Below are 144,179 nucleotides of genomic sequence, written 5' to 3'. Positions count from 1 at the left end.
TTTTTTTATCTCGCATAGGGCTTATGAGATTACTGCACATTAATGTTGTTTATAAAGTAAAGCTAGGAAATGATTGTTAGGACATGGGCGTTTTGTCCCCCCCCCCAAAAAAAAAAAAAAAAAAAATCACGACCAAGAAAAAAAAGAGAGAAAAGGAAAGGGATTATGGTGAAATATAAAATATTTTCCAAATATTATGTCAAATATATCGCACTTCGCGTTATCATTATTTATTTAGGCCTTGTGAGATACCTCAATGTGTTTTTAAGAATAAAATTTCGGAATTTCTTTAACTTCTACCCCCCATTTTTTTTAATTTTTTTATCTTGGTGCCCTCTACAAAAGTTCAACAAGCCCCCCCCCCCCCGTGCAACCCTGCTGAATAAATCACAGCTTCGCCACTGATGAGGAGATTGAGTCGATTGCTTCGAGATTGCATTATTCCCAAGAGGTTATCATTGATATTAATGAGGGGCAGTATTGCGCAATACTCCATTTTGTCAGGTAGGGTATTGCGCAACACTTGATTTCATCAAATAGGGTACATTGGTTATTGCGCAATACTCCATTTCATCAGGCAGGGTATTGTGCAATACTCCATTTTATCAGGCAGGGTATTGCGCAGTATTGCGCAATATTGCGCAACACTTGATTTCATCTAATATGGTACATTGGTTATTGCGCAATACTCCATTTTATCAGGCAGGGTATTGCGCAGTATTGCGCAATATTGCGCAATACTTGATTTCATCAAATTGGGTACTGCGCATTATTGCGTAATATTGCGCAATACTCCATTTCATCAGGTAGGGTATTGCGCAGTATTGCGCAATATTGCGTAATACTCCATTTTGTCAGGTAGGGTATTGCGCAGTATTGCGCAATATTGTGCAACACTTGATTTCATCTAATATGGTACTGCGCATTATTGCGTAATATTGCGCAATACTCCATTTCATCAGGTAGGGTATTGCGCGCAAGATTGCGCAACACTCAATTTTATAAAATGGGGTGCATTGGTTATTGCGCAATATTGCGCAATACGTACTCCATTTCATCAGGCAGGGTATTGCGCAGTATTGCGCAATAGTCAATTTTGTCAGGTAGGGTATTGTGCAGTATTGCACAATACAATATTGTACAATATTGTACAATATTGTACAATATTGTACAATATTGTACAATATTGTACAATATTATACAATATTGTACAACACAATATTGTACAACGCCTACTTAGCGTGTTGTACGCGAGCAAATGGGAGGCTGAATGTCAAACATTCGTACCGTTGCACAAAAGACGTACCATCCAAAATGTACCGTCCAAAATGTACCGTTGCACGCGGCTTTAGGAGGTGACGTCACAATACGATTCAATTCATTGCGCTCAGTAAAAATGCAGGTGCAATACGCGTATAGCCTGCTGGCTAAATGCGCAATGCTGCCCGAGGTGTTCGCTTGTGGGATTTTGCTTTTCGCTTTCCATATTTTTGCTCCCTTTTCATAGATTACTGCAGGAAAAACTCTTTGTTTTTTCATAAATTCGCTTAACTCCGAGGCGTTGTACAATACAAATAGCGAATATTCTTATTCGTGCAATGGTGCGAGATTTCGCATTCGGTGAAAGAAAGAAACACTCTATTCAACTCGGCTAACGCCTCGTTGAATAGAGCATCTTTCTTTCACCTCATGCGAAATCTCGCACCATCGCACTCATGCCTATTCGCTATTTGTATATTGTACAACGCCTACTTAGCTTGTTGTACGCGAGCAAATGGGAGGCTGAATGTCAAACATTCGTACCGTTGCACAAAAGACGTACCATCCAAAATGTACCGTCCAAAATGTACCGTTGCACGGCTTAGGAGGTGACGTCACAATACGATTCAATTCATTGCGCTCAGTAAAAATGCAGGTGCAATACGCGTATAGCCTGCTGGCTAAATGCGCAATGCTGCCCGAGGTGTTCGCTTGTGGGATTTTGCTTTTCGCTTTCCATATTTTTGCTCCCTTTTCATAGATTACTGCAGGAAAAACTCTTTGCATGTTTTTACATATTTTCGCTAACTTCCGAGGCGTTGTACAACACAAATAGCGAATATTCTTATTCGTGCAATGGTGCGAGATTTCGCATTCGGTGAAAGAAAGAAACACTCTATTCAACTCGGCTAACGCCTCGTTGAATAGAGCATCTTTCTTTCACCTCATGCGAAATCTCGCACCATCGCACTCATGCCTATTCGCTATTTGTATAATACTAGTACTTGATTTCATGAAATAGGGTACATTGGTTATTGCGCAATATTGCGCAATACTCCATTTCTACCGTGTTTACACTTAATCGGCATTTGAATCGGCTCGCGGTTCTGAACCGCGAGCCGATTCAGCATCGGCTTTTTCATAGCGTGTAAACGCGAGTAACTTGAATCGGCTCGCGGTTCAGAATCGGCTCGCGGTTCAGAACCGGCAATTTGCACCACCAAAGTAGTAGGTTCTGAACCGCGAGCCGATGCAGAATCGGCTTTTTTACTACGTGTAAACAGAAAGCCGATTCTGCACCGGCAATTTGTGCGTATTTCAATTACTTTACTATTGTGACGTAATTGTAAGCGCACTGATCCAGTGTTGTCTTTATTATGACGTATATTGTAGGTATGCGTATCATTTCAGGTTTTTGCATCGGCTCGCGGTTCTGAACCGCGAGCTGTAACAACGTGTAAACGCAATCCAAATGCCGATTCTGCATCGGCATTTGGTTCAGAACCAATTGCCGATTAATACCGTGTTTACACTTAATCGGCAATTGGTTCTGAACCAATTGCCGATGCAGAATCGGCATTTGGATTGCGTTTACACGTTGTTACAGCTCACGGTTCAGAACCGCGAGCCGATGCAAAAACTTGAAATGATACGCATACCTACAATATACGTCATAATAAAGACAACGCTGGATCAGTGCGCTAACAAATACGTCACAATGGTAAAGTAATTGAAATGCGCATAAATTGCCGGTGCAGAATCGGCTTTCTGTTTACACGTAGTAAAAAAGCCGATTCTGCATCGGCTCGCGGTTCAGAACCTACTACTTTGGTGGTGCAAATTGCCGGTTCTGAACCGCGAGCCGATTCAAGTTACTCGCGTTTACACGCTATGAAAAAGCCGATGCTGCATCGGCTCGCGGTTCAGAACCGCGAGCCGATTCAAATGCCGATTAAGTGTAAACACGGTATAAGTGTCAGGTAGGGTATCATCAGTAGGGTATTGCGCAAGATTGCGCAATACTCAATTTTATAAAATGGGGTGCATTGGTATCAGATAGAGTATTGGGCAATATTGCGCAACACTTAATTTTATAGAAATTGGTACAATAGTTATTTTAGTTGTGCAAAATAAAAAATACTCCATTTTTTTAGGCAGGGTCCATTCGTTGATGTGCAATATTGCATGCACAATAGACCGACCTCCATTTTATCAGGTAGGGTCCAAAGATTTTATAGGGTTCTGGTTATTTTATCAATTAAGGTCCATTGATGACCAATGATGTATATTGGTTATTGCACAATATTGTTCAATATAAGATGATAACGAGTTATCTCCAACATAATTGCATCAACAGAAAAAATAATAGTATGTGAATTAACTTGAAGTAACCCATAATATTAGAGAAGATAGAACAACCCAACTATTTAAAAATGTTACAACCCAATTCTTTGTTGCTTATTGTGCAATATTGCACAAATGGCCTACTCCATTTTATCAGGTAGGGTCCATTTTAGCAGGTAGGATACTGAATATTTTATCAATTTAGTTCCATTGGTTAACTAATGTTTGTACTTTGCACAATATTGTTCAATATAAGATGATAACGAGTTATCTCCAACATAATTGCATCAACAGAAAAAATAATAGTATGTGAATTAACTTGAAGTAACCCATAATATTAGAGAAGATAGAACAACGCAACTATTTAAAAATGCAACAACCCAATTCTTTGTCGGTTATTGTGCAATATTGCACAAATGGCCTACTCCATTTTATTAGGGAGGGTCCATTTTAGCAGGTGGGGTACTGGTTATTTTTATCAATTTAGGGCATTTGGTTGACCAATAATGTTTGCACAATATTGTGCAATACAAGATAAAGAGTTATCCCCAACATAATTGCATCAAGAGAATAATGATAGTATGTGAATTGACTTAAAGTAACCCATAATTTTAGCCCGGAATCTTAGAGAAGATAGAACAACCCAACTAAAGTGGAACAACCCAATTCTTTGTTGCTTATTGTGCAATATTGCACAAATGGCCTACTCCATTTATTAGATAGGGTCCATGTTAGCAGGTAACCCATAATCTTAGAGAAGATAGAACAACTAAAATGTAACAACCCAATTCTTAAATATAAACTTAAAAAAAAAAAAAAAAACCTATTCTTTGTTGCTTACTGTGCAATATCACACACTAGGCCTACTCCATTTTATCAGGCAGGGTACTGGTTATTTTATGAATGAAAGTCCATTGGATGACCAATAATGTTATGTTGGATATTGTACAATATTATGCAATACAATATGATAAGGAGTTTGCCCCAACATGCATAACTGCATCAATTAAGAGAAAAATAATAATATGTAAATTAATTAGGTATAAACCATAATCTTAGAGAAGGTAGAACAACCCAAACTAAAATGTAACAACCCAATTCTTTAAATTCATCAAAGAGAAAGAACAGGTAAATGGCCCGGATGGTTATGTAATGAAGAATGTTCAACAAATACTGATGTGATGATGGACGAATGAGCACATCTGAATACGAAAGGAAAGAAGATGATATCGATATCATCTAAATTACAGGGATTTAAAATAAGTCCAGATGGACTGTAGCTAGGGACCAATCGATTTCTGAATTTAGTTTTAATCCTAACGACTTAAATTTAAATCTCAAATGATTTAAATTTAAATCTTTCGAGATTTAAAAATGAATCTTAAGGATTCAAACTAAATCCGGAATTCGATTGGTCCCTAACTACAGTCCATGTGGACTTGTTTTAAATCCCTGTAATTTAGAGTATAGAGAAGGAGGAAAATTACTGATGTGACGAATAAAATTACTAATGTGACCAAGGTATAAGAGCCTCCAAATACTGTATCTATTGAAACTGAGCTAATGATGAGAACATACCAAACTGAACTGAAAAGAATACCCAACTGATCCGTATAGACGTTAAACAAAGGGGGGGGGGGGGAGGGAGCCAAGGCACAACTAACCCACATTCGATGTTTATATTTGTAAATATCATGCAATGCAAAATCAGGATACTTTGTTACAAATTAGCCTTATAGGCAGTTGGGCTAGTAAATAATTATTCATATTATTGCAAAATATTCAATGAATCATGCAAAGTCTTTTGGTCTCATCACAAAGCAGTTTTTCAAAACTGAACAGGCCTACGTACCCTGCAGAATAAAATCAATAAAATATGAATAAATATATAAATAAAATTATGAATAAATAAATTAATTAAAATATATAGATAAATAAATGAATAAATTATCATTATCATCACCAAGTACCACCACAATCATCGTCACCATTATCACCATCACCACCACCACCACCACCATGATCATCATCGTCGTCGTTACCACCACCATCATCATCATTATTCAATTAAATTCTGTTCAATTCAATTACATTTTACTGTCCGCATGGAAACTCGTCTTGCTCACATTATGAACATTTATGATAAAACATTACATATTACATAAATCACATGCATAGATACAATGAAACAAATACATTAGAAAGCGACAAATGCAAGGGAAATTCTCCAGGATAATGTTAATGTTTTTTCCAACAAAGATGTAAAAGTAAAGACGATAAGTAAAGAAGATCTCCCGGTAAAAAAGATCAGAAAAGAACATTGTCATCATTACCACCCTTAACTATATATCTACTTATCATGACACTATCTCCATATGCGGCCATGGTCATCGACAGTCGTCTTTTGGGGCCGCGTCCCATATACTTATACACGCTATTGAACATCTTGCCTGAATATACTCATGTACGAATGAATTACATTATGAAAATGAAACTTCTTTATTTTATTGTATTTGTTGATAGTTAATACAAATAATACAAAGGAGATAGAAACTTCTCGATAATACATCACACATGGATAGTTTACAATTGTTCTATGATTTGCATTGAATCTTAAGTTTATGAGAAAAATTCTTCAGAATTGGTTACTTTTGATTTGTATATTGCACATCAAATTACTTTATAAAATAATCCTCAGATTATAATAACGTATTTATACATTCACCAACGTGAACAATACATATTTGGACTCATGATCACACAAATTCAAGATAAATCATTAATAATCGTCTTGATAATATTGAAAAAAAAATTATAGTGAAGTTTAAAAAAGAAAGACACGATATCAGCTTAAAGACAAAATTCATGAAAAGAACATAACATTTAGTAAACGGAATATGTTTCACGGTTCACACCTCAGACTAAAATGATAAACAGTCTTTGGTATTTATACATTTTGGATATCAGGAAAATTTGAAGAATGTAGTTACAAGAATACAAAGGTATGTGGAACATAGTGAATTTAATTTAAAAGACTGAGTGAAAGTAAAAACTATGTCGGTGATAGGTCAATAGGGTTGGGGTTATTTAAATATAAAATACTTGGTAATTGTACGTCTGTTGTTCCTGTTGTTTTAGTGGTTCCGTTTATTAAAATGTTATGTTCTTCTCACAATGAAGCTTACAGAAATTTCTGCAACAATGTTTATTTTCTATGGACGTACCTACGAAATAGATGCCCAATTTAAGAAATACTCCGGGGGGGGGGGGGGCGGTCTCCAGGCCCCAGACCCCAAATCTTATCAGTGAATGTAGCGAAAATGCTACCATACTAGTATTATTATGCAACGGATATCCCTAGGAGAAAGGACTTGTCAGACTTTTTCCGACAATTCTAGATCCAACAGTTATAGGATCTGTGTTTCTCAACCATTCAAAGTCAAGGAAGGTTATCAGACCTGACAATTTGTCGGACAAAGATATTGATGAAACGCAATCCTGATCACACCTCATGACAGTGATAAGAATTCCATAATCCATGAGTCCATAATCTCTCATGGCGCTCCACGACCACCGCGGGGCATCGCTGACCAAGGTGCTGACATCATCTGGAGTTATGTTGGTTGTCGAAGTCGTACGTCATCATAACACTTGCTCCCATCAGTGTCTCATGGACTCGAGAGCGATACTACTAGCTTCGAATGCCTGGTCGACATGGATGAGCTAGATCGACAGGCCTGCACCATGTTACAGCCTTCACTGAGAAAAAATTGATAATTAAGAAATGTAAATAGGCCTACATTGAAAAAATTGGATAAGGGTGAGGCTATAATATCTTCTAATTTCTCCTATTACGTCGCCCTACATCTTCGCATTCATGATTTCATTCCAGACTCTTCTTATTTCTTATTTTAAGGGGCGTTAACATTTTAAGAATCATTATTGCTGGGCTCAATTTCATGTGAGCCATAATTTTACTCCTGCTAGTTGTTGTTCCACATGGTTGTTTAAATGGTTGAATAAATTATGAAAATCTAATCTCTAATTAGAACTTGGTGTAGAACGCAAACGAGAACAACGAAATGGGGAAAAAAATCATAATTCTTTCCAAGAATGAAGTGCGCCTTCCCCAATTGCTTGTATATATTTCACCATAAACACAAATGACACCAAAAATTAATGAGAGATAAGGATTAAATCAGTGCATATAGGTAATTTGACTAATTTCTCTGATATTTCATATCTGACCATCAAAACATAATGTCGACCGATCGACTCATTTCGGGAATAAATCACCATGTATTAAAACATCTCATGACAAGATCTCATTCATCTCCTGAAAGGGTACAGTCAAATAGTTCAAAAATTTAATTGATGTTGTATTTCTTCCCCATTTGGGCGAAAGAAGTTCAGTGATTGCCCTTCCTCAGTTCCTAGAATCAATGTTAGATGGCAAATCATACTTTTGTCAGTCAGCTATACCAAATTTAAAATCTTCGGAATAGGTTGTGGCGAATCTTTTACCTTCTTGAGGCTCGTGACACCGGGTATCATGGATATTTATTTTGTCACATTTTTAAGATGATTTTTTTTCACATTCTTCATAAATGTTTCATTTCAGGATTTCGCAGGCCTTTTAAAAGACTTTTCTTAAAGGGTTCAGAATAAAAAAGAAATGACGCTATTGTAGTTGATTTGCTACATTTTATCAATTTCTTCTTTGCCTATATACTTCTTGCTCAAACTGTGTCTCCAGACACCAGCATATACCCAGTACTTAAACAAAAAAAATCTGAACTTAGTTTGAGAGGCAATGTTGTGCTGAAAAGATTGGAAATTGCCTGCAAGGAATTTCAATGATAATGAAACATAAATGATATGAAAAAAAGAACAACATCAGACATTTCCACATTTACTGGTATATTCTCAAAAAAACACTTAAGAATTGAGAAAACATTAACAAGATCGTTGATATTCAATAAAAAGGTAACAGACCTTTGTCAAAGTCCGTAGGCCTACAGTACATGACTCAAAATTTATTTTACACAGTTGACCACTGTGCACAGTGTTTGTTAAGTATTTATCAGACCAATCAAGAGCAAGTCGTCCTATTTCATAATTGTTTCATTTTTTAAGAAATATGAAATAATCAGCGGTTTTAAATCTTAAAAAAAATCTAAAAATAGAGCACATGAATAGTAAAATCACTATTCATTTCTTAAATTATACGATCAGACATTTTGAAATATTGTATTTTTAAGAAAACCGACTCGTTCATTAATCAATACGTAAATATAGTTAAGAGACTATTTTTTCTTCTGATAATCTCGAAAAGGGGTTAAACAGAAATTTGTCTAAAACGAACAATATCTTCACGGTCAGACTTTGTAATAATTGGGATAATTTTGGCTATTTTAAATGCTTTGGGAACGTCACCATATTCAAGATATTATGACACATTAGATAATAATAATAATAATATAGAGTATTTCTAAAGCGCCAAATCCACATTGATTATGTGCTCAAGGCGCTGAAATATACTTGGTATATTATTATTACCCCGGCTGTAGCTGAGCGGCCATATAGGCGCTAAAGCATTCAAGGAATAAATCCTACCGGGTACCCATTCATTTCACCTGGGTCGAGTGCAGCACAATTTGGATAAATTTCTTGCTGAAGGAAATTGCGCAATGGCTGGGATTCGAACCCACGACCCTCTGTTTCAAAGTCCGAAGACTAATCCACTAATCCAGATGGACAATTTAAGAAATATATTTTTTCCACTATAATCACCAGAGCCAAGGGAAAACGTTGATTTCAAGGAGAAGCAGATATTTAATACTTCATTTACACTCTAAAAAATATTGGGTAAAAATGCTCCATGGGGGTAATTATGTATTCAACCAACATTGGGCATTTTTATTTATCCAGTGTGATGAAAATTTTGCCCATTCTAAAGTAATTGCTGCTTATTTTTTAACCTTACTGGACAATACGCTTCCCGCATTGGGCAAAATACTGCCCAAACTTAGACACATAATTACCCTCGTGCTGGTTAAAATTTTACCCAATATTTTTTTTACATTGTATTGGTAGGTTTCATAAACATAGGCGAGTATTGTTGCTCCCTTAAAGGGATGGTCCAGGCTGGAGATATTTATATCTCAATAAATAGAGTAAAATTCACAGAGCAAAATGCTGAAAATTTGATCTTGGGTTTATTCAAAAAATTTCTACCACGAACTTAACAATTGGATTGACAACTAAGTGCATTAGTTATTTATTGCCGCAACTTGTTTCATCATAATGGAGACACATTATTTACACATGTATAAAAAAATAAAACAATTATGATTTCATGTAATAACATAAGAAAAAGGAAAGTGGGGATATGACATCATCAGCCCACCTAATGAATATTCATGACTATGTGCATATAACAGTTTTCACAAAATATTGATAAACTTTAAAATTGGCAAAAAGAAGCTGCTGAAAACTGCTTATCTAAAAAAAGAGAGCCAATGGAGAAAATTAAAAAGTCAAAAGGGGCCTAAGCTTTTGATCCTAGCAGAATCTTCGTCGGAGGCAAAATGACAAACATATAAAGTTATATGTTTAAACATATAAAGTTATATGTTTATCACTTTATATGTTTGTCATTTTGCCTCCGACGAAGATTCTGCTAGGATCGAAAGCTTAGGCCCCTTTTGACTTTTTAATTAAACTTTAAAATTCAATAACTTCGTCATTTGTTATCCGATTTTGATGAAATTTTCAGCATTTTGCTCTGTGAATTTTACTCTATTTATTTAGATATAAATATTTTCAGCCCGGACCATCCCTTTAAAAGCTCGTGAATTCAGTGCTACAGTCAGCTATTATCATTAGCAAAATTTTACTTATTTTTGAAAAGAATATCTATTGAAACATTTCAATTGATTGCTTTAAATAGAGGCGTTAAAGTATACATGTTTTGATTGTATAGAGACATGAGTATTCCCTAAAACATGACAATTTCTTGCCATGTTTTCTGCATTTTACCTTTTTAAGATTAAAATTTTAAATTGTAATACTCCTTTTTTTTAGAACAGCGAATTATTTCACCAGACAGTTCTTACGAATTTTGCATTTGTTTCTTCTCTTGCAGTATTTATGAAAAATATGTAAGATATACGTTATTTAAAGACTTCATGCCAGACGAAATCCAATCTTTATGGAATCTTATTTTGTTTAATTTATTGCAATTAGAAAGACACTCTTTATAAGCAGATAAAAATTGAGTAAAACACAATTGTCATCTTTCGATGCGTTAAATTGATTTCCAATCTAACAGCTCAATTTCTTTTTAAGCAGTCAATCCCAGAATCATTTATCATTCTCATAACATGAGATTCATTAGAAAGAAAATTATTTCTGAACTTTTTTAGAAAATATATAATATTGGGAAATGATCCAAAATGTCAGATAATAGTAGTCCGTTTTCATATTCGAATGGAATTGTATTTGTAAAAAATATTGTCTATTACAGTATGATTTGGAAGATATGCATGTAGGCTTTAAATTAGGAATGAGGAATTGTATGAAATCTAAGTATCAAAAAATACGTTTCTTTAAGCGTGACTTTCAGTGTTTAACAAATGAATATGGCAGGGATGGCAGTGTCAATGTGACACTGAACCACACCGAGGTACAGTGTGGATAACTTGAGAAATTAGACACAGAGTGAATATAAATAGAGATTTACATCACGACCAAGCTGTAACACACTGAAATACATTGTGGAACTGGGGATATACACACATGTAGATTCATATTATGGCTAGGCCCATACTGAACCACATTGTGGCTACCGTCATTGAACCACATTGATACAGTGGATAACATGCATATATTCATACCATCACCACTTTAAATCAAGCTTGATGTACAGTGTGGATATAACCAGAAAATCACAACCAAGCTTGATGTATAGTGTGGATATAACCAGAAACTCACAACCAAGCTTGATGTATAGTGTGGATATAACCAGAAACTCACAACCAAGCTTGATGTATAGTGTGGATATAACCAGAAACTCACAACCAAGCTTGATGTATAGTGTGGATATAACCAGAAACTCACAACCAAGCTTGATGTATAGTGTGGATATAACCAGAAACTCACAACCAAGCTTGATGTATAGTGTGGATATAACCAGAAACTCACAACCAAGCTTGATGTATAATGTGGATATAACCAGAAACTCACAACCAAGCTTGATGTATAGTGTGGATATAACCAGAAACTCACAACCAAGCTTGATGTATAGTGTGGATATAACCAGAAACTCACAACCAAGCTTGATGTATAGTGTGGATATAACCAGAAATTCACAACCAAGCTTGATGTATAGTGTGGATAAAAAGATATTCACACCATGACCACGTACGTTAAAACAAGCTTGATGTACCGTGAGGGTAACAAGAGAATCACACCACACTCTAAAAATCAAGGATTTAAAATAAATCCAGATTGGCTGTTGATAGTGACCAGCCGAATGTTAGATATATTTTAAATCTTTAGGATTAACTTCCATATCTCAAAAGATTTGAATTCAAATCTGTTGGATTTATATTTAAATCTACAAGGTTTAAAACTAAATCTGATATTCGGCTGGTCACTATTCACAGCCGATTTTGATTTATTTTAATCCTTGATTTTTAGAGTGCATGACCTTAAACCAAGGTGATGTACAGTGAGGATCAGCAGAGATCCGAATCATGGTTACACACGAAACCTTATTAAAGGGATGGTCCTGGCTGAAAATATTTATATCTAAATAAATAAAGTAAAATTCACAGAGCAAAATGCTGAAAATTTTATCAAAATCGGATAACAAATAACGAAATTATTGAATTTTAAAGTTTATCAATATTTTGTGAAAACATTTATATGCACACCGTCATGAATATTCATTAGGTGGGCTAATGATGTCACATCCCCACTTTCCCTTTTCTTATGTTATTACATGTACATGAAATCATAAATGTTTCATTTTTTCATACATGTGTAAATGATATTTCTCCATTATGATGAAATAAGTTGCAGCAATAGATAACTAATGCACTTAAGGACGTTCCACAGTTAAAGTGAAATCCATGTCATTTTCACCAAACTTTGCTCATAGATACTTTAGAACCTTAATATTCGAAATATGCAAAAATTAACATAGGTCCATGTGCTTGATTTTTTGCTATAGAGCTTCAAAGTTCACCCAAATTGATATTCTTAAGAATTGCGCATTCAAACGAATTTGGCATTTGTAGACCGCCCAAGATTACTACAATGAGTTTAAACCTCTATTACTCAGTCAAAATACATGAAAAAGTCATAAAATTTCGCAAGAGAGTTAATAATTGTATCATTAGAATGGAGAATCTATTTATAGTGCTATTTGTTTGCAATTTTAAGTTTAACAGCACTGCCAGTTCTTAAAAATGGCGTAAAAGATAACAAAATCCCAATCTAAAAAATGTGAAATTTCAGTAACAAACTACAAACGTACAATATATGCTGCACTTTATTAAAAATCCATGTCATTTTCACCAAAATTTGCAGAGTTGTAGAGGAAGGTATACCTAAGAGGTACAAACATTAAAAAATAGGGGTTCATGTGCTTGTTTTTAAACTATCAGCATTTTTATTAGAGCAAATGTGCTTTTTAAAACACCAAAAATGCGCCGAATGCTTTGTATCTATGTGAAGAAAAATCAAAACCACTCTACCATTTATTCAATCTCGGGCTAATATTCGTGATTCTTGGCAGCACTGCAGGGTAAAGTATTTTGAAATTGTATAAATTTTTTTTTGAATGGTCCATGGAATAATTCAATTTTTTAGTTTCATGAAATAACACATAGGATCTGCAGTTAAAGTGCAGAAGATGAGAAAAATCAGCTCAAACCTGCAGCTAATTAATCACCTGTTCATTAATTGTGACGTCAGCGCGCAGAGTGTAAACTATGCGCAGATCATAATGCGCACAAACATAACTGTGGAACGTCCTTAATCAGTTGTCACTCAAATTGTTTTAGTTCTTGGTAGAAAAATATTGAATAAACCTTATTTCATATAATAAAATACAAAAGAACAGGTGGGGATATGACATCATCAGCCCATCTAATGAATATTCATAAAGACATGCATGTATAGAACTGTTTCACCGGAATAATGCAAATCTTTGAAATTCAATGACTTTGTTATTTGTTATCCGATTTGATCAAATTTTCAGCAGTTTGCTCTGTGAATTTTACTCTATTTATTGAGATATAAATATTTCCAGCCTGGACCATCCCTTTAATTTGCAGCATGAATAGCAAAATATTACATCATTATTGTCACACTGAACAACACTGAGGTACAGTGTGTGTATATAACCGGAAGTTCACATTAAGGCCACATTAAACCAGCTTGTGTAGCCAGAGAATCACATCATGACCACACTTAACCACACTAAGGTGCAATGTGGATAACAAAATATTACATCATTGTCACAATGAACAACACGGAGGTACAATGTGGATACCCATCATGGCCACACTGAACCACACTACGGTGCAGTGTGGATATATAACCAGAGGTTCACATGGATACACTGTGAACCAGGAGAAAAATCTCTGTAGGGTAGTTTCATGTTTTTGTACAACCTATATGCAGTGGCGTTGCTAGGATTTTTTTCCTGGGGGGCACTGCGGGGTCCTTGCTTTTTCAGGGGGGGGGCACCATTTTTTCCGTTGTGTGTGTATGTGACACAAGGGCGGATCCGACTTTCGCCAATAAGGGACAGGGCCCGAAATTATCTTCACCTATATTTCCCCCGATCAGTCACTTCTTAGTTTTATTCTTATAAAACAACATAAACATGAAATAATCTCATAAGCATTATAAAAAGTGCGAGCGCGAAAAGCGAGCGATTTATTTTGTTACTTTCATGTATTTTGTCCTGAAAATTTAATATTCTGGGCAATGTTATGTGTGATCCTGAACAAGATTCGTATGTAATAGATGGATACTGCGAACGCCAAGCGCGAGCAGAAATTTGTATTAACTGTTCTAGCATTAGTCGAAAAGGGACCTGTTAAGGACTGCTTACAGTTACCCACGAAGACGGTATATATTTCAATAATGCGAGCGCGAAGCTCGCCTAAAAAATGGTCATTCTAAGCACTTTTTGTATTAATAAATGGGATAGGTATGTAAATAAACAATTGATGCGAGCGCGAAGCGCGAGAGGAAGAAAATTGAGATTTTAGACCTAAAAGCGGGACACTCTATTCATATTTTGTAAATCATAAATAGAATATAGTTAATTGGGTATCATTAATAATGTGATCGTGAAGCGTGAGCAGACAATAATTGATATTCTGATGTGAGACTGGATAATTTAAGTACATTTAATATAAAGAACAAGCAGGCTATCGCGCATGTTTTAGATTTAGTCCTAGAATCTGGGCAGTCTGAATACATTTGTTTAATGGAACATTATGGAATACACGTAGACAATAGGAACTTGGCAAATCAAACAATTTGACCACGCAGCGTGGGCTTAAAAATGCTGATATGTAAACTATAAAAGGGACATTTTACAGCTAGAGCACTTAAATTTGTTAATGAAAAAAAAATGATGAAAGCTCGATGTCCGAACTAAAATGTATTTTGTATATTGACTTCAAAACTTGCTCCATATCAGCTTATTGAGCAAGATATGAATCTCATCGAACAGGCAATTCTGGCGCGAAGCGCAAGCAAAAGTTTTATATAGTAACATTAAAGATTTGCATTATTTCATTCACTCTTCTTCCTCCTCTTATTTTCCTCTTCTTTTTTTTCTTCTGTCTTTTTTCTACTTTTCCTTTTTTCTTTTCTTCTTTCTCCCTTTTTTTTGCTCTGCCAATTTTTTTCAGGGGGGCACCTGGGGGGGGGGGCACACCAAATCTCAGGGGGGTACGTGCCCCCCAGGCCCCCCCCCCCCCGTAGCTACGCCACTGCCTGTATGTAATAAAGGTCAAGTCCACCCCAAGAAACAGTTGATTTGAGTGAAAAGAAAAAGCTCAAACGAGCATAACGCTGTCATCAAAATCGGGTGTAAAAAAGAAAGTTGTGACATTTTGCAATTTTACCCCAAAACAGATATATGCACACACAAACATAATTATATGAAAATGAGAGATTCGATGATGTTGCTGACTCACCCTTTTTGTTATAATTTATTGTTGGAATTATACAAGTTTTTATTTTTTCAGATTTGATATTTTTTCTCGTTTTTTCAGATTAACTTTTGATTGGGATGGACTTGTCCTGTAAGTAGTGGAGGATGGCTTCCAAAGAAGAATAAAAACTTTTATTAATGCGTTTTTATAGGCATAGGTTAGTCTGAAGCCAAAGTTTATTACAAAAAAAAATGCACTCAAACCAAATCGGTCTAAACCTTTGGCATTTTAACCCCATGGTGAATCTAACATGACTTTTTAGAGGGGTGGGGCAAAAAAAATAAGCACAATTATTTTACTTTTGAAAACGTACACCGGGTCAGTCAACTGCTACACTCATTTCAGTCGGTTTTGATCTACAGGCCGGGTCTAATATCAATTGTACATATACAAATTTAAATGACTTACCTATAGGCTATACATAGTCCACTTGTTTATGCATCTTGCATGCTGAGAATGTGCACTGCAGGCGTCAAACGTTTGATGAATAATACAAATGAAAGTTGAAGAGTTTTGACAACACCAACGAAATACATGTAGGTTTTCTTCCCTTTTCAAAGCTATGTTTACAATCAAGTATTGCGAAACAGTCGTTCTCGACATCAAAGATCAAACTTGTTTTCCACAGTTATTGCATGTATGTTAAACGAAAAACATCCAATTGTATGTGTGTGAAAATACCGCCCATTCATGCGCTGACTCTATTATTTTATTGACCTATTCTGAATAAGTTGTTTAGATTTCCCGCCATTGTGCGTTCGTTTCGCCTCGTTGCGCATTACATAATCGCCTAGTTCAGTAAAAGGCATGCTTTCGCCGATTTTATGGTTCTTTGTAAATTTATGACAAATGATAAAGATATAAATAAAAAATAACTTCAGCAGTTGCGGATCTCGGCGGAAGCGCGAGCGATGCGCCTCCTCAATATTTTACCCTCAGGTTATTCTTGACAGACAATGACGGACATAATTTTCCAAAAACAATATTTGCAGAATATGATTTTCGTTCAATAATACGAAATACTAATGATTTTCGTTATTTCATTTTGGTGTAATTAATACCATGGTCACATTTGTTCTACGGCGGCCGTATACGGCGAGTCGAAAACAGCCGTTTGAACATTTTTTGTCAAACTACATATAGGTGGTTTGAATCAAAATTAATAAAACGGCTGTATTCGACTCGCCGTACGGCCGCCGTAGAACAAATGTGACCATGGTATTACTGTAATCGGTCGGTGAATATCTCAAGACGAGATCTATTAGATATATGAGATATGAGAGAAAAAAGTGAAAAAAGAGAGCAAAAAAAAAGAGGGGGAAGAGGGTAGTTTGGGGTGCCCCCTTCATGAGATTTGCATATTGGGGAAAGGACAACAAATGAATGCTATATTTTGAAATTCATCATAATGTTATTTTAACAAGGGATCCCATATCTCTTTTCTCTATTTTTTGAGGGAAATGCAAACCTCAAGCTTTGATTCTCAGTATTCCTCTCCATTTTCAACGATTATTCTTGTTGCTTTGTATATGAAACTTATGTATATTTTGATAACAATGAAGTCAATGATGTTATGATTATTTTGTATGTGTTATATTATTCTGAAAATGGAATGAATGAAATGAAATGTCTATTGATTATAAGAGGTATAAATTAAAGAAGAATAAAAATATGCAGTGGTATCAATAGTAGAACAGTGCGATCGTTTATGGGTTTTTTTTAAATAAAAACAATGAGGTGAGGAATAGATAAAGAAATATTAAAATTAAGAGTGATTATTGAACTTATTTAACGATCTCCACCCGAAATTGTGGGAGAAAAATCATACCAAGGGAATTTGAAGAAAAGTTAAGTGTAAATAAAAGAGGTCCCACCGAGATTTGAACTCGGATCACTGGATTCAAAGTCCAGAGTGCTAACCATTACACCATGGGACCGCGAATGAATCACTTTATAAACATTGTGGAGCTTACAGTTTCCTGTTCGTGTCTGGTCACGGACTATGACACACGCGTTACACTATACGATCTTCTATTTGGATTTTTTAGGGGTGTTACAAACTTATTTGCAATTAATTATTCATTTCCAATCACTTGTAGTGTATATACATTCTTGTTTCAGTGGTTATACCTATATGAATTTATAGATTTTGCTGAGTATTTTACTCTACTTATATCATATTACCCTTGTATAAAATTTTGATAGGGGGTCTACATCTTACAAGCTTGTTGGAAGTGAATGAAATGAAACGGAATGACATGAAACGTCTATTGGTTATAAGTGGTATAAATTGAAGAAAACGAAAAATATGCAGTGAATCAATGATAGGAGAGTGCGATCGTTTATGGGTTTTTTTTACTTAATGATTCAAGAAAAAAAACAATGATGTGAGGAATAGGAATGATTATTGAACTTATTTTACGATGTTATGCAGTTGGTGCATCTTTTCATTGTAAAATTGATTTATTATGACATAAACGTTGAGGATTTGTGAAATATGAATATATCAATAAATAAATTTAAAAAAAAAACTTTCAACTATAGGGTTATAGCACATAAAAATACGTACTCCTGTTAAAAAAAGGAACCTTTCAAAATAAAAATATAATTTTGCGATAGAATTTGACATAATATTCAGAAAATAAAATATTACAACCCTTTTCCTTTCCCTTTCTTTCTCTTTTGCCTTGTTTCCGTGGACGTGGATATTTTGGGGGGCGCGCGGGGCACGGCTCATAAGCCCCCCCCCCCCCCCCTCTGTATGCCAGTGCGTAACTCAAAATCCGAAGACGCGCGATCTTGTACGCAATCATGGTGCGCGCTCTGGCTATACCAGATAATTAACGCTTGTAAATTTATGTTTATGAAAATACGTGAAAATGATTAAGATTTTATTGTGAAGAAATGAATATTGTTTTTCAAGATGGATATTAGGAGACTAAGGACCCATTTCTTTCTCACAGCAATAAGCATATGTCTTTTCACTTCTTTTATCGTCTTGGGAAAAAGTTTTCCACTGGCAGAAACTGCAAGGCCCAAGGAGCACAATAAGGTGAGGTTTTTTTATGGTTGGCAGGGCGGCACATCCGGGCCCGTCTTAAAAATGTTATGACTGATTCGATCAACCTCAACTAACGTTAGGCCTATTAATTTGCACAATGTTCTTTGCAAACAAAGAGAAACACACTGAATTTTCCCCCCAAAAAATGATCAATGTATAAATAGACCTATAGGCCTACAGCATATCTAGGCCCTAGAAAATATTCAGAACAAACATGGATTTAGATGTTGATATCGTTGGCTTTCGAAAGTTGTGGTTGATCGGATCAATCACAACTCTTTTTTAAGATGGGGCCCCAGATCCGTCATGGATGAGGGAACACGGCGCTCCCTATTTTGAGAGCATTTAAAATATTGAAGTGTTTGAAGTGGAAAATGAACAATGTTTTGCTTGGACCCTAGGTTTGTCCACTAGCTGAACCTACATCGACCTCATATTTTGCTCACTCGATTTTGATGAAACGTTTTGCACAATTGCTCTTGAGAATTATAAGGAACGACGTCAACAACAAAAAAGTTGAAGAATTTAAAAGAAATTCATGTTTAAATCGTAAATTCAATTTAAGGTGCCTTAAATTGGACCTACCCTGCATAACAACTGACCACCTTTGAAACTTTCCCAGCATAGCAAAGAATTTATTCCTTCGTTCTGCCATACATGAAAAATGACACCCTCTTGTAAATTTTCATTTGCCATGTTTGCAGAGAGGACTATCCGCTCCGTGTTTCTCTCATTCAGACTGTCTTCGAACTGAGATCTGTAAGTGGAACCCTTCTGCTGTTGAATTGGCGGGAACTTGTGTTGCTACACTCCTCCAGAAAGAAAACACAAATCGAAGACATATGGTAGGATAAGGTCTTGGTCCACGAAGTCTATTTTAATCATCCCTTTCCTTACTATACTCGAGTATTTTAAGAAGAAGAAGGAGGAGAAGGAGAAGAAGAAGAAGAAGAAAAAGAAGAACAAGAAGAAGAAGGAGGAGGAGAAGAAGAAGAAGAAGAAGAAGAAAAAGAAGAAGAAGAAGAAAAGAAGAAGAAGAAGGAGAAGAAGGAGGAGGAGGAGGAGAAGAAGAAGAAAAAGAAAGGGGAGGAGATCGACCAATATATTTGTTAATGGAAAGAGAAATGATTTGAATATGATTTTCTAAATATTATGTTTATTTATTTGCTCATTACGCCACTGACAAGACTGACCTCTAAAACATCTTACGATTTGATTATGATTGTAATGAGAATAAACCATAATTGATCATTGATATTAAAGATTCCTGGTCGAACACGACGGAAATTGTTATCAGACGAAGTCTTCGACAGCAAAAAGACATCTCGTGAAACACGTGATTTGAAGTCTGATGAGTATGATGAACATCAGCACGGAGACGATCGAAGTAAGTTGAATAATTACCATGATTATCAAAATGGCCAAGTCGATACCGAGAAGAAGGGTAGGTACTAAATGGACACTTTTAAAAGAAAAAAACCTACACAAAACTTTTATTATAGCACATTTTATTCAGTGGTCATAAACCTTTAAAGTGGTCATAAACACTGCTGCAACTAAATTTCTAGAAAATGTCCCTTTTTAGATATTTTTTTCTTCCAAATACCTGTAATTAAATGCGTATAACAGGCCCGCTATCCAATCTACATTGCGATCAATTAATTTTTCTCTTTCTAATACTTGTGTTTTGTGAGAAATAGCCAAGTAGGCCTTTCATTCTAAATGGTCTATAAGGTACATGTAATATAATTTTACGCTTCTTTTTTTTTAGAAGACCAACTGCAGGTGTCACATCGTATTTCCCAGGCCTCATACCCACTTCCACATAAGACCCCTATTCAAAATGACCACCACCACGACGAGGGTGTCGATCGCACGGATGACATCGTGATCGATCATTTTGACGAGAAAGGACTTCCCGTCGTGGTCATAACAGAAGACAACCGTGATAAGCACGCCGAAATCGACACCAGTAAAGACTATTACGTTTTCGGTGAAGAAGATGTCAAGAACAACCCTGAAAGTGAGACAAAAACTGAAAGCATCGTCTACGATTACGTAGATGGTTCGGAGGTTGACGACGGTGGTGGCAGCGATGAGGAGAGAAAAGAAGTGGTGGTAGACTTGAAAGGTAGACAGATTAACCCAGGAATAAAATCAATTTTCAGGAACCCTTGGGGGTTTCAACCACTCAAAGCAAAACCCGCAGAGGACATGGTGGATGGTGGTGACGATGAGTACCTTAATGACGATGCAAAAGTGTATGGAGTCGGAGATCATAAGCACGTGGAAACAGGATTTGAACATACTGGTGAATATTAATAATGTATGATTACAGTCACAAAAAAACTACATTCGTAATAATCTTAGTGATTGTCGCCTTATTTTGTTGCTTGTTCAGTTCAGTAAATAGGGCTTTAAATGCGGATCTACTCGGGTAATATGGGAGCCACCCGACCCCCCTCCTGTGCCGTCGCATACAGAACGATATGAGCTAACTTCTTTTATGATTTTATATACCATCATTAATCTCTCTTAATTTGCACCATTATTAATCTCTCGCGTCCTCACATTCTCTTTGCTTTCTCTCTTCATCTCTCTCCATTCCTCTTTTTGATCTCATTTCACCCACCCTCTTCATTCTACATCACTTTCTAAGATCTGACCGGTACGAAAATCGAGACGGATGTCGGAGTCGACCAATTTCGAGAACGTCAACAACCACATCGTTTGGCATCTGCTGACCACTCCAACATTGCATTGCCTGGACTTCTTACCAAAGATTTAGAAGCACATAACTATTAAAGATATAAAGGATGCAGTGGAGAATGTGAGCTACATAATGTAGTATTACAGTTCCTGTTATATTAGAGAGAAATGAGAAGAGTCGCCATCCATGTTCATTTAATATCTAATGCAATACTCTCTTTTCATGAGGGGCATCTATATAGAAGAACCCCTTCAGCAGAATTGAAACATGACAAAGATGGATGGAAAAGTTTAATCGACTTGAAAAGGAGGACGTTGAACAGAAAACCATGAATTTTGTTTACTGAATCCAAGTGAATTTTAGTGAGAGCAATCCTCGAAGTTTTCCGACACACCCTCTGCAAGTAATAATTTGCAGGTCAAGCCATATTATTGTCATACTCCTTACCCCTTCCCCTCCCCTCTCCTTTTCGTCTCTCCCCCTCTTCCCTCCCTCTCCTTTTCCTCCCTCTCTCTCTTCATCTTCCTCTCCCACTCTCCCTCTGTCAAGCTATTAGTGATGTACAATTAGACAATCGTTACAAATCAAATCACATTAATTTCCTTTTTCTTAGAAGAGACATACTTTATGAATTGATATCTTGACTGTAAATATCCACAATTTATATTTCAACGAAGCTACAAAATCTTGAAATAAACAGCAGGTAAATTCAATTACAGTTATACAATAAAATCTTTAGGTGAAAGACATATGATGTAAACAATTTATGATATCTGTAAATTGAATGCTTCTTCAGTTGTGTAATTTCTACTGATTTGAACAAATATATCAAATGAACCTAATTTGGTCTGTGCATGAAACTAAATTTGAGTAAAATACATAATACCATGGCAATTGGCTGCTATACATAAAAAAAATAAAGAGAACCTGTTTAAAAGATGTGTGCAGTTTGTGAAGAAAATACCAGCATTCATTTCAATTATATTTCATTTTCAATCAGTGATATTGCTAATTTACATATAATCTAAGCACCAACTACTCTATCAAAATAACTTATTAGTTCAAAAGAAATTTGAAAGCAATCAATAATTTTCAGTGTATCAAATAATTTTAATATAATTTCAAGCTGCAATTTTTTTTCTTATTTTGAAATCAGATCATTTTCAACTCGGTCTTGGTGTAAGATCCAGCACTGATCCGGGATTTAGTGAGCCCATCACATTCATATAACACACCAAAAATACATATAAACAATTTCATTATTTATAGTATACTTGTTTGGAGAATGTTTATCTTTTACCAGATTTCACATTCCCAACAATTCCTACAAATTTGCCCGATTGAGGGCATAATAAATTTAATAATTACTTGCATGCAGAATTATGTTACTCTCATCACATCATCACAACATAAAATATGTCATATTATGAGTTATCTTGTGAACTTTAGGAAAATCATATGCTATTAATCATTAACCAAAATTATCTTGGGAGTAATACATATTCCACAGATTGCTGAAATGAACATATCTTAATAGATGTTTTCACCCATACTTCATGTGTATGATATCAATGGATTGAGTTTACATAAATTATCTGAATTTATGTGTGCATAAATGCACACTGCAAAGATATAGCGCTTCACACAACATGGATTTTAAAAAAATCCTTTATTTTCTAAAGAAATAAATGAAAAGACGAAAATGCATTTGCACTTATATCAAGGTTATTCAAACTTTATATGGACAAAGACGTTTTGGAATGCCTTATAAAACTAATACACCAGACACATAAGCATGTCATGATCCTTACATATCTACATGTCTACATGCATTCGGTGTAAATAACGACAAAATACAGTATCACAGCAATAACATCAACAAACAGACCAAATTTTTGAAATGGTGTCATTAATTATCATACTGTAGTACAGCACATGTACAATTCAATTACTGGCATTAAAAATACAAAAGAAAATCAAGGGCCACGGGAGAGTTTCATCAACATGTTTGTCTGACAAGTTGTCAGATCTGACATCTTTCCTTGATTTTGATTGGCTGAGAAGCACAGTTACTATGGTAACTGAGGGATAAAATGGGACATGTCGGATAAAGTTTTTTTATGAAACGCTTTTCCGGATTGAGCTATGTTTATAAATTATGCTGATTACCATTTAAACACATTTGCTCACAAAATATGCTGATTTTAGTTATTTTCTTTTCAAGACTGGGCAAAGAGTATGATTTAATGTAAATTCATATTGTTAAATGACACATTCGCTGATCCATCCATTTCCTCTTTAAATAACCAATGGAATGTAATTGTGCAAGGGCCTTTTGAATGAAAGTTAAACTCTGACTTAGCCAAGAATAGTGGCTACCACAATAATATTGATTTTAATTGGCAAGCTTAACATGGTAGTTGTCCATTAGAGTTAGAATAAGGGGACCAAGGGGTATTTCATCTAGATTTAAGTCTCAATGAAAATCACACTTATATCCTCAGTCACATGTGGTATGTAACATATCACTGTCTATACTGCAAGTTTATCCACAGAACTGGGTAGCGTTTCATCAACACTTTTGTCCTACACGATACAAGATTTTGGATCAGACAAATTTCCTTGATTCTGATTGGCTGAGAAGTACTGTTACTATGGTAACAGACAGATTAAACAGGACTTGATGCACTAAACATCTGACAAGTCCATCCATAAAACGCCCCTCTGGTGTTCTTTCATGGAAGGACACGTGACACTTAGAGATTTAAAAAAAATCATGGACAAAGTGTTTATACTTTCATTAGAATGGGCAAAATAAGATATTTTGGGGTATACATTTTCAGTGTACAAATGGGGAGAGTTCTTCATATGTGAAATCACAAATCTTAGTTGTACTGTCAATGGGAGGATCTCCATTGCATTAAAGATATCAGCATTCAAATGCTCATAACTTTCTGGTTTGTCCAATTGTTCTCAAACTAAAATTGATCTTATCCATTGATTTCACCTGTTTTCACACAAGCTAACTTGTTCAAAGGATTTCCCTATAAGCATGACTTATCACCCTTAGCTCTTTGTGAAACACTCAATGTTTAATATCACAAAACAACTTTGTATACATAATATGTAGGCTATTGTACATTATCAAGTTTGGTCAAACAATAAAAGTTTGGTCAAACAGTGAACATCTGAAATAGAGTTTATACACACACACACACACACACACACACATATACATCACTAGAATATTAGCCAATGTCTAGAAATGTCTATACATGAAACTACTTTGAATAAATAAATCTGATCTGCTCATTAACTACTACCTTTAAGTCAACAAAATTTTCAAGATTGCATTTTGTGTGATTTTCCTATTACCTAAGGGGGGGAGGCTAGAAGGAAAAGATCTACACACATATTACACAGCATGCATGGGTTGAATCATACAAATAATGCACAAATATGAATGTATATGTTAGCAAAGACAGTACAAGGGGAAGACTGGACACTTTCGAAATGCTCGATTCCGCCCATGGGGTAGGGCGACTACTAGCACTGAGTAAGTAAACCTTCGCACAGCGCAAGCGGCTGTGTATAAAACATATGGGGAAAATAAAAGAGGGGGTTTTGGAGAGGGCACAAGGGCGGCGCATGAAGATAATTCCACCTTTTCTTTCCCAGAAACCTCTAAGACATACATTTCTAATTTTAGAAAGAAAAAAATTTGAAGAAAAATACACTTAAAATTCCAAAATCGTCTATTACTTCACCCCTCCACCATTTCCCTCATATGTTTTGTACACAGCCCAAAATGGCAATACGCTACTGCCTACTCACTCAACGCTGTCGTTTCATTACACGCTCTATTAACTGTCCAGTCTTCCCCTTGTAGTGTCTTTGATGTTAATGACAATGCAGCTCTTTCCAGGGTATTAACAATGTGCAACAAGTGCTTATGAATAATATCATAAATACTTGAGATGATTCAATGCACTTACATTCACCTGTGCATTAGTTATAAAATTATTTGGCAGTAAAAATGTCCATTGATCCCACAGAAAGAGGCTAACATGCACATATGATTTATTATAACATCACAATTGCAGCAATGAATTATGCTGCAACAATGAGTTAGTGCACCAAAGTTCTTGCCATAGCATTGTCATTGATATAATGCATATTTCATATTAACTTACTTTTTAGCCACTATGGGTAAAGTGATGCATCCAAAAATGCACAGAATTGCAGTTAAAGTGCAGTGCTAAACCCTGAATGGACAATGCTGCATCCAAAGTGCACAGAGCTAAATCCTGAATGCACTATGCTGCACCCGAAAAGCACAGGTGGAGGGATGAATGAAATTTAAACATCAAAACAATAAACTTGCACATGCACTCACAATTGGCTACCGACTTGAACCAATTCTATAATCTACAATATATAACATAGTTAATTACATTTCAAGAATTAATTAACATACTAAACTAAATTTCAATTAAATCAAAACTTATTGCTGTAATAAAAATATAAAGAAACAGATAGATATACAGGGGGATACAATGGCTGTAAACTAACTTCCCTACAACACACACAGTATAGAAAGTACTGAACACAAGTTTCATTTACTGCACCAATAGTTCAATACATAGAAGTTAGAACCAAAAATATATATTTTTGGAACAAAAAAAGAGTAAAGAGAATGCACAAGAAATTTTGCAATAGTGTGTATGACATTCAAACATACGATTGAATTTCACAGACTGTGCTCACTGCCCATCCTATTATCAATAAACCTACCTGCAATATCATTAGATACAATGACTGACACATTGATTTTAAGAAATCGCATCTATGGGAGGTTATTTCCATGTAACTTATCACAGATACTGGTAGAATTCATGAAGAGGATTAGAAGTATAAGACAATTTTGGGACAGTTCTTGACACCATGGTAACCTGAGTGGAAGCATGAAAATGAATCTATCTACGATATTGTATGAATCTTGACCGGTGTAATTCCAAAGTGCTCTTCAGAAAAGTATATAATTCAACAAGCCAGGGTATGTCTGGTTCACATATACACAATACATATTTTTCTGGTACACAAATACACAATACATATTTTATTACCAATATAATAGATTTTGCCATGTAAAAATATTGTGTAACATATCATCATGAATTCATGATCATTATTTCATGTTTCTATAAAAATATTCTTGTTGACATAAAAACATGAAAGAGCAAATTAACAAATTGCTTTAATAATCAATTTCCACACTTCCTGATACTAAATAATAGGACCTTGCATAAGGTTAATTGTAAAATGAAAATATTTCAAGCAACATACATGTACATGTACAATAAATACCAGTGTTAGGCATTATCATAATGACGATGCCATAATGAAACGTAAAAAAATTCAAAATACATATAAATTGAATTCTGAAGCAAACTTGAATATTTCAGAATCATGAAATCCATACCACTACCAGATAAATGACACTTTTTCTTTGGTGTGTTCGCAAGGTACAGCGAGTATGCACGAACATGTGGAATCAAAAACATTCTTAAAAATTAACAAGAGAGTTCAAAAAATCAAAATTATTTTCCATAAGCCTTAAAAAAATGGAATCCTCCTCCCCCCAGGCCCAAGGGCTGTCACATCTGGGTCCCATTTAAGTCTTCCTATGATAATAAATGCACAATCTTTATTCTAAATTGACAATCAGCCAATTAAATTGAATGATTTCAGTAGCTTGATGCTGTGACTGCAAATTTGTTACCATAACAAGTTTTGTGAAACAGGCCTCTGGACATTTTAGCCAGCGTATGCCAACAATACAGCATGACAATATGTCTTCTCATTCATTCCAATTTAATGATATCAAGTATACCAATTTTGATGTAAATAAAAATAAGAAATTAATTTTTTTATCAAGAGAAAATTTTGTTTTGTTAATAAAAAGGCAGCTCTTGGTATCTAGAAAAAGTATTAAATGGGAAAACGGTTTGCCATAAATGCTGGCAAGAATGTTCAGGTGTGACAGCATCTTTATCCAAGCTAGAAGCAATCTGACACCGTTCTCATTACGCTTTTTCAAACTAGTTTACTGGAAACCGGTTCAGGAAACCAGTTTGGAAGATCGCTTTACTAGCATTCCCAGATTTGATCATACGAAAGTGGTTTTCAAAATCACTTCACGTAAAGCGAACTTGTTGCTATGGAAACACTCTCAGTGGGGTGACACGTTTCGCTCGAAATTTGAAACCGCAGTGTAGGCATTCTACACCTGTCGTGCGGAGTAGCGCGCTCAAAATGTACGAAATTCGCTTCCCTAAGAACGGTTGTGTCCTCACTTATGCTAAAACCAGTTTCACGAGGCAAAGCGATCTCAGAACTACATCGCAACGTGGTTTTCCGAACTGGTTTGGAAGATCGCTTCCAAGACTGCTTCAACCATTCTCACTACGCGTTATGCTAGTTTCCAGTAAACTAGTTTAAGGAACGTTGTGAGAATGGTGTCTCTGATTCATCATAGCTTAGTCAGGGGGGGCATTTTGGGTGTCGGGTGATTCTTGTCTGTGGTTTTCCCCTGCAATACTTGTCTCTCAGCTAATCAGAGGCAGGGATTTCAGTAGGCTATGACAGATGTCAGTGAAAGTCACTTTTTCATTTCATGAAACACTCCCCATAACTTGGTATTTAAAAAACGGACTTTGAAATGGACCCTGTTTCATAAATTTGCCATCAAAGAATTAATCAAATGCTACAGACAGATATATATAAACACTCAAATGGCATACCATTCCAGTAGCTTATAATTTGCCATCGCTAGCGGAACAGGACCCACAAAGCCTTATTTCTGTCTTCAAACAGAAGAACGAGTATCAACATGGAGTATATAAATACATGAACTGAAATCAATTCCCACTTCCCCGCTTCAACAATGATATCATTACATACATGTGACATCCTAAACTGTTGAGAAACTGGATCTAAATAAAAACTTAAACTCGCAAATTGGCCTTATTAGTGGGGGGATCAACTGCCACTCATTAATATTTTGTTTTTTTCAGGCAACTTTCCCTGAGTGACTGAGACCCATTCTGTTATGCCTTTTTTTCTAATACCTGCAGAGTAACCCTCTTGTAGTATGCAAGTTCAGTATGTTCCAGATTCAAGTGAATATGAATGAACATGCAAGAAATATAAGCTAAAGTCTGCTCTACACTCCCTCCCCCCAGAAATACATCAATTAATTAAAACAAGTGGAACGCCTCTGGCAGTCTCGCCTGCATTACGCAATTTAATATAGCAGCAGTGCTAACTTTGAAAACTACTATAAAATAATCATTCACAAAAACACCATTCATATAATGACATAATACCACGTTCATTGACCATAAATGACATTTGAACGGTGACTTAAGACTTGTCAACTACACCCATGTCCACATTTCATTAACTCTATCAATAAACTTTCAAAGTTATGATGGCAATTCAACAATTACCCCAACATGGCCTAAGTTTATTGACCTTAACTGACCTTTGACCTTGGTTTTGTGACCTGAAACTCACAGGGGATGTTCAGTGACACTTGATTACTCTTATATCCCAAGTTTTATGAACTAGATCAAAAAACTTTCAGAGTTAGGTTGGTAATTCAACAAATACCCCCAACACGGCCAAAGTTCATTGACCTTTAATGACCTTTGACCATGGTCATGTGACCTGAAACTCGTACAGGATGTTCAGTGATACTTGATTACTCTTATGTCCAAGTTTTATGAACCTGATCCATAAACTTTCAGAGTTAGGATGGAAATTTAACAAATACCCCCAACACGGCCAAAGTTCATTGACCTTAAATGACCATTGACCATGGCCATGTGACCTGAAACTCGCACAGGATATTCAGTGGTACTTGATTAAACTAATGTCCAAGTTTCATGAACTAGATCCATAAATTTTCAAAGTTATGATGGTAATTCAAAAAATACCCCCAACTTGGCCAAAGTTCATTGACCCTAAATGACCTTTGACCTTGGTCATGTGACCTGAAACTCAGGCAGGATGTTCACTCATACTTGATTAACCTTATGTCCAAGTTTCATGAACTAGATCCATAAATTTTCAAAGTTATGATAGTAATTCAACAAATACCCCCAACTTGACCAAAGTTCATTGACCCTAAATGACCTTTGACCTTGGTCACGTGACCTGAAACTCGAGCAGGATGTTTACTAATACTTGATTAACCTTATGCCCAAGTTTCATGAACTAGGTCCATATACTTTCTAAGTTATGATGTCATTTCAAAAACTTAACCTTCGGTTAAGATTTTGAAAATAATTCTCCCAACATGGTCTAAGTTCATTGACCCTAAATTACCTTTGACCTTGGTCATGTGACCTGAAACTCAGGCAGGATGTTCAGTAATATTTGATTAACCTTATGTCCAAGTTTCATGAACTAGGTCCATATACTTTCTAAGTTATGATGTCATTTCAAAAACTTAACCTTAGGTTAAGATTTGATGTTGACGCCGCCGCCGCCGGAAAAGCAGCGCCTATAGTCTCGCTCTGCTTTGCAGGCGAGACAAAAACTCCACATAGGAAAATATTAAAGATGGATATGAAAGCACAATTGCATCTTATAAAGTATACAAAAGGACTGCATCTGCTAGTCAAAATGCAAATATGCAGCAATAAATAATATTCAAACATGATACTGATATTGCATGCTGTCTATTTCAAACATTAGTGCTACAACTGTACCAGTAAAAGAAAAAATAGTAATAACCTAAGAAGTGCAGATGGTAGTTTACTAACAGTCAAAATCAGTCTTAAAAAAGAAAATAAGATGTGGAAGTGGTTTATGGTACACCATGTGGGGAGTTGTAGAAGGACTAAGGAAATTGGATAAAGGTAGAAGTGAAGTAGAGATGTGAGAAAGAGGAAGGTTGGAATGTGAAAACAGTATTATTTCCTGAAAATGAGTGTAGTTGTCCTTGAAAGAACTGTAAAGCAGAAAAGTTGAGAGGCTTGAGTAGATGAAGAGATGAGAAAAAGCTGGCTTAAGTCAGCGAGTGGACTTAAAGAGCAGGAGAAGGAGATCTGAACAAAAGATTGGTCTACAGCTTTTAGGAATCTTTTTCAATTGTGAGTGAATAACCCCAATTGGTGTATTCTTAAGAACTTCTTTCTAATTTTTACATGACTGACAGGTCACAGGTGCAACATAAAATAACTTCAATTTTTTATAGCAAAAAATTAGAAAAACATAAACCATTAAGAATAATAAAAAAAATCAATAACCTTCACCCCAAATTTAGTAGTACACTTCCTTTGAAACAGTGAGGAAGGAGAAGTAATTGCCAGGGCAAATTTTGTTTTCTTGCTCATCTGTGCAAGCAATCAAATAATCCAGAAATTAAGACCACCCTGAGCAATTATTTCCACACTTTAGAAGCTCACAAGAAAGATCCAAACAAACATGATATCAAATCAAATACCATACAAAATGGGAAAGTAAAAAAATATATATATACATGTAAATATATAACACTCATATGGCTGCAAGTTTACAACCAAGAGACTAAATTATCCTAAATTTATGAAAATAATAAAGTGTACCTTTATATATTATCCCAATCATACCAAACATATCTGTGAATAATGTTTACTCACAAAAGGGAACTAGGCAACTAGCCTTTGTTTCATAAAACATGTTTATTACACTAAATCATAGAATTGTGTGACATATTTGTTCTTTGTCCATACAACTGCAGAATTTCAGTAGCTTTGAACAGTAGTTTGTAACTTGCCATGAAAAACATGTTTTAAGACACATGGCCCAATGCCTGTTTTAGATGGCTGACTGATTATAATTACATTGCGAGAGGTAGTGGTGATATCACTTCAAAATATACAGTGAATATACAGCAAGGTAAGGAGAAGGGAAATGATGATTAAAAAAGAATAATGATGTTTCATTCCAATCAACATCAACATCAATATAACAAAAATCACACCATTAAACATTCAATGATAAGACATATTTATACAGTCATTTTCTCTTGGCAGCAAAGAGCATTCTATGAAGGGTAAAAAATTGTTTATACTGAAATACATAACCACTTCATCATTGGATGAAACAGAAATATGTACATCAAGTATTCACAAAATTCACTTTGATATCACATACATGTAAATATCCAAGGGGGGGGGGGTGGTAATCTTGCAGTATACAGTAGCATGAATGCCTATAGCCACACCAGTCATGATATAAATGTTCATAGATATGATAAGACTCCTGAAATAGTGACTAGTAAATACGCCGTGTGGTAATATTATATCTAAAATGGGAAGGAAAATAAATATATACTGTATATTATCAATAATCAACCTACAATATCACTCACAACATCGCATTATGGATACTTTATTTAGAAAGTAAAATACATTTTACGAGCACAGAGTTGTTTTGCTTCTTCCTCTTTTTCAAGATATATCTGCCACATCAGAAAGAAATCTGGGGTGGAATGCTGAAAACATTTTTATCTCTGTTCTTATCTCACTGAGATAGGAAGACACTCAAATCATTGCAAATCGGTTTTCTGAAAATCTTCTTGAATCGTTCTTACCTCTGTAAGACTAAGGACTGCCTCTTTCTCATCTCCAACACGCCTGTTTCTTTTAGACATTACCAATCAAAATGCACTTTTCATTGGCATTTTAACCAAAAGGATCGTTCCTTATGTCGAGTAAATATTTTGGGCATTGCCCATTTACTAATTACTGGTGTAACTAAATAATTGTGCGAAATTCAGAATACCACATGCATTATGTTCTATCTATTTAGCGCACGATGGAATTATATGAGAAGCTATAAATTTATGCACTCGGCATAGGTTGTAGGAGAGAAAAGATTTAAAAAAAATGTTTTCAGAATATCAGTTTGAGATTATGATGTAGATAAGGACGTATTTGATATAAGAAAGTTTTCAGAATACCGGCTTGGAATATTTCATAGACGTATTTTCAAAATATACATATCACTTTTTTTTCTCTGGCAGTATTGCACTTTCTAAAAGAGGTTCCAGTTAAGATCCAACTCAAGGGACTATTAGCACAAAGCTTTGCAATCGATCATAGGATTAACAAGAATGTTTACCAGTGATTGCATTGATCACTATGAAAAATTACCGGTAATCCCTATTAAAGCCTTGTGTTTAAGGGGCTTGAAGCAAGAGATACAACAAATTGTACAATCAAGGATATCTGGGGCCCATCTTACAAAGAGTTGTGATTGATCTGATCAATCGCAACTATGGAAAGCCAGCAACGTCAACATACAAAAAAGCATGTTTGTTCAAAAAAAATTCTAGATATGATGTATATTCTTTCATATATTCATCGATTTCTTGACAATTTGGTGTGTTCTTTGTTTTCAAAGGACATTTTGCAAATTTTCATTTGAAAAAATTATGACACTGATGGATTTCCATAGAGATACGATTGATTGGATCAATCTTAACTCTTTGGAAAAGACGGGCCCCTGTAGTGCATGGCAGATCATGTACAAATGTTACAATCAATAGTATATATCAGTCAAGCCCCTACTCGCAACAAAGTTTTGAGCATGTTCAAAACTTTTCTGCGTGCAAATGCAGACGTGCAGTCCTGCATGTTCCTCTGAGGGCAAAGTGCACATGAGATACGTGTGTCAATGCGGGCGACCTGCAGGTAGCAAAGATAGTCACCCGCAAGTCACATGCAAGGCTTGCATGGAACGGTATGATAGTGCGTTTAAATCTCTTGGAGAGTGCATCATAAACAAATATGTTTCAATATTCACAATTAATTGTTGGGAGTTGTTTTTTTCCCATTTGGACACAGTGTGCCATGGACTCACAGATGCTTGAATGGAAGAAAGGTTGTATATTTTATATCATCAGGAACAGTTAGTACTATGACTAATTTAGTTTGGGCTTGTAGCAAAGGGAAAAATAACTGGAAGAAAACAAAATCTTTTCTTTCATTTCATAAGTTCATGAAAAGAATTAAATAGAAAAAAATTCTTTAGCTTGTCCATGTCTTTGATAACTATGTTGCGCGATACTAACTGCTGCTGGTTAATGAATGGATAGATTCATTCAAAGTCTGTTTTATCACATATGCCTTCTCCACGTGTGCTGCTCCATGTAGACCTGGGGCCGTTTCACAAAGCTGTTCATAACTTAACAAATTACTGGAGGCCCCTTCTTAAAATATCCCAATGTAGCTGAATTCACACTTTTCTAGTCATGCGTAAAGTTGTATGTAACTATTCGAACAGCTTTATGAAACACTACTCAAGTGATTCAAACATCTCTCCTTCAGCTGTTTCCTCATGATATCAATCAAACTATACAATGGAACTATTCCTTCTCTTCCTGCCTCCAATCCTGTAAGTACATACCTCAAATAGGAAAAAATGTGGTTGAATCATAAACTCAAATGTACCTACATATAACCTATAATTATATATATACAAATACAGCATTTATAGGCAACTAATAATGCATTATCTGTTTCCAATATTTTGTTATCTTATACAAATCAAACTATATATTTCTTGTAGTGACTACATGCCTACACCTTGTATATTCTTGTAAAAATTACATGATCAATATTAGTGGAATCCCTTGAGCAATGAAAGCATACAGGTCAAGTATTACCACATAGTATTTTCAGAGAGCTTCCTTTTGAAAGAGAATATCAAATGCATTTCAATACAAATGAACAATTATTAATCAAATATACAGAACAGAGTGTAGTGAGGTATTCTGACTACTTTTCCTTATTTTCCTTAAACCATTCACCAAATAGCATTACTGGGATGACAGAAAATTAAATATCGGTATACAAAAACGACAAATTCATAAAGCTCTGTCAAATATGTTTTTTACTTTACACGCATATTGTGGAGTAAAGTTTCCATCCAGAAATAAATGAACTTGGTCTTCTAATGCAACCCTGATTAATATGGATGTTAGGATATCAACATTCATGGTTGGTCAGTCAATCTACATCAATACTCATATGATGCATTACTTCAGTCATCAAGCTATGAATTATGTAAACTTTGGCTTGTGAATTATTCAAGAGTTTGTGGTAGTCAGGAGATACTACAGGGCACATTGCCTTACCAAACATATTTTTTGAAATTTGGCTATGAAAACCAATCAGTTCATATAAGTTGACATTTGTTCTTAAGATCAAGTGTAAGTATCTTACATTTTCTGCAATATTCATTGTCTTGAACTAGAAGCTCTCTTGAAGTGTCAGCTTCAGTATACATGTCAATATTGACCCATAATCCCACAGACCCCATGAATAAAATTATCATATACAAAGTAACCACAAAAGAAAAAAGAAAAAAGTAAAAAGAGGAGGCTTCTTGGATATAATATTACTTTTCATATCATTTGCTTTGTGCACAACAAACACACTTTCATATAATTAGTACAATCACACTTCAGAAGAAGGAAACGTTAACTTGTTACTTCCCCATTGCAGTGGACCTCTCCGTTGCTATGTAAGGTCTTGTTGAGTTCCAGGGTCCCATCAACGTACTGTATCAGCATGCGGTCCAGCCACGACACAGTGTTGGCCTTCAAGAAGCCCCCTTCAAAGAATCCAAGATGGCCGCCATGCTTGGTCACAGCATAGATGGCACAGTTAGACTTCTGGCTGATCTCCATGGGGGTCCAATTCTGAGTTACTGGGATGAGGGCATCGTCATCAGCATTCAGCAGCAGCAGGGGGATTTTAATCTGGGAGAAAAAACATGAGGAGCTTATAACCAAATTGTCTTTGAATTGATCAACTAATGAAATCAGAGACTTTGCAACCTAACAAGGAAGAGGTTTAAAGAAGTTTAAAGTTTCACATAACTTACTAGGCAATTGTGAGTTCAAACACTTATATAATATTATATATTGGTAAAGTTTACTTATGTCTTTAATAGGAACCATTTTTTAATTGTGGTAATGATTGCTATTTCAATTTTTTCTGGAAATATCTTGTGTTAAAATAATAATGTCATATTTACCCAGGGTATCTACTGTTCTCCCAGCAGGCCCTGCGTAAATCAATGTTATTATTACCCCTGCTTTAGCATGGCTACTTTGATCAGGCACTCAAGCAGGTGAAGCACAATGTGGTAAATTTCTTGCTGAAGGAAAACATGCCATGGCTTGGAATTTAACCCATGTACCCGAGATTGAAAGACAAAAGTCAGAACAACTAGACCACAGCGCCCCCCAAAATGTTCATCAATGACATCAAATGCCATGTCTTAAAAACACTCAGCACAACTTTAACATATGAAATGCCCAGATGACCAATTCTGTGCTTAGGGTCAGTAAAGGATTCACATTTTCATGATCCTAAACAATGTCTATGTATTCAACATTTATATATTTCTTACCTTAAACATATGTGGGGAAGAACTACACGACTCATAGAAATCTGAAAGACTGTTATAGCGACACATTTTCCTGGAGAGAACATAATGAAAGGGAAACAATTAATGAAAATGGAACCAGTAGCTTGCATAACAATTCTATCATCTTTCTTTGGAAAAAAAATAGAATGAAAAACTTGTTGTTTAAAATCAACTGGCCAAATTAATGTTATTGACACACAAAAATTTAAATGAAATACTAGTGTAAACCAAATATGTTAAAAAGAGAAGATGCCATTCACAGTTCATCAATAACAATTTTGAGAAATAAGACGTTTGAGTTGTAGATAGCAAAGGGGATACTTTTTTATTCTGCCTGTCAGATTTACACCTACGGTAAATTCTATTCTCAACAAAATGAGCAGAGCCATGAGTCAGCAAAAAAGTCCTGGTTTGTGAACCATGAGATTTGGTTTTCAGCACTTGGTTCGCAGCAATGGTTGTAAGTGATCTCTATACAGTTGATTTTGATATGACTTGCACTTCCGAGAATACGTGGCACCCTTTCAAGTGAAACATAGCACATGATTTGGCAGCCTCTTTTTTTTCATTTCATTTGATTTTATTCAATTTCCAGTAATACAAGAACAATATTGTAAACATAAATTTTACATTAATACAATATTAAAAATACAATATCAGCAGACAAAGAAAACACACTCCTAAAGAAAACAGAACACCAGCTAATGCCTGGGGATCATCAAAATAAAACAAGTTTCTGACTTTCCTCATAAGCTGGTGATAAAAAAAAATTCAACATTAAAATGCAGTCCAACAATATGAATGACAAAAACATCTAAAATATATTTGCAGAAGACATTGAAAAGCAGAGCAAAAGAACATGGCCTGCAGTCTTCACACTAATGCCTACTTGAATTGAGCATGTCTGCGGCAGTTGACAAAAAAAGTATCATCACACCAATGATAAATTAATAAAATTGTTTGTACCCACCCAAAAATTAGGGTATAAAACGGAATCTCTTAAAGAATCAACAGCCTTTGTTTGAGATTATCTACATTCAGTATCTGACATATGCCCAAGAAGAGATTGATTTATTAATTTTAGTTACCTCGTCATCTCTTCATCCAAGTGGACCAAACTGGTAGAACGGAACACCTTCTTGACATCGTAGCATGGGGGAGGTTCACTGCGATTCTTCCAGTACGTCTGGGCACCTTCACCAAAGAGCATATCAAAGTTTTGGCGCAGCTGACGTCGCATGTTAAGGGTCATCATGAAATTGTAAAAGCGGCGCATGCTATCCCACTCATGTAAAACTTTTGCAGCTCTATGGAAAAGGATGAAAATAAATCAAGGAAACATCAAAATTACAAAAAAATCATCATGAAAACTAGAAATTTGACGTGTCCAAGGACACAGATGCCCCCACTTAACGCGATCAGAAATTCATTCAATATGATTGAACTAAATATCGTGCAGAAATCAATATGCATATATGTAATGAACAAATGTAGACCTTTGACCTTAACACTCACCCTTTCCATAATAATCTCTGACAGAAGATAAGACAGTCAGGTCATTTGATGTGACCTGACTGTATTTTGGTGTCATCTTCCCAGACACCAAACATTTATATATCTGGTGAATATTTCAAATGTTGTCATGCGGAAACCAACTCGCATATATAATGAGTTGTGACCTTTGACCTGCAGACTTTGAATTTGAACATAGCCTGTATTTTGGTGTCATCTACTTACACATCCAAATTTGTTTAAATCCGTTGAACATTTCATAAGTTATCATGCAGAAACCAACTTGCATATTCAATCAGCTGTGACCTTTGACCTGTATTTTGGTGTCATCTACCTACACACCAAATTTTTTTTTAATCCATTGAATATTTCATAATTTATTATGCGGAAACCAACTCGCATATTTAATGAGCTGTGACCTGCGGACTCTGAATTCGATCTTAGCCTGTATTTTTGTGTCATCTACCTACACACCAAACAAATTTTAAATCCATTTCATATTTTTTGAGTTATTGCGCGGAAACCAAGTGGGGGACGGACGGAAGGACAGACAGTGGCAACGCTTAATGCCCCCTCCGGACTTTGTCTGCAGGGGCATAACAAATAATTTCAAAATAGCAGGAAGGGTGTGGATAGCAGATACATACATCAAGCAAACTATTTATGTCAGGAAAGTCCTACCAATAACCAATAATGAGAGAGACTGTACAAGTTCTATTTACAATGATAAAAAAAAGATGTTAGAAAGGACCTTAAAGGCAGAATTTCCATCAGGAAGTTACAAAGACCACAAAATTATATCATTACAAGCTCTATCTCACAAATAATGACACTGGCAAGAGGATCAAAAAGTACCACGAATGCAGAATATGGTTGCTATAAAAAAGTTGCTATTAAGTCCTTTAGAAACGGAATATGGAATGTTATAAAGATCACACTATTCCTGACAGATTTCTTATTCTTAACAGTTTGAAAGCTCTATGTGTCAAGAAAAGAAAGATACCAGAATTTACCTCAATGGGATACGTGCATCAAGTAATTACTTTGTATCAGGAAGTAAATTGAACAAAGAATTTTATTGATATGTTACAACGAAATTTAAATATCAATTCTAGCTTTCCAAAACCGAGTTTTGTTTGAATATATCATGACCCGGTACAAGGTAGGGTCAAGATACTTTCATGTGATGGATTGACATTTTGAAATGCTAAAGGTCAAAGTTCACTTACAAAGTGACATCATATCCCTGACAGATTGAGATACAACACATGAAGTCATGTTGCCTTGAAGGTTCTTCTCCCATGTACTTGATGACAATATTAGCTCCCATGCTGAATCCTATTGATACAAATTTACTTGATGTAAAGTGTTCCTTGATGTAGTCCACCATGGCAGCATATTCTCCAGTCTCTCCTGAAAAAATAAAAATTAACCATGGTTATAGCATGGTTATTACAGACATTTCATGGACTTTGTTCTTGATTTAGAACAAGGTGGAAATACATGCGATATTTGTAGTCAAGGACAATAGGGAACAGTTTGCCAGCACTTCCATGATTTTGTGAAGTATATATACAGACTCATTTCAAAGGAATCTAATCTAAAGAAATATTGTTGTTGTTGTTGTTTTTTTACATGTAATCATCTTGGAGCACTGTATTACAGAACATAGGCCGGTTTTAACAACTTACTGTTGTTGACATTGATTTTGTAAGTGATTTTAACTTTTAACATTTTGATTTTCAAAATTCACTGGAACTTTTGTTTCCCATTAGAGAACCTTTGAATAAAATGACCATATTGTAGGATTTATATTCACTTGGTCTACAAGTGGTTGGTCTTCTTCTCAGATAGTCTAATACCACTTGGGCTAAAACCACTTGGTCTATTTGCCATTTGGTACCCACTTAGCCTAATGTCCATAATGGTGTAAATTCCACTTAGTCTCATTATTTTGCAGTTTTTCAAATGAAAATTTTGTTAATGAACAGTTCATCTAACCATACAGACTAGGTCATGTAGACCAAGATGGATATTAGATGATATGGGGAAAGCCTAACAGGAAATTAAAAAAAAAGAGCTAACTGCAAATTAAACTGAATGGTTAGTAGACCAACTAAGATTAACCCATGTGGGATGAAACCAAAAGGAAAGTAGACAAAGCCTTTGAAGACCAAGTGACGACAATTGTAGATATACATGTACTTGATACCTACATTTATATTCCTAAAAAATCTTTAGGATTCCGAAACTTAATTTTGTTTTATTCTCTGACACATAAGAGCAGATATTATTTCCATTACTCATATCAATTGCCTGGCAAGTCCAAGAGTGAACTTCTGAGCATGGATATTATCTTGAACAAACGACAAGGTCCCTTACTTTCCCTAACTTTATTTTCCGGAAAGGGATTTTCAAAATCCCCAATTATTACCACTGAGGACAGAGCTGTACCAACCATAGGTCCTGCAAAAGCCTGTCTAATAAATGAACACACTTGCAGAATCGGCAGACATAATTTCTTACCATAGGTGAAAATTCTTGGTGAGGTGAGTGGAACTGAAGGAAGGGCACCTAGGTGGTTGAGGACGGCCACACGGAAGCCCTGTGACATGGCGTAATGGATGAAGGTACGCACGTAGGCCTTCTCAGAATGGTTGGCTATACCAGGACATACACACAGCGTGACATCAGCTACATGTAAAAGGATATAAAGTTGCTATTTTCAAGGAGATTACACATAAACAAATTATACGCCATTGAAGTTGATATATTTGTACCATAAACTGTTATGGCAACATTCTCGACAATCTCTGATAAACTTTCATTTAAGCATAAATATCTTATAATACCCGGGATGTCTTTAAAAAGAGTTTCTTGGATCATTTAATTTTATCTATAGGAAGTTAGCAATGCCTTGTCCATCAACAGCATTCTCTCTATGTATGAACAAATGGTGCAATGTGCAAGTGCCATTGATTTTACAAGTCATCATGCTTTTTGTGTATCAATGGACAGAGCATACACCTCCCAAGTAATTACATCAATGGCTTTCCATACTTAAGAAATTTCTAAAGTGACATATTCCTGTGTCACTTTAGGACAAGTGCCATTCCTAAAACTTTCACATAAAACAAATTATAAAAATAGTTCATCAGAGTTCTCTTTTTTATTCCTTTAGTTTAAGGATATAAACACCTATTATCACAATTTAAAGTAGGGATCCCGCAAAAAAAGGCCTGAGAGTAATATCTGTCATCTATATGTTCAGCCACTATGACTGATTAACCTAGACGTAAAACATTTCCTAGGTAATTGGTTGTACATGTATACCAGCTTGGTGTTTACCAGCAAAATGCAGTCCTGCCGAGTTCCTACATGTATATGGGAGTTACCATAAACAGAAACTGAAACAGAAATATACCACCAAGAGGCTCTCTCATATATTTGTTCACAAAGTTACACATGAATTTTCAAGACTTGACGGGCAGCAACTGGAATAAGCATCAAAATATGAGCATCAAATGAGTTCTTGAGTTCAGACTAACATTCTTTGCACTTGCAATAAAAGTACTAACATTGGCTTATTTCAACTTTGGCTATAAATGTGATTTAAATGAACGAGACCAACATTTGCCACATTCCAGACAGTGTACAGTGATGGTCAACAATATGATGTACAATATATGTCATGAATCTCTGATATAATGTATGGTAACTTACCACCTTGAGGATGGGGACTGGATGGCTCAAAAATATCAAAAGTAAAGGTAGCCCCATCTGGCCGAGGTATATTGATACGCTTCCCCTTCGGATACGGTGCATTGAATCGACCGATTTTAGCATAGATGAAGCTCTGAATGTGTGCATTATGACCCCACAACCGGTTAGGCACATATCTAGGAGAGAGAAACATAAACAAAGTCTGTTTGTAGTGGAAAGACAGTATAACACATCTTTTTCTTATAAAACATGAGCATACAGTGATGAATATTTCATGCTCTTCCCATTTTCCTGCTCCAAATCTATATTTAATTACTTGGGCATAGAATGGAGAAGCAAAAGGAAATCCTTTAATTACAAACATCTTCTGAAGTGCTATTTGTAGATTTTCAATAATGCATCTCTGGCACACAATGAAACATATTTCTATTCATTATTTTAGAGTGCAGGGATAGCCACAAGTATTATGAAACCTTGTATCAACATTCAGCACAGAGAATCAGAGACGCAATCACACTATGAAGAAAATATCATTTGGCAGATGAAATAAAGTGAAATTGCAACCATCCATATAGTTCTATGATTTCTATCAAACATCTCAGGCACAATGCTTGCTTGTAAATACCTGTAATCAAAACAATTTTATCTGATACAAAAAACCTGGAAATTCAATAAAACCTGTATGTTTAAACCAAGTTGAAATTGAATTTGGGAATAACTGATCTTAAGAGACGCACCATAAGATACCGGGGGGGGGGGGGGGCTGGAAGTTTGGGTTGATGCAAGTTTTTTTTTTCCTTTCTTCTTTGAGTACCAGGTAAAGTTTTTTTTTCCTTGAGACATGTTTTTTTTACTCTGATGGTGAGTCAAGTTTTTTTTTGCTCATAAGAATATAGCAAGTCAATTTTTTTTTGGGGGGGAAAACTCTCAGCCCCCCCTGGATATCTAATGCTGCGTCCTTAACTGCAGTAGAAGCCTTTAATTTACTCCCATACATTGGTTTCAAACTTAGTGCACAATTTGATTGAAACTTACGGTTTTGTGAGGATGGAACACAATGAGATGATGCTGCGGTTGTACTTGCTATCCCTGTAATGCAGGGTAGCAGCAGCGGGCTGATCAAGCAGCTTCAATACTTTGAAGAGGAAGAAGTACAAGAAGACAAGGACCAATGCTGTAGATATTAAAATCTCCATGATGGACTACATATAGTGAACCCTCACCCAGTTCTTGCTGTTGAATGATATTAGAGATGAGAGAAAAAGACAAATAAATATTGTAACTGGGGGATGTTTCACAAAGATTTAAGTATGACTTGGAGACGCACTTAAATACTGACACGTACATGATATGTAACGCGCAATCTTATTGATCAATATGCAGTGGTGCGCCATCCTTTTGACATGATCTGACCAATGCCATCATGCCTTTTATAATGCATGCAACTAGACATTTAAGTGTGATTCTAAGTCAAACTCAAGTCTTTGTGAAACACCCTTCAGGTGTGTGAGAGATAATATGTGGAGTGGTACGTCAAAAAAGATAAGCTGATATATCATACAGATGAGGAAAGAATAACAAGTGGAACGCCTCTGGCAGTCTCGCCTGCATTACGCAATTTAACATAACAGCAGTGCTAACTTTGAAAACTACTATAAAATAATCATTCACAAAAACACCATTCATATAATGATATAATACCACGTTCATTGACCATAGATGACATTTGAACGGTGACTTAAGACTTGTCAACTACACCCATGTCCACATTTCATTCATTCTCTATCAATAAACTTTCAAAGTTATGATGGCACTTCAACAATTACCCCAACATGGCCTAAGTTTATTGACCTTAACTGACCTTTGACTTGTTTTTGTGACCTGAAACTCACAGGGGATGTTCAGTGAAGCTTGATTACTCTTATATCCCAAGTTTTATGAACTAGATCCATAAACTTTCAGAGTTAGGATGGTAATTCAACAAATACCCCCAACACGGCCAAAGTTCATTGACCTTTAATGACCTTTGACCATGGTCATGTGACCTGAAACTCACACAGGATGTTCACTAATACTTGATTAACCTTATGTCCAAGTTTCATGGACTAGATCCATAAATTTTCAAAGTTATGATAGTAATTCAACAAATGCCCCCAACTTGACCAAAGTTCATTGACCCTAAATGACCTTTGACCTTGGTCACGTGACCTGAAACTCGAGCAGGATGTTCACTAATACTTGATTAACCTTATGCCCAAGTTTCATGAACTAGGTCCATATACTTTTTAAGTTATGATGTCATTTCAAAAACTTAACCTTTGGTTAAGATTTTGAAAATAATTTTCCCAACATGGTCTAAGTTCATTGACCCTAAATGACCTTTGACCTTGGTCATGTGACCTAAAACTCAGGCAGGATGTTCAGTAATACTTGATTAACCTTATGTCTAAGTTCCATGAACTAGGTCCATATACTTTTTAAGTTATGATGTTATTTCAAAAACTTAACCTTAGGTTAAGATTTGATGTTGACGCCGCCGCCGTCGCCGCCGCCGTCGGAAAAGCGGCGCCTATAGTCTCGCTCTGCTATGCAGGCGAGACAAAAAATGCGTGCATTATAACCTTGTATCAATAACTGCTCTATTAGATGGTGGATATTTCCGAAAACTGGATCAGTCCTTGTTTTTTATCCTATGAAATGGCTGCAAATTGAAGGGAGATGGCGCTATTTACTTTAGAAATGACCCAAAATTTGTATGCACCCCTAACATTCCCAGTTACTGGTGAATAGTCATGAACATACACAAATGCCCCCATAGGCATGTTGCATATGTGTCCCCACTTACATGCACTGTGAGTAAGAGAGGGAGAGATACATATTTATGTTAATATTTGGAGACCGAAAAAAGAAAAACAGTGATGAAAGTATTTGTTAACATTTATTCAATTATATTAAAAGAAGCTCAATTTGGATGTATACATAAAACATATTGTACCAGGGACATGTTAGTAAGGATAGGGATGTACCTGCTTTAATATTACTACCCTGCTTTTACCAACGAGCCAACGACAAGATAATTCAGGTGTCTCAACAATTACAGACATTTTCATTTGGCAGCAGTATCTCGGACCAACAAGATAAAGTCAGATTCTAACTTGGCCTGTCCAGTTCTTAATGATGCATTAGTACGTTTTGTGGGCATAACAGGTATCAGCGAACAGAAATATCAATAATTCAAGTAATGAATAATTAAAGTAACAATTACTTGAATTATTGTTATTTCAGTTCGCTGATAAAGTTAATTATCTCAGATTCAAGCTAGAACATGCAAAAACTAAAACTAATTATACATCTTTCATAATGAGTGAGCTCTAAAATAGTGCCAATTGTTGGAAAATGATGAAATTACTCAATTTGGAAGTAATAACAAAATATGCCTTTTTTTCAAGATTAATATCACAAGGGCTTCCCTTTTGTTGAACAAAACTAACTTTAAATTTGCAAAATTGATCCAAAACAATGCTTCGAGAGACAAAAATGAGTAAATACTGATATTTTTCTCCTGCAAAAGCCAGTCGGCTCCCAAGGGTCAACATCGACATGCTACATGGAATATCAGACCCCTCGTGGAATGCTTTGTCATTTATTCGTTGGATTCACAATATGGTGCGCCATCTATCAGTTGCAGCGGACAGGCCGAAATCGCGCTAGTACTAAAGTGCATGCATGCATGCGATATTAAGCGCTGGCCGACGCGGATCAACCAGATGCTGTTTACTAGGGTCCAAGGGGTAAAAGAGAAATTTGCCCACATATTTCTTAGCGAAATTTAGATCATTTTTGGTAAAATCTTGCCATATGGTTTCCTTTTAGAAGCATCAAACTCACGTTATGTACAATAGCACTGTGCGCTGCCTGCGCGCGATATCGACCCCAAAGTTAGAAATTTTGCCTGTTCGCTCTAACCGATAATAGCGCACCATATTGTGAATCCACCGAATTGGGATGCTTTTGGATTCCTCCAGATTTTTTTAAAGTATTGTGCTTGATTTTCCTATCCTTCCTAACACGTACCTAACTATACCAAAGTACCAATCTGAAAGATTTATAATGTTTTATCCTTGGGAAGTATTTTTAAAAGGTGTAACTGAGTATTTTGTTACATTATTATGCATTTGTACACTGGCATAATTTTTTTTTCAATTTAATTCAATTCGGTTTATTATATGACATTGTAAAAACAGGCCGAAAACTGACACATACAAAGTTAAAAGTAAAAAGGAAAAGTACATGAAATGATATACCTACGAATTAACAAAAGATAATCAAATAAGAACATCAGAGTAAGATTGAATATTGCACTTGGGGTTCATACACATTACAGAAATATCATTAAGGGGGGATTATGCTATACAAATAAAGAGAAAATGGAATGACCGAAAAAAAATAACACGCAAAAACATTGGGATATATTAATCGATTTCATTGTAAATTGAAAAAACTATTGTAAAACAGCACAAATAGATTTGTGGATGATAAGAAAACTGTCAAGATTAAACGAAGGATAGAGAGTCAGGATCTATGACAGCAACCACACACAACCAAACACTTGGGGCCAGAACAATGAAGTCACTGGACCATTTTATTGTTCCGGCCCCGAGTGCACAGTCGAGCGCAATCTACTATCAAAGAACACAAACTTGAATGGGAGAGCATAATCAGTGAACAGAGAAGACTATCTAATATCTCAAATTGTATTATCCAAAGGAAATATTTTCAAAGGTGAAAATCTGAGCCAATCATTGTCCAAACAAATAATACCATATGATTGATACATGATGAATCACTAGGTAGTAAAAGCTTTGTTTCTTATTTCTAGTGACTCTTTGTGTGTATAGGGGGTCAATTCTTATAAGTTGCTGCACTATTACATTTCATACTTTGCTGCATGAGGTAATATATTCACCTTTGAAATGAATCACCGGGCCATCTCATCTCAAAATATATACTATTCTATGACCAAATATCAAATATTTATTCACTTACCAAAGGTCAAAAGGTAAACAAAGGGATCAAACCATGGATATTAAGAGAGCTCTACATAGTCAGACTTTGAGTAAACACAATCCTCAGTACTTAATTATTGACTAATGACTATAATCCCCCACATTTTCCTTTTCACCAAAATATGAAGAGTTAATCACTATTAATTCATTGACCACAAATCCTGCTCTGTATTGCTTTTAAAGACCCAAACTGGAGCTAAAAGTAACATTGACAAATTGTAAATATAAGCTTCAAAGTACGGCAATGTAAATTTTATATATATTCACCGCTTGACAGCTGAGTATTTTGCTTCAGAAAAACTCAAATTAGCGGGTTTCAACATTTGGCTTTCTTGTACTCTTCACCTGCCTCAAGACCGTGATGTCATGTTGTGTTCGAAGCATTGCGATTCCATAAGTTCATACACAGAAAATCTGGTATTCTGCTTTTCAAATAATGAATAATTTTTTTTTTTAATTTGCAGAAGAAAATGGCACTGACAATTATTCAGCTCTTCACTGTTTTTTTTTATCAAATCTTTGTCTTGTCCTAATTGGGCCTAAATTGCTATGTCAGGATCATGAGGATTGGAAAATCTGTTAAACACATGATCTGAATGCAGATAGAATTGGAAAGCTGAGTTAAATAAGCGGGAAATAAAATATGGTAAATAGTAGTCCCAAGCTGTAGGTTACTTATTTATAGTGAGTGATTGTATTACCGAATGTGCACATCATAAGTATCAGAAATAATTTCATACTCTCAAAACTTTGCAACATCCTTCCAAAGGGAACTTGAATGAAAAGATGATGAAAAATTGTTTAAAAAACATTTTCAAAGTCTTTAGACTATATTCTAAAAATAACAAAATATGGTCAAATAGCTCATTGATTTTGTTGTTTTCCCACAGGTAACACACATTTGGTGATAAAATACCATTTTCAAGTGTCCAAGATATTTCACATGTGAAGCTGATTTTGTAAAAAATGAAAATAATTTTGGCAAAATGTTTAATCTTTATTTTCTGTAGGTATTTGTGTATAAATGGTTTAAGTTTATGAGAATAAAACTTGAAAGAATGAAACGTGTTTGGTAATACAGCCCACTACCATACAGATGTCTGCCGCCCTCTATATGTGTCTCGTAGCTTAGCTACTAGCAAAGAGGACAAGAAGGCCACGTAAACATCGGTAAGTTAAATCTCATTTTTTTCTCATAATAAATTTGTGTTTTTTTTTATTCATATTGTTTTAAAAATGTAAAGTGCTAATGTTAGCCAATTTACATGATTCAGGGCTAACTTGTTAGATCCAGATCTTCTTACACAGGAAAAGTACTTACAAGTCTAGATCTAGATTGGCAAAAATTTCAATTGTGACCATCGTATACGCACATGTAGGTATGTTGCAAAAGCGCCCTCTTGGTGCATTCTGAATGAGGCATTGAGTGTGCTGCCTATAATCTCAGGGTGACTGTAGGGGCATTGCTTTGTATTGTGTTTGCATGTGCAAGGAAAGGTTATTCCCAATGACATCATTGTTTTTACGTAGTTGTAGTTTATGGCAGCTATCTAGACTTGAAAAAAAAATCTCACTCGGTGATCTTGCAACTCTGTGTGCTACTGGAACTTTGGCCTTGTTTTCAACCTCTTGCTATTCATATTTACAGTTATCATCCCATTCTAAAAGTTATTCATTCCGATAGAACAACGTTTCAACTACATTGTGGTGAAATTTGAAAGAAATCTACTGACGCTAAGTGTGTTTTTTATGTCCGTTTCGGTGATGTCTGTAATTTTTGGGAGTGTTGTTGGGCACTTCCATATGCCAATGTATGCACATTGTTGTTTTCTATTAGTGCACCTTGGTCCCAATTAAGGTCACAATTTTTGTTTTTAAAAACAAAGGAATACATAATTGAAGAGGCGATTTGTGCGAACTTACAACTACCATAACTTTCTTGTTACTATGGGGCTATTGAAATGAATGAGGTATTAAATGAAAGGTCTTGATGAGCTCTAAATGATACTATTACTATGATGAAGCAAACACCTCAATTCTCAAATTTTTTTTTTTTGGCAACATACCACATCTAAGTTGATAGGGCTTATATTTAAGTTATACTTATACTAGGGGCACAATCCCTGGCTCCGTGGAGAGTAAGCACACGTTAATGCAGACAATTGCAGTGAATGATTTCTACTCTGAGCTAGGAGCCTCCTGGCTAACTGTGCATTGTGTAAATTACAGCCACTGGCATGACTGGACTGGCACAATTCAGGGGCCGCGGAACCGGGGGGCTTCAGCCCCCCCACTTTTTTCAAAACCGTGTACAAAAACGTAAAAATGACCATATGATTGTGATTTTTAGCATGGTCAGCCCCCCCCCCCACTTTTGGCTCAGCCCCCCCCCCACTTTGAAAACCGTTCCGCGGCCCCTGCAATTGTAACACTGAACTCACACTCACACTCACAGTCACATTCACACATATACATGCACTCACTGCCGCAGCCACAGCCTTGCCCTTGGTAGTCGAGTCCCAGTCACCATGACACAGTACCGGTATATCACACTTCACAGAGCTGACAATTCTCAAAAAGTCCTTATACGGTAGCTCACTTAGTTCTTTATAAAACCTACTTAATTATATAATATTAAGGCCTAAAGTACAAAAAATACTTTACCAGAGAGAAACCTTTCACCAGTACCAGGTAACTTCGGAAATCATAACTCTCAATCTCGGCATCGGCAGTCGGATCCACTATACTCGAGCTCGATTCAGCTAGCTAGTCTAGTCTACATGTACTACCGGTACGTATACGGTACGTACCGTGCTGTCGCGTCGGCCTATCGGGCGGCGGCCGGTATGCTACGGTACCGCTATACTCGGCGATCTGTGCACGAAGCATATGCGTGATCGATTTGCCCATCGGCTGCTTGGATAAATTATGGCAAGCCAAATTCGGTCTTGTGGCTAGCTCTCCTTGATTTTTTTTTTCAATTTCATTTGTATCAAATCATTTTAATTTTGTTTAATTCAACGTAATTTCAGCAGAACTTTGCTCAGAGTTAAGACCAAATTACCATTTACATTTGTTCTACGATCAGCGTATAGGATGAGAATCCGTGCACGTGTGGCGGCAAATGGGCACCCGGCCCCATGAATGCCCATGCAGTTACCCCCCCCCCCAAAAAAAAAAAATATAACCAAAAGGTTCGCATGCTTAGTTTAATTGGTTTAGTTTAGTGTATTAACTCATTCACCCCCATGCTCTTAAAATCATAATTTCTTACTTTGTGATAGAGGGTGCTAAATCCCCTATCATTTTTTACCCGGATTTTTTGTTCAATATTTGAAATTAAAATAGGACCTAGGCCTACTTACGGTTCCAATCAATGCGCATTGATATCAAGACCGACTTTACAGAGACCATCTGTGGCCTCTGTGAAGAAGACCTTAATCTCCTTGGCCCACATTTCGCTTTCTAGAAATGGTTCTATGCAGACGTGGCGCGTACCTGGCATATTTCGTCAGGGGGGTGGGGGGGGGGGCAAGCGACAAGGATGAGCAAGGTGTGGGTAGTAGGCATGGACGTATAGGCACAATTTTTTCAAGGGGGGCTGATAATCATTGCCCAAATATCAACTTCACAGTTTTAAAATAATATAAAAATAATAATTGCAAGCGCGAAGCGCGAGCTGAATTTTTTCTAAAATTTTTTATAGAATGTATACCTTAAACGATACATTTTGTGCACTTAATTATATAGGATGGGTATCTTCCTTAATAAATTATGCGAGCGCGAAGCGCGAGCTAAAAATTTTGATATTCCTATCTGGACACTAGACATTCTAAGCAGTTTTACAGGATGGGTATCGACCTATAAAGTCGTGCGAGCGTGAAGCGCGAGCTAAAACTTTTGATATTCCGACTTAAGAACTGGATATTCTAAACACTTTAGTAACAATGAACAAATTGCTTTCTAACTGAATAATTAATTGATGCGAGCGCGAAGAGCGACCTGAAAATTTGAGATACTCCCCCCTGAAAAGTGGACATTCTAAACACCTTTTTTTTTAAAACTATATGAACAAGATGGTAGTTTCAACAATTAATTGGTGTGAGCGAGAAGCGCGTGCTGAAAATCTTTGATATTTTGACCTGAAAACTTTACATTCTAAACACTTCAATTAATTATGAACAGGATGGAATTTTATGCAAGTGTGAAGTTCGAGCTGAAATTTTTGATATTCCGACCTAAGAACTTGATATTCTAAGCAATTTTTGTAACCGTGAACAAATTGGTTTCTAATGATATATTTTTGATATTTTTTATTTTTTGTATTCCGACCTAAAAACCGGACATTCTAAGCACTTCATTTAACTATTAACAGGGTGGATATACCTAAACAGTTATATGTGAGCACGAAGCGCGAGCTGAAATTGTTAATATTCCGGCCTAGGAACTGGATATTATAAGCACTTTTTGTAACCGTGTACAAATTGGTTTCGAGCTAATCAATTGACGCGAGCGCGAAGTGCGAGCTGAAAATTTTTGATATTTCAACCTGAAAACAAGACATTTATTTTAGGTATCCAACTAAAAAAATGATGCGAGTGCGTAGAGAGAGCGAAATTTTTATTGATAATTATATATCACCTAAAAGTTGCTCTCTATCTTTGTCCTGTCCTTGGTTAGCCCTGTTCGTCCTCGCTATCGGTATAGAGAGCTTTAAAAGTCGCATTGCGTAAAAATCACAATTTACCGATAAAATTGTACAGTTTAATTGACATTTACCGACAAAGATGGTGGAACTAAAAAACCGAATCAGTTGGAGCAGCCCCGTGTGCCCGACAATTTATCATTTTTTTCTGACAGTCTGCAGTCCAGTTTTTGTTTTCCCCTTTCTCTTAAACTCTTTCTTCTTTTTCTCCTTCCCTCCTTTTTCCTCTCTTTCCTTTTTCCTCTTTTCTTTTTCTTTCCCTTTTTCGCTTCCCTTTTTTATAACATTTAATCCTGTATTTACAGTTTGCGTTTGAACCCCCTCTTCTTATTCCTTATAACATTTAATGTTGTATTAATTTGCAGTTTTCGTATCTCCCCCCCCCCTCCTCTTCTAGGTCTCCCCGGGGGTCTCCCTCCCCCTTTCCACTCCGGCCGCTCTCTCTGCCTCTTCTCGTTCTCCCTCATCTCTACAAGGGCGTAGGCTGGGGATGCACGTGCAGTTCCCTAGCTCCCACTGAGGCAGAGGAGTTCCGAGACTGGCAAGCAAAACTAAATTTGTACCACTTCTTCCAGTATGCCTTCTTCTGCTTTCAACAGCTGATTTTCCAAACTTGAGTTCCACCTGCCCAAGATGTGCCGCCCCCAATATCACTTTAGTTCCACCTCCCCATGCTCAAACAAGGCTATATAACGCCCTTGCATTTAAGCATGTAGGCCTATTCATTAGGTTTTTTTTTTTCCATTTTTACGATTACGCATAATACGTTTGTTAATATAGGATTTTTTTTTGCTCTCTATATATATATCGTCACTCAGTGTCAGAAAAGAGTGATATTCGCCTAGTATAGCTCGATGATGATGATGATGATGATGATCAACGTTCTACGTCAACCCCTTCAACTCTGGGATCCATTATTGCTAAAAACGCTGGTGTTGATTTAACACCAACCTAGTCGGAAAACACCAGAGAAGTGTTGAAACAACACTATAACTTATATCGATAATGTATTAAACGGGTACTCTACTATGAGGCTGAAAATAGTATGATTTGAACAGATAAACAAAAATCAGACAAACAGAACACTGAAAATTATTTTGATCAAAACAGGATAAGGAATAAAAAAGTTATGACGTTAAAGATTTGCATTATTTCGGTGAAATAGTTCTATGCATGGAATGAGTAAACTGATCTCCACTTGTTCTTTTGTATTTTACATGAAATTATGTTATTCAAATTTTGTCCTCCAAGAACTAATACTGATTTAATGCACAAGATTCATTGCTGCAACTTAACTGATATCATCATCCACACATCTGCACATTATATGAAAAATGAAATAACTATGATTTCATGTAATAAATAAGAAAAAGGAAAGTGGGGTGTGACATCATCAGCCCACCTAATGAATATTTATAACTGCGTGCATATGTCTGTTTGAACAAAATCTTGATATTTTTTTTAATTCTTTGTTATAACTTTGATATTTGTCAAATTTAATGAAAATTTCAGTATTTTGCAGGGTGAATTGTACTTTATTTATTTAGATATATATTTTCAGTCCGGAGTACCCCTTTAACACCAACTGGTGTTGTACTCTTATATCTGATGTGATAGCACAAATCCAAAACCAGTGTTTTTTCATAACTATTCTGGTGTTCTCCAGCCTATGAGGGACTTGTGTTAGATTTCACAACGGCGTTTTTTGTTTCAAACAAGTAATATGAGGTTTGCCGAAAAACAAATTATTTTCGCTTCTTCCAATTTCCATTTCAAAAATGATAGTCATAAAATGCCATTTAATCTTGCTATAGATTCATCGAGACCCTTTTTTTTTGGGGGGGGGGTGTTGCACTAGATGGGGGCTAGGGTCTTGATTCCCTCAAAAGTTCCACGATCAACAGTAACACAATATTTTAAAAAAATGAATGAATAAACAAACATGCAGAGGGGGTGAAATATAAAACCTTAAAAGGGTGTATTGTTTTCTGAATATTTTGTCAAAGACTATCACCAGGGGAGGAGGAGCGCAGTTGAAAGTGGGTCTGTTAATTTTCTTGTAACTAACAGAATGTGGGATCAGTGACTGTAGAACGTGTTTCCGTTGGGGGCTGGGGGAGGGCAAGCCAAAAAAAAGACACTGTCAAAGGGGAATTAGGTAGGGCCTATAAATACATATTTTCACTATCGTTTTTTTTTCCAGGATTTAGGGTGTGTTTATGCTTCCATTGCGAGGACAGAATCAGCGTTTTCAAACGTCGATTCAAATCGCCGATCGTAAACGTGTTTCTGGGAATGCTGTTTATGCTGAACTTTTCAGAGGCGAAATCACGATCTCCAGCTGGCTTCGCATCGTAATTTTCATTGAGCAGGAAAGCGAGGTCAAATTGGGCGCGCCCTTATTCGAATTTTTTTTCTTCCGAGTGTTGTTATGGGGAAGGTACGTCGACAGTTATATAAACATCGAACAATTTCCGATATTTTAGTCATTGCATGGAGCTTCTTGATATAGCCATAGAATTTCCACCATGGTGAGGATAATAAAGATAAAAAAATAAGAATATTAAGTATACAAAATAATAAAATATCTATTTGTTTATGCTACTGGGGCATCTGGCAATGTCTCCTCATTATAACTCTTGTTCCAGGGTTTTTTGTGTGTAAATCCCTCAACATTCATCGTGATGACAAATTGGAAGAGTAATACTAGTAATAGTACTACACATGCAAATCAAGGGAGATGAGAGGTAATTCCGTGGAGGTAACATGCGACCATGGAGCAATGCGACTGTATTTGCCCGCGGATTTTCATCTCACCGGAAGCATGTACCAAATGACGTCATTTAAACGCGTTTACGATCATGGTACCTGTTTATACTTCCCCAGAAAGCCTGATTCTGGTCAAACGACGTTTACAAACGCACCTTTTTGTGAGTTTACGATCGGCGTTTTGAAACAGCGTTTGAATGAAAGTAAGCATGGACGCAACCGTGTTTTGGACTAATCACGTATGGAAACGCTGATTCTGGCCTGAAAAGTGGAAGCATAAACACGGCCTAAGAAGCTGTTTGTTTATCATGTTGATTAAAACTTTTACGAAAGGGATTTCTGATTATCAATGAAGCATGTAGGCTATATATTTTTGGGGGAAAAATAATGATAGTTTAAGTCGTACAACTTGCATTGTGGTCTATTCTGGCGCTAATTGTAATGTGTTAAAGATGATAGAACATCTTCCACTAAATTGATTTTGTTTGTCGAACCGATCTTCGGAAAATTTCCTCGCGAAAGATACTTTTTATGGCTTGAAAAAAAAACACACAAAAATAATACATGTTATCACTGAAACAGAGTGAGAGGGGCCATTTTGCCTTCCCGAGTTTACTGTAAGATGAGAGGCCAAAATGCAAATTTAGGTATAAAATTCACTTATCTTCGTTGTACTTTATGCGTAAAAACTATGTACATTATATTGGCATAACAAAATAGAGTATCAACTTCATGATGAAAATGCTCAGATTAAAAAAAATGTTACTTCACAAAGGGCACATTTCATTTTGGACAAAAATTTTGTTTTTCTCCTATGTGACATTTTTTAAGCAAGTTCCCGCACGGGTATAACATTCGTAATTCCGAAGGTCCGTTATTTAATTTTCGGACTAACGAACCTTCGGAATAACGAATCTTATTTTGTTTTCGGAGTAAAGAACATTCGGAATAACGAACCTTATTTCGTTTTCGAATTAACGAACCTTCGGAATAACGCCACAAATGTTCGGATTAACGAACATCGAGGTATAGCCAATTTACGTGTTTCGGTATTATACGAACCTTCGGAATTACAAACCTTTGGAATTACGAAGTGTAACCAGTTCCCACCGTCCCCCTGCCATTTCCCAGCCCTGTGGAAAGGAAAGAACGCTAATTGCAATTACATTACATTAACAACCTAAAATTCTGAATAGTGAAGAAAAGGGGTATTTTATTAAAAGTGAATAATGGCATATTCATTGACAAAACAGTGGGTAACTTGGTCATAGGTATAAGGGGCGCACTGCAGAAGAAGAATTTCACTATGAAAAAATGAAATAATGAGTCAACAAATTTTGAAAAGCATACTTGCAGAGTTGCAGAAGGGAACTGAACACTGAATAAGGAAAACGGGGCTGATCGAGCATTAAGAGAGCAGTTTTAAGAAGAGCAACTTTTCAAATACGAGAATGGACACTTATAACCAGACAAAGGGGCTCCCGTTGACACATAAACGGGTCCTTCTAAGATAAAAGGTGCACTGCAACAAGTTTATTAGGGATTTTTTTTTCTTGCCTAAAAAGGGACACATTTTAGAGCTTCAAAACTTGGGGGTACTGTGTCCCCCCCCCCCCCCCTCGCCTGTCCGCCCCCAGGATCACTGCCGCCGTCTTTCACACAATATAGATTTTATATTTGAAAACGTCAAAATCTTTACTCTTTCCCTCGCAACTTTTTTATAGATATCCTCCCCATTTCCGTCAAATTTCCAGCTTATTTTCATCACCGGTGAGCTAAATACCCGAGAATAAAGCATAATTATATCATCAGGTTTTACATCCAACAAGTATCTGAACTGGAAACTCATCACCCATCTCAGGGTGACGATCTAGCCGTTGCTCGTCAGATAAATTTAATATTTATCTTTGGTTTTATGTAGAAGAAAAAATAAAATAAAAAGTGTAAAGTATACAACCTCAAATCAGAAAAGGGTTGGTTTTGACTTTGTTGTTTAGATAGATCACAGCTAGAAACAAATGATTTAGTATTTTTATGCAAGATCTTAGTTTACGATCGATGTTACAAGAAGAACCATCATCCGTGCCTCTAACCTAATTCTAGACCAGATATAGTATAGACATACATGCATATTGGTTGTTTATTAATATCCATGTATGGTACCAGCATATCAACAACAAGATTGAATATGACTTGTGTCCATCAATATTGATTTATGATGATATTTATGGGACAAGACTAAACAAATATATATATAACAATTACTTTAGACATGTTAGATAGTAAATCATATTTTGAAAAAGCACACGGCACTTGACCCGAATGAGTGAGCTTGAATTACTCGCCTCTGATAATGCACAACTTAAATATTCCTATATTCTTTGAACGAAAAGGTACCGTAATCACGAACAAAGGAAACGCTAGTAGATGTCCGAGGGTATGGTGAGCCTAGTTATTGTTTAGCCGCCATTATTGATGAAACATTAATATTAATTCTTTTCAAAAGTTCGAATTTATTATCAGATATAAGAAAGATCATAATTCAGATTTTGTTCTTAGTTACCATCCAAAAGCTATTGATTGGGGAAGAAGTTTGCAGGTAGGGTAAAGAACAATAACAATGGGGAACCTAATTGTATTTTTTTTCTTGTTATAAACAGAACAAGTTTACAAGGATGAAATGATGGTAATGATAATAACCATGACGAAGATGATGATGTCAATGAAAATAATAATAACAATGATGATGATACTACTACTACTACTACTACTATACTACTACTACTACTAATAATAATGATAATAACAATAATATGCGGGCGGAAAAAAATTAGAGATTTCTGATGATCTAAAACTATCTATCAGATAAGTATTTGACGTTATAGAGTTTCCGCTCAATGTCACATTTAAATCCTTTAATTTAATGTTATGACATTTAATTTCGCGATAGCCATGATCGCACCGCTCATTTGTCACTGTGTTTCATTATTTGTCACTTGAATATATTTTCTGCGCAAAATAATTATCAAACAAGTCACATAAACAGCATGCAATTTAATGAATCCGCAAGCTGCAGCATAACCATTTTCCGCACGTGGGTTCATTATCTCTGCAAAACATTCTTCAAGTGAATCAAATGAATTTTTATAGAGCATGCAATTTGAGGAATGGACATTCAAATTAATTTTCTACATGTGATTTCATAATATTTGCAACATCTTTTCAAATGTGTTATTTATATGTTAAGTAGGTGCATGGAAATTAAGAAATATGCATTCAAAATCAGATGCTGCATGGCGTTTCAGCTGTTTAGTCAAACGAATTCTCGTATTATTATGCAAGCATTTTTTTGAATCAGTGCATTTGATTTAAGATGTTAAGCAACAACTCATTTAAAATACGTTGATTATTCGGCGATTCTATTTCATGTATAGGCATGCTTTTCCTGTTAGTAATATTTTGAAATAATGTAATAAAATGTACTAGAATAATAATGCTTTTTTTCTGGAATAAAAGTATCATAAAGGCACCGGTTGATGGTATGGAGCCACTCCTTCCAAATCCGTCATGCTTGACATACAGAGGATCTCCCATGAAATTGAATGAAGTTGAAAATATTATAAAACGAAGGGACATGTCAGTGGCGGATCCACTTTTAAGAAGCACAAAAAAATCCGGAATGTGTCATGCATAGGCATTTGGGGACCTTTTTTTTTGCTTGTAAAATTTTCCTTCAAAAATTGACCTCGATTTTGTAGAGAAGATTTTTTTTTAAGTTGTCAAATTTTTCCTGTAGAGAATGCCCCCTCCCCTCCTGGAAATTCCTAGATCCGCTCTTGGGACTTGTAATAAAGTTGAAAAAAAAAAGTAAACATTAATGAAAATGCCCACACAGTCAGCATTGTCGGGTGAAAAAGGATGGATATGCTGTAGAATTGTCTTTAACACCTTTGTAAACGAAACCCAAAACCATTTGCAAAAAATGCAAAAAAATGATTTTATGATGAAAACTAAGGAAACTGGAAATTCAAATTTGGGCTAAACAAATATCTACTTAGCCACAATGCATAACAATTCTAATTTTATTATAAATATGTTTATAGATTTACATATTAGATATGCCTACAGATGCCATGCAACACAAACGAAATTGAACTCTCAAAAATGAAATTGGTTGCTCAAACAATCTTATCGGTCATTGTTGATGAAATTGAAAGCGCAATTCCTGAATTTAATCGCCCAAAATTTAGAATAAAAATTACATTCGTTAATTTGTAAGACCATTAACGAACCTCTTTGCCTTAGAACGAAATCCAAAGCACATGACAAATATTAAAATGATCAAATTTGAAATAGTCCTGACCACAAATTTATTTGAAACATTATAAATGAATTCTATAGTGTAATATAGTATAATAATAGTATAATAATCAAAATAAAGCATTTTGGAAAAAAAAAACATATCAGTAAGGCCACAATAACAAAATCCAACAAAAAAATCAATTAATGTCAAATAGGATGACGGTTAAATTATTCAAAGATTTTTATTATTCCAATAATTATAGTCCAGTATAATACAAATTGTTCAGTATTTATTAAAACTCAATTTCTAAAGTTTGTGCAAACGAAGTCAAATTTTCACATCCGCATACACAATACATAAATAACACACACAAATTGCTGCATTCACGCAGAGCGGGAAGTGGCTAATTTATTTCAGGGTGATATTAATAACGGAAACAAAAGAGAATAAACTAAATAACGTCACTTTGATGGCTCCAGAAAGTCAACTTTGCCAACGCGTTTTAATGATTCCTGAAATTATTGTTTGATCCTTTCGGAAGATTGTTCCTTTTCTCCCTCATGTCGTAAATTTCCTCCGTATATGTTAGTCATTTTGAACACAGATTATACGTGTTTGAGTCAACTTGGCTTTGTTCCACATTCAAAATTGTAATGTTATACCTTAGAACAAAATAACAGTAAGCTAATATAATACCTTCCATTCTTTTAATAATGCGATGGTAATACTGATCCAATCCAATATGGATTCGTTGGTGTACGTGTCCTTGGCAAGATGGCCATTATTTAAAATGGGCCCACAAGAAGAGGGTCGCTATGTTACCTGTTACTCCTTATTACAAGATTCATTAAAAAGATAAGAAACGCTATTAACAGAATGTCTAGAGAGTGTCAATAGTAATTATTATAACCCTGATCTATGTTGGTCCAGCATATAACGCCAGAGAAGACTGTCAGCCTTTTTTCAGTGGCAAGTCAGTTACTGGTGACTACAACTATTATTTCATCATTTCCGGTGTTGACATCTGTATAAGATCAACCCCGAAGACCATTGATCTATTGTATGGTCATAGAGCATCTATTCAGTAATGTTGGCGTCAATTGGGCTTGGGCACCTGGATTCTTCCACACACATGTCGCTGTCTTCAGAAAGAAGTCGCTGACCACGGGGACATCGGCAATCCATGAAGCATCTCCTCGGGCAGGCGGGCATTTTGATCCCACACACCAGGTTCTGACAGTAACCGCAGTTTGTCCACTCTTGATTCCCTGGGCATCTCCGTCCGGGAGAAGCATTCTTGTCCTTGTTGGGGCGCATCTTGCGCCTGCCCTCAGAGCATGCTAGAGGAGAACAGAAAAGAAGATAAAAAGAATAGATTTTTGTTTTAATCGGTAATATCTAGTTCCCATTATCGCGATTCGCGCCACGATTGAAACTGCGGTCTAAATCGTAGAGTAATCGTAGTTAACGGGTTAGATCTTGAGGTCAGTCGTAGCAATCGTGGTGATTGTTAAATAAATCATTTGGACAGGTCAAACCTTTTGCTCGACCAGCCGCTACAAAACGCCAGTCGTACCGGATACCACGACAGGACTGGGAACGCGGTGTCAGAAACTGAATAAAGATGCTGCTGCCAAACGCACTGAGTCGTTATATTCAATGTAACACCTTCGATAATAAGATGTTCATCGTCCAGCATGTGGAGCTGATATCTTATTAGGATGGTTATTAGATGTGTCCCTGGAGGTTGTGCTTGTGTGAGATAGGGGTGTCGATCCCGGAACAGTATATGTCCAAATCTAATAATATTCATCACATCAATTAGGCCTAATCTAAAATGCAAACTTTTACTATTCGAATTCGAAAAATGTTATCGCTTGGAGCTTTGGACGCTGTATACGTACTATGGCCCGTGAAATGTGACTAATTATGTTTATCGCTTATTCTGAAGTATTAATACAGATTAATGATATAAATGTGAGCATCATATGATGCAGGTGAAGAGGACCCCTCTCCCATTCCTTAACAAGTAAAAATACTTATTATTAACATCTAGTTTTCGGATTCGCCTGCGAATGAAAATATCTATAACAACATTCTGTTTTTCCCTCCATCACTGTCCATCCATCCCAGCTAAAAAAAACAAAGAAAATATTTCCGCTTTATTCGCCACCCTTCCTTAACCCTTCCATTCCTTAACAAGTAAAAATACTTATTATTAACATCTAGTTTTCGGATTCGCCTGCGAATGAAAATATCTATAACAACATTCTGTTTCTCCCTCCATCACTGTCCATCCATCCCAGCTAAAAAAAAAAAAGAAGAAAATACTTCCGCTTTATTCGCCACCCAGCAAACATTCAATGGAATTGGCCTATATACATGCCTCGATCCCACTCCAATGATTTTGAAAACTAAAAAAATATATGCTATCAATAATTTTATTTAAATTAATTTATTTATTACGTATTATTAAACAGGGTAGCCACATCAGTAGTCAAATACTGTTGTACTTGGGGACCCTGTATAACATAAAACAAAACAAAATACAAGCATAATTATTATACAATACAAATCCTAAACATAATAAAACATAAACAGATGGAAATTTCAGTTACTCATGTGTGTGTGGGGGGTAGTTATAACATATCAATTTATGGAAGTATGCCGAAATGCTAAATTTCACTTTAAAGAATTTTCTTTCGTTCGTTATGCTCTATCCCCCCCCCTCTCTCTCTCTCACACACACACACATCCATTCCACGCGCACCCACACTACCCCCCCCCCCCACACACACATAAATTACTATGTGGAGAGTGAATGAAGTCATAGATCCCTCCCGGGACCCCTCCATCTACAATTTATATTATTGTAATCCTGGCTGTAAATTTAACCCCCCCTTCCACCTTTCCTCTTCGTGAAAGAAATCAACCCCCGTTTGGTCGTTGTTCGAAGAGCAATTAATGGAGGCCACTAATCATGAACACGATGTTTACTAATCAGGTTGTAAAGGTGGATCTCCGTGGGGTGCTTTGCTGACTGTCCAAGCCCAACATATTGCTTTTTTCGCCTTATGTCAACATAATTGTTAATAATATTCGGCAGAGGGTACACGTTTTTCCTAGTAAAAATCATAAGTATTTAATCACTAATAGATAAATAATCCAACTTTGCTAATAAGATGAAGGTAAAAAGTCAGGATTTCAAAAGTGTGATAGCCCGGGTGGGTGTTTCAGAAAGCTGTTCGTAAGTTAAGAGCGACTTTAAGAACGACTGATGAACCTTTCTTACGCGCTAAATAATCAACAATTGGTGAATATCACTTACAGAAGGAAGGATCAACGTGTTCCTAAAGTCTCTCTTAACTTACGAACAGCTTTATGAAACGCCCAAGAATAGACACGTCCTAAACGACACCAATGATCCTTCATTGTTCCTTGGTGTTTGGGTGCTAGTTGTAGTTTAGTTTCTTGTGAAACACGCATATTTTTTTATCCTTTTTGGGGGACGTACACGTTTTAAATTCCCCAAACCCTGGTTGCTCAAAGTTCAAAGGCTTTACGTTTTGCATGACGTTTGACACTGAATAAGCCGGAACTTGATAAAATAGTAATTCCTTAAGATTTTTCGACGAAGAATATTGATGTGTGTTATACATTATAGTTGTATAAACAATGTCCGCCAATAGGGTACTCCCAAAAGTCGGAACCAAATATGACTATGAAGCCACCCCACCCCCGTCTTCATGCAACCCGCCACCACATCCGAATAAACTTGGATTGTCGAAATTAAAGCATTATTATGATACCTCCACATGCGATCCGGATTTCAACGAATAAATTAAAGTCATTCATATGCACGCTATGTAATACTAGCAAAAGATAACCTGCATCTATACTAAATAACCAATGGCAACTTGGCCGGTAAACATGTCCTCTAACTTTGTTTACTTTGCCATGAGTACCAATGTAAACGGAAGACAGGTTCATGGTTTAATGACGCAATAATTGTTGTACTAAACAGTCGTTTGCTTCCGATAATTCACCGGAAGATGTTTGTTGAGTGGGCATTGTGCATTCAAAATGAAACAAAACCAATGAAAACAAAATAAATAAATTCAAACACAAACGAGCATTGAGACATGACGACACTGTATATACCTGCAAATGTATTATGTGCTCGAAGTCGTGAAAATCAATTGAATAACATTTATTTATTTGTTATATAATAATTCATCTGTTATCACTTAATGAAAATATAAGTTCCCCGATAAGTTCTTATCGTATTATCTATTTATTATTTTTGCATTTCCTCATTTACCTATGCATTTACATATTCGGCAACCTTGTAACGATCAGGACCTATCTTGACTCAATTCAAATACGTGAAATGCTTCACGTGATTCACCATGATAATATGCCACTCTGCATGCTAGATAAACATAATGTCCTATGTTGAGGATTAAGATATTAAGCAGAAATGAAAACCGAATGTAATAACAAGCCCGTATCTCCGAGACCAGCATTGTGCGTTCAGTTTGTGTCCCCTTTATGATAATATACACATACACTCATCCATCCACTCATCCTCCTCCACAAACACACACACACCCTCACAACCAGAGTCATCTTTACAATTATTTATTATAACAAGAGTTCAAAGTCTGTAAGATATTGCAGTGACAGATGTTCACATCATGATAATACATGTATATAAATATTGATATAATAATTATAAAAGAAAGCTTTGCATAAAGAGCCTATTGTATCTTACTTCAAAAGTGCATTTGTACTGAGTGGAAGTGTATATGAGCATATTCCCACAATTTGATTAAAGAAATTAGAAAAAAGTATGTAATTAAATATTTTAAAACAAATATATAATTCAAATAGGGAAATATATAATTTTTAAAATGTACAACAAACAATGATGGTAACAATAAAGGTGACGACGATGACGATGATGATGATGATTATGATAATGATGACGATGGTGATAATGAAAATCGGAAAATGGAGTAGAATAAGCAACAACTAGTTACATTAATTAGACATATTCCAATCCTGTTCCCGAAAAAAAAGAATTATTAAAACACTTTGTTTTTCGCACTGTCTCCTTCTTTTTCTCCCTACCCCATTCCCACACTTATTTTCTATTTCATTTCCAACATAAAACTCACACAAAGTGATGTATATACAATATATACCGTAAATATAAATACTAGTACATACCACTGAGCAGTACGACAAAAAAGGCGACCAGGATCACTATTTTCGGAGCCGTCATTTTCATTCTTGATGATATCACTAAGTTGAAAAAGATTCCTGATAAATTTGAAGAAAATTACAGGATTTGATCGCAACAGAGAATCGATGGAAGTGATAAGTATGGTATTCAAGATCTACGTGCAAATAGAGACTGACTGTTTCCAGCGATGCGATCCTATTAATATGAGAAACGACCTATAATGGACATACGTCACAACCATAAATTCGACAGAGATTACAATTAACCTTCGGTCATTATGAGGCCGGGAACGGTTTGAGTTTCGCTTCCCTGAACAAAACAAAACAAATTACTGAATAGATCATTATTCTGATTAAGAATATGCACTCTCACTTGCTCTTTTAAGTTACTAAAATAGAATTAAAATTCTATTTTACTAACTTGGTTATTCTTCTGCGAGCAAAAACCTGTGTTAAGATTATTATCATTATTATTAGGGGCGGTTGTCCAGTGGTTTAAGGGGGAAAAAGGGCAATGGAAAGGGCAATGAAATGTACTATCTAGTTAAAAAAACGAAAAATAGTAGGCCTAGTACAAACACTGAGGTGAAGACAAGTGCTTTCCATAATAAATCTTTGTCTTTGTTCGATATTATGTCTGGCTTATACTATAGGCCTTTTCACAAAGCATATCCATAGGCGGATCCAGGGGCCCCGGGCCCCCCTATTGGCGGAGCAAAAATAGAAAAAAAGGGGGAAAGAAAGAAAAAAAGAAAAAGAAGGGAAAAGAGAGGAGAACAAACGAAGGGGAAACATAAGAGGACGAAGTCGAGTGATTAAAATAAGATGAGGGGAAGACTTGGAAAACAATTTCTAAAAAAATCTTTCATATCACTATATAAAATTTTCGCTCGCGCTTCAATATACAAAACATACTTCAGCTCGGAAATCGCACTTTCATTATTTTGCTTGATTTGAAAATTGATTTTTTTAAAGTGCTCTGTAAATATTTTTTATGGTCTAAATATTAAAGTACAAGTCCACCCTAACAAAAAGTTGATTTGAATAAAAAGAGAAAAATCCAACAAGCATAACACTGAAAATTTCATCGAATTCGGATGTAAAATAAGAAAGTTATGACATTTTAAAGTTTCGCTTAATTTCACAAAACAGTTATATGCACATCCTGGTCGGTATGCAAATGAGGGGACCGATGACATCACTCACTCACTAATTCTTTTGTATTTTATAACATGAAATATTGGATATTCTAATTTTCTCCTCATTGTCAAGGGAAACAATAATTAATTCCTCCCTAAACATGTGGAATTAGCATTGTTTGATACTATATTGTTCAGTCAAGTTGGTCCTTATTGTCGAATATGTAAAAAAATGAAATATTGTATAATTCAAACAATAACAAACAAAAGAAATAGTGAGTGATGGACATCATCGACTGACCCATTTGCATGTCACTGAGTTGTGCATATCACTATTTTGTGAAAAATAGGCGAAACTTCAAAATGTCACAACTTTTTTATTTTACGTCCGATTTTGATGAAATTTTCAGCGTTATGTTTGTTTGATTTTTCTCTATTTATTCAAATCTACATTTTTCTGGGGTGGACTTGACCTTTAACATTTTCTGCTCGCGCTACGCGCTCGCAATATTTGATTCGTCATGTATCTATTATTTTCCTGTATTCCATAAAGTTCTCAAAATATCCCTATTCAGGTCAGATTGTCAAAACGTATCAGCTAGCGCTGCATGCTTGCATTTCAGTTATGTATATCTCAAAATTAATTCTTTAACAAACTACTCAAAATCCCCATTTCATGACAGCTAGGTTATCAAAAAGTTCGGCTCGTATTCATAATTACAAAAGTGCTTTAAATGGCCAGTTTTCAGGCCATAATATTAACAGATTTCGCACTCTCATTAGGCTTATTAGATTAATAAATAAGATAATTCAATAACAAATTGTCCCTTTTTCAGAATGGAATATCGACAAGTTTCTTCTCGTGCTTAGGAAGAGAAATAGGAAGATAGTCATCATTTTCATACGATGACATAATGTTCTTACAATGTCCTGGTCCTAGGTAAAAACTCAAAATAATAATAATGAAACATATCAGCTCTTTTTCAACTGTGATCCATATCCACCTCACAATTTTCCTACAAAGCGCTTGAAATACAGAGCTTAAATTGACCTTTTTTCAGATCGGAATGTCAAATATTTTAAGCTCGCGCTTCGCGCTCGCTTTATTGATTTTCATCATGATAAAAAGGTATTTAGAATGCCCAGATTCTAGGTCGAAATCTGTAAAAACGCGCGCATGTTTATTCAGATACGCAGCTTGTTCTTTAATTAAATAATTATCAAGTTTCAGATCATAATATCACAAATTTTCTGCTCGCGCTTTGCGATCTCATTATTTATGTAGGAATATTTCCAATTACTCATCCTTTTCATGATTTACAAAACATGAATACAGTGTCACATTTTTAGGTGTAAATCTCGAATTTTCCATCAATTTTAGTTATCGATTACAATAAGTGCTTAGAATTTCCATTCTTACAGGTAGAAATGTCAAAAATTTCAGCTCGAGCTTTGCGCTCGCATTATTTGATTGTTGAAATATGTAACGTCTTCATGGCTAACTGCAAATAGCCGTCAACAGATCCTTCTTTGATCAGATCAAAACGTATATTAAAAATTTCTGCTCGCGCTTCGCGCTCGCAGTAATTATTTAGTTTGATACACAGCTCGTTTAGGATCACGAGCATTGCCCAAAATGTTTAAAATTTAAGACAAAATACTTGAAATAATACAAAAATAGCTCGCGCTCGCACTATTTAAATAAGGCTTATGAGATTATCATATATTTATGTTGATTTATAATAAAGTTTATAAGTGACTATCAGGACTACCCCTTCAAAGAAAACAAGCAAAAATCAATTTCGAGCGGCCAATTGGAGAAAATGTGGCTGAAAAAAATTCCGCCCCCCCCCCTTATTGGCGAAGGCTGGATCCGCCCCTGCATATTTATGAAAATGTCTGTTAAATAACATATTCTATTTCTACTTACTGTCGTCTCAGCTGAAGAGTACTGTTGTGTAAGTAAAATTGATGAAAAGAAGGTAATTTAATTTAATTCAATTTCATTTCATTTAATTTAATTTAATTTTATTCAATTTCATTTCATTTAATTTAATTTAATTTAATTCAATTTAATTTAATTTAATTTAATTTCATTTCATTTCATTTCATTTCATTTCATTTCATTTCATTTCAGTTCATTTCATTTCATTTCATTTCATTTCATTTCATTTCATTTCATTTCATTTCATTTAATTTAATTTAATTTAATTCAATCTAATTTAATTTAATTCAATTTAATTTAATTTAATCTAATTTGATTTAATTTAATTTAATTTAATTTAATTTAATTTAATTTAATTTAATTTAATTTAATTTAATTTAATTTAATTTAATTTAATTTAATTTAATTTAATTTAATTTAATTTAATTTAATTTAATTTAATTTAATTTAATTTAATTTAATTTAATTTAATTTAATTACGTACTGGCTATAATCTGCAGATCGTAATTGGGGTTAACCATGATGGTACAGGTTGATATTAACCAGAATAATTACAGTGAAAAGGGAATATAGTTTACCAAATAAAGAAGCAAGCTCTATATTGACAATGATATTCTCACGATAGAAATGTTTCTTAGCTTTTTATTAATCCTTCGATGCGATAGACCGCATATTCAATAAGTTCATCTAAACTGATCATATTATCCGGATTATTGTATGAGATGTATCGTTTTAGATTTATTCTGTAATTATTTACATGGATTTCAACAAAATTTTTAATTTAAAATATTATGTCACAGCTGTGAAAAAACGGGTTAGATTCTTGGCCCATAGATTTTTAGTCTTTTTATCAGGGGCGGATCCAGAATTTTTATAAGGGGGGGGGGCACATTTTCCCGAGGAAAATTTTGACAAGCAAAAAAAAAAGGTTTTCAACCAAAAATTTGTTACATTTCGTCCACGGAAAAAAATTGACACGCAAAAAAAAAGTTATCACTTTAACGTTGTAATGTTTTACGGCATTTTTATATTACAAATTTTATTTGTGCCTCTCAAAGGGGGGACACGAGCCGGCTGTGCCCCCTCCCCCCGTGGATCCGCCAGTGCTGTTCATCAACATATTTAACAAATCTTCAAATTTAATTTCGTTTGTCACGTATGCAGAGGACATCATTCACTTCCTTTCTTACAAAATCTTTGTCAGGAGTTGCCCCTGAATATTGATTTTCCTGTCATTAACTTCTGTAAGCATCGGTAAATCAAAGAACTAGAAATAATTCACTTCCAGAACATACAATTACAATGTATACTGCCGTCCAATAACAAAAGTAAGCAAATTATTTTTATTGTTCGGCCGGAATATTTTCTTTATGGTCTACATGATCCTAAAGAAAAGGAAATCACATAGCCCCCGTTTAAAAAAAAAGCAAATATTTCAAAAGCAAGTTCATGTAACTCTATATTCATGATATTTCTACATAAACAAAATAATGATACATTTTTCTATTGAATTTATTATGAAACCACACTGCTTTATTTTGTAATTGAACGTGAGTATATAACAATCCTAGGAACTGTATTTAGAACTTATGTACTTTAATTATTATTTCATAGTCATAGAAACCTTGTCAGTGCATCACTGATTATTTGTAATGAAACATATTCCTTATTAAGCGCGGAATAGCTCGTTAATCAAAGATTAATAACTTTCTGTGAATTAATGTTTTGCGTGGTTTCGAAAGGCACATTTTTTTGGAGATGGAAACCACCGTAGAAACATAAAAATGTTCACTTAAAAGGGCAGTCAGCTTGCGATGGGGGTATGCGTACCCATTGGCGGCGGAAGCCAAAAAATTATGGGGGGGGGTCCACCTGAAATTTTGGGATGGACACAGGTAAAAAAATTGACAAGCAAAAAGAAGGAAAAAAAGGTTCTCAACTAAAAATTTAGGGGGGACCGTCCCCCCACCTCAAATTTAGGGGGGACAGGACCCCCCCCCCGCTTCCGCCGCCTATGTTCCTACCTCCATGTTTTCAGATGGGGTTGTGTGAACAATCATTCCCTCTAAGCTATGAGAAAAAATGATATTTATGATTATGTTTATTAACATTTAGCATTATCATTCATAATCAGCAAATAGAGTGGGGCAGTGCCATTACATAGAAGTAGCCCAACCTAAATAATAGGCCTCTAATTATATGAAAAAAAGTAAATGTTGCAAATTATTCATATTGGGAGGACTTTTTCAAAGTGTGTACTGTTATTAATACGCACTGGCGTAAATCCCGGGGGGATGGGGGGATATATCCCCCCCACTTTTCGAGGAGGGGGGTATGGCCTGTACAAACATCCCCCCACTTTTTACGAAAGAAAAAAAAAAATCACAAGAGATAATTGTTTTATTGGTGAAAATTCTTCCTAAAATACCGCTTAACAAAAAAACAATATTATTTAATCATAAAATGCAAATAAAGAGCCAGTTCACCATTTCCAAACGAAATACTTATGTCCTTATTATAACATTGAAGAGAAATCCCCGTTTCTTCCAATTCATCAATGTTGGGGTCTTTGGGAAGGGATTAAGATGGAATGTCAATTTTTTTTCAATGTAATCTCTAATAAAACAATTAAACCATCATGGGGTAAAAAGATAATAATATTGGAGGGGTATTTGCCATATGGACATACAGTGGCGTAACTACGGGGGGGGGGGCATGGGGGGCACATGCTCCCCCCCCCCCATCGGCTGACCAAAACAAAAACGGGGAAATGGGGAAAAATAGAAAAGAGGGAGAAAGGAAGAGAAACGTAGTGGGAAAGAAGAAAATATTATTCATTATAATGTTGTATTATAATTATGTTATGTTACATTACATAAGAAATATTTTTATCATAACTTCATGAAACATAATTTGCCCAGGGCCTACGTCTTCATAGTTCCTGGTGCTCGCATTGTCTGTTCAACGAGATATATAATCCTGTTGTACTAAAACATCCCGTTTTCAAGTCAATATAAACTAAATATATTTCCTAGCACTTGAGTTATCATTGTTTTATGTAGTGACATGAGCTTCTTTTACATGATTAAAAAGGTGATTGCCCAATGTTAAGGTCTTCGTATATATAAAAACATTTCCTTCCGTGATTACGTTCGCATTAGTGGATTGGTGAGATATGTCTGCTCTTCATGAATTCCTAAAATCAGTCCTTGAAATGTCCCTTCTTCTGATCTGAATATCGCATCATTTGGTTAATGAAATACGTATGGTCCTAGTTAATTCCTACAAAGAAACCTTAGAATGCCCCACTTCAGGTCTTAATTATCTAAATTTTCAGCTCGCGTTTCGCGCTCGCATTATTTGATCAGTGAGATACATATCCGTTCAATGACATTGTCCTTAAAATGTCTCTATTAGGTCAGAATAACTAGCAACCGAGCGCGCTTCGCGCGCTCACTCAGTGATTCGAAAATTTTGCTGGTGCCCCCACAATGCCGTGACCCACGGTATGCCACTATGGACATATCAATTACAATTCCTTGCATATCTAAAAACATGATAACAAAAAAAAAAGCCAAAATATTTCAGTCATCCCCCCCACCCCTCAACACGGATTTACGCCAGTGTTAATACGTATTATAGATCTTCCCAAATTATCTTCTTTTTCTTCTTTCTCCTCTTCCTTTCTACTTCTTCATTTCATTCCCCCCCCCCACACTTTTTTGGGTGGAGGGGGTAGGCTTTCCCTTACTATACTTGAATTAAGGGCACACCCCCATATTGTTCCAATTTGCATGGGATTTTACCAACACTTAAATGGGAAAGCATATTATTTGTTTCCATATAGGATTTTTATAAAAATTCATTTAATTGATTTGGGCCTTCTACAATCATCAAAGAGAGTTCTGGTATTGTTCATTAATTCATGTAAAGTTTGAATATGCCAACAACGGAGACTCACCTCAGGCAGTTTTGATTATAAAATTTATTTCATTTCATTCAATTGAGGTGAATGCAAGCTTTCTGGATCTTGGCCGATCACCAAACTTCGCCGCGAATATAAAGTTGGCGCTCTTCATGGCTCTAAAATCACAGGATGGTCTCCGCACATACACCCTGGGGAGTGTTTCACCCAGGCGCGGATCCAAGATTTCGTGGGGAGGGGGGCCCAAATTTGACGTGATTTTTGGCGCCCATGTGCACTTTTCGAAAAATGGCGCCCCCTCCCTCCCGGCCAGGCTAACTTAAATGCCTTGAATGTATTTTGAATTATCTTATTACATAATCACATTTAAAAAAAGGCAATTAAAGACCACTTTTTTAATGTGTTCTTGAAAAAAAATCCATGAATATATAATATAATATCAATGGGAGCGCGAAGCGCGAGCGATTTTGGGGGGTCTCAATTTGGTTTAACTTCTCACCAGAGTAGGCCCTACTAGAATATTGTGTGAACGGGAGCTGTAGTTTCTTTACTAGTTGTTTAGAATAGCGCGCGCAATACCCTGCCTGATAAAATGGAGTATTGTGAAATAACCAATGGACCCTACCTGATAATTAATTTGTTCACTCTCTCCCCCCTTCGAATCTCTTTCCTTCTCTCACTTTCTTTCTTTCCTCTCTCTTTTGCTGAACTAAATGAGGTTAAATCTTCTATTAGATTTAAACTGGAAATGTGCAATAACCTATGCAAATTAATATTTAATGGACCCTACATGATCAAATAGACTATTGCTCATAAGCTTACACACTCTGTAAGTCAGACTGATGCATTTTGTACACACAGCAAAGGACATTTAAGGAATAAAAATGTATTTATTTAAACAGAAATATATATATGTTCAATACTGTCTCTCCATTTCACAATCCTTGTTCACATAATTAATACAAATTCTCAATGCTTTTCAAAAAGTAATATAATATTACTATACATTACAATTCAAATATATGGTCACATTTCATACAAATAATTTGGTGAACAAATGATAAGGAAAAAGAGATTTTTTTTAATTCAACAATAGTATCTTCATTATTTGTGCAGGTTAATATTGAACTAATATTTATTCAGATTGCAATTCTGAAAGTTAATATGCGATAAAAAATAAATAAATTCTTCGTACATACATTTTAACTTTTATAAACTGCTTTTTTATATAAACATGCTCAAAGTACTTTACAATATAAAATAACAAAGCATAGTTCTTCTCTCCAAGTGCTTACAATTATTGCGTACTACTCATATAAAGCAATATTTCATTTACTAGTATATTAATCCACAACATAAACGGAATTCCTACAAAGAAACTAGACTTCTGGAGCCCATTTCATTATGAATTACAACCTTGGTAACTTTACCATTCAAGCAAATACCATGGTAACATGGCTCAGCAGCCAGTCACAATCAAGGTTTCCATAATAGACTTTATAATAATGACAAATTTACTGTAGTTGTAACTCTTTATGAAATGAACCCCTGTTCATTCAATTGGTTGTACAATGAAACTACCCCAACTTCTCCAGGAGAGACAGGTTCTTGGCACATTGCTGATAGGGAATAAACCTTGTAATTAAATATTAACAACTTTCTCAAACAATAAAGAGACAATCACAATTGCTAAGATTCATGAAAGATTGCATGACCCCCCCCCAAAAAAAAAAAGTTGGGCTCATGTGGGCTTGCTTTTGGTTGTTTCAATTCAATTAATTTAGGTAATCAGTTCAAATCAGTTTGGTAAGAACAGCAGAAAATCAGTCCAAAGACTGAAAAATACAGTGTACACAAGAAAAGCAGAGTACAATAATCATGATCGGATAATTACAAACAAAATATGACATTGAATCAATAACAATGAAAAATATACCAGGGTAGGGTTCAAGCTGGGACCAATTTGGCGCCAGGTAAAATACGAAGAGGCAAAGCCGAGTGAGTAAACATTTCACAACAAAATAATTTTGCTTGAGATCGATGGTGATTGTCATGGGCAAAATAATGCATGAAGAATTTGTATTGTGCAAAAACGATGACTTTGCTAGCTTAAAAAATGATTGAATTGATACATATTCAGCAAAAGTTTAGTTCTATTTTTCAGAAAATTTGTGCAGGGTACTGCATCCAATTTTAACCCAAGAGCAGGGTGTTAATTTGCCTTGCCGGCGCACAGTGGGCCAGGGCGAAACAAAAGTGCGCCAAAAGTCATTTTGGGCAATTTCAGATTTTTAATTTTTGTCATGCCCAGCTAAAAGACAACACTTTGAAGAATACTTTAGCGAAATATTTCTTTCTGTAATGTGCATAAAGGTTGTTAATTTCCTACCTCAAATTGTAAAATGTGACATTTTGAGAAAAAAAGCGTAAAAAACAGGCCATTTCACAGGAGGTTTTTCATGTAACAATCTGAAATGGCTCCCACATAATCCTGATAAATTCATTTTTTGTGTGAAAGGGTTCAGAGTAGATAAAAGACACCTTTCATGAGGTTTATAGGATAATTATTCCTCAAAATAGGCTGATAGTTCATGTTTTTTGCATTTACATTAGAAAAGTTTATATTTCCGTGGATTTCCGTCTAAATTCTATCAGCATAATTTTTCCTGATGTCTAAGCTTTAAGTTGATACCAAATTCAGCTGCCCGTTTTTATCTTAGAGCTGATTTTACCTGACACATCACCCCCAACACGGTCATTTTTACACCGCGCAGTCATCTCAGCGCATCGTATATGGGGTGTACATTGCCATTCATTTTTGCACGGCCAGGTTGATTCCCCTTCCATTCCATGAAAATTACATGAATTCCGGGCATAATGTAAACAAAATGAAAGTTGATAACGGATATATAAAAGAGATAAAAGTTACTTGTAGAATAATTTCAGCCAAAAACCCTCCTCATAGTGATACACTTGTGGTGTTATATACTCTGCGTTTTACCCAAGTCTACACAGCTTGATAAAGCACAGTTAATATTTTCAGATTTTAAAGTATTTTTTATTTAATGATCATTTTGATGCCATATAATTATTTTCAGGATCTCATACACACTTTTCAGGCATGTGAGAAGCATAAACCAATATTCACTCAGGTCAATCATAAAGTAACCCATAACACAGTTTATATACTACACATTGTTTAGCATAATTTGTCTTTTCACAGATTTTTTAAGTAGCCAATCAAAATTTGGTATCAAGGTGACGTCATATCGGCTTCAAATTATGTTCAGTCGATTCTATGCCAAAAAATTACCCCTAATCAACATGATGAAATAAAAATATAACACGGAATATAATTTTGACGCACTTTCAACTCATTCTGGCCCACTGTGAGGCGGTGCCGCCCGGCAAGGCAAATTAACCTGTGGCAAGAACCCTGTTCCAGGAAATATCTAAGAAGAATCTTAAATGTAATATGTTGATCAATTAAGCATTTACAAACATCTAAAAGTGTGATACTGTATATTAAAAAAATAACATAACATGGACACCAGGAAAACTCAAACTCATCCATGTGGTTTTACAATGGAATGCAATCTGACAATGTACTTTAGAGTTTAAACAATCAACAAATATGAGATAAAAACAAAGAATTCCAAGAGTGCCAGGGCAAATAAGTTAAAGAATGCAAGCCGTTAAATTAAATGCTATGTAAAATATCGGGGGGAAAAGGAAACCTAAGTATCTTTTTAAAATGCTTGGAACAAAGAAAAAGAATAATAACAAAAAAACAAGGAGAAAAGAGAGGAAGAAAAAATTCCAGAATACAAAAATAAAGAGATGGCAAAGAGAAGGAATGGACAAAAAGAAGAAAAAGATAGAAATGAGATAAGCTGAAAGATGATTAGAATGGCAGAAAGCAAGAGTTTGAGGAATGAAACAAGGGAAATAGGCGGGAATGCTGATAGGAAGAAAGGAGCGGTGGTGGGGGATGTAAGAAAAAAGGAGAAGAGAAGACCCACAGATATAAATTGGGTTTTTTACATTTTACTTGGGTTGTTCTGTTTCTCAGAATTCATTGGTCACATTTAGATTAATTTACATGGTCTTAATGTTAAATAAACACCCCCCCCCCCAAAAAAAAAAAATTGAATATTCTTCATTACACAATCACCCAGGTCAACCATCCTCATCTTAGATCTTTCTCATTGGTCATTTTTATGAATTGGGTTGTTCCATTTTAGTTGGGTTGTTCTTTTTTTCTCAGAATTCATGGGTCACATTTAGATTAATTTACATGGTCTTAATGTTAAATAAACACCCCCAAAACAATGATCTGATATTTTGTTGTGCATTCTTCATTACATATCAATCACCCAGGTCAACCATCCTCATCATAGTTCTTTCTCATTGGTTATTTCTATGAATTGGGTTTTTACATTTAAGTTTGGTTGTTCTGTTTTCTCAGAATTCATTGGTCACATTTAGATTAATTTACATGGTCTTAATGTTAAATAAACACCCCCCCAAAAAAAAAAATATATATATTCTTCATTACACAATCACCCAGGTCAACCATCCTCATCCTAGTACTTTCTCATTGGTTATTTCTATGAATTGGGTTATTCCATTTTAGTTGGGTTGTTCCATTTTCATTCATTGCTTACTTTAGTCTTCATGTCCAATAGTCAATTCACCTGGTTCTTTTGTCAAACATTCTTCATTATATAATCAACCAGGTCAGTTCCCTATTTCATTCAAGTTATTTCTGGTGAATTGGGCTGCTACATTTTAGATGGTTATTCTATTTTATCTAAAGGGGGTATCTCACTGAGTAGCGAATGCTTGCAAACATAGTGAATTTGAGATTTCACCAGGGTTTGTAAAATGTTGCAAAGGTTAGGTTCACTGGGTACCTTCAGGTTAATTGTCATGGTCTTCATGTCGAATCCTGCCCACCCCCCCCCCCAAAAAAAAAAAAAAAAAAACCAATAATCACAAATCTTTTGTTGGACATTCTTTATTACACTTAATTACATAATAACCCAGGTAATTTTTTTTTTTTTGGGGGGTAGATATTGTCGACTCCACATGAAGACCAGGTAAATTAACCCTTAAAGTAACCAATGCATCTAGAAAAAATGGAACAACCCAGCTGAAATGAAACGACCCAATTCATAAAACTAACCAATGAGAAAGAACAAGGGCATGGGCATCAATAGATGTCCCCCCAAACACAAAAGATAATCCTTTACACTGATCCCCATGAAGCAGGGTAAAGATCTTAATGAATAATGGTCAACAAAAGAACCAGATGTGAGGATGGAATGAATGAGCACATCTGAATAGGAAAGGATGGTGACCAGAGAAGTAATACAATGACTGATGTCATGAATAAGAACATGAGTATCTATTGAAAGCTAAACTGGAAAACATACCAAATTGAACTGAACAGAATACCTAACTGAACTGAATAGAAATAAAATAGGACAAGATCATTTTTGGATGAGGGTAGGTGTTTTCTTACATGAAGACCATAAAAGTAGCTTACAAGTAACCACTGAACTTAAAAAATATATTAAAACCCAACTAAAATGGAATGACCCAATTCATGGAAATACAATGAGAAAGAACTAGAGTAAGGATGTGTTACCATCCTGGGTGGTGATGTAGTGAAGAGTATACAACAAAAGGACAAGATCATTTTTGGATGGGTGTGGGTGTCTTCTAGACATGAAGACTATCTAAAGTAACCTAAAGGTTACCATTGAACTTAGAGAAAATAGAAATACCCAACTAAAATGGAATGACCCCATTCATAGAAATAACAATGAGAAAGAACTAAGAGAATGGTAAAATGACCTGGGTGTTTAGGTAATGAAGAATTTCCAACAAAAGGACAAGATCATTTTTGGAGGAGGGGTCTCATTTTGACATGAAGACCATGTAAAGTAATCTAAAGATAACCACTGAACGTAAGAGAAAGTAGTAAAACCCAAACTAAATGGAACAACCCAATTCATACATTATCACATAGATTCTGTATCAATAACGTAATTTTTTTTCAGAGCCATTAACATGAAAGCATTGTTAAGTTATGTTTGGTCACATGATGCTCTTTTGACCAATCATAGAAAATGATTCAATCAACAAATAAAAAACATACTATAATTAAAGTTCATTTTCCTTTAACATAATCTTGTATGATTACTGATATTTTGTCACTGACTTGGGTAAAATATTTTGAAATGTTTAAAATAAATATATATAGATATAAAAGTAAACCAGGTTTTCATGACCCCCTAGACCTTTAAGGAGAACAATTAATAGACTGTTTGTTACATTGAGAGATTCATAGCGATAACATATGTCTACTAATAATAATGACCTCTTACAATAGACTGGTCATCTGAAACGTCTGTGACCATGACATACCCCTAGCAACAGACAGACTGGACAGTATAGAATCTCTTCTGTAGCTCATAAAGCTTCCCAACAGCTAGCAGATGGCACTGTTGGGTACGATCTTGAGGCGGTTGGGTTCGTCACTTTGCCCTTCCAACTGCTTGTCGGGTGCTGTGTAATATGCAAAATAAAGAGGCCAAAAGTAATGAGATATAAGTCAACAATAAAAAACAAATTATTTGCTACTTGTAATGGCATTTCCACCATGAAGCGATACATATATCAAAAGTTGCTTTTAATTCTAAAGATTCCTGATATATATAGATATGGATAATATTTGGATTAACTACAGATGCATCATGATTCAAAAAAGCTACCATCCCTTGCTCCTCTCTGTAATTTTTTTTCCTTTTTAACATTCAAAGAATTTGAAAGATTGAAAATCATCAATGAGTTTATGGTATTGATGATTATGCTACCATTACTAAAATGCTAATGCTGCTACTGCTTTTGCTACTACTACTACAACTATTATTAGAAAAAAAAAGAGTAAAAGAAACTATGAAGAACATTTATAGATGACTTTAGAAAGATCCTTACTCATTGATAAGTTGATCCAATGGTCTTCGTACGATACCAGAGACGGCTTCCTTGGCAGCACTCTTTCTCCTTTCATATGAGATCTTTTCCTGTTAGAAGACATAATTAACATTCATGAATAATATCTGTTTGTGTCATTGAAATTAGAAAGAAGGTAGAAGAGGACGAACAGGAATAATAACAATAACAAGAGAGGAAAAAGAACAAAAGGGAAAGATACAGACAGAAAACGAGAGCAAGGAAAGAAAGAAAGAAAATTGCAGAAAATAAAAATAGTAAAATACAGCTCAAGGGTAGTACATGTACTCTAATATCCATTTTATCTAAGATAGAATTAAAAAAAAATATCTCCATTCAAATCAGTGAAATGATATACCCTTAAAATCTCTCTGAATTGGTATTCTGAGAACCACTTTATCTTCATTTCATCTGTAAGATACACCTACGGTATTTTTTAATCAATATCCAATGAGAAACGCTGTTTTAGAGCACTTTCATATCATTCAACCAATGGAAATCCATTCCGCCAGATGTGGCAGAGGACCGAGATTGCGTTAACTGAATTAATTCACATGTGCTTGTACTATACCCACGTGTGTCTACAGAGATTAAAAATATGACACTTTTTTTTTTCAATGTAAAAATTGCATCATTAGAAGTATCATTTTAATTTTCAAACACAATATAATTCAAGAAATATCCTTTGAAATAATTCCTCATTCAACAGGAATAATGTTAAGGTATTACTCTCAAAGATTATTTATATTTTTTTCTTTATTTTCATTTCAACATTTGGAGCTAATTCACCAAGAAATATTGCTGAAAATGAATGTCTCAGAGATAAGATTGCCCCACCACTATTTGAAGGTTATTTTATTTTTTCTTCAAAGTAACATGGGAGCAAGCATATCATCTGTGTTGCAATATATCTGTCTGTCAGGCACCGCTTTATTGTGTATCATCTTCAGATACACAAGATAAAAATTTATCTGAGAGATAAATGTGACCTCAGAAAACCTACCTTATTTTAACAGATAAAATGAAATATTTTAAAGATTAAATGACCTCAAAATACCACAAGTTTCTTTCTAAAGAATTTTGTTTTAGTGATTTATTTTATTTAACCTTTTTATACATGTTCTCATTCTCTTTCTCTATCCTTTTCCCACTCTGATCATCCAAATTTTTGCCTATCCCCTTCCTGGTTCCATCATATTAAGTAAATGAATACTTACTATATCACTCATAGTTGACTCATGCCTCTTCTTAGAATTCTGGCTGAGTGGTTTTGGGAGGAGGATCAACGACAGGTTTCATCAACGTCCTCATGTTGGTAGGAGATGGAGGGTTCTCAATGATCCCCAGGCAACCAGGGGACTGAAAGATTGATGAGGAATGGGTCTCGGATATTGTAGCACAACTGGTCTGAGACTGGGAGTAGATAGAGGACAGGCGAGTCCTATTCCTGGACCAGGTTGTGGACCAGCTCGAAGACCATGTCTAGGTCAGCTGAAGAGTGCAAGAGAAGAAACTTTAATGTTTGGGTCATGAAAGATAGCAATGACAGATTTCACAGTAAGAGTATCCAAACGGACTAATTGAGTGAACCTTAATAATTATGATTTATTGAACAACCACCTCAGCAAAGCTTTGATTATTTAAGACAACTACAAAAATAACCAATAGGTCAAAATACCATTTTCATAAGTGTAATTTTCTTTCACTAAAGAAATGTGACCATATAAAATATTACACTATTCTCCACAATGGGAGAGGAAACTATTCGACCTGGGACAATCTTACATAGAATTGCATGATATTCACCACACACCCACATTGCGATTAATATGAATTTGTGTAGCTAATGTATAGGAACATTAGATCGATCACAATTGTTTGTAAGACAGGGCCCAGATTAAAGATGACTATTACTTTGTCAAAATATTAAACCAAAAATACAAGGACAATCAAGTAATCAATTGCAAATACAAAAATTTAAAATGACAAATTAAGAACCACCTTTAACCTCACTTCAAATTGTATGCATAATTTCTAACCTTAAATTTCATTCACAACTATGACCTTTTACTTTTTACAGAGTTTTTAAATCACCTTGCAGAAATCATTTCTTTGGAATAGGATAGTTGGTATCAACAGAGAATACCATTTACAAAAATTCATAAAAAGAAAACAATTTTGGTTCATTGCAGAGCTTAATGATACTAGGTAGAAATCATTCCTTTAGAATAGCATCAGTTCAGTTGGTACTTGAAAGGTGTGTATTTTACTCTCTACAAAATTATAAAAAAGAATGCAAATAAAGGTGAAGTTTGAGTTTGAATTTCTAATGGCAGAAAATCATTGTTACAATAGGATCAGTTGGCACTTGGCAGGTATGTAACCCTTGCTTATACCACATATTGCGGAATAGCTTTCCTGAAGGCATTAAAAATTGTACATCGATTAAGTCTTTCAAAATCTTCTCAAAATCCTGTCTATTTACTTATTTTAATTCTTTATGTGTCTTGAGCACCATAAAAGGGAGATTTGGCTCTTATATAATCGTATTTTAATATGGTTCATCATAATGGATGAGCTTAAAGCGAGGTTTGTTCTCTTACTAGTGTCAAAGCTCCTGACAGAAGAAACCTGGTTTATTGTGACGCATGTGCTAGTAGAGGTTGGTCCTATCCACTGCAAATTAGGACCTGGGTGGCGAAGAGGTTTCCGCAAGCCTGCAGACAATATTCACGACTGGTCTGATCCAGAACAAGGATGACCTTGCAGATCTGGAAGTGGATTAGCTTCATAATTCAGGACACTCTGGAAAACAAAACAATCAGGACCATTTGGAATAAATTCCCACACGAGACAAGACAATCATCCTTTCTCAGTAACATCATCAAGATCTCACTGGAAACATTGTAATCTTCCATTCTAGGTAAACTTCTGTTGAAGAGCAATTTCCCAATTAAATTGTTAAATTTTCAGTTGGAGTCCAACTGCTTTGTGTGTACTCTGTTTGGTCTGATCGAACAGGCTCTAATCCGAATTTGTCTATAACCATTTTTTATATTTAGCCTATTCCTATTCATCATTTGTGTAATTTCAATTGGGATATAGGGTAAGGTGCCCCAAGTCTGCGCAGTGCCCCTTATCTCCACGATTCTAATACTAGAAGACCTGCAAAGACCACAAACTTTACACCTGCAATACATCTACATCAAAAAATCTGATTCAACATGGTGGAGAAATATAGAATTTCAGGCATTTCATATGTAACGGCTCCATGGAATTTGCTCCAGTGACAATTGCTCTGACGGAAAATATGCACATTAAGCCAAACATACATGTAAAATCTAACCTCCACAACTAAATAAACCCTAATCCTTATCTTTATGGTATTCTAAACCAATAACTATATATAATCCTAACTCTAACCTTATGCCTTCTGAGATATTAAGACAGGAGCAAATAACGTGTCACCAATGTAACGGTCTCAAAATGCAGCCTTTTCTCATCAAAATCCCAGAATCACATGGAAAGTGAATGGGTGCAAAGGCTTGGGGCACCAATTATTTTGTTCAATCTGAAAATGTCTGGCCATGGTTTTTCCAAGAAAACCAACTGAAAATATTTAAAAGAAAATAATACTTATTCTTGGGTTAAGCAGACATGGGGGCCCCTTTCATACCCATTTCATCTGATATCCACACCACTATAGTCTTTATGATTAGCATTTTATATGAATAAAATTTTCTTTTGACAAAGTGCAAAAATAATTAGTGGATCAAGTGGATATAAGACCACCTGGGCATAAGACTGACAATTAAACTCAGTGGTCCAAATTCTGAAGTCCAAACTTAGGCCATGGTCTAACTCTGTACTAAATTATGGGAGGCCAAACATGAGATAGAGAGTACTCTGACAACAACTTACCCCAGTCCAAAGTATTCTGAGAAATCTTTGACAAGCCTCTGGGCAAGAGACTGCTTCCCTGATCCTCTAGGTCCAACATGAACCATGATTGGGTAGGAGGGCTCAATGCTTGGCAAAGCGCTGTTGTAAGAACAAGGTGGTGAAAAAATGAAGAGAAAAAAGTTATCACTTCAATAAAACAGTTCTTTGAGAGATGGCAATGATCTAAATCTCTACATTTCCTCCCTGTGGAGCCCCATTTGTAATAATGTAAATCGATGTATGGAAAGATACCTGAATATGAGGTTAAGTCAAGGGTGAATTACCGCGTATGGTGGTATATGCCTGCAATCTACCTGAAAACATAAGTTAGGAACTGATTTTCCAGCAAATGATGCAGGTTCACACATCTTTCCAGGTTGGTGTTTCATAAAGCTGTTCGTAAGTTAAGAACGACTTTAAGAACGACTGGTGAACCTTTCTTATGTGCCAAACCATCGCCAATGAATATACCATTTACCACAAGATAGGATCACCAGTCGTTCTTAAAGTCGCTCTTAACTTACAAACAGCTTTATGCAACACCCACCAGGAGTGTTTCATGAAGCAAATAGTCAGTGATTTTCAGTGTTTGACTTGTTCATTGCCCCGGGAACCTCGACACGACGTCTTTAGACACAGTACGTGTTCGGGCTGCCGCAGTAAACTTGTTCATAGCCAATCGGAAGCAAAGATTTCAGTAGCTTATAAAGGTTGTCAGTGAAAATCATGGACTAATTGTTTAATGAACTGCTACCTTGATCAGTATCACATCTTTCAGACAGGGACGTTGAGAACATAAGTAGGCCTACCCTGACATAAATGATATCTAATTGACAATATGTATGTACAAACTGACATAAAATTAAAAACCAACAAAATTTTGCAAAATCTGTATTTACTCTTGAAAATAATACATCTTTCAAGCTAATGAATGATTTGTATTAAGTTAATGTTGAGCATCATCAAAAAGGTAATAGCCATGATTTTTAACATTACTAATAATATCAAGTACATGTCGGGTAATGGTGTCATTTAAAGATCAATCAAGGCTACTTATTATGATATCAAACAAATAAATAGCTTTTACTAACCACGCATGAATTATTGAACAGTAAAATGGTTTGTTTATCATATACCTGATCATGAGTCTGATTTCACGATAGATCATAAGCAATAATTAATGCAATGAATTATGGAAATCAACCCCACAATCAATAGCTAAGCTTTATGTTACGATGTCCTGGGGAGTGTCATATAGCTGTTCTTGACTTTCGCCCGACCTCACACACAACTCAATGATCTTTTTTCTGTGCTAAATGAGATACCCCAAATTTCTGTTTTTTTTTATTATGCAAGTGAATTTTCATCAAATCTTGACAAATTATGGGAGGATAATGCTTGCTGAAAACAAGAATTTCAATCTCCAAAGATCAGATTTAAAATAAATTAAGCTGATGGGAATATGGAAAATGATAATCTAATGATACTCTCTTAAAGACATTAGCTAATATATAACACTGGTTTTATTTTTAAAAAAATCCTGAACTTAAATGGTGTATGTCATATTTAATATTATTCATATGGATAAAAGAAGACATGAAATGATATAGTGAGTGAAAAAATAATTTCAATATCTCCGCTGGGTAATCTATTGAATAAATTCAGGTGTTTCACTTCATTTTCCAGATTTTCAAGGTTAAGATTAAAAACAATACTGAATACAGACACTGTGTAGGTGACAAATGGGACCTTGCAGCTCAGAGCCAAAATCAAATCAATGTTGATCAATATTGGCCCTAAAATTTGGATTAACTACCTTTTAAAACACACTGTAGACTGGTAATGTAGTTTTAAGACCATTTCCTCTCTTTTTTTTTTACAGTTTCCCCACCTTTCCTTTCTTTATTAATATGATTGCGATCACTTGAAATAGAGTCAGTAATGGAGCTGCCCCTGTATTCTCACAATCATCCAAATTTTAAACATTATTGGGTATTAATGTGAAAATGATTAAGGGGCTGATTCAATATCCCCCCTCCCCCAAGCTCCAGCTGCTTTAGGGTTTAAAGGACATGATATGTCATAACAAGTGGAATGCCTCTGGCCGTCTCACCTGCATCACGCGATTCAATATAGCAGCAGTGCTGATTTTGAAAACTACTATAACTCGCACAAGATGTTCAGTGATGCTTGGTTACTCTTATTTCCACGTTTTATGAACTAGACCAATACACTTATAGAGATATGATGGCAATTCAACAAATACCCCCAACGTGGCCAAAGTTCTTTGACCTTACATGACCTTTGACCTTGATCATGTGACCTGAAACTCGCACAGGATGTTCAGTGATACTTGATTACTCTTATGTCCAAGTTTTATGAACTAGACCAACACACTTTCAAATTTATGGCTGTAATTCAACAAATACCCCAATTTGGCCAAAGTTCATTGACCCTAAATGACCTTTGACCTTGATCATGTGACCTGAAACTTGCACAGGATGTTCAGTAATACTTGATTACTATTATGTCCAAGTTCCCATGAATCAGATCCATAAACTTTCAAAGTTATGATGGTAATTCAACAGATACCCCCATTCGGCCAAAGTTCATTGACCCTAAATGACCTTTGACCTTGGTCATGTGACGTGAAACTCATGCAGGATGTTCAGTGATACTTGATTAACCTTATGTATAAGTTTCATGAACTAGGTCCATATATTTTCTAAGTTATGATGACATTTCAAAAACTTAACCTTAGGTTAAGATTTTGATGTTGATTCCCCCAACATGGTCTAAGTTCATTGACCCTAAATGACCTTTGACCTTGGTCATGTGACATGAAACTCAGGCAGGATGTTCAGTAATACTTGATTAACCTTATGGCCAAGTTTCATGAACTAGGTCCATATACTTTCTAAGTTATGCTGTCATTTCAAAAACTTAACCTCAGGTTAAGATTTGGTGTTGACGCCGCCGCCGCCGTCGCCGCCGCCGTCGGAAAAGCGGCGCCTATAGTCTCACTCTGCTATGCAGGTGAGACAAAAAATGATGAAAGGCAAGGGGGAAAAGGTCCAAGTATAAAAGTTGCCCAAGTTAAAAGGAATTTTCAAACCAGATTTTGCAAATAATATAAAGGGGCACACCAAGCTGATCAATTATATTTAAATAGAGGAAAAATTCACTAAGCCTAAATGTCAAAAATTTCATCAAAATATGTTAAAATTAATAACAAAAATATTGAAGTAACAGTATTTCTATTTCCTTCCTCATTTCCTCCTTTTTCTTCTTCTCTCTCTCTTCCCTTCCTTTCCCCTATTTCCCTTCTCTGTTTCACGACATAATCTTTCTCTGTCCTTTCCACTCCCTCTTTCCTTTCAAGTCGTATCTCCCCGTCCCTCTTTCCCTATAAATATAATCTCCCCCGTCCCTCACTCCTAGTACCTCCTTCTTGTCTATCTTAACTTTTCGTTTCCTTCCCTTTCTCTCTCATTTTCCCCTTCCTTTACTACCCCTCTCCCTTTCTTTCCTTTTTCTTTTCCCTTTATCCCTTATCTTCTCTCTCTCTCTCTCTTTCTTTTTTTTTGAGGCCCCCATGGATCCGCGCCCTACGCCCACGCTACGGTGGAAACGCGTGAAGTCGTCCCCAGTACTGGTCGTCCCTCTAATTGTCTAGTCATGACACATTGACAGTACACCACACCAACTTACATAGGTGGGGCACACGTTAGTCTGCTCCATGCAATCGGCGATCAAAATCCAGGTCAAACCGTCAAATTGCAGTTCACAGATGGATAGTCTAGGTACGGAGCCCGAGAGGGGACATGCATGAACATTTTTTTTTAATAAGTCGTTCCCACCACTTATAAGTCGTTACCACCACTTATAAGTCGTTCCCACCACTTATAAGTCGTTCCCACCACTTATAAGTCGTTCCCACCACTTATAAGTCGTTACCACCACTTATAAGTCGTTCCCACCACTTATAAGTCGTTCCCACCACTTATAAGTCGTTCCCACCACTTATAAGTCGTTACCACCACTTATAAGTCGTTCCCACCACTTATAAGTCGTTCCCACCACTTATAAGTCGTTCCCACCACTTATAAGTCGTTCCCACCACTTATAAGTCGTTCCCACCACTTATAAGTCGTTACCACCACTTATAAGTCGTTCCCACCACTTATAAGTCGTTCCCACCACTTATAAGTCGTTCCCACCACTTATTTATAACTACCACGTGATGGCATATAATTATGAAGAAGGGAGCAGTACGCCGCGCCCGCTAACTCCAGGAAGCTCCGACGCCGACGCCGAAGCTCTCAAACCAAGCCTGGCGAAAATCATCGAAATCGATGGATATAGCGCCAACGTCAACAGACCCGGGTACCCAACATTATAACAACAACAAGAAGAAGACCGGCAGGAAGTTGGTTGGTTGGATATTCGATATTCAAACTGTGAAGTTGGTTTGATATTCAGGTTCGATATTCAAACGCGTGTGAAGTTGGACCAATATTCGATATTCGATATTAAAAAATTAGGGGTCTTGAAAGCTAACTAGGGGGTTAAACAGGTGCAGCACGTCTCGGGCAACCATAACAACACTGTCACTGGCCTGCCCTAGTAAGAGGACATTCAGGGGACAAACGTCAGTGAATAAAAGGGCAGAAAATTGTTATTTTTTTATTTTTCTTTTCGAGGGGCCCCCACATCCCGACTGCCTACCCAGGGCAACCATGTATCCTATCTTGTAGAAATCGACTCGGGCAATAAGATAAGCACTAGCTTGACCCGGCGCATGCACATTTAGGGGGCTCAAATTAACAAAATTAAGGGGAATAAAGGGCTATTTATCGCATTTTTTCAATAATTTTTTTTTTTCAAGGGGCCTCCAGGGATATCCCGACGGCCTAGCAAGGGTAACCACGTATCCTATCTTCTAGAACAGGACTTGGGCAACAATATAAGCACTAACTTGACCCGGTGCATGCACATTTAGGGGGCTCAAATTAACAAAATTAAAGGGAATAAAGGGCTATTTATCGCATTTTTTCAATTAAAATAAACTATTTTTTCAAGAAGCCCCGAGGGATATCCCGACGGCCTAGCCAGGGTTACCACGTATCCTAACATTTAGAACTGGACTCGGGCAACCAGATACACACTAGCTTGACCCAGCGCATGCACATTTGGGGGGGGGGGTAAATTAACAAGGAATACGGGCTATTTCAAGCATGGGGAACCACGGTCCCCCCATCCGTTAGGGTTGCCGCCAATGGGTAGAGTAAAAAACAACAAAGAAAGAGAGAAGACAAAAATAAAAGAGAGAGAAGCGAAAGGGAGAGATAGGAAAGAAAAGGAGGGGGAAAGAGAGGGAAAGAGAATGGAGGGGTCATAATATTGTATGACCAGGATATTTTATGATTATGCCCTGAACATTAGGGCGAAGCTCAATGCGAGATTAGAACAAAAAAGATGGGGCACACCATGGCGCACGCAGCAAATACTTGCTTAATAATAAGTCTCGAGCGAGCGAAGTGAGCGAAAAAAAATCACCTGTAATTTTGAGATTGACATCATATCTTTCATCTTCCTTTTCTTTCTTTCGTTTTATTATTTCTTTTTTGTTCTCGGTTGTAGAACTTTTTTTTTTGGGGGGCAGTGCTATGCGGTTCGGGTCCGGGGCAATGACGGCACCAGGGTTTTTAACCTAGGATGAGGCAAACAAACATTCTGGGGCCGGGGGGATGACACACATTTTTAAAAAAATCGAGCGAGAGTTGCGAGTTAATTTTATTTTATATGCAGTCCCTACTGAATGAAAAAGGGACCTGTTAAGGATCAGCTGTTTCCATTAATTGGGTTATGAAGATGATATCTCGCCAAATAAATAGTGCGAGCCGAAAATTTTTGATATCCGGGATGATACCTGGCCGTTCTAAGCTTTTTTTTAAATTATGAACTGAATGGCTATCTAATTCGCTGAAAATATATCATTTATGAAAATTATGAATTCGCAGGATAATGTATCTTGCTAAAACGAATAATGAAAACTCTAATAATATTGGATTTTTAAGCCCCATGTGAAAAGATAATCATTTATAACTGCGAGCGCGTAGCGCGAGCTACATTTTGAATTTTATATAATGGCCTGAAAGATTTATGTTAGTGACTAAAATTGTTGGGAGCTAAATGCTGTGACGGTGAATGGATGAGAAAATTGTTAAAATTTAAAGAACTAAAAACATTTTTGGAGAATTATATACATTTTTTTCCTTCAAATTTCGGGGGGGGGGGGCTCAATGGGGCCTCCCCATTCGGTGGCGCCATGCACTGGTCTGGGGCGGAGCCCCCGGATCCTCGTGATATTTTTAAACATTGCAGATGGCCATTTTTTATCAAATCGCGGGTACATACACCACATATTATATTAAGTTCAACGCAGTTGCGGATAATAAACAAAATATGTTGAGGCAGCACACCAAAGCAAATGTGGAATAATTAATTTTGAAAAAGTAGCCAGCGAGCGAAGCAAGCCAGAAAATTGTGCATGCGCCGGGTCAAGCTAGTGTTTATCTGGTTGCCCGAGTCCAGTTCTACAAGATAGGATACATGGTTGCCCTGGGTAGGCCGTCGGGATGTGGGGGCCCCTCGAAAAGAAAAATAAAAAAAATTACAATTTTCTGCCCTTTCATTCACTGACGTTTGTCCCCTGAATGTCCTCTTACTAGGGCAGGCCAGTGACAGTGTTGTTATGGTTGCCCGAGACGTGCTGCACCTGTTTAACCCCCTAGTTAGCTTTCAAGACCCCTAATTTTTTAATATCGAATATCGAATATTGGTCCAACTTCACACGCGTTTGAATATCGAACCTGAATATCAAACCAACTTCACAGTTTGAATATCGAATATCGAATATCCAACCAACTTCCTGCCGGTCTTCTTCTTGTTGTTGTTATAATGTTGGGTACCCGGGTCTGTTGACGTTGGCGCTATATCCATCGATTTCGATGATTTTCGCCAGGCTTGGTTTGAGAGCTTCGGCGTCGGCGTCGGAGCTTCCTGGAGTTAGCGGGCGCGGCGTACTGCTCCCTTCTTCATAATTATATGCCATCACGTGGTAGTTATAAATAAGTGGTGGGAACGACTTATAAGTGGTGGGAACGACTTATAAGTGGTGGGAACGACTTATAAGTGGTGGGAACGACTTATAAGAGGTGGTAACGACTTATAAGTGGTGGGAACGACTTATAAGTGGTGGGAACGACTTATAAGTGGTGGGAACGACTTATAAGTGGTGGTAACGACTTATAAGTGGTGGGAACGACTTATAAGTGGTGGTAACGACTTATAAGTGGTGGGAACGACTTATAAGTGGTGGGAACGACTTATAAGTGGTGGGAACGACTTATAAGTGGTGGGAACGACTTATAAGTGGTGGGAACGACTTATAAGTGGTGGTAACGACTTATAAGTGGTGGGAACGACTTATAAGTGGTGGGAACGACTTATAAGTGGTGGGAACGACTTATTAAAAAAAAATGTTCATGCATGTCCCCTCTCGGGCTCCGTATCTAGGAGACATCATTAAGAAGATAAAGAAGTGATCCACTTGAAAATTCCCTTTTCCTGCTGCGCCAGCATGTGTGTAAGGTTCTAACTTCATAAGAAGTTAGACGGCCTACCAAAAATACAGAAGTTATCATCGTCTGTCGCCCTCTGTAGTTTTCTTAAATCTCAAAAGATAAAACGCACCTGTACGCACACACTTTTTTCATGTTCATCATGATTTATATAAACGCAAGGTGAATAATTACAACAAAATTCACAAATCTTCATTTTATATTAACAAAAATCTACAAAAATATTTACCCAAACCTGAAGCAAATATTGATGGAGTTAATTACCTTAAAATTATTACCAAAGAGAAAACTAAACTGGGTCCCGACCCTCTTAATTTTGTAAACCTAATAATATATAAAAAACCAATCAATATATTGATATTATGAATGATTTGCAGAAAAAACTACATATTATAATCACATCCCTAATTCTATTTCACATCAAGCTCCCACATAAATTGAAAAAATAGGCCTACAGAAATACACACATACTGTATACTCGATCGCGAGCACATTATATAGGGCCTACAGATATGTTGATGAGCAACATTAGGTACAGAAAATCAGATTGTTGCAAGAGAAGGGGAATTAGAAAAGAACTAGTACACACACACGCACCTCACACTCAAATGAAGTAGGACAGCGGGAGGGGGCATGACCCCACCTTGAAGCAGTAAAAACAGGCGCGGATCGATCCAGAGGGTGGCGCCGGGAAGGTCGGGTGTATCCCGTGAAATCATAAAAATCTATAGGTGATCCAAGTAGATTGAATTAATTGCGCACCCGTAAAATGGCCGATGAACCAGCTCCTTTTTTTAAAGACTTCGGTTTGCTTTGCGCTAGAATCTTCATTTATTTAGCAAGATACGCATTTTCTTTTAAAAAATATGATATTATTTTCCAAATATTATGTCAAAATCTATCACAAACTTAAATTTTTGTAATAAAAATTTCGAATTTTTTCTCACTTGCTCGCAACTTGTTATCAATTTCACGCGATACGCCATATCGAGCCCCCTCAAAATTTTGGCTCATTACGCCACTGCTGCAAATTGTCCTTAATGTTGCCTTTCTAGATCCATGTTCGCATTACTCTATCTGGTTAGATCTAGGGCGGAACTCTCTCCCCAAAGGTAGGGGGACCAGGGGTTGGAAAATTTGGCAAGCAAAAAAAAAAAAGGTGATCACCCGAAAAGTAACGTCATCTCGTCCAAAATACATGTTTTATTTCGATTTTGAATGATGTATTTCTTTCCACCAAAAATAGTAGGGGGGACATTTGATATTGTGTCCCCCTACTATTTTGGGTAGGGGGACGCGCCCCCCTGTCCCCTCCCCTAGGATTTCCGCCCATGGGTTAAATGCGAAACTTCAGGCCAAAACTTTGACAGAATGACATATGCAAAATTTCAAGCTCACGCTTTGCGTTTTGTATGATTGAGGTAACTCATTGCTTGTTGAAATATAAAGCTAAAGGGGAGTGAACTATGTGTGGTCTCTCATTGACTGTGTGTTATAAAATTACATAGTCTTGAAATATATATACGTTTTCAGATATCTACTAATAATACAGAGAATAAATTGACATATTTGTGTACTGAGAAACTAAAATGTTTTGAGAGGAAAAGTAATTATTTTGCTCCTTGGTAACATAATTATTGCGGTAATGTATTGAGTAGTTAATTAGCATGTTATCATTCAAGTGGGTCTATATTACTAGACTGTACTAGCATTATGGGTCAGGAAACTGGCCAGGTATGAGTAGTTGAGGACTCGAGATGACGCTATTGGTTCGTATCTGCTAGTGTTTAATACAGGAAAACTAGTATCTGCTAATGTACCCAAACTTCAGTATTAAAGAACAAGTACACCCCAACAAAAACTTGATTTGAATAAAAAGAGAAAAATCCACCAAGCATATCACTGAAAATTTCATAAAAATCGGATGTAAAATAAGAAAGTTATGACATTTTAAAGTTTCGCCTTAATTTCACAAAACAGTTATATTCACATCCTTGTCGGTATGCAAATGAGGAGACTGATGACATCACTCACTCACTATTTCTTTTGTATTTTATTATATGAAATATGAAATATTCAAATTTTCTCCCTGTTGTCGTGTGAAACAACGATTAATTCCTTCCTGAACATGTGCAATTAGCATTGTTTAATACTAGGCCTATATGGTTCAATCAAGTTGGTCCTTATTATCAAATCTGTAAAAAATGAAATATTGTATAATTCAAACAATAAAAAACAAAAGAAATAGTGAGTGATGGACATCATCGACTGTCTCATTTGCATGTCACTGAGTTGTGCACATGACTGTTTTGTAAAAAATAAGCGAATCTTTAAAATGTCACAACTTTCTTATTTTTCATCCGATTTTGATGAAATTTTCAGCATAATGATTGTTTGATTTTTCTCTATTTATTCAAATCAACATTTTCTTGGGTGGACTTGACCTTTAAGTTGGGTGTTTCATAAAGCTGTTCGTAAGTTAAGAGCGACTTTAAGAACGACTGGTGACCCTTTCTTACGCGCTTAACCATCGCCAATTACTATACCATTTACCACACGAAAGGATCACCGGTCGTTCTTAAAGTCGCCTTAACGTACGAACAGCTTTATGAAACATCCACCAGGACTACTCTCCCCTTGTAGCAAAATGAACCAAAAATTTAATTAATAAAAAAAACTGCGTATCTGAATAAACATGCGTGCGCGTGTATAGATTTATACCTTGAATCTGGGCATTCTAAATACATTTTTTTAATTATTATGAAAATCAATAATGCAAGCGCGAAGCGCAAGCTGAAAATATTTGATATTCCGATCTAAAAAAAGGGGGGTAAATTTAAGTACTATTTCACTATTTCAAGCGCTGTGTATAGGGAAATTCTGAAGTGGGGGGGGGGGGGGGTCCTACAAAACGTCGTTCATTTTCATTACATATCTGTCATTTATCATACCTACCAGATTTCCAGGGGGTGCTGCCTATAGAAAATGACACACGCAGCACCCACAAGGAAACCCCCAGCATCCCCGCTTCCCAGGGCCATGGATCAGCTACCACTGGATTAGCCCCTGTCACATATTAACAATATTATGCTCTGTATTGATAATCACGGCCCCATGGTGTAATGGTTAGCACTCTGGACTTTGAATCCAGCGATCCGAGTTCAAGTCTCGGTGGGACCTCTTTGCAATATTTTTCTACCCGTTCGCACCTTTTTATGCCTGTATTAGTCTGATATATGCCAATTTTTCAAGTGTGATAAAAAAAATCAGGCTGTACGTTTACCTAAGATAATTATAATTAGCACCCTTTCCCTTTTGTTAGTGTCCCTCATCCATATACTATAAAATTCTGGAAAACAAAAGCTTTTTTCAATTGATGAATTTCACAAGTAGTACGTTATCAAAAACGCATGTAGACACGGCGACATAAAGGCGTCAGTTTATAGGAGACATTCATCCTATTATTTAGCTTTGCCTTTGATAAGAGGTATGGGTAACTATGTAAAATAATTAAATTTATATTATTGAAATATTTTGCTAATAATGAATATACTGCCTAAAATTATAAGAGGATCAAGAGGTCGGAGCGAGAAAGTAAACATTGTGATTTTTTATTACAAAAAGTTACTCTTTTGATAGAGTGTGACAATATAATTATTTAGATAATAATTTCATATTTTCCCCCTTTTTCCTTTCCTTCTTTTCCCTTTTTGGGTGGAATTTCAGACATAAAAACGGACATTCTAAACACTTTTCTAATCATTAACAGGATAGGTATATATTATACAATTGATGTTAGCGCGAAGCGCGAGCGGAAACAAAATTGGGATTTCACACCTAAAAATGGGACATTCTTTTCATGTTTTGTAAATCAGGAACTTCTGGATGGGTAATTAGGTATCTTCCTACATTAATAATGTGAGCGCGAGCAGAAACTAAGCACGTTTTAATTAATTAAAAAAACTGCGTATCTGAATAAACATGCGTGCGCGTGTTTAGATTTATACCTTGAATTTGGGCATTCTAAATACATTTTTTAAATTATTATGAAAATCAATAATGCAAGCGCGAAGCGCGAGCTGAAAATATTTGATATTCCGATCTAAAAAAAAAAGGGGGTGAATTTAAGCACTATTTCCCTATTTCAAGCGCTGTGTATAGGGAAATTCTGAAGTGGGGGGGGGGGGGTTCCTACAAAACGTCGTTCATTTTCATTACATATCTGTCATTAATTTATCATACCTACCAGATTTCCAGGGGGTGCGCCTATAGAAAATGACACACGCAGCACCCACAAGGAAACCCCCAGCATCCCCGCTTCCCAGGGCCATGGATCAGCTACCACTGGATTAGCCCCTGTCACATATTAACAATATTATGCTTTATATTGCTAATCACGGCCCCATGGTGTAATGGTTAGCACTCTGGACTTTGAATCCAGCGATCCGAGTTCAAGTCTCGGTGGGACCTCTTTACAATATTTTGTTTGTTTATCACTGGAATTGTATACCTTTCTTTTAATCTTGTGCGGTTAAAACATGCAAAGGAAAGATACATATGGAATTTGTTTTGTAACGTAGATGTAAATGAAAATAGTCGTCTGAATTATATTTGTTTGTAGAGAAACTATCGTTATTGAACAATATTTGGTGAAATGAAAATGCGGACCTTTAGAAGTACATCTTCTAACTGTATAATCCCCCTTTTTTTTAAAATCTGTTTATTACCCCCCTCCCTAGCTACTTCTTTTTCTTTCATAATGAAATTCCTCTTCTACCTTTTTACCTCTCATTAATAGGCCTGTTTGAATATGCCTTTATTAGTCTGATATATGCCAATTTTTCAAGTGTGATAAAAAAATCAGGCTGTACGTTTACCTAAGATAATTATAATTAGCACCCTTTCCCTTTTGTTAGTGTCCCTTATCCATATACTATAAAATTCTGGAAAACAAAAGTTTTTTTTTCAATTGATGAATTTCACAAGTAGTACGTCATCAAAAACGCATGTAGACAAGGCGACATAAAGGCGTCAGTTTATAGGAGACATTCATCCTATTATTTAGCTTTGCCTTTGATAAGAGGTATGGGTAACTATGTAAAATAATTAAATTTATATTATTGAAATATTTTGCTAATAATGAATATACTGCCTAAAATTATAAGAGGATCAAGAGGTCGGAGCGAGAAAGTAAACATTGTGATTTTTTATTACAAAAAGTTACTCTTTTGATAGAGTGTGACAATATAATTATTTAGATAATAATTTCATATTTTCCCCCTTTTTCCTTTCCTTCTTTTCCCTTTTTGGGTGGAATTTCAGACATAAAAACGGACATTCTAAACACTTTTCTAATCATTAACAGGATAGGTATATATTATACAATTGATGTGAGCGCGAAGCGCGAGCGGAAACAAAATTGGGATTTCACATTAAAAAAACGGGACATTCTTTTCATGTTTTGTAAATCAGGAACTTCTGGATGGGTAATTATGAAAATCAATAATGCAAGCGCGAAGCACGAGCTGAAAATATTTGATATTCCGATCTAAAAAAAAGGGGGGTGAATTTAAGCACTATTTCACTATTTCAAGCGCTGTGTATAGGGAAATTCTAAAGTGGGGGAGAGGGATGTTCCTACAAAACGTCGTTCATTTTCATTACATATCTGTCATTTATCATACCTACCAGATTTCCAGGGGGTGCTGCCTATAGAAAATGACACACGCAGCACCCACAAGGAAACCCCCAGCATCCCCGCTTCCCAGGGCCATGGATCAGCTACCACTGGATTAGCCCCTGTCACATATTAACAATATTATGCACTGTATTGATAATCACGGCCCCATGGTGTAATGGTTAGCACTCTGGACTTTGAATCCAGCGATCCGAGTTCAAGTCTCGGTGGGACCTCTTGACAATTTTTATTTATTAATGGAATTTAATACCTTTCTTTGAATCTTATCAGGTTAAAACATGCAAAAGAAGGATATGGACAAAGAACTATTGTTTAGTATAACGAAGGCGTTTTAATAGTCAACGTTTGAGTAATATTTGTAAAGGAAATATAGTTCTTTACCATATTCCTGACCTTAAAGCTAGACCTCTGGAAGTGCATCTTTTAATTGAAGTATTCCTTTGAAAATGTGTTTATTGCTCCGTTTGGTTACTGTACTCTTTTTATAGTGAAATTCCTCTTCTATAATTTGCCCCATTTTAGTGGCCCTTTTGAATATGCCTTTCTATACTTCTGCTATTTTTTTTTTTTTTTTCCAATTTCGATAATTTTTTTTAGTCTGTTTATGTAACCTTTCCTTCTAATAGTATAATTTTTCCATTGGAGCAAGTGTCCCTATTACAGATTTCTGAAAAAACAGACTTTTTCAATTGATGAATTTCACATAGGTAAAGTGATCACCAACGAATGTAGAGGGCAGCAGAAAGGCGTCAAATATCATAGAAGAAAATCTTTTTTTTTATTATTATCATCAGCATTGGCTTTCGATAAGATGTATGGGTAAAGTATGTACAATGATATCATTATATAATTATTCTGTTAAACAATGAATGTACTGCCTAGTATCATAGGAGGGTCCAGGGTCCGAAGATGCCGTACGTGCCCCCCCCCCCCCCCCGCAACAACAACACAAAAAGGAAAAGTGAGAAAGAAAAAAAAGAAAAAAAAGAAGGGAAAATTAGAAAAGGAGAAAAGGTAGAAAAGTGAATGAAACCAGTGGAGGGGAAAATCCAAATACATTTAAAAAATCAGGTAATTTTATAACACAAAAAATGTTGCCCGCGCTTCGCACTTGCATTGCCTTAGAGAGATAATCTTCTCAAGAGGATAACACGAGGCTTAAAAATAATATCCCGTGTTCAAATCAATATTCTGCTCTCGATTCAAATTCTTATAATTTTTTTACAACAAGAAACGCATCCTGTTCATAATTACATAATTACAAAAAAGTGCTGAATATACAAAAATTCAGCTTATGCTACGCGCTCCCATTATTTGATCAGCGAGATTTGTATCCTCTTCATTAATTCCCACAAACAGTCATTAAACTGTCGCCTTTTCAGGTCAGTAGGCCTGTATAAAATATTTTCAGCGCTTTGGATTAGCATTATTGTTCAGTTAGATACGCATCCTGTTCATGATCACAAGAGGTACTTAAAATGCGCGGTTTTAGGTGCATGTAAATCGAAAAAAAAAATCAGCTCGCATCATAATATAGTATAGCATCATTGTCTTCTTCATATTGTTCTTACATGTTAAACAGTGTTTAACATGTTCCCTTTCTGGTCAATATATCAAATGTTTCAGCTCGCGCTTCATACTAATTGGTATAAACAGTTTGTTCTTCTTCCTGATTTGTATTCGATAATTAGATAACTTATGTATATATTGCATTATGCTACACCTTCTTTATGTTAAATTTCAATTCGTCATTTCTCTTTGTACATAGATGTATATCTTTAATAATTGGAAATCTATGTATTGATGTATTACTGATTTATACGACATACAGTTATGAATGTTTTTGTTTATGTTATCATTGTATATATTTAAAAAAAATATTCATGCCATATGAATGAAGTTTGTTAATAAATTCAAATTCAAATTCAAACGTGCTAGTTTTCAGATTCGAATATCAAAAAATTTCAATTCGCACTTCCCGCTCGCATCATTTATTAAAAAAGATACCCATCATTTCCATGATTACAAAAAGAAGACAGAAGGATCACTTTTGGGGCCTAATAATAATTGTTTAAGTGACATACAGTTGAGGCCCGAAGTTTACGTACACCCAGGTAACCGGCCAGGAAACTCAAAGAAAAGTTGACACTTGCCAAACATAGAATTTACAATATCTTAAGAAATATTTGTGCTATCATGACGAATTTGATATCAAACAAATGAGTATGTCATGCCCCTTCATCACATTGCTTTGTTATCAGGAGCTGAAAAATATTCAGGTGTCACTTTTCCCCCATAATCTTCATATTTTAGACAAATTAAAAATGAAAACTTGACAAAAACATTTCATATTTGTGCTTGTTACTTCTCAACACAAACATTTCAGATTACACTTTTTTGTTCAGTGGTGACATATCATGATAGAAAATGTAATATAAATCATAGATTTGACATTTACATATTTCTATGAACGATGTTTGAAAATATAATAACAATAAAATACAATTCGCACAAATATTGTTTTTTTCTTCAAAGAAAACTTCACATAAAATATGCTTTAATCCCAACGGCATTCCAATCCTGTGCAAGAGCTTAATACGCTCTTTCATTTGATACCAAATTTGTCATGGAAGTATTCTGAAGATATAGTAAATTTTACGATGTTTGACAAGCGAACAAAGTAACAAATTCCATGGGTGTATGTAAACTTTTGGCCTCATCTGTACATATCTTGTTCATCTTGTTTAAAATTTCATAAAAAACGGATAAGTTATTAAATACAAATTTTCACTTCTTTTTCACATAATATTGGGATGGAGAATTAAGGATGTGTGTGTTACCACGTAAAACACTGCTACTTCAGGCAGACTCAATCTGATTGTGGAAAATATCTGTTTGTACTCAAATGCTCCCTTCGACATTTTTTTGCTTCCCCCCTCCCCGTTATACGACCCACCGCCCCTGCTATACTGTCCATGATTACAAAAAGTGCTTAGAATGTCCAGTTTTCAGGTCGGAAAATCAACAATATTCAGCTAGCGCTTCGCGCTCATATTATATCAATTTGTTTGTTGAGATTAGTCACTGCTCATGCACCGTCCTATTAGGTACCTTTTCATGTCAGGATACTAAATTTATAATTTCAGTTCGCGCTTGCATTGATTAGTGGATTATGCATATTTTCATCATATGCATTTTGCCCAGAATGTTCGATTTTCATGTGTAAGTAATAAAATATTCACAAATTTGAGCTCGCGCTTCGCGCTCGCATTGTAGGACTACCCCTCAAAAAAAAATTTTACTGCCGTAATTTTGAAAGCTGCATGGATCAGCCCCTGGAATATCATAATATCGCCTTCTTGTATATTCAAGGGGGCCTACAAAAACACCTCTTTTGTTGTTTTCCAGCAATTTCCCTTTTAATTTCTGCTATTCTGTATTTTCGCCACGTGTTACTTTGTAATTTTGTTGTTCGAAATTCGAAATGAAAGCGTAGGCCTATATAAAAAGTGCAAACATACATTACAATGCACAGTACCTGAAAATTTACTAATCAACGTCAATGATTATATTTACATCATACATATTTATATACAAAGCATGAGAAACACGAAAAATTTAACTTTCTGTGGCAATAATGTAAATGAAATTAAAATGATGGTCCACGGAAGCTCGAAGGCTTAATATTTCCAATATACATGTACATGTATATATAAATGTACATCGTAAAATTTCCTGAACATTCTCCAAATTCTTGTCAAGAATTAGAAAAATCAAAGCTTTTCAAGCATTGAAGAAAAAAGGAAAAGAAAAAAAACCATTTATTTCAAAGAATATTAATTATCGGTTGGTGTACTTTCCAAAATGCCGATCGTCCGAAACGATTTGCACGCAAACTTGAAAAACAAAAACAACACCATTCTTAGTGGTAGGTAACTTTTTTTGCCTGTTTTATCAAAATAAATCAACAGTATCACATACATGCATTTACATGACTGGAATAATTTCATGTAAGAATAGAATTCATGAAAATAAATGCATTAACGAGGAAAGGCCAACTTCAATTACAAGAGCGGCCTAATTCGACTTGTCACCCCAAACCATCAATAACTCGCCACGGAAGGCTCCCTGTAAATAGACAAACTAGTAATTTGGCCTTTAAAAAAAATAGAAAACTGTATATTCTGAAAGAATAATTCTTCCTCTTCATTCTCAAAATTTGAGGTCGTAAAGGCCACCGCACACCTTACGACCCGACTGGTCGGCGACTGGCTTGCGACTGGGTGAGGGGAGATGAATCGCAAGGCAGTCATAAGCCTCGACGCCGCACACCTTGCGATCCGATTTGCGACTCACGCATGCGCTTTTTGCTTTTTGGCATAACAACAAAGAGAATGCGTTTACTACTGCGTATGCGCGTTGTTTATCATATACGCGTCGTGCAACTCTGCTGTCTGATTGGCTGGAATTTGGATTGAGCTTGCGATCCAGTCATAAGGATTCGACATGTCAAATCCTTCCGATTTTCCTTGCGACTTGTCTCTGACCGGTCTGCGACTCTGAAGCTGACATGCGCTGTGACGTCACATCTCCCCTCACTCAGTCGCAAGCCAGTCGGCGACTGGTCGGGTCGTAAGGTGTGCGGTGGCCTTAAAGTTAAATAAAAGAAGCAACTAAACTATAATTCAAATATTGTAATATCAATGTCAAGGATATGGCACAAGGGTGAATTTGGGGACATAATATTTAAGTTTATTTAAAACTCCTATATTTCAGGAATACGTCTGGCATATACACTGTCAAAATGAACTTTTCAAAATAGTGTATTATCAATGAGACCGAACATTTCATGGAAAAGACTACTTTTAAATGCCACAGATATGAACAGTGGCGTGGTAAGCATTTTTTGGCGGGCAGATATGGCGTATCGGACAAAATCAATAAAAGGTTGTGAGCTAAGCAAGCGAGCACAATTTCGACATTTTTATTACAAAAGTCAAATTTTGTGATAGATTTTGACATAACATTCAGAAAATAATATCACTTTTCACCCTCCTCTCTCTCCTTTTCTTTTATTTGCCTTTTTTGAGGGGGGGGGGGCATTTTAGGGGCAAGCGCCCCAAGCCCCCCCCCCCCCATTTGCATGCTGCTGGATATGAATATCATAAGATAAACTATTCATGGACTTACTGAATTTCATAAGCTTATTTTCTGAAGATAAAGTGACAATTTACTGACTCTAAGTGAGGCGGATTGAGTTCACAGGTCAGTGTGGGGGTCTGTGTAGGACATGACTTAGAATCGTCAGGAAGCAATCGAAAAGAAGGGACATTTTAAGAATATTTAATGTCATTAATATAAATAGTAATTGTCTAAGTCTGATTTTAGTGACGCAATTTTGGGGATACAACGAATATAGGATCGTTATGGAGAATCTACCTTGGTACGCAGGAAGACAGTGGTCTACAAATGAGGCAAACAATTCTGCCAGTGTACGATATGAACCCATTCACGAAAACAAATAATGAGGAGTTAACTTAGTCTGCTGGGCAAACCCTTCACTCGAGTTAAGGGTCTGAATGTGCAGCCTACTCATGCCTTGTGTACTGAAGGCTCTCTCGCTTTGGAACAGCAAGTTTTGTATGTGCTAGTCTTTACGTGGAGGCACACTTGTTGATCAAAGTTCCAATCAGGGTCTGTGCCTGCAGACTAGAGTTAACATGGGTAACGATCAAGGATATTCCCTTATCTGTCGGGGATGACCTCGTGAAATTATCCCTTGAAAAATTGAAATGTAACGTAAAGAGTCAAGTGATCAGACAGAAGTTACGAGTAAATGGGCAACTCATTAACTGTTTGAATGGAGACCGTGTATCATTGGCGGCGGAAGCCAAAAAATTTAGGGGGGACCACAAAAAAAAATAGACAAGCAAAAAAAAAAAGTTTATCAACCAAAAATTTTAGGGGGGACGTAGGAAAAAAAATTGACAAGCAAAAAAAAAAAAAAGGTTATCAACAAAAAAATTAGGGGGGGGGTCCGTCCCTCCCACCTAAAATTTAGGGGGGACACGTCCCCCCCCCCGTCCCCCCGCTTCCGCCGCCTATGCCGTGTATGCTATATAGAGCCACCATCACAACCTCTGCCGAGAATGATCAACGTCGCAAATATATTTCGGGGCAGAGCTTTCCACGCCGGTCAGCCCGAGCATACAAAGAAATGTTCAAAATGCCAGGAAAACGGCCACCACTCATCGCATTGCACAAATGATATCAAGTGTAGAATCTGCAAACAACCTGGGCATAAGCCTAAGAGCACTAGCTGTCACACCGTCGATGCTAACAACGAAGCTACATCAAACGATGATCAGACCAACACAAGAGATCAACCACTCATCAACCACCTTTCAACACAACCAACCACTTCAAGCAATCATCAACACGTAAGCACATCAACGGGAGCACGCAACACAAAACAAAACGGATGAGCGGGAAATCCCCGTGATTCCAGTGGTGATGACTCATCGTAGCGATGGCGCAATTACTGTTCGACCGAAGATTACTCGCCAACCGATTCTGTCACAATGTCTACGTCCAAAATCAACGTCCCAATCAAGCTCCGACTACGCCACCCAGTGGCGTAACTACGGGGGGCATGGGGGGGGGGCACGTGCCCCCCCAATCGGCTGGCAAAAAAAAAAAAAAAAAAAAAAAAAAAACGGGGAAAAGGAGAAGAGAGAGAGAGGGAGAGAAACGTAATAGGAAAGAAGAAATTATTGTTCATTATAATGTTATATAATAATTATGTTATGTTATATTACATTTCAAAAATTTCATAACTTTATGAAACGCAATTTGCTCAGGGCCTAAGTCTTCATTGATCCTGGTGCTCGCATTGTCTGTTTAACGAGATATATAATCCTATTGTACTAAAACCTCCCGTTTTCAAGTCAATATACACCAAATAGATTTCCTCGCACTTCGAATTATTGTTTTATGTAGTGACATATGCTTCTTGTTCATGACTACTTAAAGTGATTGTCCCATATTAAGGTCTTAATATAAAACATTTCCTGCCCGTGCTTATGTTCGGATTAGTGGATTGGTGAGATATGTATGCTCTTCATGAATTCCTAAAATCAGTCCTTAAAATTTCCCTTTTTTCTGATCTGAATTTCAAAAATTTTCAGCTTGCGATTCGCACTTGCATCATTTGGTTGGTGAAATACGCATGGTCTTTGTTAATTCCTACAAACAAGCCTTAAAATGTCCTCTTCAGGTCTGAATTTCCTATATTTTTCAGCTCGCGCTTCGCGCTCGCATTAATTGATTAGTAAAATGCGTATGATAACTATGATTACAATGACTGCAAAAAGTGCTTCATGTGTTTAGATGTAATTCTAAAAAATCAGTATGCGCTTGGCACTCGCATTAGATGACTATGGTGAGATTTGTGTACTCTTAATGGATTCCTAAAATGTAGTCCTTAAAATATCCCTGTTTGTGGTCAATATATACAAAAATTTCACCTCGCGCTTCGCGCTCGCATCATTTGGTTAATAAAATACGCATGGTCTTCGTGAATTCCTACAAACACGCCTTAAAATGTCCACTTCAGATCTGAATTTCCTATATTTTTCAGCTCGCGCTTCACGCTCGCAATATTTTATTAGTGTGATGCGTGTGATAATCATGATTACAATGACTAAAAGTGTTTCATCTGTTTAGATGTATATAATTGTAACAAAATCAGCAAGCGCTTGGCACTCGCATTAGATGACTATGGTGAGATATGTATGCTCTTAATGGATTCCTAAAATGTAGTCCTCAAAATGTCCCTGTTTGGGGTCAATGTATACAAAAATTTCAGCTCGCGCTTCGCGCTCGCATTGTTTGTTTAGCGAGATAGATATGTATCATGATTACAAAAATTTGCTTATAATATCCCTTTTTAGGTCTGAATATAAAAAAAATCAGCTCGCGCTTCGCGCTCGCATTATGCGATCAGTGAAATACTTATCCGTTTAATGGCACTGTCCTTAAAATGTCTGTATTAGGTCAATTTATCTGGCAACTGGCTTCGCGCGCTCACTAAGTGCCTAAAAAAAATTATGGTGCCCCCCCCCCAATGCCGTGAACCACGGTACGCCACTGACGCCAACGATGACTCCAGCACACTCTCGTCAGGTCAGAATACACAGGAAGAACGGATAACTTCTCCACAAAAAAGCACACCCCAGCAGAAAGTTCAAAAGAGGAAATCGGAAAGAAAGAAAGTGACCAAAGCAAAGTGAGTAAACTGAAACTCAGATCACTAAGAACGGACATGGACAAAAATACATCCTCGGTACGAGTGAACGAAAACAGAATGTCTTTTTTATCCCTCAATGTAAGAGGGATCAGACATAAACTGAAACGAAGCAAAATTATGTCGTGGATAATTAAACAGATAACAGATGTAATAATGTTACAAGAAACTTTTTTGACCTTTGAAATGGAATCAATAGTGAGTCTAGAATTAGATTACCAATGTTTATTCAATCATGGCACAAACCACTCTAAAGGTGTGGCTATTTTTGTGCGTAAATGTTATTCTGAACAGATCGAAAAGTTTGTACACCTTGATGATCGTGTTCTTGCGATAAGATTCAAAGATGATAAAAACTCTTATCTTGTTGTAAATGTATACGCACCAACAAAAAATAATGAAAAAGAAATCTTTTATAGTAATTTAACAAAATGGTTACGAAAAGTGATACAAGTCAACGATTCATTATAGTGTTAGGCGGAGATTGGAACTGCGTTCAAAATGTCCAACTAGATACGCGAGGTTTGTCTTATGCTTATAAAGAAAATAAGGTGTTTAAGAAACTGATTAAAAATTTCCATCTGATTGATGTTTAGAGGAAAATGTTTCCTTTCAAAAAGCAATTCACCTGGCGTCAATTGTCATTAAATATATTTTCCCGTCTTGACTATTGGCTGTTAATAGATTCTTTACGGTGCTGTGTGCAAACGGTTGAAATTAAACCTGCTCCAAATTGTGATCATTGTGCAATTACTTTAAAATTGACAACTAATAGTCCTCGAAAAGGATGTGGCTTATGGAAAATGAATAATTCGTTATTAAAAGACGATTATTATACAAAGAATGTGAAAAGTTTGATTAAAAAATTTATATTGGAAAATGTTAATATGAATCCTCAAATGAAATGGGACATGTGTAAGATAAAAATTAAAGAATACACAATCAAGTATTCGAAACAAAAACAAAAAGAAAATAATGAAACTTTTAAACAATTACAATCTGAATTCGATTCAATGAGTTATAAGACTGATGAAAACCCATCTAATGAAAATAAAGCTGAATTAGAACGAACAAAAATTCAACTAGACAAATGGTTAACATATAAATGTAAAGGAGCTTTCATCAGATCCAGACAAAAGTGGGTGGAGCATGGTGAAAAGTCAACCAAATTTTTTTTGAAAGCGAAAAGAGAGACGGAAAGAGAAAAGAAATTAATTCTATTAAAAAGAATGGAAGGGTTATTACAAACCAGGAATCTGTTCTTGGAGAAATATTTCAATATTATAAACGTTTGTACTCTAAAACAAACAATGAAGTTGAATCGTCTGATATTGATGACTATTTAGATTCAACTATATTACCTACGTTAACAGAACAAGAAGCATTGTCATGCGTAGGTATACTTACTGAGGAAGAATGTCGTAATGCTTTATTTTCTATGAAAAACAATAAGTCGCCAGGTAGTGACGGTATATCTGTTGAATTTTTAAAGTATTTTTGGGACGATGTTAAATCCCTTATAATAGATAGTGTTAATGAAGGTTTTATTCAAAAACGGTTATCAGAAACTCAGAAATTAGCTATATTAACTTTGCTGTACAAGAAAGGTGATAAACAATGTCTAGATAATTGGAGACCTATATCATTGCTCAACACTGATTATAAGATTGCAGCAAAAGTATTGTGTACAAGATTAAAAGGTGTTATAGATAAATTGATTTCTTTTGATCAATCAGGTTATTTAAAACAGCGCTCTGCTATGCAAAATTTACGTTTGGTTGAATATATTATTAAATTTTGTGAATATAATAATCACCCAGGCATTTTTCTTTTTCTTTATTTTCGAAAAGCTTTCGATACGGTTACGGTTACCCATCAGTTTCTATTTCAAATATTATACAAACTTAAATTTAAAGAATCTTTTATTACATGGATTAAAATCCTTTATGCAAATGTTGGAGGGAGTGTCATGAGTAATGGTTGGATTTCGAAAAAAATAAAAATAAAAAGAGGAATTAGACAGGGTTGCCCTCTGTCAGCTTTATTGTTTATTCTTGTTGTTGAAATTATGGCATTAAAAATAAAGCAGAATATTAATATCAGTGGTATCACTGTAGTATCTACTGAAACTGGTATTTCAAAAGAATTTAAGATATCTCAACTTGCAGATGACACTGTTCTCTTTTTAAACAACATTCAATCTGCCAACTTATGTCTTGAAGAAGTAAAACTTTTTTGTTTCTTTGCTGGGCCAAGCCTAAATGTGATGAAAATAAATGCTGTCACTATGCAACAACAACATGCATTCATTGAAGGTATTAAATGGAATGATGAACCTGTCAAGTACTTAGGAATGTATCTAACAAGTGATAAAAAGGGTCTGAACGACTGAACTGGTTTATGAAACTTCAAAAATTTAAATCAATTTTAAGTTTTTGGAAAATGAGAAATTTAACTTACTATGGTAAAGTTTTGATTCTTAAATCATTAGTAATTTCTCAATTTGTTTACGTTGCCTCTGTATTACCCATCCCCCAGAAACTAGTTGTTGATCTCAATAAACTGATGTATAATTTTTTATGGAATTCAAAACGAGAAAAAGTCAAGAGAGCAGTCTTGATTAATGATATTATAAGGGGAGGACTGAGAATGATAGATTTGAAATCTAAATTCCAATCCTTACATTTATCATGGTTGAGTAGATTCTTTGAAAATGATAATGATGTACCGTGGAAGTTTATGTTTAGATATTGGATTGAAAAAATATGTCCTTTTTATTACTTTTGAAAACAAATTGTTTCAGTAAAGATATGTTGAAGTTGTGCGCAAAACAAAAGGTACCCGACTTTTATATAGACTGTCTCATTACTTGGAGTGAACTTAAATATATTCAGTTTCCAGATATTGTAAATGTTAAAAATCAAGTTTTGTGGTACAATAGTAATATCACACATGATAGAAAACCTTTATTTTTAAAAAATGGTTTGAAAAAGGCATTATAACGATTAATGACATTGTAGAAAATGGACGATTTCGGCCAAGAGAACATATTTGTCGAGTGCTTGGCTCAAATTCTTTGTTAATGGACTTTATGTATTCGAAACTGAAAAATGCGATACCAAAAATTTGGATCGAAAGAATTCTAGACATAAGTTATGCAGATAACCATGAAACAAATTCACAATACGGAAGCGACGTATTCGAAATTAGAACGCTTGATTTTATTAGACTACGATCAATGAAGTCTCGCAATTTCTATAGTTTATTGTGTGAATTTAAGAAAAGAGAACCGGCTGCTTTAACATTCTGGGAAGGTAAATTGAACCTTGCAATTGATTTTGACTGGAAAGACACATTGAAATTTAAGTTTAAGACATTGAAAAACAATAAAATAAAGCAACTCAACTTCAAAACTCTTCATAGGATTTTACCGTTTAGATACAACTTGTGGAGGTGGAAAATTGTAACAGACAACTTATGTTTTTTCTGCAAAACAACATAATCTTTTGTTCATGTTGTTTTAGAATGCCTAAGTGTAAAGCTTTTCTGGAAAAGTTTTGTGGATTTGATTAATTTAATGTTTAAAGAAAAAATTGTATTAAACGAAAAATTATTAATAGTTGGTTTTGATTTCACACATGAAAAAGCAACAGATATAAATACAGTCCTTGTGTATGCTCAATATGCAATCTATTTCATGTATATGATTAATTATTTTCAAGGTAAACCATACAACAGTTATTCTATATGGCATGTGTTTAAATATGAAATTCTTTTAGACGACATCTCGGATGTTGTCTCTAAGACCCTGAATGTTATTACATGTTAACTTGACAATTGAATGAATAAACAACCTCTGACACGAGGAAAAAAAATATAAATAGTAAATAACAAGGGACCAAGCAAACAATATCCCAAGGGACATCACAATTTACATGTAAGTTAGAAGAACATTGACCATTAATTGCAAATGATTTGTAAGAGAGTTCCTGAACCACTCCAAGGCCTTCCTGCGGATACCATATAATGGTTTGATTTTTGCAAAATAATGTCATGGTGAATACTGGTATCGAAGGTCTTGGAAAAGTCCAGGAACACCCAAACAGTGTGCTGATATTTATGATATTTGTTAATTGTTTTGGCCACTTTATCAATAAAGTCAATCGACTTGAATAATTGCCAAAAAAGGACGGCTTTAGAAGAAGCGGATGCACGTATATGGAGTTCACACTCACAGAGGTAGACTTTCAAAAGTTTTGGTTTATCAAGAGCAGAATTACACAAGTGAACATGTCATTCAGATATAGGCCTAATTATTCGTGATAAGTGAAAGTGAACATTTCACAATTTTGTAGGCCAATTCGGTTACATAGTATATTTTGATTTTTTTTTTCACGAAGGACATAAATACGAAAGAAACAAATCAACTTCTTCATTAATACATGGCCAGGGCATATGAACAAATACTTGGTTTTGATAAGATGTAACCAAATCCCAAGTATCTATCATCTTTGCATCAATACCGACAAACTCCTCCTCCATTATCCCACTCATTTGTCTGAAAACATAGTCATTACTGTGCACACGAGCTTGAAACGAAGGCTGTTCTCGGGGCTGAGACTTTTTTACGACGGCCATTACGCGATCGTCGCCGAGCCTCGTACGCATACGCGCGATGGCGTCACGAATAGAACGCATTCTATCTCGATAGCTGTCCATATTCCACGAGGCGTAGTGCGCCGACATGCTAATTAAAATTATGTATGTTACACTCGTGTCGTTGAGCATATCCATGTATTCCCCTTCGAACATGCGCTCTAAACCAACAAAGTTAAAAGTTGCAGTAAGTGCCGCAGAGAGTACATGTCTTTTGTAAAGGACCGTGTGCGTCATATCCTCGGTACAATGATAATACGAATTTGGCACATTTTTGTCGCCCAGTTTCTTCTCTAGCACTCGGAACCACTGACATCCTATAGAATCGCCTAAAATGATGATTTTGTGACCAGTAAGACATTTCTTGACTTCGTCAACATCATCCCACCGTTTGTTGGCGCAGACGAGTGATTGCCATCTGGGACCTAACCAATATCCTTCCGGAAGTAAACTTGAGTTCCTACTGTCGCCGTCACGGCAAGGTACTCTGGGACGTTCCACCTTGTAATCATAGACTTCAGTCATCATTCCTGATTTGATAAAAAAAAGCACAATAATGTCTTTCAAAAGAAATTTTAGATTGGATAACATTTTGAAAAATATTACAAAATATTAATTTGAAAAAATATATCTATATATTTACTTATAAATAACAAATAACGATAAGCCTTAAAAAATTGATGTCTAGAAAAGTAGTGACACTTTATGGCAGACAGAAGGTATAATTGTACCCAGATTATAGGAACTATACGTAATTATGAAAAACCAAATTATTATGTATAATGTCATTAGAATTGTAAAGCTGATGGCAATCTATTTTGTATATTATATTCTCAGCTTATTTTGATTTCTCCATATTTTTTGCTCGACACACTTATTGGGAAATCCACGCCCCAATAAGTGTGTCCAAAAATAGCGTAATGACAATTCTAGCTACGGCCTGCCAGCACTAGATACCAGAATGAACTTACCTGTATTACTCTTTTCGGCGATGTCTATGTGATACACTGACTTGGGTGATATCAAGTTGGTCTTGTAAAATGTGCTGTGAATTGTTTTTTAAAATGAAGACACACATTGTTTACCAGATGGTTAAGCATTTAAAAATATTTGGACAATGATCCGGAGCAGACCTTGATTATACAAGAGGGCAATTCCATAAAATGTGTAAAAGGACATCCGCCCCCCAAATATGTGGCTAATGTGGGAACTTTAAGAAATTTTCTGTCTGTGATTTCTTGTTCTATCGACAGTCTTTAATGTTCTCAAAGGACAATGACTTGTTCAGTTTATAAAGTGAAGTAAGAATTGAGAAAAATGGGGTCGGACGTACAAAAAGGTTGCTTTATTATGGAATTGCCCAAAAAGATCGCTCCCTTTTTAGTTAAAGTTCAGTGCCGCTTCCCTGTTGGAAAGAAACATACATGGTCAACACACTCAATACATCATAGTCAACTGTATGAAGACATCGTGACCATAGTGTGATACGAATATTACACAGTGATGACACATAGTTGCCACACAGCGAAACAGTTCACACTGGTTGAAAACTTATTCAGTATGTAATAACGGCAAAGACACTGTGTTCCAACAAAATTAATGATAGGAAACAAACCAGAAATTCTGAAATTCATTCGCAATTGTGTGTTTATACATTCCCTATATGCTGTGAAAAAGGAAGCCACTGTCTGGCACTTCTTAAGCATGTTCAGCAAAGTGTTTTAATGAAGTTCTATATAATGACCACATTGTGAATATCATTGCTTTGTGGTAAAAAATGAATATAATGTGATTAACTTTTCCTTAATCATCCATGGGATTTTTCATGGAATAGTGAGTGTTTCATCACACTGTGTTCACTGTGTGACTGAATCTACATGTATACAATTATATATATATATATATATAAATATATTACAGCGCGATAACAATAGACACCTTTTCAATCTGTATAGTTATAAGTCGCTATGTGCATGGTGATATTCATCATAGTTATATTGACACACTGTGTACCACACTATGAAGAAATGTTCCAATTCCACTGGATTGACTACACTGACACAACATGAAACACACTGGTGACTGTGTGCTCTTTCCGACAAGATTAGCAGCATTCGTAAGATACACTTCTAGTTATCATATAACCATCGCACGATAAGAGAATTTCATTCGGGAGAAAGTTGTAACCGAGCTGATTCTTGTACAAAAAGTGTTCAAAGGTCAAGTCCACCCCAGAAAAATGTTGATTTGAAACAATAGAGAAAAATCCAACAAGCATAACGCTGAAAATTTCATCAAAATCATATGTAAAATAAGAAAGTTATGGCATTTTAAAGTTTCGCTTATTTTTCACAAAATAGTTATATGAACAAGTCAGCAACATGCAAATGAGAGAGTCGATGATGTCCCTCACTCACTGTTTCTATTGTTTTTTATTGTTTGAATTACACAATATTTCAATTTTTACAAATTTGACAATAGGGATCAACTTGATTGAATCATAAAATTTTAAAACAATGGTAATCCCACATGTTCAGAGAGGAACAAAACTTTCTTTCACATGACAAAAAGGGGAAAATTAGAATAATTCATATTTCATTCAATAAAATACAAAAGAAATAGTGAGTGGATGACATCATCAGTTCCCTCATTTGCATACAGACCAGGATGTGCATATAACAATTTTGTGAAATTAAGCGAAATTTAAATATGTCATAACTTTCTTATTTTACATCCGATTTTGATGAAATTTTCAGCGTTGTGCTTGTTGGATTTTTCTCTTTTTATTCAAAACAACTTTTAGTTGGGGTGGACTTGTCCTTTAATATTGACTTATGATATGGAACCATTGTAATAACGAACCATAATTGGAAGACGAGAACTTACTTGTTGAATAGATATTTCTTTCCAACAATGAGCTGATTAACCGGTCTATCTATTCCAGCATACTGTCCATAAGACATTATAGATCTGATATCATCACAAATGAATCCATTGGGTTTGGTGCATATGAGAGCGCTCTGGCCCATCCCGGTCTCATTGGCGCCAAAAAAGCAAATGTTTTCGTTCAACAGGTGGTTCATTCCTCGTTTCACAACGCATCGCCCTTGACCATCACCAAACCCATAACGATTGTATCTTGCAGCCCAAGTGAAGCAACCGTCAGCTTTCATATAAACCTCACTCAACCACCTTACAGTGTCGGATGGGTAACCTAGAATAACTTGCAAGTTAAGTCTTCCAGGACGCGGCGCCAAGAAATAAGCCGAATAGCTCCCATTCTGATGATCCACCAGACGGGCGGCACTTCTGAAATACCCGTCGATCGATGCCACTGTAACAAACCAGAAGTCACCACCAGCAGTCTGAGGGTACCCCATCCCATTGTAAGCGTCTATCCGAATTTCAACAGTATCGCCAACTTGGTACCCTTGTCGGACCGGCTGAAACACGGATGTTGCTGAAGAAGTCAGGTTCAGAGCATTGAAGTTTGAGTACTCCTTGATTAAAGTGTCGTTATGAACAAAGACATCAAAAAGATGGTCCAATCCAAATGATCCAAAAGTGTGTTGAGGTGTAAGCATGTATTGTGTCGTGTGTTGTTTAACTCCCCTGCTGTCCTTTGCACCGAAGCTTAGAGCCAGGCTGATCCTTTTGGAAACTGAAAACACCTGATGAAAGAAAATAGACACGTTTATAAGAAATTTTCCCATACTTCTTCTTGATTGTGCAGTTTTACTGATGAGACACTGAAAAGTTACAATCATATCCGGTTTATTATTGTTATCAATCATGATTATAGGCCTACATAGGGATCAAGGCCACCAGCGAGATCACTATCCCACCGCTGCCACCATATCACCAAACATAATTTTATCAAGAGGTTTCAAACACCGTTTATTTCTTTTAACACAAATTTATTACAATTACAATATGAGAGTGGCTTCTTTTTCTTCTCCACCAGTACACAAAGAGTATAAATGACTAAATAATATCTTTTTCTGTTTTTTTTCTTAAGAAGACTTATGATGATTATGCTACCTGTGCATAATGCCCGAATAAAAAAAAGAAAGAAAGAAAGAAGAAAAAAGATGCCTAGGAAATTGCTGATAATGAAAAATTAGAGAGTTATCCTAAACCTTTTCACAATATGCTGTTAATTTGACATTTCGGGTCAAGTGATACATCTTTTGTCAAAAGTTGTAACTTTCTTGATAAACTCTTTCAACTTCTCACCATTACGTTTTTCTTATCTTTAGTCCAGGATAGAAGGGGTCGAACCTTGTTTTTTTTTTTATATATACAATGTTTTTTGATGGTGTCTTGTCAATTCGAGGGTGCTGATTCCGAATCTGAATGATGCCACTCGTGTAACCTTGAGCATTTTCTGCAAATTGGCAAAATCCAATATGGCCGCCAAAATATTCAAATTACCAATGAAAATCATAAAATTGTCCACACATTGGCTATAAAGTACATGCAATTGTGCTGCTGGAGTGAAATAATATCTGAAAAATGATTTTTGTCAAAATATTTATTTTCTTGATAATTATCAAAATGGCCGCCATCATAGACCCCTGTACAATATGAATGGGGAAAATAAATTTCTACAAAATTGAGCACTGAAATGCAAGTAATTATGATCTATGAGTGAAGCAATGTCTGAAAACATGTTTGCTAACGATATTTATCATTTGTTATGTCACTTATGTGATAAATCCTGTATTTTGATATTCAAAATGGCCTCCAAAAGCCCTAACACTATTATGTGCAATGTGAATGGTGACACAAAAAAAAATCACAAGAGTGAGCACTAAAATGCATTTTGTTAAGATAAACGAGTGGAATACCGACTAAAAACATTACTGTTAACGAAATTTATTATTTAACATGCCATGTATGTGATAAACCCTGTATTTTGATATTTAATATGGCCGCCAAAGGCCCTAAAATTATGATCTACGATGTGAGAGAGGACAAAAACAATCACAAGGTGAGCACTAAAACGTATTTTTTTGTGGTAAATTAGTGGAATACTGTCTTCAAATATAATTTGCAACGAAATATATTATTCGGATTTCATATTTGTGTTAAATATTGTATTTTGACTTTCAAAATGGCCGCCAAAAGACATTGACTGTATTATGTACAATCGATCTGGGAAACCAATTTTCACAGGAGTCAGCACCATAACATGCATATAATTGTGATTTAAGAGTAAAATATTGTCTGAAAACAAAATTTTTAACAAGATATATCATTCATTCTGCCAGGTAGGTGATAAATAATGTATTTTGAAAGTCAAAATGGCCGCTACAGGCCCTAACGGTAGGCCTATTATGTACTTTGTGAATGGGAACATATAATTTTAACAGAATTTGGCTTTGCTTGACTAAATGGTGTCGCATGTGTGAGTGAAATATCGTCTGAAAATATGATTTCTAACCAAATAGATCATTTCTTATGTTATTTAGGTGATAAATGCTATATTTAAATTTCAAAATGGCTGCAATATGTTTCTTTGTGGAAATTATCTTTCCCCATTCAAATTTTACATATTAAGATATGGGACTATGGCGGCCATTTTTCATTTTTAAAAGGCTGCATTCATCACCTTTATGACACAAGCTATGATATATTTCGTTAGAAATCATTGGGTTTAGACAATACTTAACACTTACATCAAAATTAAGCCATTTTCATAGTAAAAATTTTGTCAAAATTATCTGTCCCCAGTTACAATGTACATACTACTTTGGGCTATGGCAGCAATTTTGAATTTCAAAGTAAGGCCTTTATTACCTTCTCAACCATTATGTGATGTATTTAGTCAGAAATCATGTTCAAGACCAAATTTTACCCATACATCACATAGTTACGTGCGTTTTTGGTTCTCATTCTGGTGATGATTAGTTTCCCTATACGCATGTTACAGAATTTGTAGGGGCTTGTGCGGCCGTTTTGAAAGTCAAAATACAGTATTTATCACCTACTTGGGAGAGGAAATGTTATATTTCATTTAAAAAAAATCACGTTTTCAAACAATATTTTCCTTATACAACAGAATTATATGGATTTCATAGTCAGGCAAATCCTAATTCTTTCAAAAGTATTTGCCCCCATTTACATTTTAGATAATACTGTAAGGGCCCATAGGGGCCATTTTGAATTTTACAATACAGCATTTATCTCATGCATGAAAAAGGAAATGATATGTTTCGCCAGAAAACATGTTTTTAGACAATATTTCACTCGTAGATTACAATTACATTCATTTTATTGTTTTTACTCTTGTGAAAATTAGTTTCTTCATTCGCTTTGTTCATAATACAGATAGGGCCTATGGCAGCCATTTTGAATGTCAACATGCAGCATAATTACCGAAATAGCAAGGGAAATGATATGTTTCGTTAGAAATCCTTGTTGTCAGACAGTGTTACACCAATATTTCGCAGTTATAGGCATTTTAAAGTCAAACAAATTCAAAGGTTGTGAAAATTATTTGTCCCCTTTTATATATTGTACACAGTATAAGGGGTCTATGACAGCCATTTTGAATATCATAATACAGCATTTATCACATTAGATAGTATACAAATGACATAGTTTTGTTAATAGTCATGTTTTCAGACAGTAGTCCACTCGCAGGTCACAATCACATGCAATAATAGTAATCTTGTTTGAAAAAATATTTTTCCCCATTCATATTCTACATAATAAAGTATACAGGGGTTATGGCGGCCATTTTGAATATCAATAAAATAAATATTTTGTCAAATATCGCTTTTCCAATTGGTATTTCACTTCTGCACAACAACTACATGTATTTTATAGCTAATGTGTGGGCAATTTTATGATTTTCATGGGTAATTTGCATATATTTTGGCGGCCATATTGGATTTTACCAATTTGCGGAAAATGCTCAAGGTTACAAGAGTGGCATCATTAAGATTCGGAATCAGCACCCTCGAATTGACAAGAAACCATAAAAGAACATTGTATATCTAAAAAAACAAGGTTCGACCCCTTGTCTATGGGGCCTATCCTGGACTACTTCTGCTTTCTAACAAATGAATGAATTTGATACCAAAGTTGAGTTCTGTCTTGAATCTTGGACATGATAGGTTCAATTGACTTAACCCATCCCGTCCAAAACCATGTACAGTAAACATATCTTTGCTATATTTGAACATGATAGAGCAAAGTAAAATAAAATGAAAAAAAATAATTCCGATCACTCCTCTTTACATTAGAATTCCTATTTATTATTCGTTCCTCTCATACCGTTTCCAATGTATCACTCACTGTACTATATGTTCCATTTCATTTTACATTAACGCGAATACAGGTGTTTAAAATATGGATAATTCATTTATCAAGGCTTATACATTTTGTCTCATCGGGCTTAAAAACTTACAAGCGGCGGAAATGTATGTTTTCACTGAGTCATAGAGCACTTGTCTTGACAACAATTAAACATAATGAAACATATAGGCCCTATTGCATAATATTACCAGTTAATTTCAATCCAGAGTGTCAGTTGCTGGAAAAGAATTTACATGTAAACGGGAACATGTGCACATCGAACCGACGTCAAAAGTCGTCTAGTCTAGACTTTGGAATATTATTTTCCAGCAACAGTGGCGTAGTGTGCAAAACATTTCGAGGGGGGTCAAACATAGCGGATATGGTGCAAAATGTCCCGAGAAATACTTTGACCTTTTGAATACAATGATTCAAATTTGTGATAGATTTTAACAATATATTAAGTAATTTGAAATAAAAATATATAGGCGTATACTTTTTCCTCTGCCTTTATTTTATTTTCTCCTTTTTTCCTGGTCATGGAAGGATCACCCCCTTCCCCTCCATCCGTACGCCAGTGTTCAGCGAAATGCATTAGTTCAGGGGAAATTCATAATTGCCTGATTGCCCCTTATTAGTAGAACTATTCAAACGGGAATGAATGGATGTATACTTTAAGTTATGCATACAGGAAGCAATTGTTTAAAGTGTTCAATAATAAGTTCTGTTAAGTATCATGAACACAATATTCAGTCACTGAGCCGGGTATGTAATAATTAAATGTTGCTTGTACAATAAAATATACAATAATAAACAATACAACATTAAAAAGAGAGGCATTTACGTGTCTGTCATGATTTTGTTTAAAAAAGAAAATCCGCAGGTTTGAATAATTTACGACATTCATATATCTTTAGTACAAATAGTAATTGTATACAATTATTCTTATTATAACTCTCTATATATGCATATGACAGAGGCTAATTCAATAGTTAAAAAAAGTTTTGAATGCATTCAAAATGATTACTTCGATCTGTCTCCACGCATATCTTGTTTGATACATTTTCATACTAAGAATCTAACGTTTGTATAACTCCATAATGATGGTCATCCAAGCATTCGTCCCAGTAGAGAGAGAGAGAGAGAGAGGGGGGGGGGCAAGGATGAGGGGGGAAGTTAGATATTAGTTGAGGCTGCTAGCTAGGGACGGACAGAGATGTGGGAATTCCTAGAGTACTCGTCTTCCTTCCTTTCAAATGAATCATATAAGCATGATAGGAGAGAGCGAACTCTGCTAACATTCAACAGAAAATATGTTTAATAGATTCGTTAACTCAAATTTTCAAATACACGATGCGAATTTGGATTATGATGAGCCGTCCTTACAAACGGGAATTAGAAAAGCATGGAGGTAACAAGAATGGAGTCGGACAACGATATGCAAATAGCTTCCAATTTCTAACGAAGTACAAAAATAATACACAGGTGCAATGTAGCCTTTGGTGGCGACCTGTGATGCCGCCAGTTTCATGGGAAAACTGAAAAATGATTTGTGGTGAAAAAAGATAAATATTTCCATTTTTATTTGAGAACAAACATTATTGAACACATGACGAAACGTATTATTAATGCAGTGTCAATGAAATCTTGATACATGACAAGGGAAAAGGTTGTTGGAAACTGAACAACTCGTTGCTTAAAGAAGAATCGTTTAAAGAGCATATTAAGCGTATTATTCACAAGGTTGATATGGATTTTAATAATAGATATGATAAACAACTTAGATGGGAAATGTGTAAAATTCGAATAAAAGAATTTAGTATGAAATATGCAGTTAATCTTAAGAGAAAAAAAAGAAACAATATTGTTCAGATGGAAAATGAATATGAGAGTTTATGTAAGAATATAAATGTCTTGAGTGTAGAAGATATAGATAAAATGAAGAAAATAAGACAAAAGATAGACAAATGGTATGAATATCAGTGCAAAGGTGCTATTGTGAGATCTCGGGCAAAGTGGCTTGAATTTTGGTGAAAAGTCAACAAAATATTTTCTTCAACTTGAAAAAGCAAAAGGTGAAAAGAAAGAAATAGATTGTCTTCAGATTAATGGAAAACTTATTAGAGATGAACAGAATATTTTAAAAGGTATACAGGATTATTACAATGCACTTTATAAAAGAAGTGATATTGAAGATGGGTTTAAAGATTATATATCTGATGTCAATTTAAATGTTCTGAATGAAGAAGATGCAAAATTATGTGAAGGAAAGATTTCAGAAAATGAATGTCTTGAGGCCTTAAAGTCAATGAAGCTGAGTGATGGACTCAGCGTCGAATTTTATAAATGCTTTTGGGAGGAAATCAAATATATGGTAATTGATAGTCTCAATGAAGGTCATGAAAAGAAACAGTTGTCTTGTTCACAAAGACAGGGCATACTTACCTTATTGTATAAAAAGGGTGATAAAAAACTCTTAGATAATTGGCGCCCTATTTCGTTGCTAAACATTGATTATAAACTTGTTGCCCGTATCCTTTCTTTACGATTACAGAAAGTGATAGATAAACTGATATCACAAGATCAAGCTGGATTTTAAAAAAATCGATCTGCTTCTGAATGTATTAGATTGATTCAAGATACTATTGACTATTGTGTGTCTACAAAGAAACCAGGTGTTGTGATGTTTTTAGATTTCAAAAAAGGTTTCGATACCATTAATCATGATTTCCTATTCTTTTTATTAAAAGAACTCAATTTTAAAGATTCGTTTTTAAGATGGATAGAAACGTTATATAATGGTGCATGTGGACGTGTTTTAAATTTTGGTTGGATATCAGATAAATTTGCAATAGAGAGAGGCGTAAGGCAAGGTTGGCCACTTTCGGCATATTTATTTATTATTGTTGCAGAGGTTTTAGCTCAGAAAATTAGACAAAATAATCAAATACAAGGGATCCAAATTCCACATAGATTGAACGATAGAGATATACGTATCGTACAATATGCAGACGATACCACAATTTTTACTGATTCTATAGAATGCATCAAAAAGATAATGAAAGAAGTCGAGACGTTTGGAAAATATGCTGGGCCAAAAATCAATTGGACTAAATCAAATATTATGAAAATGAATATAAACAACAATGAAACTAACAATCTTCTTTTTACTGAAGATCCTATAAAATGTCTTGGTGTTTTTGTTGGAAAAAATATTCTGTTGTTCAATCTCTCAATTGGGAAAATAAAGTTAAAAAAATAAAAAATACACTTGACTCATGGAAAATGAGAAAATTATCATTACATGGAAAAGTGGTGGTAATAAATTTTTTAGTAATGTCACAGATAGTACATACTGCTACGGCAGTACCAATCCCTTCTAAAATAATCAAAGATATTAATAAACTAGTTTACAATTTTTTGTGGAATTCCAAAAAAGAAATGGTGAAACGTAATGTTTGTCATAATCCTGAAAAAGAAGGGGGATTAGGAATGGTTGACTTAAAGACAAAATGTCGATCACTACGTTTATCATGGATCAATAAATATTTTACAGGTTAAGACAGTGCTTGGAAAACCCTGTTTGAATATTGGATTCAGAAAATCGGCGGGGATTTGCCTCTTTGTTTGACTTTTAATTGCAAAAAGAGTGATATGTATCGTATTTGTATGAAAAAACATTTGCCCATATTTTATGTTGACATGTTTTGTTCATGGGCTGATTTAAAGTATATTGATATGTTTAAAGTAACGAATATTGAAAACGAAATTATTTGGTACAATAGTAACATAAAGTATAAAAAAGATGTATTATATTTTCCTAACTGGATAAAGAACAATATTTTGAAAGTTAAACAAATCGTAACAGGTGGTGAATGGAAGAAGATTGATTCAATATGCACTATTTTTAAAGAAAGAGAATTACTTTCTACCTTTGAATTGTTGAAAATAAAAAATGCGTTACCGAAGTTCTGGCTTGACAAATTACGTAATAGTGCACGAAATGTAAATAGCATGTCATCGAAATCCAGCACTATTGAAATATCAACAGGTGACTGTATAGAAATCAATGGCATGAAAGCCAAAAATTTTTATCATTTGATGATTGAAAAGGAGAAAAGAGACCTCCCTTGTATTTATTTTTGGAACGATTTCTTGGGCTTGCCTCTTGAATTTAATTGGAAACGATTATTAGAGTTTAAACTGGATTTTATAAACGACAACATGATTGAACAATTTAATTTTAAATTAATTCATAGAATACTACCAAGTAAAGACAACCTTTGCAAATGGAAAATTAAAAATGATATTTTATGTAATATTTGTAAAGTTCCAGAAACCAGTATTCATATTCTTTTTACCTGTCAAGTGGTAACAGTTTTTTGGAAAATTGTTTCTGAATTAATAAATGCTTTGTTCGATGTAAAGATTGTTTTGAACGAAAAAAATATCGTGATAGGTCATGAAATAGAAAAAAACAGAAATGAATGTGGTTAACCTTATTATAAATTTTTCACAATTTGTAATATATAGGAATTATATTAGAAAATGTTTTGGAAACGACAAGCATATGACTCATGCTTTTTATTTTATGAAAGATCTAAAGGTAGAAATTCGAAGTTATTTAAAAAGAAAATGTAATCAGAAGAGACTTGATTTAAGACAGGTCTCAAAGGTTCTTTTAATCCTTTAGTTCCTGTTTCGTTATTTCATCTATGTATATTTTTGTATGTGACTTTTGTCAAAACGATTGTAAATATCATATGAACAAATAAAGTCCCTCTTATGAGGATTAAAGAGAAAAAAATTATTAAAGGCGTATTATGTCCTGATATTGGGTGAAATATTGAATGATAACATTAACAGCTTTAAAATATGATAAACCGAATAATTTGACATCTTTTAAATCAACATTTTACAAAATCCCACACACTTCCACACTATGAAAATATTAAGATTAGTTGGAATGTATATCAATTTGTGATGCTATGTGTCAGAACCGCGGCGAAATGCGGCCAGTCGAGTATGATTTCAAATCATATTTTAAGCAATATTGCGCTTGCTGTCCCTGATCAAAGTGAGCAATGTGTCTGCTCATATTATCCGACCAGAGGCAGCGTAAAGTAATTACTATTACAAAAGCATGTTTTGTAATTCGCCTGTAAGTCTGTAGTTAGGCAGGAATCTTTTGTCTACAATCTGCAAGAAATATGCAATGAAACACATGTGTAACATATTTTATCATGGCGGCATCTATAAGTGGCTCTAAAGGAAAAGTGTTGGATGGTTCTCCATGTCTTAAATCTCCTTGAGAAAAGCAATGAGGGTCTCCAACAAAAGGGATATCCATTGATGAATTGTTATAAATTTATATACTATAGGTGTCTGTAATAATGTTTAAGATCAAAACTATATTAATCTGTATGCTGTACTTACCCAAGTGATAATAAATAACACCGATATCACCAATGCTGTGATAAAACATTTCTTGAATGATGAAATACCCGTCCTTCTGTGATTGCCTTTAGTCTGTATGAAGCTGAACTTGGAGAGTATTACATTTACGATGATTTGACTTGAAGACATTCTGTGAGACAGCAGTGCTATTCGTTGGGAGATAACCAATACTCACCGTGCCTGATTTACGCGCCCTTTCCTGGCACGATATTCTGGTTAATCGTTACTGAGCAATACATTTCAAGAACACATGCAGAGACCCGGCTGGGTGCAGAGACAACATCAGCAACATGGACACAGAATTACTCAAGGCCAAGGATAGATCAACTAATCAACCCCCAATCAACCACTTTTCTTAAAATGCAACTTCTTATAATTAAAACAGATAAATGTATTGGTGTAGGCCTATAAACCATGAGCGTAGAATACTGTCTCATCTATACCGGGCATCTACATAGCTAGGCTCTTTTGGTGAGGATGTTTGAGGAAGTCCCCAGTTTTCCGACCTGCGTTGACAGATCAAAGAGGCAGATTAAAATGAACGATAAAGACGTTGACTGCCGAACCTAATAATATACTAATGCTATTTCCGCTGTGTCATGCTGCAGAATGTGATCTGAGAAACGTGTCAATTCAAGGAAAACAATTCAAACGTATTTATCATAAATTATTGCAAACGATATAATCAAAAGTTTGACCGAAAATGTACCAATCTCATATTCTTGCAATTCCAAACGACTGTAATATCAATAGCATTTTGCTATTACCTCATGAATTTATTAAAATCTAAGAATCTATATATACCTACATGTAATCAATTAGTTGGAATATATACGGCCTTCATAGGCGGATCCAGGGGGGTCCGAGGGGCCCGCCCCCCCCCCCCCCTATTGGCGGAGCAAAAAAAGGAAAAAAGGGAAAGAAAGAAAAAAGGGGAAAAGGGAGGGAAAAGAGAAGAGAAAAAAGAAGAGGAAGACGAGTGAATAAAATAATATGAGGGGAAGACTTGGAATATAAAAAGAATCTTTCATGTCACTTTATAAAATTTTCGCTCGCGCTTCGCGCTTGCATTGCCTGTTAGGTGATTTTCATATCTTGTTCAATATGGAGTATAAATATCAAGTTTGGAAGTCAATATACAAAATATATTTCACCTCAGAAATCGAACTTTTATTATTTTGTGTGATTTCCAAATTGATTTTTAAAAAGTGCTCTGTGATAATGTCAGTCTTACGGTCTGAATATTAACATTTTCTCGTTGCGCTGCGCGCTCGCAAATTTTGATTTATCAGGTACCTATTATTTTCGTGTATTCCATAAAGTTTTCAAAATATCCCTTTTCAGGTCTGATTGTCAAAATGTATCAGCTAGCGCTGCACGCTCGCATTTTGATTGGCGAGTTATGTATATGTCTCAATATTGATTATACAACAAACTACTTAAAATCCCCTTTTCATGACAGTTTATCAAGAATTTTGGCTCGCGATTTGCGCTCGCATTAATGGTTACAATACATTAACTGATGCATCCTATTTTTAATTACAAAAGTGCTTAAAATGTCCAGTTTTCAGGCCATAATATCAGATTTCGCGCCCTCATTAGGCATTAATGAATAAGATATTAATTAATAATTAAGTTGTCCCTTTTGTTTCATCTCGCGCTTAGCAAAAGGAATAGGAAGATATAGTCATCGTTTTCATATGCATGTCCTAAGGATGTACCGGTCCTATTTTAATACTCAAAGTAATAATAATGAAAAATATCAGCTCTTTATTAAGTGCGATCCATATCCACCTCACAATTTTCCTACAAAGTGCTTGAAATATAGAGCTGAAATTGACTATTTTTTCAGATCGGAATATCAAATATTTTAAGCTCGCGCTTCGCGCTCGTTTTGATTTTCATGATAAAAGATGTATTTAGAATGCCTAGATTCTATGTCTAAATATGAAACACGCGCGTGCATGTTTATGCAGATACTCAACTTGTTCTCTATCTAAATTATTATCCAGTTTCAGATCACAATATCAAAAATTTTGTGCTCGCATTACTAATGTAGGAAGATCCCCTATTACTTATTCTTTTTATGATTTACAAAAAATGAATAGAGTGTCCCGTTTTTAGGTCTAAATCTCGATTTTTTTCCGCTCGCGCTTCGCGCTCGCATCATTTGTTTAGTTATATACCTATCCTGTTCAAGATTACAAAAATTGATTAAAATTTTACATTCTTTATGTAGAAATGTGGAAAATTTTCAGCTCGCGATTCGCGCTCGCATTATTTGATTGTTGAAATAGTAACGCCTTCATGGTTAATTCCAATAGCAGTCCTTAACAGGTACCTTTTCGATAATGAGTTCAAAACGTATAAAAAAAAATTTCTGCTCGCGCTCTGCGCTCGCATTATTAATGTAAGGAAGATCCCCACTTACTCATCCTTTTCATGATTTACAAAACATGAATAGAGTGTCTCCTTTAGTAGGTCTTAATCTCGAAATTTCGCGCTCGCATCAATTGTTTAGTTATATACCTATTCTGTTTGAGTTACAAAAAGTGCTTAGAATTTCCATTCCTTAGGTAAAAATGTCAACAAATTTCAGCTTGCGCTTCGCGCTCGCATTATTTAGGTTTTAAAATATGTAACGTCTTCATGGCTAACTGCAAGCAGCTAGTCTTTTCCATCAGATCATTTCTGCTCGCGCTTCGTAGTAGTTATTCATTTGCATAGGTCTTTTTCAGGATAACAAACATTGCCCAGAATGTTCAAAATCTTAGGAAAAAAATACATAAGATTTCCAAAATAAAATTAGCTCGCGCTTCGCACTCGCATGATATAAATAAGGATATTATGATATTATATATTAATGTTTATTCATAAGAATAAAGCTAAGAAGTGAATATTAGGACTACCCCTTCAAATAAACCCAAAATCATCTTCGAGCGGCCGATCGGGGAAAATATGGCTGAAAAAAATTCCACCCCCCCCCCTATTGGCGAAAGCTGGATCCGCCCCTGGCCTTAATAAAAATATAAATTTATTTGTAGCATGATCTTCTGTTTGGGCCTATAATAAAACGGTGTGTGCACACCAGAATTGTGCTACACTCTCCCAAATACTACAGTGCGTATAAAAAAAACGGGACAGATTTGAAAAGTCTATAAAATTTTTGTTTCAAATCATGTCTATATTTTGGTGTTAATAGGGTGCTCTAATGTCTTATCTTTCAAATGCTATTTAAAAAATTAGTTTCTTTCATGCTTGAGCGAACACGGAATGCTTTTGTCTGGGGTTAAAATGGAGGCTTGCGCCAAAATGGCATAAAATTATAAATATGATGATCGGACTTCTTGCTAATTAGCAGACTCCTCTTAATCTTTTCATTATCTTTGCCATAATTTTCAAATCATGCGGTCAAAATTCATTTTCAGATCTATTTATTTGCTTGAATTGTTCTGATGTTTCTTTTTAATAATGCTCTCTGTTAGCTTTGAATATTCCTTCTTCAAGCTAAAACAATTTTTTTCAACCGAAGTATGGGAGAGCGTGGATTTTTTTCAAATCCTTTCATTGTGTGCTACAAAGGTTATGGTGCCTTTTGAACAGTGCCACATTGATGGGCGGGGGCTCGGGATGCCCCCCCCCCCTCAATTAAAAAAAATCATGACCAAGAAAAAAGTGAACAGGAAATAAAAGGAAAGATAGAAAGTAAAATATGATATTATTTTCTGAATATTATGTCAAAAACTATCACAAAATTTGATATTGTAATAAAAAAGTGGGAATATTTGCGTGCTCACTTCGCTCGCTCACAACTTTTTAATACATTTTACCCGATCTGCCGTATCTAGCTCCTTCAAAATTGACTCGATACACCATTGCCATTGAAAGACATGAATCCCTTCCTGTGTTTCCTGTCAAGCAATTAAACTTGGTCAAGGAATCATTGACCCCTTGAAAAATAGATTCATGACTTTTAAAGGTACATAACATGATTTGTTTCACAATAATAAAAGGATTTGAATAATTACAAGTTTTCCCAATTAATAATGCAAATATTTTTGCTTGGGTTGACAAAAAAAAACTTCTTTTCTCAATTACTTATGAAGGAAAATTAAAAGGTTAGAGAAGTTTAAATGAAAAAACAAAATAATTCAAGTAAATAAATAAATTTGTAAATAAAATTTGACAGCATAATTCGAAAATTGTGGCACAGATAATGAAAACGTCGAGAGGAAGTCTCCTGATTAGCAAGAAGTCTGATCATCATATTACTCATATTCTGCAATTCTGGCGCAAGCCTCTTTTTGAACCCCCAACAAACACGTCCCGTGTTCGCTCAAGCATGAACAAAGTTTTTTTTTTAATTGCATTTCAAAGATAAGACCTTAGAGCACCTATTAACACCAAAATATAGACATCATGATTTGAAACAAAAAATTTATAGACTTTTCTAATCTGTCCCGTTTTTTTTACAAGCAAAAAAAAGGTTTTACTCAAAAAGGAAGGTCATTATCGTCCCTACCAATTCGATAAGTAAAAAAAAAAAAAAAAAAAAAGCACCCCAGCAACGAGCTTCCCAGGGCCATGGGGTTTTCTCCGATCTTACAATTATGAGTTTCAGAAGAAGTTTTAAAAATATATCAACTGACTTTAAAATCAAAATACGAAAAAGAATGAATCCGAAGTACGGTTAATCCGCGTGGAGAGAAAACGTAAAAGCAAACGATTTTTTGATGGGGGTGCTTGTTTGGAAGAAAAAAATTGGCAAGTAAAAAAGGGGGTTGTTTCACTCCAAAATGAAACTGATTTGGGTCAGGAGAAAGTTGACAAACCCCCCAAAAAAGAAAAAAAAAGAGGGGTCACTATAGGCCTACAAATGCAGATGATCTGGTTAACTTTTTATTTATTATATCTACCAGGTTGCTATTTATGGTGAATAACACACGCAGCTGCACCCCAAGCAAGCATGTTCTTAAGAGTCCACATCGAAAAAAAAAATCCATAAATGGATTTGAATGGTTTAAAATGAAACATGTAGTAGGACAATAAATGGTGACTAAATCCAGATCGACTAAGAATAGTGACACTCTGGGTTTAGATTTAAATTTAAAAAATGGTGTTGTTTACTACCCATAGAAAACTGGGTTTAACTAATCCTTTTTTTTCAGATCAATGACAATATCATCGAAATTGATTGTAAAAGAGAACTTAAGTAATGCAGTTACTTTGAGCCAACTTTGTTTCATAAACCAATAATACACAAAACCAACTGAATGTAAATGAAGAAACCAAGGCGATACACTTACCAGCTCTATTCATTTTAAATTATATTATGACATTTCAGTTAGGTCTATTTCATTTTTTTCTTCTAATATATTGGAAAGCTTGCAATCAGGGGCGGATCCAGGATTTTCCAAAAAGGGGAGGGGGCACATTTTTCCGTGGAAAAATTTGACAAGAAAAAAAATTTGGTTTTTAACCAAAAATTAATATTTCGATTGACAAGCAAAAGAAAAAGAAAAAAAAAGGTCTTCACTTTCAAAAGGAGGGGGCACACTTCTGTTTTAATGGAATTTTTACATTACGAATTTTAATTTTGCTTCTCAAGGGGGGGTGTTACACCCACAAATGTAATAATCGCCCACAAATGTAATAACGCCCACAAATGTAATAACACTTTACCCACAAATGTAATAACACTTAACCCACAAATGTAATAATTTTGATCGCCCACAAATGTAATAATGACTTTACCCACAAATGTAATAAAGTTAACTTGAAGGGATTTTTGGCGAATCCGTTCTAAACTGAAATCTTATAGTAATACGTTCATAAAGCACAAAAGTGCAAAGTCTTTTTTTTTTCCAGACCCGGTTAATAAAGAAAGTATAATATAATCCAAAGTCTTTTCTTCCAGACCCGGTTGTTTCAATAATTATAATATAAGTTCAAAGTCTTTTTTTCCAGACCCGGTTGTTTCATAAATTATGATATAAGTTCAAAGTCTTTTTTCCAGACCCGGTTGTTTCAAAAATTATAATATAAGTCCAAAGTCTTTTTCCACACCCGGTTGTTTCAAAAATTATAATATAAGTTCAAAGTCTTTTTTCCAGACCCAGTTGTTTCAAAAATGATACTGTAAGTTCACAGTCTTTTTTTCCAGACCCGGTTGTTTCAAAAATTATAATATAAGTTCAAAGTCTTTTTTCCAGATCCGGTTGCTTCGAAAATTATAATATAAGTCCAAACTAAAATAACAAAACAAAGACCTTTGGTGTAGTCTTTGCTCCAGACTCAGTTATTTCAAAATAGGAAATTATAAGAAACAATAAAAACAAACAAACTATATCAACAAAGACCCCACAATATCATTGATGTAGAATAACGTTGTTATTGTTAACTTGGGTTTTAAGGTGCGTATCATTCAGATATGAACATTTACGCCGATGATTAATTTTGTCGTTTTCACAGGGTTTTAATAGTTTAGAAGATGCTGGGATTAAGTTTTAAGATTAAAGTTTCGCTTAATTTGTATTTTTCAGAGAACTGGGTGTGGAGTACAGACAACAGTCTAAATCCAAGCATTTTAACTGGGCTTAATTTTGAAATTTGGTCTTATTTTTTTTTTCAATATTTCTTTATTTTTTAAATAACCGGGTCTAGACGAAAGACTAAGCATAATACTCGTGTTATTCCACAGGAATAAGAATATGACAAAGTCTTGTGTTTTTAAGACTGTTTGAATTATTTTTTAAATGACTGGGTCTGGAATAAAGACATCGCTCTAAACATGTGGTCTTAATTTGGATGATTGTTGGTTTTTAGATTCGTTGTTGGGGTTGGGTTTTATTGCTTTTTTATTCTTGAAATAACTGTGTCTGGAGGAAAGTCTACAATCGATCTTCATGTTATTCCACGGTAATTAGATTATTGGGTATTCGTTTTAGAATATTTGTAAAAACTATCTTTTTTTTCAAATAATAACCAAGTCTGGAGAAAGGATGTTTGCTTTACCCATGCATTATTACAATGTTTTGTAGGGGTCTTAGTATTATTTATAAAAAAAAAACTGGATGCGGGGTAAATACATATTTTTACACCCAGTTACACCCAGTAAGGGTGTAACTTTTGAAGATTGGTCTTAGATTTGAACTGTTGAAGTTTTTTAAATTCATTTTTTTAAATAACCGGGTCTGGAGAAAAGAGTATGTTTTAAAACTCGTGTTATTCCAGAAGAATGAGAATATGATATAGTCTAAGAAAAAAAAAAATACAAAAAAAAAATCTTCTAACATAAGACTTATGTTAGAAGATTTTTTTTTTTTTTTTTTTTTTTTATGATTAGGTCTGGAATAAAGACAATGCTCTAAACCTCTTTTTAAAACAGGCTCTTAGGTTGAAGGATTGTTTGGTCTTAGATTTGAAATGTTCTTATTATTACTGTTAGCGTTATTTTGAGAAAAAAAATAACTGGGTCTGGCTGAAAGACTATGCTATATGTCTTTGTTATCCAGCATTAATAAGATTGTGGGGTCTTTATACTGTTTTTGTTGTTGTTGTATTGTTATTTATAATTTTCGAATAACAGGGTTTGGAGAAAAGACTAAGCTCGGTTTTTATTTTTATTCCACTGGAATATCATTATGGTATCTTAGTTTGGACTTATATTATAATTTTTTTAATAACTGGGTCTGGAAAAAAGACTTTGGACTTATGTTGTAATTTTTTAAACAACCGGGTCTGGAAAAAAGACTTTAAATTATGTTATAATTTTTTATTTAATCGGGTCTGGAAAAAAGACTTTGCAATTTTGTGCTATATGAACGCATCACTATAGGATTTTAGTTTAGAACGGATTGTCCAAAAATCCCTTCAAATTTATTACATTTGTGGGTAAAGTCATTATTACATTTGTGGGCGATCAAAAATTATTACATTTGTGGGTAAAGTGTTATTACATTTGTGGGCGTTATTACATTTGTGGGTAAAGTGTTATTACATTTGTGGGCGTTATTACATTTGTGGGTGCAACAGGGGGGGGGGGGGGGGGCACGGGCCGGCTGTGCCAAGTTATTTTCTTTTTGGTGCCGATATGCCCAAAGTGACTGTCGAGACCGACATCAAGTTCATTTGAATAAATAAGGGATGTACTAATATTTCTTTTCTTTTCTTTTTATTTTTCTTGTTCGAATGATTAAAGTTGGCTTACTGTTATAGCAAACTTGTTCCTTTAATTCATTTTGCATTAAAATAAATAAATAAATTAAGAAAAGCTCCCTTTACATGACTACGTATCTCTGGAGCTAGCTGTGTGAAGAAAAACTCAAAGCGCCATCTATCACCGAATCGAAACGCGCTAATTTCAAAATAAACTTTGCAAGCAAATCGCAGCCGCAAGTTTTGGTAAGCCATCTGTGATTTTATTCTTGTTTTATTTATAAGATTCTTTCCATTTTTTTTTGAAATTTCAGATGATGACTGTCGTATCGATGGCCGATTAATATATAATTTAAAAGTAAGAAGGTTTCCAATCGTTATTTAATGTATCCCTGAATTAGCGAACGGGCCCCTGAAAGCCGGTGGTTGCGGGTACTGAAATGACTGGCTGGCATGGCCGGAGCTGTAGGCGGTGATTCGGCTTGGCTTGACTAGTCCCACCTGCTGGTTTAAGCCTAGACAGCTGGCAGCCGTCTGTTTCGAGGAGTTTTTTAACATTTTTTTATTTTTAAAATTTCTCCTCATACACAGACGGCTCGCTATCGTGCTGCCACCATTAGGGGACTTACAATGCAAAATCCCCCCGTCGGGGCTCTTCAATTTTTGTCTTTAAAATCAAACTTTTGAAAATGAACGCGACCGAAATGCAAATTAATATTCCCTCTTGGCATTAATTGCCAAAAAACGGGGAAAATCAAGTTAAAAGGAACAAAAACAGTGACTTACCTCGGCTGTCACGCAACTTCACTGCCCTGTTTTATCCGAACTTAATAAAACATATGGCCATTGAGTCCCCTGTACAGATCGCGCTAGAACTTCGGTCTCTGTATTTGGTGAGTGAAGCCAACGGAGTTCAGCTGAACAACCAACATAACAGAGACCGAAGCTTTTGGTCTAGTTTAAGCCAAGCCCAGAAAAATCTGAAGTGAACGAACCGGAAGTCTCCACAATCTTTATTTCCATATTTTTATAATAAAAATGATATTGATATTGTCATCAAGAAGCCATGTTACTGTTGTAAGTACGGCCGTGTTGTCTTTTGAAATTGAAACACGTAAATATGTGGATTTCCCTAGCTAGGATTAGGAAATCCAATCCATATTGACTAACTTAAGGACGTTCCACAGTTATATTTGTGCGCATTATGATCTGCGCATAGTTTACACTCTGCGCGCTGACGTCACAATGGATGAACAAGTATTAATTAGCTGCGGGTATGAGCTGATTTTTCTCATCTTCTGCACTTTAACTGCAGATACGATGCGTTATCTCATGAAGCTAAAAAATGGATTTATTCCATGGACCATTCAATAAAATATTCTCTACAATTTCAAAATACTTTACTCTGCAGTGCTGCCAAGAATCACGAATATTACCCCGAGTTTGAATAAATGGTAGAGTGGTTTTGATTTTTTCTTCACATAGATACTAAGCATTCGGCGCATTTTTGGTGTTTTAAAAAGCACATTTGCTGTAATAAAAATGCTGATAGTTTAAAAACAAGCACATGAACCCCTATTTTTTAATGTTTGTACCTCTTAGGTATACCTACCTCTACAACTCTGCAAATTTTTGTGAAAATGACATGGATTTTGAATAAAGTGCAGCATTTATTGTACGTTTATAGTTTGTTACTAAAATTTTACATTTTTTAGATTGGGATTTTGTTATCTTTTAGGCCATTTTTAAGAACTGACAGTGCTGTTAAACTTAATATTGCAAACAAATAGCACTATAAATAGATTCTTCATTCTAACGATACAATTATTAACTCTCTTGCGAAATTTGATGACTTTTTCATGTATTTTGACGGAGTAATAGAGGTTTAAACTCATTGTAGTAATCTTGGGCGGTCTAAAAATGCCAAATTCTTTTGTATGCGCATTTCTTAAGAACATCAATTTGAGTGAACTTTAAAGCTCTATAGCAAAAAATCAAGCACATGGACCTATGTTAATTTTTGCATATTTCGAATATTAAGGCTCTAAAGTATCTATGTGCAAAGTTTGGTGAAAATGACATGGATTTCACTTTAACTGTGGAACGTCCTTAACTAGTCTAAGTTATTGTAAAAAAAGCACAACTATTTTGTCCCTGAAATTAAAACAAAACTCACTCATTCAATGAACAATCTTGTTTTCTGTTACTATTCCCTGTTCTGTGTGGTGAAATAAGGTTGGCAATATTTGGCTTATTTTCTCTTGTTCTTGGGGGCAAATGCTTGATTTTTTTACACTGTCAGATTTTCCATTAGGCCTACAGCTATTGATCATTATAGCTTGGCTTTTAAAGGTCAAGTCCAACCCAGAAAATTTTTGATTTGAATAAATAGAGAAAAATAAAACTTGCATAACGCTGAAAATTTCATCAAAATTGGATGTAAAATAAGAAAGTTATGACATTTTAAAGTTTCGCTTATTTTTCACAAAACAGTGATATGCACAACGCAGTGACATTCAAATGAGACAGTTGATGATGTCCCTCACTCATTCTTTTGTTTTTTATTGTTTGAATTATACAATATTTCATTTTTTACAGATTTGACAATAAGGAACAACTTGACTAAACCATATAGTAATAGTATTAAGCAATGCTAATTCCTCATGTTCAGGGAGGAATTGATAGTCGTTTCACTTCACAATAAGGAGAAAATGAGAATATTTCATATTTCATATAATAAAATACAAAAGAAATAGTGAGTGGATGACGTCATCAGTCTCCTCATTTGCATACCGACCAGGATGTGCATATAACTGTTTTGTGAAATTAAGCGAAACTTCAAAATATCATAACTTTCTTATTTTACACCCGATTTTGATGACATTTTCAGTGTTATGCTTGTTGGATTTTTCTCTTTTTATTCAAATAAACTTTTTGTTGGAGTGCACTTGTCCTTTAAGTAAATTGAATTCTTTTGATTTTTTATACATTTAAAACAGATTGAAAAATTCAAATTGTCTTGCAATTTTATTTTCCACCTATATAGGGTGTACACAAAAATATGCCAAAAATTCAAGTTTTTGAGTGCTCTGGTGAATACAAAAATGATTCCAAATGAAGAAAAGATTGCAAAATGTATATAAATTAGAAATGTGGGTGACAAAAGTGATATTTTAATGAATTTTTCAAGTGTGTGCTGTGTACTGCATTGGCATATCATAGATTTACTTGCAGATTCCCCACAGGCAGGGTGGTAACAGTGAACAAGTGACCAAAATGGGTGTTATTTTTTTGTTATTTTTTTTGCTTTTAAATAGATCCAAGTTAGGAGGTGAAAAAAAAACAGGGTAAACACCCTGTTAAGATAAAAATTGTGCTTGAATATGGATATTCGATCATAGGGATTGGGAAAGGTGAAAACACAGGATTAACAATAATACCCCATTTTGTTTTGTTCTGTTTTTAAAAATAATTGTACTTTAATCTAATGTAGACATCTAAGCCTTTTTTTTGCACATGCACAAGTTACAGTTGACTTGCTACCATTTTACCTTTTAATTTAGTACCTTTCTTAAGGCTTGATTTATCCATGGATTATATTCCACCCCCCCCTCCTGAAACATTTGAATGTAATCTCATTTGTAATTTCATTTCTTGATTTTCCTCAGGACTTGCACTTTCTTAACTGACAGATGGCCAAGTCACTAAGAAGGGAAGATGGACTACAGTATAAAGAGAATAGAGAGGTATGGAACACCAATAATAATGATAATAATAATAATCAGATCTAGATCTATATCTATATCTGATCTATATCAGAAGTCTATACATGTAAGCGCTCTAAAAATTTAGGGTAAGACCAGTTTTCTCTAGGGTAGACTCTAGTTTTATAAAATATTACAAATTACAATGCACATTACAGTAAAAATGGAGAAAAATAAAAGGGCTCTCCAAACCATGTGAAATGGGCATTTTCAACACTGGTATAGAATTCAGCATTGTTATAATAATTTCTTCATAAAATCCCAAATAACAAATATATAAGTTAATTCATCTTCTTTTATTCATTTTCACCTTCTTTTAATCAAATTGTTTCAGGAATCTGAGGTTTTTAAAAATCTTGCTGGACTGAACAGATCGATACTCAAAGGTTTGGTTAAACTTAGAGGAGAGCCACCAATATCAAGGTAAAATTTACATTTCTCCCCATACCCTCTCTAGTGTAATTTTTTTTTCTCTCTCTTTTTTAAAAAGTTTTTCTAACCACTCTTCACATGGGTAATTTAAAAGAAATTTATCATATAATGACAATTCACCTTAAGATATTTCTCCCAATTTTTGGGTATTAAAACAAATTAAAGTGAGTGACTCTGTGTGATGTTGCCAACAAAAATATTGGTGAATACTGTTTTGTTGGAGCAATCAAAAGAGATTGAAGAAAAAACTACCCACAAGTACACAATTCAGTTTGATAAAAATCAGTTCATTACTGAGACATGTATTCTGTCCATAATTGCCAGTATTCTTGAAAGATACGTACATGTACCTTACTTCCAGCTGTATCGGACCTTAAGTCTCAGTCTACTTCAGTAATTGACTTCTTACTTCAAACATAAGTTGCTGTGCTGTACACAAAATGGGAAATATTAAATTAGCCACAGACCTAACATCTCAGCCTGTTCTAGTTAGATTTAGGCTTGTAAAGTCACAGCCTAACCTAGGCGGGCTTTGAGAATATGGGCCAATATCCTGTTGGTCATGACTTGAAATTATTCATGAATTATATGGTATCTGCAAGAAGATATTGTATGAATTTGCTGGTTGTCCGTAGGTCATATTGATTGGAATCAACTGCACTGACTGTTTAATGTCTATAGAATAGCACCCATAGGTGTTAACTATTACTCTTGAAAATATATTTCAGATCCACGTTATGGTGCTTTAGGAGTATGCTTTTATGCTGTTAACACCACAGACAGGCTTGACCAAAGATATAAACAGTGAAGATTACATTTTAATTATTAAATATGTTTTTTTGATTGAATAGAACCAGAGAACTATCATTGATGCTTGAAGAAGTCATGTGGCATGCTCAAGAAACAAGGATTATACTCAAAGAGATGCAAGCTAGGTGAGATCATGTTGATTTTAATAGTTGGTATAAACTTCTCCATGTCAAATTAAAAATTGGTTCCGGTCTCAACCAGGCAGATGACTGAATGTGCCTTTCCCAATAGTTTGAGAAAAACACATACTTGGTGGTCTCTCTGCACAACTGAACATTAGTCAATAAAATATTGAGCATACTCTTTAACATGCTGAGGAAAACTGAGCTCTCTCAACTTTGTGTATTGTAATCTATAGTGGAGTTAGTGACTGACTTGTTACAAATTAATTCTAGAGCCATTCCCCATGGACATGGTTATAAATATTGTACCTAATGATAATTTATGGCATTACACACCCAATCGCAAAGTTAATAATTGCTTCGTCAAATATCAGTTGGTCGATTCCCTGATCTATCACTAAGGTTAAATCCATTAAGTCATCAATAAATTTGATTTAATTGCTGCTTGGTCCAATCATCATTTCGTCCGATACTTAACGGGGGTTTTTTACATTTTGTTAAATGATCATGTGGTTCAGTTGTCGCTTTACTTACTTAGACTTTCTCCATTTAGTGTGATGACCGTTTTTGTATTTTACCATTTCGTCCAATGAGATAAGACTAAGACATATTAACTTGTGGATGGGGCTGAGTGGCAATTAAGACCAATAGTTATTAGACCTGCAAAATAGGTTGACACCATGTGGAATGAGAGATTATAAAGACCATTGGGCATTAGACAAAATGGGTTTAGATCAAGTGGAATGAGACTAAACATGAATTAGACAAAATGGGTTTACTTTAGACTAGTGCTGCAAGTCAGGCGCCATGTTCGGGTTCGGTTCGGTTCGGCAAGGTTCGGCAGAAAATTGCCGAACATTGGTTCGGTTCGGGGTTCGGTAATGATAGACTGATAAAGTTATAGTTCATTCAGGTATACGTAGCGTACCGGTAGACAATTTGTAATTGATTGACTGCATGTGATCGCGTATCCTCTGTCACATCAAACCATTTTATCTCTATCTTGTTGACATGAAACTATGAAAGTTATAGCGCTCAACGAATCAACTGTTATCTCGAATTTGATTATCTGATGACAGATTTATTGGGTAACTCACAGTTCTAAAATGGCGACTCTTCCTCGTCGTCCATACCTGGACCACGCTTTGGATACTTGCCAAATTAACTACGCTCGCACTCGTACCAGTACCAGCTAGGCCAGCGCATGCAGTCCCCTTGTAGCGGGACTCTGAGCTCATGAATATTTATATTTACAGTCCGGCCAAACGTGATTGGCCATTGCATGACATACGAGGCGGCCAGCGCCAGTGCACTGAACTGCAGGCATAGTAGGGCCAGGGGCGTGTCGAAGAAAGCGTGCTTATGTAATGCGCCTTTCGCTAATTGGCTCGATGGGTGAACTAAACCACCAATCGCATGTCGCATTGGTACATACAGCCACGTGCTTTGTCACCCGCGAAACTCAGCTCACCGATTGAAGAGCAATTGCCGAGATTTCTATGATTTTATTGGTCAGATTTCATTCGACCATGAACATACAGACAAAGTGGGATGCAAATTTTTACGACTGTAATGGGACAGGGGGAGTAGAGTGATCATCGAATTGTTTATGGTTAATTTGAGAAGTTGATAAGAAAGGGAAAAAAGTAAAGATTGGGGGTCATTTTCCCCCAAGAGATGACTGTTTCCGCTTTATCTTCATTCAACTTTTCAACGAGGGGAAGGGGATCTTGCTATATGCTATACCGTAATCATTCATGAGTGTTTGATTTTTATTTTCATCTGATTGTTGATAATAAAAAAGATAACTTCACCTCATCTCATTTCTATATTATTTGTTTTGCGTCTCTCCTTTCCATCTCTAACAGTCACTCACTTTATTTCCCACTTTCACTGGATCTCTCGTTTTCAAAACTCTTTACTTCTCTCTAAAATCATGAAAACTAGACAGTAGCGAGCCGACACCTCAATAATAATGTTAATCACCTCAATCAGATCTTTATTCTCCGCCGCAACAATACACGAGTTACGATCTTAATCACGTATCGTAATTCGTAATATTAATGGTACTTCATCTTTCACTTTCAGTTTATTGAGCTCGTTCATTCAAAATACTTTGAAGATTTTCAAACAAGAATCTTGTTCGCCACCTAAAAACAACAATATTTAAATAATTAGATTTAACCAATGAACACTCATACAGTTTTGGTTTTCTTTACCATGCTTCGGCGATTCGGCCACAGAGCGAGAGATGATGAAAGCCAGTAAAATGATTATAGCGCAAGCTCGCGCAACATCATTCATCGGATCTCCTTTCTTAATCAGGGCCGTAAAAACCACAATGTCAACATGAAAATGAAAACAAAATCTAGTAACCGCAAAATAAGCGCATACTTCCAACATACAATTGCAAAGAAGATTAGAGAATGCGCAAATATAATGATTAGAAAGGGTGTAGTAAACTTATAAATTTATTAGCTGAAAGCCGTTTTTTTTTTTTTTGCCGAACTTCCGAACCAAGTCTTAGTGTTCGGTTCGGTTCTGTTCGGTTCGGAAGTGCCATGTTCGGCGAACTACCGTTCAGTTCGGCGGTTCGGCTACAGCACTACTTTAGACCAATTAGGATACATCAATTTCAACATGTTTTTTGCTGTCCTCCATAGAGCTCAGATGGCACCAGCGAGCTTTCAAGACAGAGCCTCACAGACTCCAAGGAGATGGAAAAAAGACATGGAACTGAGCAAAAAACAACTTGGAAAGATGCAGCAGGTACACTATCACTCTTTCCCTTCTCAGTATTAATTGAAATCATCATCATTATGCTTTTTAGAGGTTCAAAGCCTTTCTCAAGTTTTTGGTAATCCCCCCTCCCCCCAAAAAACTATTGATCAATACTCCAATGTATTACCAGGGAGTTCCCTGGTATTCATCATATGAATGTGTATATCCTAAAGCTGTTAGAGTGTGAATGAACAAAATAAAATGGTGTGATTTTATTAAGAAAATAACCAAACCACAGCCAAAAGAAGAATATCTGTTAATTCATCCTTTTGGTATGAAATCATTTCTCAAGCATGGAATGGGCTGAAATTCTAGTTATAATATTTGTTTGTAAAATCACTAATTCTAGAAGATGATGGTTTTTTAAAGTAATATGTCACATTAGGATTTCTTTAACTAATTTACATTTTTCAATAGAGTCATTATTAATTTCCATTTATTCATTAATATACCATTCCATGCTTGAATACATGAGCACCTGAAAGTTATGTAATTTGTGAAATTTTAGCCTAAGGAGATTTGCCCAAGAAAACAACTTGTTTTTACCTCATTTTCATTTGTGTTCTCATTTTAGTTTGCAGATGATGTTTGTTCGGCAGTGGAAGAGGGATCCAAACAAGGGTTGCCTGTGATTGGAGAATCGCGTCATAAACATAAAACCTGGTGTGAACAGTCCTATAGGCATGTGGTACCTACCATTCAGCATTGGACAGAGATCATCATGAAAGACAAACACACAGTGAGCTGAAATTCATTGATTCAATCAGTAATATGTATTGTTTTTTCCAGAGTCCAGGAATAAACAAAGTTTTAGCCAAATGCGCAATTAGTTTCCCATCAGCTTTCAATGTGATATAAAGCTGCACTGTATTGCATTTGTACAGGTGTGGGGGGGGGGGGCAACCATCCAGAGGAAAGAAGAAGTTTGTGAGGGTTAATGCTTTCTTCTAAATTACATAGAACTGCTGTGAATTATGTTTTCATCATAACTTTTGAACATTTTACATGCAAATGAAACAAATTCATTTGTTTGCTAGATTTTTCACTGAGACAACAACTTAATTAATGTAGCAAAATGTTTACTTGTCATTCATATAGGATGCTCGGAGTGAGAGGCAAAAGAAGAAAGACCTGTTTGAAGCTGAGAAAATTGTGTCACATTTTCAGCGGCTGTTTGATGTACCCACAAGAGAAGGAAGCTATGCACGAATGACAGAGGTCTATCACAGACTAGAGGAACTGAACAACATTCTTCATACCCTCAAGAGTCTCCTAGGACTACGTAGGTACACCTTTATTATTCTAGATGGTCCATATTCTGAGCTCTTGTTTAATTGAGGCCATGGTATGAAGTACAAGGGTAACTATGGGTATCCAAATGTTAAACAATATTTTTTCAACAATGGATGTTTTTATGCAAACTGTTAAGAAAAAAAATTTCAGGAATGATAAGTATGATAGTATTCATGATCATGAATGTTTAGTAAAAAGGAACATCACAGTGTAAAACAGTTTTGACATTTTATGTTAAATCACCCGTTAGAAATATGGTAGTGTTAACATGTTAGCCACATTCAATTAATGAAGACAAAGGAAATACAATGACAGTGAAGTCAACAATGATTTAATATGAAAATATCTTTTATTTCTAGTGTAAAATTTCAATCACAATCAAATCCTTAGAAATGATAAGTTTTGATAACTAGAACTGTCATCTTGTCTTGATTGGTCCTGTATATTATGGGATATCAACTCTTTGTGCTAGTGGATTATACAAGGAAGTACTCTTGAACACACTTTCTCCCAGTTTGAAATTTGTGATTTATCATTCATTTGTCCCTCATCTTTCCTCCAGCTGACGGCGTACCTGCTAATAGAGTGGTAGTGGCATTGGGTCATCTCTGTGACCTACATTCAGATACCTCTACAAAACTACTTAGCCACTTACTGCAGACAGACAACCTTGAAAGGTAAGGAGTATTGATTCTTGACTTTTGGTTGAGTTAGGGAATGCATGATCCAAGTATAACACCGTGTTATATATACCTATTATCAATGCCAAGTTATCTTGACTGTCATAAGCTCCTGATATTGAACAACTAATTTTGGGTTGTTTGATTAGCCAACAACAAACATGATTTGCTTTCAGCTGGGTTTTGTGATGAATGGTCCAGGTGGGTGTTTCATAAAGCTGTTCGTAAGTTCAGAGCGACTTTAAGAACGACTGGGGATCCTTTCTTGTGGTAAATGGTATATTAATTGGCGACGGTTTAGCGTGTAAAAGGATCACCAGTCGTTCTTAAAGTCACTCTTAACTTACGAACAGCTTTATGTAACGGTCCCCTGGAATATGTTTCATAGTCATAAAGCTTCTTATCATTTGCTAGTTACTGTTATAAGCTACTGAAATTGTGCTATTTTGTTTCCTGATAGTGACTTTGTAGTATTTTAGTAGTATGTAATCAAATTAAATGAAACTTGTGTGTGATGGATATCAGATATCATGAATGATCTTAAATGAATACTGTGTCTCCTTGTCATGGTCAAAGGTCATTTGAGGTCAATAAACCTAGGGTTTTATTATCATATAACTTATTTATCTCCAAGTTTGAAAAATAATTCCTCGTATTTGTTTTCATATTCAGTAAAGCTTATATAAAAGTATCAAGTTCCCAGCCCAATAAGAGTGGCATTGTCTCTTCATGGCCTAGGATTATTGCATTGTATATTCAAAGGATAAATAAAAAAGAAAAAAAATGTTTGATATTGTGTTACAAAAGTCAACACTGCTGCTATATTGAACCACTTAATGCAAGCGAGACCGCCAGGGGTGTTCCACTTGTTCGTACAAAATATCATAATAATCAGAGTTCACAAAACAACTTACATTCTGTCTGGAAAACTTCTGCTCTCTGGAATCACAGGCTGTCTACCATACCTGTCCTGGCATCATGGGCGAGACCGAGACCCTCTCTTTTACTGCTGCTGCCAAATCTTGCTGCTACAAAGCAGCTCCCCAAATGAAATCAAAATGGTGCCTTTAGCTGTGTGCATGTTTTAATTGCCATAGTTTGTTTTGGTTTCCCAACCTATCGGATAGTCACTCTACCATAAAATAACAAAGGAGTGCCTGTATAGAAAAGACCATGACTCCCATAGAACTAAAGAAGCCCAGAAATGAAAGTACACATGCCTATCAGTTAAAGAGCTTGCTATGAATAAAGTTGCTTTGTACAAAATACCAAAGGAGTTTTAGGGTTAACACGATCTCATGATTAGCATAGAGTTCAGTTTTATGCTAAATGTGAGGAGTTTGTCAGTGGACAAAATGATGGATCATTAAAATGGGACATAGGTTTTGAGATTATTACGGTAAAAACAGAGCATCAATAAGAGTAACTTTCTGCTCGAGAGAATATTTTTCCCAAACATTAAATTCTTTGTCATTTTTCTTTTTCTTTTATCTAGGCTGATCCTTTGCCTTGATCAATATCACAAATTCTTCCCTGTATTTGAGGGCATTGCTAAAGATCTTATGGAAATATTGGGTAAGTGTATTTGTATATCCATTTATATATTCAATCAATTTTTATCCGATTATTCATTTTCATATCCACTTTGACGCGTATTTATTTAATCTTTAATTTGTTGCTAAGTTTAGGGAGGAGTAATATGATAATGTCAGAATTTCTTTTCTAAACTATGCAACTAACAATATTTTTGTTGTTGATTTGTTAAATGTACATGTATGTTTGTTCTCATGATTCTACTTCTTGTAGACTTGTAAACAAAACAAGCTTTTTAGTGTCTAGATGGATAAAACAAATTTTTTCAATTTTTTTTTTTTTTTTGGGGGGGAGGGGATTTTTTTTTACAGTAACAGCAAATCAAGTATAATTGCCACATCTCTTATTTAGATTGCCTCATTTCACCTACTCACTGACTGGTCTCTTATTATTTTGTTTTATCTTTTTTTCTGCTTTCTTAATAAGTACAATACTTATAGTAATTAGTTTATGAGAATTCATATGTAAAGATTGAAATTAAATAAAAAGCAAATTACAGTAAATTCTTTTTTGCCTAAGCCAAACAGACTTGTATGTTCCCAAAAGATTTACCTCGAGACAGATTTACTTGTAATGGAAATTCATTCAACATATTGTAATTGGTGAAGGAGGGCTGTCATTATAAGCAATATGCTTGAATATTATAAGTAATAACTTCGGGTATAGGATTCAATTCAGTTCAACATTTATTTCCAAAATTGTAAGCATTAATACATTTCTAAAAGTTAGTTGCAGTGGAGGTAACAACTTAGTAAGCAAAGCTTGTAACAAGTGCACTGTGGCATAAAGACAATAAAGATGATATTGACTTCTCCAAAAGTGGAAACTACATGTATATGAAAAAAAAGACAAGATGATTGTCATACCAGCTAGTTAAAAATGACATTACTTATTTGCCAAACAGTCAGCACAGTATCCCTGCCTCTCATGTAAAGAGAAAATAGAGCTGTTACGGAATTAAACATTGTTTTTTTTTTTTTATTTGATCTTTTCAGGTGTGGATTCATTAGGGAAAGTGGTGCCTGCCGTCAGAGCGCTGAAACTCTTACATCCGTATTGATTGAACCATGGCATATCCTTAGAGTCAAACTACATATTATTTATTGGAAAATTCATGTTAGGGAGAGTGGTCCAATTCTCAAGACTGCTGAACATTGCAATTTTGCCTACTCTTTTCCAACAGCAGGTATTTTTTTTTATATGACACGATATTGTCATTCTTGTATGATTCAACAAATTGTTCACTTACAGCTTGTCTCTTTTTCAGTAATTTTTTGTATGTTTTTAATATTTTGGAGTACCTGTAAGTGATAATTTGCGACCTTCATCACTATAACTTCCCGTTTTCGTACTCCCAATTGCGTCATTGGCAATATCATATGCAGGAAAAATGGTGAGTCATGACTTATCCTTATTTTTAATAATATATTTGCAATATCATCACGGTCCTGAGTGTGGTATAAGTTTCAGGATTACAGGTTATCTTATAAGAATTTCACTAAATTTAATTGAAATTTATTTAAATTGAAAATGCCCTCAGAAATTAAATACATACTTTCACATTAGCCCATTTTCCGAATTAGTATGGGTGCATGTAAGGGCCATCCTCTCATAGGAACTTTTTTTTTTACTTTATGAGAATGGTCATGAATCCTGCCTCATCCTGTCCAAATACCAAGGTTTTTACTTTATTATGATCAGCAAATATTATTACACAGACACAGTGGGTGATTTCAAGTACGGTGTTGAAATCTGGTGTTGGTGTTGTGACAACACCAACACCAGCCACAACACCGTACTTGAAATCAGGCTGGTGTTGGGATTGACCTCGGAAAATATGACGTATTTCCGGCAGTTCGTGTTGAATGCTGGTGTTGAATGTCGTCTGCTGAACCCAGCACTGCGGCTGGTGTTGACGATCTACGTGCAATTTCCCCATTTACCAACACCAACCCCCAGGGATTGGGAAAATCATGATTTCAAGTTCGGTGTTGGTGTTGGTGTTGGCAATCTCAAGCTCGTGAACGGGCGGCTTTTACAGTTAAGATGAGTACAAATCATTTGAGCTGTATATATTTTGATGAAGAATAATGTTCACTCTTTCGAATTCTTGAATTAATTAAAACATTGGTATTCTGTACGATGAGAATTTAATGCATTTCTCTCCGATTTCATTTTCGTCGTCAAGACTTCTCGCGTGAAGTTGAGATGATTTAGCAGTGCAGCGCAGAGGCGTGACGTCATGTGTTATCGATATAGCAATCGGTATCATTCCTCTGAACCCAGCTCGGTGTTGGAGCTCGGTTCAGGGGCCTTTTTACGCTCTCAACACCAACACCAACCCCGAACACCGAACTTGAAATCACCCAGTAATCAATTAGTACATGATGTCCAAGGCTTTTCTTCAGAACTTTACAGAATTACAAAAAAATTTGGTACTCTTCATTCTGAACTTATCTTCAAGAAGGCAGTGCACAGTCTGCATACCTGTTGATGATTGATTATGATAAGGCTGAATTGCATTATTGACACTCATTTGGGAGTGGGGAAGGGACTTTATATAATAATGGGCGACCTTGCAACTATAGAGTACGGCATGTCAGGTTTGTTTCATTTGAGTAAGATATATGGATATATATCTCAATCATGTTTATCATCTAAGTTCAATAGGAAGATTTGTTACGACACGGTGCAACAATTGCAGCAACAGTTGTGGTACCGAGTCATTGGAATATTGTCACAGATTTTAGGAGACCATTTTTGTTGCCTGGCTATAAAAAAGGGCAGGATCTAATTTTTAAAAACCCTTAATCAAACCTAAAACTCATCTAAAAATTACATGCATGTTAATTCCATGGACAAACTTGAGACATGGCTAATGACATTATTTTAATGAAATCATGATATCATATAAAAATCATGTCAAGACTTTGTCCACACAACTGAACATTTCTCTGTTGAGATTATAATTAATGTTGGTTTGCCTATACAACGGAACATATTTGTAGGGTTCTAAGTGATTGTGATAATTAATGTTACTTCACTATGTCTGAATACATAACAAAATATTGCAAAGTTTTTCCACCATAGCTCAACAAGGCTTTTTTAAATACTTTTCTTGCTCTGTGTGCTTGACTGCTTGTGTATATTAATAAGATTGTAAAGCAACAAGAGAAATAAATGTATGTGATAATGTACCACCTGTTATATTGTCACTTTGTTTCATGCCTTTTAATTACATGTTGTGTAATCATTTGGTTATCAGGGTCCCGAAACACAAAGGTTAGCGATTAATTGTACATTGTAGTCAATGCAGTCAATCATAGAAAAATGTTCTATGACGATTGCTCAGCCTTGTTTTACGGGCCACAGATCTCTAGTGAGGCTATGCTTGAGTCAATGAACTATGACCCGAAAAAAATCAGGGAATTCACAGAATTTAATGGAAATGCAATTTTTCAGGCAAAAATATTGGAATTACGAAAAATAAAGCGAAAAACATAAAAAATCTGCCCATCAAACCTATTCGCAGTGTTTATTATGCCTTTGCTAAGCTTTATCTACATGGAATTTAGATTTCTGATTTTCACTTGATGTTTACTTGTCACTGAAGACCAAAGAATGTGATGTTTTAGAAAAAACCTGCAGAAAATACATTTGAGAAATCTGGGTACTCTATAATAGACCAAATAATAATTCAAGAAGCAAAGTATACTCTATGGCCCGAATTCTCGAAGGGTGGCTAACTTAGCCCGTGCAAACTTAGCCCACTGGGCTTATCCGGTACTTAGCCCACGATTTAGCCCCTGGCCAAAGGGGTGGCTAAATTTGTGACGTCAAATGACGCGATTTAGCCCATGATTTAGCCTGACTTAGCCGAGCTTCGAGAAATGCAAAATTTAGCACGGTGGGCTAAATGACGCGATTTAGCCCATGGGCTAAGTTAGCCACCTTTCGAGAATTCGGGCCAATGAGAAACGGGTAATCATTGGATCAATGATTGTTAGCCTGTGTGACTACACCAAATCATGGATGTAGACAATCTGGGTATTGGACCAACTAAATC

The 144,179-nt window shown here is 35.4% G+C and overlaps 4 protein-coding genes, 1 long non-coding RNA gene, 4 other non-coding genes and 1 pseudogene across 9 annotated transcripts; 5 read left to right on the top strand and 5 right to left on the bottom strand.

Moving 5' to 3' along the window:
• Positions 1–17,716: 17,716 nt before the first annotated feature.
• TRNAQ-UUG (transfer RNA glutamine (anticodon UUG)) lies at positions 17,717–17,788 on the bottom strand. Its single transcript has one exon. It is a non-coding gene; the product is annotated as a tRNA-Gln (tRNA).
• Positions 17,789–18,774: 986 nt separating this feature from the next.
• LOC135153417 (uncharacterized) lies at positions 18,775–21,717 on the top strand (annotated as a pseudogene).
• Positions 21,718–29,449: 7,732 nt separating this feature from the next.
• Positions 29,450–49,371, bottom strand: LOC129257568 (monoacylglycerol lipase ABHD2-like). The gene is made up of 8 exons (XM_064096680.1): positions 49,081–49,371; positions 42,386–42,583; positions 41,351–41,526; positions 40,154–40,321; positions 38,857–39,040; positions 37,204–37,422; positions 36,098–36,167; positions 29,450–35,441 (listed from the first exon to the last, which is right to left on the bottom strand). The coding sequence occupies exons 2-8, from the start codon at positions 42,544–42,546 to the stop codon at positions 35,160–35,162; spliced, it is 1,260 nt and encodes a 419-aa protein (XP_063952750.1). The 5' UTR covers positions 42,547–42,583; positions 49,081–49,371; the 3' UTR covers positions 29,450–35,159.
• A 9,038-nt stretch (positions 49,372–58,409) lies between these two features.
• On the bottom strand, positions 58,410–63,720 carry LOC129256443 (uncharacterized). The gene is made up of 2 exons (XM_054894645.2): positions 63,426–63,720; positions 58,410–59,533 (listed from the first exon to the last, which is right to left on the bottom strand). Exons 1-2 carry the CDS (start codon positions 63,484–63,486, stop codon positions 59,271–59,273), a joined length of 324 nt encoding a protein of 107 aa, XP_054750620.1. The 5' UTR covers positions 63,487–63,720; the 3' UTR covers positions 58,410–59,270.
• Positions 63,721–78,235: 14,515 nt separating this feature from the next.
• On the bottom strand, positions 78,236–85,208 carry LOC135153740 (uncharacterized). The gene is made up of 4 exons (XR_010293246.1): positions 85,126–85,208; positions 81,394–81,513; positions 80,076–80,277; positions 78,236–78,963 (listed from the first exon to the last, which is right to left on the bottom strand). It is a non-coding gene; the product is annotated as an uncharacterized LOC135153740 (long non-coding RNA).
• Positions 85,209–92,168: 6,960 nt separating this feature from the next.
• TRNAQ-UUG (transfer RNA glutamine (anticodon UUG)) lies at positions 92,169–92,240 on the top strand. The gene has a single exon. It is a non-coding gene; the product is annotated as a tRNA-Gln (tRNA).
• Positions 92,241–93,458: 1,218 nt separating this feature from the next.
• Positions 93,459–93,530, top strand: TRNAQ-UUG (transfer RNA glutamine (anticodon UUG)). Its single transcript has one exon. It is a non-coding gene; the product is annotated as a tRNA-Gln (tRNA).
• Positions 93,531–94,901: 1,371 nt separating this feature from the next.
• TRNAQ-UUG (transfer RNA glutamine (anticodon UUG)) lies at positions 94,902–94,973 on the top strand. The gene has a single exon. It is a non-coding gene; the product is annotated as a tRNA-Gln (tRNA).
• A 9,933-nt stretch (positions 94,974–104,906) lies between these two features.
• LOC129257569 (NXPE family member 3-like) lies at positions 104,907–121,021 on the bottom strand. Its single transcript, XM_054895930.2, has 4 exons — positions 120,461–121,021; positions 110,606–111,390; positions 108,691–108,764; positions 104,907–108,249 (listed from the first exon to the last, which is right to left on the bottom strand). The coding sequence occupies exons 1-4, from the start codon at positions 120,608–120,610 to the stop codon at positions 107,456–107,458; spliced, it is 1,803 nt and encodes a 600-aa protein (XP_054751905.2). The 5' UTR covers positions 120,611–121,021; the 3' UTR covers positions 104,907–107,455.
• Positions 121,022–128,797: 7,776 nt separating this feature from the next.
• LOC129257570 (centrosomal protein of 70 kDa-like) lies at positions 128,798–143,310 on the top strand. The gene is made up of 10 exons (XM_054895931.2): positions 128,798–128,884; positions 132,307–132,384; positions 132,737–132,825; positions 133,686–133,769; positions 136,430–136,535; positions 137,122–137,286; positions 137,646–137,829; positions 138,403–138,517; positions 140,016–140,095; positions 141,109–143,310. The coding sequence occupies exons 2-10, from the start codon at positions 132,331–132,333 to the stop codon at positions 141,171–141,173; spliced, it is 942 nt and encodes a 313-aa protein (XP_054751906.2). The 5' UTR covers positions 128,798–128,884; positions 132,307–132,330; the 3' UTR covers positions 141,174–143,310.
• The last annotated feature ends 869 nt before the right edge of the window (positions 143,311–144,179 follow it).

The sequence above is a fragment of the Lytechinus pictus genome, chromosome 3 (assembly GCF_037042905.1).
Source record: "Lytechinus pictus isolate F3 Inbred chromosome 3, Lp3.0, whole genome shotgun sequence".
NCBI lineage: Eukaryota > Metazoa > Echinodermata > Echinoidea > Temnopleuroida > Toxopneustidae > Lytechinus > Lytechinus pictus.
The sequence above is the reverse complement of the archived record's forward strand: the minus strand, read 5'-3'. Positions and strand labels throughout refer to the sequence as shown.

Coding starts and splice junctions, on each gene's coding strand:
- LOC129257569 (XM_054895930.2), bottom strand. CDS start 120,610: ATGTCTTCAAGTCAAATCATCGTAAATGTAATACTCTCCAAGTTCAGC. Junction 108,765..110,605: donor AAGAAATATCTATTCAACAA/GTAAGTTCTCGT, acceptor AACAATTCACAG/CACATTTTACAAGACCAACT. Junction 108,250..108,690: donor CGCCGAAAAGAGTAATACAG/GTAAGTTCATTC, acceptor TTATCAAATCAG/GAATGATGACTGAAGTCTAT.
- LOC129257568 (XM_064096680.1), bottom strand. CDS start 42,546: ATGGAGATTTTAATATCTACAGCATTGGTCCTTGTCTTCTTGTACTTC. Junction 40,322..41,350: donor CAGTCCCCATCCTCAAGGTG/GTAAGTTACCAT, acceptor TTTTACATGTAG/CTGATGTCACGCTGTGTGTA. Junction 35,442..36,097: donor CTTCCCCACATATGTTTAAG/GTAAGAAATATA, acceptor TTTTTCTCCCAG/ATTAAAATCCCCCTGCTGCT.
- LOC129257570 (XM_054895931.2), top strand. CDS start 132,331: ATGGCCAAGTCACTAAGAAGGGAAGATGGACTACAGTATAAAGAGAAT. Junction 137,287..137,645: donor TCATGAAAGACAAACACACA/GTGAGCTGAAAT, acceptor TCATTCATATAG/GATGCTCGGAGTGAGAGGCA. Junction 140,096..141,108: donor AGATCTTATGGAAATATTGG/GTAAGTGTATTT, acceptor TGATCTTTTCAG/GTGTGGATTCATTAGGGAAA.
- LOC129256443 (XM_054894645.2), bottom strand. CDS start 63,486: ATGAAAATGACGGCTCCGAAAATAGTGATCCTGGTCGCCTTTTTTGTC. Junction 59,534..63,425: donor TTTTGTCGTACTGCTCAGTG/GTATGTACTAGT, acceptor GTTCTCCTCTAG/CATGCTCTGAGGGCAGGCGC.